We start from the raw sequence: 144,179 nt of genomic DNA on the forward strand, positions 1-144,179 counted from the left end.
TATGTCTGAAATTTCAATAGAGTTGTTTTACTTCTGCCAAGAGTACAACTTACGTCAGAAAAATACAGTTTAGTTATGTCCTCCAATTTAGACATCATAGTGTATTTAGAAATTAATTAGGCTACTGAATAGTTGCATGGATCATATAGCACATTCCTTTTGAACTGAGATTTTACTTATGGTGGATTCTGTACACACACTGAGCAATAGAAACAGTTCTCAGAAAAAGCAAATTACTATCCATAAAGTGCAAGGAGTTGTCTTCTTCCCACTGTCAGTATAACTGCCGAGCTGTAACGGAGGGTACTCTGTTTCTTTATAGGTACGGTAGGGGTGAGTCTGTTTTCTGATATTGGCTAGCACCAAAAAGATAAACCAATTGACAGTGGAGACTTATTCATTTGAATGCTTCAGTTCATTTCTTTAATGGAAATATCCAGGAGATCTTTCTCCACAGTGTCCATTTCGGGCAGCCCAAGGGGGACAAAACATTTGAAATCACTTGTCTGCCACCTTAGATAATTTCTTAAATAATAGAATGTGGGATGATAATTTCCAGAAACTGGGAAGATAATTCTCCAACCCTTCATGATCGTAACAACATGAATAGTTGAATTTTAATTATTAAATGGATTTCAAGATTTGCTAATCAATTTCTATGAATTCTTAGCTGAACGAGTAATCAATTTTTTTATTTGGGTGACCTGTTCTGTATTCATTCCTCACTCAGTCCATACAACTGTCTTTGCCACTCATAATATGGTCTCCACATTCCTCAATGAAGTGAAGCTTCACAAGCAGTCTTTAAGTTCTTGAAAGCAACTGTAAGTTAGACCTGCATGTCCATTTCTTAATTGTTGCTTAGTGCTATGTATGTTAATGCACAAATAGCAGCTGATTATGGGAACATTATCTTTTTTGTGTTGAGTGTCATGCAGGTCCTTGGTTTCCCAAAATCACTTAACCCAAGTACCGAAATGATTTCTTTGAAAAGGTAACAGGTAATTTCTTTTTCTATCCTTTTCCAATTCAGGGTTGTGCTTTGTATCTAATAAACTTGTCATCAATGAGACATTAAACCCTATCTTCCTTTTCTTAAAAAGAGAGCAACTAACAGCATTGATATCGTCATCAATCATGAATTTCCAAGAAACAGAAACTTTATGCCTGTTATCAGCATGGATTTAGAAAGCATCACTCATTCAAAACTTTTTCTACACAAGATATATTACAGACTGAGGAAGGAGGTGAACAGGCAAATTTCATATTCCTAGATTTCTGAAAAACATTCAGCACTTAATTACATTGCTTTACCAAAAATCTGAGTACGTGAAGTTCAAAAACATTTAGATTAATGGAACCCAGTGTATTAGCCAGAATAGACAGTTTTTGTCAGAGAGAGAGAGAGAGAGAGAGAGAGAGAGAGAGAGAGAGAGAGAGAGTGAGAGAGACAGGGGGGGGGGGGGGGGAGGAGGAGAGCTCCAGGGAGTCATGTAGGACTACTTTTCCATGTAGCGATCTGAGCCTGTTTGCTGATGACTGTTGTGTACGAAGAAAGTGTTGTTGTTGAGCGAGGAGGGCAGTGGTTCCCAAACTGTGGCTAATTATCCCCTGAGGGATAAAATTATAAAGTTTCTGAGGGGTAAAAAGAAAAGGGTTCAGTTGTGTTCAGTCACGAAACTAAACTTATTTTTAATTTTTTTACTAGGTATTATCACTATTTCATAATACTGTAATAGTGATTACATAAATTTCAAATAATCACATTTTTTTCACATATCAGCATTAAAGCATGACACAGTGTGGTGTAGTTTACAGCTTGTGAAATGAATGAATGATCATCACCTTCCTCACTTAGTCCACCCATGACACCCATACTTTGTATAGCGCATTTCTGACAGTAAAATTGAAACATATACGTCACATATACTTAACATATCATGAAAACGCTTCCCCCGAGTTTTAGGTAGTTTCTACAATGGACCAGAAATTGATTCATCATTCATTGCACAACAGATAAATGAACTAATTGGTAGCAAACCTCAACAGTAAGTAAGAAAATTAGTCACAGCTAGAAATCATTACAGACGTCATCTAATATCATGTAATTATGCCTCTGGGCTTTATAAGCACCTGGATTTGATTAGGAAGTTAGTCCACAAGATAGTGCAGGTACATCACATCCAGATTAGGCCACTCACTGAGGATTTGATCAAGCAGTTCTGCCAAATTGCATGAATGCTGATGTTGGCATTTTACCCTTTGTTCCAACATGTCCCACAGATTTTCTATGTGGTTCAAGTCAGGTGATTTTGCAGGCCAATCAAAATGTAATAGGGTGGGTGAGTGTTCAGAAAACCAGTCTCAGATTCTTCCAGCCTGGTCACTTTTGCTGTTGTCATCTTTGTGTGTTTATGTCAGCAAAGTGACATATTTCAAATGTTTATTGCATGCAGTTCCTGTTGCAATGTTCTCTCGCTAAAAGGTTGGAATCGACCTTTGTTCACTGATTGCAGTAATTACTGTTGGGATTGGAAGTGATTTTGATTCACAAGCCAGTACTTCTGTCAGGATCTTTTTCTGCCATAATTCTGATGTATTTCATGGATACATGTGTTACACCACTGCTTGTAGATATGTTGAACAGTCTGCTACGAAACACCAACAAAACCAGCAACTTCACACACCACACAGGCACAGCTACACATGACTGCTTCTTTTTGCCACTCAGTCACATCCTCTCATTTTCCTGTGTTTATGTACAATGTCTTTTTGAAACATAAATGTTTTGCTGATCGTGACTGCCTTAAGCTCACATACAGAAAGTGTGTGTGTAGTTGAGGAAGTGACTAAGTTGCTGCACCATCTGTAAAGGCTTAAGGATTCGTCTGTTTGTGCACACTGAGGTGACTAATTTTTTGTCTGGTGAGCTTATGTGACTAGTACATTGTTGTAGGGCCTATACAGCAGTTTTATTATTGTTCTTAGCTGCAGTGGTCAGACACAAAACCTTAACAGTCTGAAGTCTTAAAATTTCTGCAAGTTTGGAAGTGAGAGTCTAGCAATAAAGTGATTTACAAATAATACATATACTGCACACATTTAAACTTGGTTGGTTTTATATGGGGATGCAAGGCATGGATGAAGCCAGAGTCATTAGTGAGAGGATTGGTGCAGTGGGAGCATGATTTGTAGAAGGTGTCCTGTCTCAGTGTGGATAGTTAGCTTCCTTTTCTGAGGAGTTGTATGCAAATAGCACTCACAATACACCGAAAATTGCTTAAGTTGCAACCAGGCACGACAAAAAGATCCCGCCACTCCTTTCACAATTATCTTCACTTATTCAGATTCCATCTGTCACTGCCCCCCCCCCCCCCCCCCCCCCATGGAACATATATACCAGAACTACCTCTGCTCCTTCCCCGAGATACTGCTACTGTAGCTAGTCTGCAACTCAACATGTCATCTTCACGGTGAGTAGTAATCATCCTTTCCATAACTGTTGATATTCCAACCAGGACTTTCCATTGTATGTACAAAAAAGGTAGGTAGAGATAAGCAGTAGCAATTAATTGTCTCATTTACTCATTAATTCATAGTTTAATAAAACAATAATGAAAACTAAATATCATTTCTTTTGCGATTTTAAAAATAAGTGTGCAAGGAAAATTATTTTCCATTCTACATTCTCAAGACCAGTTGGGTGCTAAATGTTGTTGATGGTGATGGTGATGGTGGTTTGAGGGGGGGAATGGTAGGTACTATCCGATTGCATTCAAGCTAATGGTCTCAGAAAGGCTGGGGACACTGGACTAGGGGGATTTGGAAACAATTTTCTATTTGGCATGGTGAGAGAGAACTTGCTTTAAATGTAGATTGATGTAACTTAAAGGGAACAGGCAGAAAAAACAATCCTCTTATGTTCATATACAGTGTTAATAGTATTCTACTTCTGTCAGTCACATTGATTAAACACCTGGATGTAATGCTACAAAATGACAATGGGCACAACTGCCATTTGTGAATACAGGTGAGAGGATGACTGGTTTACTGGGAGAGCTCTGTGAAAGTGTAGTGCCCCTTTAAAGGAGACTGCTTACAGAATGCTTGTCCAACTGATTCTTCAGTACACCTAGTATGTTTGGGGTCCATTCCCTGTAGGACTAACAGGAGACATACTGAGAAAAGCAATGCAAATGGTCATAGACTTGTTTGACTGGCAACTGACTGTAACATAAATGCTGAAATATCTGAATGGGCACACTTGAAGAGAGATGCTCTACAAATGCCAAGATACTACTTGGAAAAATTCAGGAAAAGTCTTTCTGGGGAGAAATTATGAATGTTCTTCTGTCCCCTAAGCACCATACTGAGACTGTGTGTTTAAAATTAGGCAATCAACTTGTGCAGAGGCATACAAGCAGTTGTTACTCCCACACTCAATCCATGAACGGAATAGAAAGAAGTATCAATTCCTGGTACAACAAAAAGTATCCTCTGCTATACTTTGTAGTGATCTGCAAAAGTGTAGATGGGAGAATTGAATAAGTCATTTTTGGAGGAATGTGTATAGATTACCATTTTAAATGAAGCATGATAAACTTTACCCCATGTTCTATTGGAAGTGAGTAAATGCAACAAGCTATGACTTACGTGAAAAAGTCTTGCATCTTGGATATCCCATCAAGAAGTTGGTGAGATGACTGAAGTTATCCGAAGATCACCATTAATTTGATTCTCTTTCAGAATTTCAGCAAAACATTAATTTTATCTAATTCTTGAATTTCTAATGTTGGAGGTAGAACATAAGACCATACTTGACTTTTTTGAGTTTAAAAAGATATTATTTGATTTATTTCTGTCACATGCAGTTAGTTCACTTAAGTGCTCAGTAACAGGCCAGCACAAATTGCTACCAGACTTGGGTTCTGTACTGCTCTGCTGTATATGAAATACGTTTGTTGTTGATTTCAGTTTAAGTTTAGGAATTACATAGAGATAATGTTAGTTAAATATTACCTGTATTTGCAACAAAATAATTCAAGAAGGGCTCTGATAACCATGCAGTTCAATGTGAAACATTCTGCAATCCTGTAGAAAACATTTACCACATGTTTTGTTGAGATCATGAACACTGCTGAATAATAAAAATGAGATTTTACATGGACACATTTAATGAAAACAACGAATTACAAATTATAAATTGCACATTTCTCCGATGAGCACATACACAAGCCATTGTGTAACAATTGTCATCCACACACATCATTAAATCAGCAATGGTTTTAAACATATTGCACCTGTTTTAATATGGCACGAGCTGAAGATATCCACGGTCTATATTTTGCAGTTTAATTAGACTGCAGCTAGTGATAGGTGTAGTTCATATACAATTGTGATCTTTATACAGTTTTGAATTACTAATATGGTTAACTATATTATCAAGTAATTGTCTGCTGTATGCAGATCAGTTACAGACATTAAGTAATTATTTAAAAACCAATTGATATTAAAGTACAAAAGTTATTTTTCAAAACTGTCCTTTTTTATGAACACCCAGCATTATTAAGAACTACTGTTTACAAATATTTGAATTGCATACAAAAATAGTTATCTATGGATGGCATGTGGCCACATTTTACTTCTCTTAATTGTTTTAATTTATGAACTTCTGCAGTATCTTCCTGCCAAGTATTATCTCATGTCACATAATACATTTGAGTGCATTGTCCTCAATGACAGAAACATTAACTTTTAAACTGTCATTTCCTGATCATTCAATTAATAACTGAGACACACAGTTTATCAACAAATCACTATATTTAATTAATTTTAGTACAGTTAATTGCAGCATATGAGTTTACAAGATTACTTCATAGTGTCTGAATGAAAATGGCAATTTGTTAAACATTTCATTATGCCATATGAAAGATACCAGCCTAATATTCTTCTGCAAGTGTCTATGTTTTAACATAATCTTTACAAATTGAAAAATGTGGATTTTATTAAAGAGAGCTCATAACATTGAAAACTCAGGTAAGATGTATAATTCTGGTCATCAGACAGTAAAAGAATATTGATCATTACAAAAGGCTGAGATGCAGTTTCTGTTTTTATTCAGAGCATTTGCCACAATGATCAGTTACGAGTAGTTAAAATTGTTCTGCCACATTGAGACCCAAATCTAATTGCTTATCTTTCGCACAGAGTTGAGTTACCTTATCATGCTTAACAGATGGACTGTAAGCTTGAACTGAAAGATATGGACTTCAGTCCACAAGATGATTTCCGATTACACATTTCAAAGAATACTGTTTTCAAAATGTAACAAGTCCAACATAGTTTTTTTAACAGCTCATAAACATTCATACAATAAGCTATTTCACATTAGTTTTTTCTGTTGATTGCATTAATGCTTTCATGGATACTGCTTCTTGTATGCACTCTACATACATTTGTTTTTGTGTGGTACATATGCATTAGCAGCCCTGTCCACCTTTACATTCCATTTTGTATTCTCTGTAGAGACAAAATACACATGGTGATGGTCTTGTTCTGTATCTGCATTAACTGATAAGTATATCAACTGAGTAACTGGCTTATGGTTGTTCTGGTGAAGTCTTATTTCTGTAGTAAACTAAATTTAGGATTTAAGCAAGTGTACCATAATTTCAAAGGCAGTTTATTTGAGAAAAGCAATTGTAAGAGTATTCACTATGGTCTTGCAGACATTTTTTGGTGCTGCACTGATTCCAAATATGTTAGCAGATTCACCTCAGCAGAGAATGCGTACTCTGTCTTGACACTGCATTACTTGAGGGTCCTTCACCTACGATTTGCACATTTTCTACATGTCAGGAGATGTCTCAGTTGACAAAAATGCCTTTTTCCACCCACCTGTTACAACATGTATTATTAACATGAGATTTAGTGTGAAATTTTTGGACATGTAAAAAATTTACTGCAGTATAGTTAACTACTTCACACTTCATTCCTAGTTACTGATAACAATCATATCCCAGATAATTTCCCAAAATGTTGACATGCAGATTATGCTTTTATGAATGATGATAATTGTCACCAACAATTTTGTAACTTGGATTAAGTGTAAATAATATTATAGTGGGAACATAGTGGGAACATGTCTAATACAGTGATCTGAATTACTCACTCCAAAGCAGACACTGAATGAAATTTACCTTCAGGTATATTTTTGCAACTGTACAATTATGTTATTTCAGTGATGTCACACTTGAAAGTGTTTCAAATACATTGATGCACATTATGGAATCTTAAATGTTTGTTGCACAGAGCTGAAAAAAGAAAAAAATAGCAAAAGGAAAAAAGTCTGAAAGAAATACTAAAAAATCTAATTTTGAAGTAGTTAGTCTTACCAGAAAAGTAAAAATTCTGGAATGGATAAAAAGCGCTCTGAGAAATCAATACAAAGTTTACAGCTCTCACAACTATGCCTTCTTTCACCAATAGAGCACACATGAAGGAAGGCATGCAAAAAAAATTGTTATCATATCAGAGTGTTTCAAGGGTTAAGTAGGCAATAGATGAGAACAGTAAGGAACACTAGAGATTGAAAAATATATATTTTTTAATTAAGGAGAAGAAGGGGGAAAGGGGATGAAAAGATTAGTGAAAGAGAGAGCATTAGTGTCAGATAGTACTAGTATTCAGTGGACAGCATTAAATGCCATGCTGTTTTCCTGCATCAACTAATACTTACGGTACTGATGTAAGAAGAGATTTGATAGCATATACTAAATGCTGTTAATGCTTCCCATCTCTCAACAATCCTGAAGGCAATAGTGGAATAGGTTATAGGAACAAAAAGGTGGGCTTGGCATTGGGATTATTGCATTGTATGAATTACAGAATGAAGAAACCTTCAACTGCTTCTAGAACTGCCAATTATTTGGTGATATTGATTCAGGTATTACTGAAAGCCTGCTACTGGTCATGCAGGAAGAATATTTTGTAAAAATTAATAATATGAATGCAGGAGACTCATTGCTCTCTTCACACAGCAGTCATGATTTATTGCCAAGTGTAATAACATCAACCTGTCTGCCATATTTTCTGAATAATAGATGAGTTTCCCAGAGAAATATGACTTCATTTTATATGACTGGGTGAAAATGTCAGTCTGAATACATTATCCCCTCTTTATATTATGGGCAACTAGAGGACCACAAATCTAGCTTCCAGAGAGGTTGATGCCACATAAAGCCAAACGGCCAAAGTTTCATATTCTTGAGAAGATACATGAAGAAATATAGAAATAATGTTCATTAAGGTATCATCACTGAATTAGTCACATAAAAAAGAAAACTACAGAGTTGAAATTTAACAAAGCCACTCTCCAAGATGATTGCTTTGAGGTTTTAGCTGTCAAAAATGGAAAAGAGCATGATGTCAGATTTAGCAAAGGAAATGTTCAGTGCAGGAGATGCCATATGCGTAAGAGATTACAGAGCATAAATATATGTTCTAGGCAGTGGAAGGGAGAAGTTTATTTTTCATATCAATAAAGGGGGACCAATGATGATAAAAATCTTGCAAAGTGACAATCAACTGATATAAAATGATAGTATAATTGAACAGAGTTAGTGTGTTTCATGTGTGTAATACATAACTGTGAGTTCCTGAAAGATCATCACTTTATCTTCACACTAAAAACTGTGCACTTCACAAAACAAAAAATGTAGTATCCTACGACTGCTATATCAATGACCCACAACTGGAATTGGTCAACTCACAAATACCTGACTGTAACAATTTAAAGGGACATGAAATGGAACTATCATGTAAGTTCTGTCATATGTAAAGCAGGTGGCAGGCATCGGTTCATTGGTAGAATACTAGGTAATTGCAATCATTCTACACAGAAGACTGCTTACAAAACTCATGCAACCCGCACTAGGATACTGCTCAAGTGGGTAGAATCCCCAACTAATTGGGACTGAGGGGGGATATTGAATGTATACTGAGATGAGCAGCACAAATGGTCAAAGGTTTGCTTGGCCTGTGGCAAGTGTCATGAAGAGGCTGAAGAAATTGAACTGGCAAACACTTGAAGATAGACATAGGCTGTCTTGAAAAAGGCTGCTCACAAATCTAGGCATGTACTACAAAACACTACATTTCAATCCCATAGGTTTTGCAAGGACGAGATTAGATTAATTACAGTGTGCACAGAGGTGTTTAAACAGTCCTTCTTCCCATGCTCATATGTGAATGAAATGGAAAGAAGCTGTACTTTCTGATACAACTGAAAGCAGTCTCTGCCATGCATTTTGGAATGGTTTGCAGCATATTGATGTAGATGGGCAAAAAGTGGTGTATAATCACTTCAGTGTAAGCTGTATTTCATAGAAGGTACCTGATTCCAATTTACCCTAAATAACCCTACAGCCAATATCTGAAATCAGCTGAAATTAATTCTGTATGCTAGTGACTCACTATAGTGTTGTTACCCCAAATTCATAGCCTTGCAGTGCCCCTGGAAATGGCCTTACTACACAGAAACTTGTTTAAGGAAGTAGGCTTGTATGCCATCACCTCCATATTGAAGGTGCCTTCTGAGATTATATTGGATGCAGTTTGACATTTGGACACCACTGTTTTCAGTCTTCTATCCCACTTTTCTACCTAGCTACCTAACTTTCAGTTTCTGATCTCTCACCCTCCTCCATTTGTTCTCTTACACCATTTCAACTTTACAGATGCCCTCTCTTCTTAGCTCTTTCCTGTCCCTCATATTTCTCTTATATTATCTATTCTTCCTTTTTGTTTTCTTTAATTTCTCACCGAGTAACATTGTTTGTACTTAACTACCCCAATTTATGTTTATATTTCATTAGCTGACTACTAATCAAGTAATCCTTCTCAGTCATTCTTATCCCATATGCCTGCTATTTTGCTAGTATTACAGTACTTTATTGGTTTCTGTTATTGTACTTTCTAGTTGCATCAGAAACAGCAGTTCAAGATGCCCTAGATTTGGTGTTTAGTTACACAAATACTTCTTCTGTGGCACATCTGCCTCGCACTGGTGAATATATTAGTTAATTCATTCTTAATAGTTCACATTTGCTTATACTGTCATCTATTAGCTTTATATAAACATTATACACTGGAAACATTAACTACATTCTCACATGCAGAATAAAGTTTCTGAAACATAACAACAGCAATGGACTTGAGTTTTCTTACTTTTCCCATCTAATTAACTGTAGGTAAGAGTGCTTGAGTCCTTTAGAACAAATATCTAAGTATACAATTTAATGCAATATATTTGTAAAGGTATGCACATTTTAAAATTTTGTATGCATAAATGCAGATTTTTGCAGTATTTTTCAGTAAGTATATAGTTGGTCAGCATTTTGATCAATTTACAATCATTATATTAAACATGATTTTTTAATGATTATCACCAGTTGTTGACCTTTACAATGAGTATTGTTTCAGGTAAGAAACTTCTGAGGATATTGTTCACAGTCAGAATTTAATAAGAAGTATCAAGCTACAATATCCAACTGTTTGCCAGTTTAACAATAATGGAAATTCCTGGCTGGAGCAAAATGTAAAACAAAGGAAAGGCAACCACTCACCTGTAGCAGATCAATGCATAGAGCATAGAAACACACAACAGAAAAGAACATTCACACTAGCTTTTGAGCAATAGCTCTTTCTCTAGCAGTAGTACACACATTTACACACACATTGACATAGAAATCCAAATGCACACTCCCATCACTACAGCAAGTATGCGTTTGGATGTCTGTGTATTTGTATTTATATTTCTTTATTAGTCCTGTAAATCGTGTTTAGGTACATATTTTGCACAAACGATGTAGGACAAGTCAGGTTGGTACAGTATATAAGTCATCATACACATTGTTATTTTGAAAGGATAAATAATTAAAAATTATTCAATACATGTTGAATATTGATGACAAATTTAATATAATAAAATAAAATGATAGACATATTAAGAATATTTGAGCAATTACACTACACTTTTCTGGTACTCTAAAAACTCGGAAACAGAATAGAAGCAGTGGTCAAGCAAGTACTCTTTCAGTTTCACTTTAAACTTTTGTAAATTTTGCATTTTGTGTGGCTGTGTGTGTATGTGTGCTATTGCTGGAAAAAGAACCATTGCTCAAAAGCTAGTGTGAATACTGTTTTCTGTTATCCATTATAGGTGAGTAGCAGCCTTTCCCTTATTTTACCTGTTTGCCAGTTTATATCACTGTACCATCCAGATGAGCATTAAAACGTGTGCTATAATCACACCTGTAACAACAATTTTGCATGTCCACACAAAATTAAAAACAAATCAATAAATAAAACAAACTATGTACTTCTCATACAAATACCTGAGTAATTCCTTAATATCACACTATATGCACATATTCATTGCATGGCTTGAATATTTGAACAGTGTCTGTTAGAGTTTCAGACAAATATTCCTTGATACTTTGTGGTAGTTTAAGAAGCTGTAGGTCACTCCGTGTGCGCACATACTTCAGAATGATAGCTCGGCAACGATCTTGCAGGTTTACAAAATCACGTTTTGTTGTTATTAATGTCATTTCAGTCTTGGCTGCAGTTGAACAAACAATGGGATACAGGGGCTCACGAACCTCATTAAGGCCTCTGAAAGCAACACCAAGGCAAGCCCCATCCTTGTAGTATGTAATTGTTCCTGCTATCCCATCAAATAAGATTCCAATAGTTGTAGATTCATTCTCCTGTAAAAATAATGAAAGGTTAAGGTGAAACAAAAGTATTAATTTGTTATGTCTTCTTAAAGTTATGTACATATTCATTGCTAACAACTCCACTGTATGGTGGAGTCTTTGCTCACACCATTCTTTATGATGTTTGTGAAGTATCCACCATAAGCAGGATCTGAGTCACTTGATAAAATGAATATACTTATTCTGTTGGTATACTTATACAGGTTGGTTGATTAGATTGAATTGTGGCTATTTATTTGGGAAGAGTTTATTCTGTTTTTAGAAACAATGTCTCATTATGGTTCTTCAATAAACGTGCTAAAGATGGTCCACAGTGATTTTTGATGAAAGAAAGTAATTACATAATCTTATCTGAAGAGTGGAAGTGGAAAATGTTCTAAGTGCCAAATATCACATTAGTCAGGATGTAATGAATTCTATATGCTGGCAAGAAATCAGCCAAATTAATGTTTTTGACATGTGGAATTTATTTCGGCTGATGTGAGACATGATGGCTGGTGCTTTGATGATGGGCAGAGCACCGACCAGGGAGCTGTCAAAAACAGATGATAGGCTGGTTTTTCCTAAGAAATAGGAAGCACCCAGCTGTCAGAGGTGTATATCTGGTAAAATGGCAGCTTTTTCTACATGTTGGAAGATGATGATATTTATATACTTCTTTATTCTGCAATAATTTGATGTTTCATTGTAGTGCAAGTTGGTAATCAATGGCTCTGAGGTGCATATGAGACAATAATATTATAAATATCACAAAAATAAGTTATTCTTACAACAATCATTGAATTTTAATAAATGCTGATCACCACAAGAGATCTTTATAAACAAGATATTGGATAATAGCTTAGGACTCCAGCCATCATTCCTGAATACCATATATTTGTACACATTTTATTTATGGAGTTATTAAAATTTTTTATATCTTTTGTATTATTTAACTGCAGTAGATCATCAGATTCGCCACAGTTACACAGAAAAAGCGGTATAGCAATTCTCAGGTCTCCCCATACATTACCATGTTACATTTACCTAAATTATTAAGGGTTTTAGATTTATTGAACTAAAAGTTAAGTTGGCCAATATTAAAAACATATGTAACTTGAAAACAGTAAATTATTCATAAGATTTATTACCATCACTAGACTTAGCGTGAAAAGATGCATCAGTTAAGCAAGCCAAGTTTATATTTTCATATGTTTTAGTATGTATTCTTTATTATCTGTTCTCTATACTGCTATATTATGAGAAGTCATCGTTTAAGGCTGTTCCCAAAGTAATGTTGTTACCAAAAATCTTGAAAAGTTCTTGACCGATTTACTTCAAATTTTATACAATACTCTAATAAATATTCGCAAGGACATAGGCTATATATGTGTTTAAACAACAATGTACATGTTTTCGTTTTCTGTTAAAACCAAAAGCCAGAAAGAAAATGCTGTGCTGTGTAAATGTATGGTTTTGTTTTCTTTCTCCTGGTTTTAACTATGATAGCAGAGCATTTGGTACCATTAGACAGACTGATTGTCCCATGTATATTCTTTCTCCTTATACAGGGTGAGTCATGTAAGACGTAACATCCCCTTTATTCCGGAGGCAATTGCACGTATCGGCAAGCAGTTTTCGGCGAATCATAGTGGACTATGGGGCACATACATTGGTACATGCACGATAATCACAACATTTATGTTGACCGAGATAATGAGGCAAGTACATGTTTTTTAAATGGGACTCTATACTTTTTTTTACCATCATTCGAACGAGCTTTAAAAGATGCGTATAGTGATGTAACACATGTAGATATTGTGATTCAAACTTTGCTTAAAAGACGCTGGGAAATATTGTACGATTGAAGGTCGAGACGGTCGGAAGCTGCTGCAGACTGTAAACACCCGGAAAGCAGGCCGCATCGTACAACTAGTACGTCGTGTGACATTGAACCAGTAGGACGTGTGCCTCCTATCCAGACATAGTTGCTGCAGGAACATTACGTCCAGATATGTACACAAATCAGGAGAAGTTAGACATGTTACTTCCGTATGGCAAATGCCGTAGGAATGCTGTCGAAACCGTACAGCAGTACAGGGATATGTATCCTGATCGTTGATGTCCTACTCGTCAGGCCATTGCAAGAATGATTACTACACTAGTGTGAACAGGCAGCTATAACAGCAAACAAAGGAGGAGGAAGAAGACTGTGACCGACAGAGACCACAAAGAGGCTGTTCTGGCCATGACGTTTATCAATCCTCATTGTAGCATGAGACGTATTGCCGCAGAATATGGGGACAGCCAGACAAGTGTCATGCGCATTCTGCACTGGTGTAAGTTCCACCCATATCACCTTTCACTCCATCAGGCACTCAAAGGACGCGATTTCAAACATTGTATGGAATTTTGTCGGTTTGCTCTGCGACGCCTGCGAGATGATAATACATTCTTCAATGTGTGCTCTTCACCGACAAAGCAACATTCACTAATCACAGGAATGTAAATTTATGTAACATGCACTACTGGAACCCATATTGGCTGCATCAGATACAGCACCAAAGGCCATGGCGCATCAACGTGTGGTGCGGCATTGTAGGAAATTACATCGTAGGACCTTATTTCATTACAGGAGTATTAAATGGAAATAAGTATGGAGACTTTCTTAGGAACATTCTACTCATTCTGCTAGAGGAGATACCACTCAATGAGCACCTGTGTATGTGGTTTCAACAGGACGACTGCCCAGCTCACTCCTCACTTGTTGCAAGTCAAACATTGTACGAGACATTTCCTGACCACTAGATTGGACGGAATGCTGCAGTACAGTGGCCTGTCGGGTCCCCCAATTTGACTCCACTTGATTTATTTTTGTGGGGAACACTGAAAGATGCGGTTTACCGCAAAGCCCCAACAATGCCAGATGACATGCGCCGCTGAATCATCACAGCTTGTTCTGCCATATCATCCACTGATCTTTCATCTGTTACCCATTCTCTTGAATGTCGATTACAGATGTGTCTTGCATTCAAGGGTAAACCTAGAGTGTTACATGCTTAAGTAAAGTACAACGCCTTGTTTTGTTAAGAACACTAAGACTTGTGAAGGTTATTAGTAGGTACCAATGTATTATTAAACGATATTTATCAATAACCAGTAACATCCTTGAAGTATAAATGTAACGTGTGTGAACAATGTGTATACCACGTAGGTTGTCCTTCTGTCGTATTGTTTGGTGGGTGGTGGTCAGCATATGAAAGTGAATAAAATGATCATCTTATCAAATGTGTATTCTATCTAATTGTAATGTCCAATACTATCTGTGGAAACAATAGTTTCACAGCAGACACTTTGTTACCCCACAGACACACTCAGGCATCACCTGGTGAAGACTTTCCATGACACATCCATCAATAACATTATCAGCGGCTTACTGTGCATCAGGTGTGACATATAAGCAGGAAGGGGGCAAAGCTTAAATGAGAAACTGTGTGACAAAGTGGTTACTATGTTCACACAATAACTATTCATTTCAGCCTGGGAATGTCCATGCATTTGGCATAGTTCTCATAATCCCCTTATGGTATGCAGTTAGCTAGCATGTGCCACAGTTAAATATGAAACACAGCTTGCCATCCTTGTACCTATGGTGTATCATGAAGTGGGCGGATGAGAATTTATCTATGTAGTGTAGGCCACGCATGCTGCATAGAGCATGGCAGCTTGGCCTGCGGGTCACACGAGGCGTGTTTACAGTCTGCAGCCTCTGCCGACCACCTCGACCTTCAATCGTACAATATTTCCCAGCATCTTTTGAGCAAAGTTTGAATCACAATAGCAACATGTGTTACATCACTATATGCGTCTTTTCCAGAGTGATTGAATGATGGTAAAAAAAGTATAGCATACCATTTAAAAAACATGTACTTGCCTCATTATCTCGGTTAATATAAATGTTGTGATTATTGTGCATGTACCAAAGTATGTGCCCTATAGTTGGCTATGATTCACCGAACACTGCTTGTCGGTACGTGCAATCGTCCCCGGAATAATGGGGGTGTTATGTCTTACACGACTCACCCTGTATATAATTTTGGAAAAAAAATGTATTCACAACTATGTGTCATTTTTGTTTTCTTCCTCTCAGTCAGTTTTAAAGGAAAACAGGGAAGTTGTATTTAGAATATTACCATGGAATCTGAATCATCTAAAACTGTGTAATCCTAACAGTTTATAGATTAAGACTATGTGAAACACTGTCAATGAAGCTACTATACTCACAGGTGCAGCAGTAGAAGAGATCTCTCACATACTGAATATCAATGATTCCAACCAATTCACTCATTCATTTTAACCGATTTCAGCCACAATCAAGGATTAGTTGGCAATTACAATAAACAAGGCTCAAAGTCAGAGAGAAGCAGGAAGAGGAGACAAACAGAGACAGGGGAAGGCAACTGACAGAGAGAGGGTGAAGTACGGGATGGGCAGAGAGAGGGGGGAGGAGGTGGACAGAGAGAAGGAGAAAAAGGAGATTAGGACATACGTCCAACTCCTATACATATTAAACAACTGTGAAGCATTTCTGGGTTACCTAGAGTGTTATAAGCACATATGTGCTAGATATATGTTTAATTATTTATCCTAAACTTTTATGTGAAGAATATTGTGTCGGATCTCTACAGTGGAACAGGGAGAAAATGATCTTGCATTTAAGCCATGTCTCTAAGTTGTAACATTACTCTTATGCAAATGGTGGTCCATTTTCTTTATTTTATGTGCAAGAACAGTGAGGAAAAACAAGTTCTCATTGGCAATAGCGGATACACACTCTAGCGTTGTGAGTGGCTCTTGGGAGCAAGGAAGGTTTTGTGAAGCTGAGTTGGGAAACACTTTGTGTTTCAAAGCCAAGTTTGGTGCAGAACATTCTTCAAGTAATACACCATGGATCTGGTAGTGTTGATTTCTGGAGAGCAAGTGGCATTCATTTGTGTTTACAAAATTTCTGAGTCAAGTGGGACTTAAACTCTGAGAGCTGACTGGAACTTCAACATTTTTTGAGTATTAGAGGATGTGCAAGATTGAACTATAATTTATTTCAGTCACTCTTTTGGAATTCATACTGGTTAGAGTACGAGAATCTTCTTGTGAATTCACGTGTGTTAGTATGTTCATTGTCGTGAGTGCACTTTAAATATTTATGAATTGGCAAACAAGTCATGTTTAGTTAATGGAATGGGACTCTATTTTTCTTTTTTTTTTGCATACCAGTATATTTGCATAGCATTTGAGGAGTCTGCTGCCATTCTAGGTACACATATACATAAGCTTAACTGCATCTGAAAACTATGATCATTTTATTTCATATTTTAATAATTTGTTGTATGGCCACCATTTTTAATGATTTCCATGTTTGACTGACTGAATAAATCAGTTAATTCAATTTAAACCATCTGGTGTTGTGTACATAAATTATTCATTATAATGAAACCCCTTTTATCAGTTATTATTATTCAATTTTATTGCAACATGTTTGACTTAATAATTCACATTACATGGCAATACTTAGGTAAGTATACTGCAGGATCACTGGTGTAACTATTTTTGCAGCAAGTTTAGCTGCTGGGCAGGACTGCAGACATATACAACTCAATTGTATGACTACATCAAGCCACAATTCTGTATAGTGCCGAGCATTGCCCAGATACTGCACATAGAGGGATTTTGCAAATAGTTTTCTCATCCAGGATTAACATCATGAAACAATCCTTTGGTCTGTTGCTAGTGTGATATATAATATGTGCCGTTATTGTACTTATATTCTGATCAATGAGATATATGGGCTTCACTAGTTTTATGTATTCCTTACATCAATATACCAGTTCATGTTACATGGTGTCAGAATTTAACAAATAGTTTATGTCTACAATGTCGGTCAACAGTACAAATACAATGATGGGAAGTGAAATTATGACAAACAGTAGTCCAATGGTAGGCTTCCACAAGTTGAAAACATTGGTGCTGAATACAGAAAACATGGTGAGTGTCTGAAACTGTGGAAGGAACATGTTGAGTGCTACACAATGGCAACACAAATAAATACCAAACCATGAAATATGCAACTAGCAACAGTTATGTCCATGACTGGTATTGATCCCTTGGTTATAAATAATACGTTTGAATTTAGTGCCAGTGAAGAACCAAATCTTCAAATGATATTGAAAATGCTCGATGATTACTTTGTCCCAAAGGTAAATGTAACATCTGAAAGGTATGGATTGACCTACTTACTACAAAAATCTGGTGAAATGTTTGACAAATTTTACACTATTGTTAATAAAAGCAAAGCTTGTCACTATGTCAACTTATTGACTACAGTTTTGTGAGACAAAATTGTCATAGGTATTCACAGTCCTGCTGAGTCTGGAACAAAGGAAGACAATATGCTAATGTAAAGATAAATATAATAAAAGGTTGTACAAGTTGCACTGGTAGCCATAATGTTAACAAATGTCCAGGTTTTAAAAGCAAGTGTAGTAATTGTCACATAATGGGCCATTTTGCAAACAAGTGTAAAACTAAAAGAAAAATGGCTAAAAATGTTGTGTTGCCAAGGATTGATTTCAATCTTCCAATGAAGAGTAAGAAATGTTTGTAAATGATCTGCAAAACAATTGTAATTTTGATAAGGACTGGTGCAAAACTGTCATTTTTAAAAATGATGTACGAGTAAAAGCCAAACTTGACACAAGTATGCAATGAAACATCATAACCAGAAAAACAGCAAACAAAGCATATGCCGCAATACCAGATTCTGTGATGAAAAAGCTACTTACCTGTAACACAAGTACAATAGATGTTCTGAGAGAAACCACACTCTTCTGTAAGACTAGGAAAGGCTAGCAAATGGGAAGCTTTTAGTGGTGGAGCTTGATTTCAGGTAATCTCAGGATAAGAAACATGTTCGGAACTGAATCTGATAAAAAGAGCAGAGCTGATAAAAAAAGAAGCATGCCAGGAGTCTAAATTCCAGATGAGAACAGCTTGAGACGTCTTAAAGATTTTAAGCATGACATAGTAACAAAGAAGGGGCTGACTTCACGATCCATTAGCCAACAAGGGACCCACACAAATTGAGAAACCAAATATGAGATGAAATGGAGAAAATGATTGAAATGGGTTAATCAAGCCTGCAGAAGTAGCTACACCTGCATGTCCCCTATGATAGTCATACACAAGAAAAGGAAACTTCGAATTGGCTTGGATCAAAGTGAAATTAATAAAAACGTTTTTCGACATTGCTATCAAATGAGGACACTGGAAGAAAGTAGTATAATGGTGAGAGGAGTAAGATATTTCACTTGTTTAGACTGTGGAAAAGGAGTTTGGCAAATCAGTGTCAGAAAAAACTTCTAAAAATTTAATATTTTGGCCAAGATCACCATTTGGCTCATCCTCAGCCCCAGAAGTTTTTCAACAAGTCACATGTAAATTCTTAAATGGAATTAAGAATGTAGAAATTTTATAGATGATATTTTGATTCATACAAAAACAATAAAAAAGAACTTAGTGAAGCAATAAAGCAAATTACACAGGGATTGGAAAACACGGCCATTAAACTGCATAAAGACAAATGTGAATTTTGTGTGAAGGAAACAAACTTCTCAGGACACTTTTTAGCAGAGAATGGACTTCATCTTGATCCTGTTAAAATAAGTGCTCCTCAATATAAAAAGCAGCTCCAACGTAGATTAGGGGAGGTGAAATAGTTATTTAAGTGTATACCACATCTTTCTGAACTTATGGTCCCGTTATGGGAGTTGCTAAAGAAAGAAGCTGAATGGAAATGGAATTTGGCACATCAGCAAACACTTACCAAAATAAAAAAAAATGTCTCACAACACCTCCAGTGCTTCGTTATGATGATGTAAGCCAAGATGTAAAGTTGTTAGTTGATGCCTGCTGTGCTATTGCAAGTTGAACAAACAGTTGCAAATACTGTAAAGTCACTGCCACCAGCACAACAGTGACATCCACAAATAGAAAAAAGAGGTCATGGCAATTAAAGTTACAGTCAAAAGATTTCACAAATATATTTATGGGAAAAAGTTCATAACTGAAAATGGCCATAAGCTACAGGAAACAATTTTAAAAAATCATTGAAGGTGTACCTCCAAGATTAAAACACACATTTTTTGAAATTTTGCCATATTCTCGTAAAATAATTTATACTAAAGGGTCAAATATACCAATACCTGATATTCTAAGTAGAGTCAGCAAGGAACAAGAATATAAAGCGGAAATGGAAGAACTAGAAGTATTGTTAGTTTTACTTGTCAGTGAAGAATTCCTGACTCAACTGGAAGCTATATTTATGATAAAGAATTACAATTACTTGTACCATTGCAATGCATGGATTTCCAGATACAATTAAGGAAATGCCAAAAGAATTATCACATTTTTGGACCTCTAAAGAAATCATTAATTATGCTGACAGAATTTTCCTCAAAGGGCAAAAGGTAATTATACCTGCACAATTGATTGAAAGGATACTGGAATCAATCCATGAAGGACACTTTGGCGTAGAAAGTTGTTGCAAGAGAGCTAGAGAATATGTGTGACATAAAACATCAAGAATTACATATCAAGATGTAACACATGTCAACAACACTCAAGGACTGAGATACATGAACCCAATAAAGTGAAATCAGTATCTAGTTAACAACAACAAATAATTGCTGCAGATTTATTTTATTTTGGAAAACAAGAATATTTGCTCATAGTGGACAGTTGTTGTGGATTTTTTTAATTTTATGAGATGCCAAACAGTACCACCAAGAAAGTTTTAAAAAAATTATTTGGAATATCTGTATTGCTCAACACTGGTAATGGACCACCCTTCAACTCCAGGAAATTTTTGGATCAGCTAAGTATTTATACCAGTAATCGTCAGACTTTGAGATCTGAATTTCCTAGAAGCAGCGGCTTTGCTGAACATTATGTACAAACAGCCAAAAGTTTACTCTCAAAGTGTCCAGTGAATAAAACAAACATATATTTAGCACTATTCAATTACTGGGGTTAAGTAATCAGAGAGCATTTTCAAGCAAAACAAGAACTCTGCTACCCCCTGCACCAGAAGCTCTCTGTCCACAGGCTGTAAAACCACAATAAGTTAGCCAAAAATTGAGAAATTTGACATTCCAGTAAAAAAGCTATGTAAATAGACATAGAAAATCTGCAAATACTCCACAGGGAGCTGACAAAGTTAGAATAGTGTTTGTTCATAGAAACTGGAAAGGACGAGAAGTTATAAGATCAGCAAATGCTTCAAGATTGCCAGTGGTTAAAAATATGGGATAGAACGTTATACATACATAACACTCAACGTGTTTGACCAACAGAATCATTCATCAAGATGGAACTGTTCATCATCCATGAAGAAGTCCAATGGAGCAGAAGTAACTCCGAACAGAGATTTGAGCTGTCAGACCACTGTCTCCAAATGGAAGATCACCAAAAAGCTATGCCAGACAAGTGTGTGTCGAGTGATAGCAATGAGGAAACATGAGGATTTCAGAAAAAAGGGGGGAGATGTACTATATTAATGTGTGCCATGACTGTACTTATATTCTGGCAAAAAATGTAAACTTTTTAGTATTATGTGTTTCATGTAACAATAAACCAGTTCATGTTACAGCAAGAAAAATAAATAAAAACAATGTATCTGTTTTTGTACATAACTTATTTGTGTCCAAAAAATGAACAGGTATTCAGATTTCAAATAATTATGCTACACACCTTGTCACCACAAAAAACAATAATACAAATTAGAAAATAAATAATTTACTAAGAAGTTTCTAAGTGTCATACCAGGAAACAGGGTGATTCTGATACCAATAAGAAATTTTAAATAAGAAAGTTTTTGTTCCAAGTGCCATTAATACAGAGGCCCTATTTTTTATTTTTGATAATGCGAGCACAGAAATGCAGCAATACTATTTTAACTAGTAGAACTGTAGTCAAAAAACATTTCTCATTTCTTTTATCAAAATTAATTCGTGAAAAAAGAAATCGCTGTTTTGAGTTCTATTTCTCAGGATCCAATGTTGCAAAGTTTACTGTAAAATTTTGTGTACTGTTGGGAAAGAACTGGCGTCATTTTCAACAGCTGTTTCTGTTTTCCAGCTGATAAACATGGCTGGTCTTTCAGATTAAGTATGGCATTGCCTAAATTTGCTGTGATCTTTCCTCCTTAGAATGCACTGATATTTTTCCATTTTTATGTTTCAGAGTAAGGATTTTTAATAACCATTTGAGATGAATGACTATGAGATACTTTGATCATACTGCAGTTGGCTATCTTACAAACCTGTATTGAAAAAATGCTTCAGCAGCATCTTTCAAATCAAAGATGTCAGTTATATGCATTGGAATTACATGGAATGGGTTCATAGTTTTAGCTGACAGAGATTCTGCAGGGAAGCACTGCTTTAAACAAAGACCATGCACCTTCTTGCAATGAATGTTTGAAATCTTTTTTTGTAATTTGACTCTTGGAATAAGTCTTTCACTGAAACTGAAACTTAGCCAGTGGTATCCACTTTGCTATTTAGGGGAAAACTTTTTGTCCTGTGTCAAGAAGAGGCAAACACAAAAGTGTAGGGGTCTATTAATCATTCACATTTCAAACGTATGGTGAATAATGGTACCCTTTAGGGAAATGATAGCAACAGACAGAAAAGAACATCGGGTGCACACAGTATGTATGCTTGGGGACTTCAGTCAACATGCTGAAGAGGTTATTCTGGCAGCCACTATGGGAACTGGTCGCAACCAACTGCAGAATGTGGTGAACGCTGGAACAAATACTGTCTGTCATCTGGGCTATGAGATCATACTTCGACTCTGTGAATGGCAGAGAAGGTTTAGAAGACCAGCCTTGTGCATGGGGTTTCAATGACACTCACAATTTGCAACATTCTCTCCAGAACTGATTGTGGCCCCATCATTCTGAGATGAATGGAAGAAAGTGCCCTCCGCCACACACCGTTGGGTGGCTTGCGGAGTATAAACGTAGATGTAGATGTAGAACTGAACCAGAGACTTTGAAGTTTCTATAACAAGCTCGACTGCAATTTTCTGGATATGCACCAGAGGGTTGAGGACTGTAGTGTTCCCGTAAATGGTTGAGGTGTGCACAACACATCATAAAGCATAGGGTTATAGATGTTGAATGGTGTGTGGAATGCTCACAAGTGTTTTTTTAGATTAGGCAACTCTCCATCAAGTCCAGATAACAATAGCTGTAGGAGTCCCAAAACTATAAGTGTAAGATCCAAAAGAATTCCCCCTCCCCTTCCCACAGGTGAGAGTATGAAAGTCCTAGTAGTTAACTGTCAAAGCATTTATAACAGAGTGCCAGAATTTGAAGCGCTCCTGAAATGCAGTGAAGCTCACATAATAGTAGGTACAGAAATCCAGTTGAAAACTGAAACTGAAGTGTATATTAAAAGGAGAGGCTAATGGGAAATGGAGGTCATGTATTTTGTCACAGTAGACAAGAAACTCAAATCCACTGAGTTAGAAATTGAAACTGGAAGCAAGATTGTTTGGGAAAGATTCAGTATCAGGGGTAGGCTTAAAATAGTAATTGGATCCTTCCAACATCCATCAGACTCACCTGCTCATATAACCAAAAAATTAAGAGAAAAACTCAGTGAGCTTGTATGTAAGTTGTCCAGTCATACTTTAATCATCAGTAGAGACTTTAACCAACAAATAATAAATTAGGAAAATTACAGTTATGTTAGTGGTAGGTGTGACAAGACATTCTATGAAACATTACTAAATCATTCTCTGAAAACTGCCTAGAACAGATAGTTTGGAACCCCATTAATGATGGAAATATATTGGATCTATTGGCAACAATTAAACCTGACCTATTTGAGGATGTCCAAATCAAAACTGGTGTCAATGACCAGGGTGCTGTTGTGATAACAATGATTACCAAAGTACAAATGACAACTACAATAAGTAGCAGGATATATGTGCTCAACAAAGTAGGTAAAAATCCATTCATGATGGAAATATATTGGGTCTAATGGCAACAATCAAACCTGACCTATTTGAGGATGTCCAAATCAAAACTATTATCAGTGACCATGGCTCTGTTGTGGTAACAATGATTACCAAAGTACAAGTGACAACTGCAGTAAGCAGCAGGATATATGTGCTCAGTAAAGTAGGTAAAAAAGCAGTAGTGTCATGTCTCAATGAGGAACTTGTAACTTTCAACACAGGAGTGGAGCACGTAGATCAACTATGGCTCAGGTTTAAAATAATAGTTGACCATGCACTGGGTAGATATGTACCCAGTAGAACAGTTCACAATGGGAGGGAATCTCCACAGTATACATTCACTGTAAAGAAACTTCTAAAGAAACAGAGATTACTGCACAATGGGTGTAAAACAAGGCATAGGGTTGTTGTTGTTGTTGTGGTCTTCAGTCCTGAGACTGGTCTGATGCAGCTCTCCATGCTACTCTATCCTGTGCAAGCTTCTTCATCTCCCAGTAACTACTGCAACCTACATCCTTCTGACTCAGCTTAGTGTATTCATCTCTGGGTCTCCCTCTACGATTTTTACCCTCCACGCTCCCCTCCAATACTAAATTGGTGATCCCTTGATGCCTCAGAACATGTCCTACCAACCGGTCCCTTCTTCTAGTCAAGTTTTGCCCCAAATTTCTCTTCTCCCCAATCCTATTCAATACCTCCTCATTAGTTATGTGATCTACCCATCTAATCTTCAGCATTCTTCTGTACCACCACATTTCAAAAGCTTCTATTCTCTTCTTGTCCAAACTATTTATCGTCCATGTTTCACTTCCATACATGGCTACACTCCATACAAATACTTTCAGAAACGACTTCCTGACACTTAAATCTATACTCGATGTTAACAAATTTCTCTTCTTCAGAAATGCTTTCCTTGCCATTGCCAGTCTACATTTTATATCCTCTCTACTTCGACCATCATCAGTTATATGCTCCCCAAATAGCAAAACTCCTTTACTACTTTAAGTGTCTCATTTCCTAATCTAATTCCCTCAGCATCACCCGACTTAATTCGACTACATTCCATTATCCTCGTTTTGCTTTTGTTGATGTTCATCTTATATCCTCTTTTCAAGACACTATCCATTCCGTTCAACTGCTTTTCCAAGTCCTTTGCTGTCTCTGACAGAATTACAATGTCATCGACAAACCTCAAAGTTTTTATTTGTTCTCCATGGATTTTAATACCTACTCCAAATTTTTCTTTTGTTTCCTTCACCGCTTGCTCAATATACAGATTGAATAACATCGGGGAGAGGCTACAACCCTGTCTCACTCCTTTCCCAACCACTGCTTCCCTTTCGTGTCCCTCAACTCTTATAACTGCCATCTGGTTTCTGTACAAATTGTAAATAGCCATTCGCTCCCTGTATTTGACCCCTGCCACCTTCAGAATTTGAAAGAGAGTATTCCAGTCAACAATGTCAAAAGCTTTCTCTAAGTCTACAAATGCTAGAAACGTAGGTTTGTCTTTCCTTAATCTAGCTTCTAAGATAAGTCGTAGGGTCAGTATTGCCTCACGTGTTCCAATATTTCTACGGAATCCAAACTGATCTTCTCCGAGGTCGGCTTCTACTAGTTTTTCCATTCGTCTGTAAAGAATTCGCGTTAGTATTTTGCAGCAGTGACTTATTAAACTAATAGTTCAGCAATTTTCACATCTGTCAACACCTGCTTTCTTTGGGATTGGAATTATTACATTTTTCTTGAAGTCTGAGGGTATTTCGCCTGTCTCGTACATCTTGCTCACCAGATGGTAGAGTTTTGTCAGGACTGGCTCTCCCAAGGCTGTCAGTAGTTCTAATGGAATGTTATCCACTCCTGGGGCCTTGTTTTGACTCAGGTCTTTCAGTGCTGTGTCAAACTCTTCACGCAGTATCATATCTCCCATTTCATCTTCATCTACATCCTCTTCCATTTCCATAATATTGTCCTCAAGTATATCGCCCTTGTATAAACCCTCTACATACTCCTTCCACCTTTCTGCTTTCCCTTCTTTGCTTAGAACTGGGTTTCCATCTGAGCTCTTGATATTCATACAAGTGGTTTTCTTTTCTCCAAAGGTCTCTTTAATTTTCCTGTAGGCAGTATCTATCTTACCCCTGGTGAGACAAGCCTCTACATCCTTACATTTGTCCTCTAGCCATTCCTGCTTAGCCACTTTGCACTTCCTGTCGATCTCATTTTTGAGACGTTTGTATTCCTTTTTGTCTGCTTCACTTACTGCATTTTTATATTTTTTCCTTTTATCAATTAAGTTCAATATTTCTTTTGTTACCCAAGGATTACTGCTAGCCCTCGTCTTTTTACCTACCTTATCCTCTGCTGCCTTCACTACTTCATCCCTCAAAGCTACCCATTCTTCTTCTACTGTATTTCTTTCCCCCATTCCTGTCAATTGTTCCCTTATGCTCTCCTTGAAACTCTGTACAACCTCTGGTTCTTTCAGTTTATCCAGATCCCATCTCCTTAAATTCCCATCTTTTTGCAGTTTCTTCAGTTTTAATCTACAGTTCATAACCAATAGATTGTGGTCAGAGTCCACATCTGCCCCTGGAAATGTCTTACAATCTAAAACCTGGTTACTAAATCTCTGTCTTGCCATTATATAATCTATCTGAAACCTGTCAGTTTCTCCAGGCTTCTTCCATGTATACAGCCTTCTTTTATGATTCTTGAACCAAGTGTCAGCTATGATTAAGTTGTGCATAGGATTATAGATGTTGAATGAAATGCATTTGGCTGTCAAGAGCACAATGGCTTCTGTAACAGAATATTGCCAAATGATCTTTCACAAAACCCATAGAAATTCTGGTTGTATGTAAAGGCTGTTAGTGGCACCAAAGTTAGTGCCCAGTCCCTAAAGAAAGAGACAGGAACTGAAACGGAGGTGGTAAAGCAAAAGCTGAAATGTGTAACTCATGTTCCTTTACAAAGGAAAACCCAGGATAATTGCCTCAATTTAATCCTTATACCAATGAAAATATGAATGAAATAAGTATTAGTGTCAGTGGTGACAAGAAGCAGCTAAATCTATTAAAACTGAAGAAAGCTCCAGGGCTCCATGGGATCCATATCATATTTGATATTGGATTTTTGGCTGAGCTAGCCACCCTTTCAACTATATTCTATTATAGATCCCTCAGACATAAAAAGGTGCCAAGTAAACGGAAGCAAGAACAGGTCACACCTGTTTACAAGATGGGTAGTAGAAGTGATCCATAAAACTACCATCCAGTATCCTTGACATCATGGTGTTGAAATCTTAGAACATAGTCTCAGCTCAAACACAATGAAGTATCTCGAACAGAATGACCACCTCCATGCCAACCAGCATAGATTCTGAAAACATCGATCATGCAAAACCCATCTCACACTTTTCTCACATGACATACTGAAAACTTGGATCAAGGGAATCAGGCAGATGCAGTATTTCGCAGGTAGATACAGCATTTCTTGATTTCAAAAAAGCATTTAACTCAGTACCACATCTACACTTATTGTCAAAAGTATAATCATATGCGGTATCAAGCAAAATCTGTGACTGGGTTAGGGATTTTTTGAAAGGGAGGATGCAGCATGTTATCTTGGACAGACAGTCATTGTCAGATGTAGACATAACTTTGGTTGTGTTGCCAGGAAGTGTGTTGTGAACCTTGCTGTTTGTGTTGTACATCAATGAGCTTATGGACAATATTAACGGTAACCTCAGATTTTTTGCAGATTATGCAGTTATCTATAATGAAATACTCTCCAAAACAAGTTGCATAAATATTCAGTTAGATCTTGATAAGATTTCAAAGTGGAGCATAGACTGGAAACTTGCTTTAAATGTTCAGAAGGTTAAAGTTGTGCAATTCACAACACAAAAAAGTAGTATCCTGTTACTGTAATATCAATGAGTTTCAGCTGGAATCAGCTGAAGTATAGTTAGCTGAGTGTAGCACTTTGTAGGTATATGGAGTGGAATGATCAGACAGGCTTAGTCATGGGTGAAGCAGGTGGTAGGCTTCAGTTTATCAGTAGAATACTGGGAAATGTAATCAGTCTACAAATAGAATGCTTGCAAATCACTTGTGCAACCCATTCTACAATATTGCTCAAGTGTGTGGGATCTGCACCAAACAGGACAAACTAGGGATATTGAATGTATACAGAGAATGACAGCATGAATGGTCCATGAGAGAGCATCACAGATATGCTGAAGAAACTGATCTTGCAGGTAGACAAAAACTATCCCGAGAAATCATACTTACAAAGTTTCTAGAATCAGTTTTAAATTATGACTTCAGGAAAACATTACTACCCCCATGTATCATTCACCTATGGATTGTGAGGACAAGATTAGATTAATTGCAGCCTGCACCGAGACATTTAAACTATCATTCTTCCCACAGTCTATACGTGTTTGAAATGGCAAGAAATCCTAATAACTGGTATAGTGGGATGTACCCTCTGCCATTCTCTTCACAGACATTTGCAGACTGACAACTGTAGATGTAGATGTAGGTGTAGAAATGTAAAAACTTGTAACAGTATTGAGAACACAATATCACTGGAAACATGTTTTTGAGAAAAGTAGCACTTACAATGTTTCGCGTTTTTACTCTTCATTTGATTTTACCTGAGAAAATACATTAGTTTTTTTAAAGAATATTGTTTATACATATCAATTAATTATACTTCAATCCCATTCCAGAAAAGTAGAGTCTGGTTAGTTAATCTCTAAAAGGCTACACAAATTTCTGAGCAATACAAGGATATGCATGTAAATTGTGTTACATTAGTAACTAAAATTAAATTATCTTAAACTGTAAATAAACTTATTTAAATAACTTTTATAAAGTACTGGTATAAATACATTAAAATTTAAAATATGTATAGAACCAGAAAACAAAGCACAATGAGAGTTGTTATATAGAATTTTTTAGTAGTAGTCGACACATACTTGGCACAAAGCATTTCAGAGTATGGATAACACATATATAACCATAATTTTCTAAGGCTTTGTAAAAGTGATGTAGTGTCTCCAATTATAATTTTGCATAAGAACTGCAAGGCACCAAATTGACAGTGTGTAAAGTTTTGGGCAGTGACCCACCAATGTGCTTGTTATTGAATAAATACCAGTGAAAGGCAAAGATTATTTAACACTGATTTGTTTTATTTGTGATGACCTTCACCATTAACTGTAAATGTTATTGAAATAATGAAATTCCAGTAGTAGTTGAACAGGGAACTTTAAACATTACTAGACTGGTACATCACAAGTGGTAAAAAACACTTTGGTGCACTATCAGCTCTATCATCAGATAGTGATAGCCTAACCTGAAAGGGGCGTGTGTAGTGTGTCCAGCGGCCACCATGCCACAGCAGGCCTTTGTGCGAGAGCCCCCATCCATTTTCATCCTCTCCAAGCAGATTCTTGAAAGCGTCAACATGTAAACGAGCACGCCGTGTACCCACGCCGAACATCATGCTGGTGCCGAAGACACGGTGTGACACTCGCAGTTCCCAGTAGTAGCGGCCATGATTGAGCACCCGTGTTCCTCGCACCCCAGCTGTTCCACTGCTCCAGTTAGGATGGAAGTGTGCCACCTGCCAGCAAGACACAAAAACATACACTTGTTAATGTATTTCTATGTCATCGTACTAATTTATGTTATTGAATGCTGCTATCTGTCCACAAAGGGGATTGCTTTCAAATCACTTGTGCAAGCTAACACAGAGTATTGCTCAACTGTTTGGGACCCTTACCATGTAGGACTAACAACAGCACAACTGGTCACAGGTTTGTTTGACCCTGGGAGAATATACACTGCTTGTCGGTTACTAAGAAATAACTGACACTTGCTAAGGAACAACCGACAATTGTTGGGGAATGACTGACAATTGCTGTGGAACACATGACTAATGATATTAAAAGGAAATGTAGAGGGAAGGACATGTTAACTGCAGTGAAGCCTGTGCACAAAGACTCTGTATGCTTTCAACAGTTCATGCAGTACTGTGCTTGATGAAGGTGGTTGTGGAACCTATTAACGTGACATTCCATGTGGTGTGGCAACATGTCTGCAAGACATCATCTGAGTGGTTATGACATGGATGAGCAGCTGGATGACTTGAAGCCGGTCACAGCGTTACTACTGTAGCCCTAGTAATAGGTGTGTTCAAAAATGCCTTCTTGAGATTGAAATAGGTTGCTAAAGGTGGAAATGCTATGCAAAAGCATGCCAGTGGTTGTTGATGGACCACCACACTGCAAGAAGATCGATATGTAGCCCTAGCGGTGAAAGGGAACAGACATCTCACTCCTAGGCAGATCATTGTAGACTTCATAGCTGCCAACGGTACATGTGTCTCCACCATAACCATTTCACGGTGATTAAATCAGGCTGGTTTATATGTTTAGGAACCTCTTAAATGCATCCTAGTGGAACTACACCTCTGTCGAGAAAGAGTTTGTTGATGTAGGGAGCATGTTGCTTGGGGTCTGCAACAATCATCCAGAGTGATGTTCTCTGATGAATCCTGCTTCACTGTACAAAGTGATTCTGGCCACCAGTTAATGTGGAGAGAGAGGGGAACATGTTATACACCACAGAATGCTCATTAACATCATCCATATGGCTGAGGTGCTATGACATGAGCAAGCACTGAGCACAATGGCTGAACACTGCTGCATATCTTTGCATGAGGTACTGTTACAGCACAGCGATACTGCATGGAGAGTATTCTTTATCATATCCATCTGGTTATGGGTGCAGCAAGTTCTGACTTTATGTTTATGGATGACAATGCCCACCCACACAGGATCACTGAGGTGTCAGACACACTGTAAAGTGAAGATACTGAATGAATGGTCTGCCTGGACCTAAACCCAATACAGCATGCCTGGGATGCTCTTGGCAGACATGTATCTCAACAAACACTCCCACCCCAACCCTGCTAGAACTGAAAATTGCCTTGACAGAGGAGTGGGACAATATTCCCCCAACAAGGACTCATCAGCAGTTTGGTAAGCATGAATAACAAGGTGCAAAATGTGCATTACTGCCTGAGGAGGGCATATTCCTTATTGAGAGTCTAATATCTACCATTCTGTTAGGAGTATGACCTGTGTCAAACATGACTATTAATTATGTTTGTTATCCTGCTTTCCCATGTGGTGAAATTTGTACCACTGTCAAGCAGTATACTACACCGAAGAGACCAATGAAACAGGTACACCCGCCTAATATCGTGTAGGACCCCTGAGTGAATGGAGAAGTACTGCAACATGATGTGGCATGGACTTGACTAATTTCTGAGGTAGTGCTGGAGGGAACTGATACCATGAGTCCTGCAGATCTGTCCACAAATCCATAAGAGTATGAGGGGGTGGGGTTCTCTTCTGAACAGCACATAGTAAGGCATCCCAGATATGCTCAATAATGTTCATGTCTGGGGAGTTTGGTGGCCAGAAGAAGTGTTTAAACTCAGAGGAGTGTTCCTGGAGCCACTCTGTAGCAATTCTGGACATGTAGGATGTTGCATTGTCCTGCTGGACTTTCCCAAATCTGTCGGAATGCGCAATGGACATGAATGGATGCAGGTCATCAGACAGGATGCTTATGTATGTGTCACTTGTCAGAGTTGCATCTAGACGTATCAGGTGTTCCATATCACTCCAGCTGCACATGTCCCACACCATTGCAGAGCATCCACCAGCTTGAACAGTTCCCTGCTAACATGCTGGGTCCATGGATTCATGAGGTTGTCTCCATACCCGTACACGTCCATCCACTTGATACAATTTGAAGCGAAACACGTCCGACCAGGTAACATGTTTCCAGTCATCAACAGTCCAGTGTCGGTGTTGGCGGGCCCGGGCAATGTGTAAGGCTTTGTGTTGTGCTGTCATCAACATTACATGAGTGGGCCTCGGCTCCGAAAGCCCATATTGGTAATGTTTTGTTAATGGGTTGCATACTGACATTTCTTGATCGCCAAGCATTGAAGTTTGCAGCAATTTGCAGTAGGATTTCAGTTCTGTCACGTTGAATGATTCTCTTCAGTCATTGTTGGTCCCATTCTTGTAGGATCTTTTTCCGGCCACAGAGATGTCAGAGATTTGATGTTTTACCTGATCCTGATATTCACAGTACACTCGTGAAAGAGTCGTATGGGAAAATCCCCACTTCATCACTACCTCAGAGATGCTGTGTCTTATTGCTTGTGGATGACTATAACACCACATTCAAACTCTCTTAAATCTTGATAACCTGTCATTGTAGCAGCAGCAAGCAATATAACAACTGCGCCAGACACTTATTGTCTTATATAGGCAGTGCCGACCGTAGCGCCGTATTCTGCCTGTTTACATATCTCTGTATTTGAATATGCGTGCCTATACCAGTTTCTTTGGCACTGGTTGCCTATGTATCACTTCTGTAGGGGTTAGGTTAATTAAAATGTCCATGGAGGGCATTTAAATGGTTCTTCTTGCACTCCATACATGAATGGAATGGGAAAAACCTTTAATAACTGGTAAAATGGGATGTACTCTTTGCCATGTATTTCACAGTGGCTTGCCAAGTATAGATGTAGATGTACACATAAATTTATCTTGCAGGATAGGGATTCATATAAAGATTAAGTGAGCATTAAAAAATGGCTCTGAGCACTATGCGACTTATAAGTGAGCATTAAAAATTTCATCTCTATAGACCTATGCAGTTAGAAAAATATTGTGGTTTGTGGCTATAACTAAGAATTTTGAAAGAATAACTGTCTTACTGTTATCCTGAAATTTGAACGAGTAAAGTGTTGCCTAGTGGGATTATCACAAGGTCTGTAATTTTACTGTAAATAGTCTTATATGAGGATGTATATTTTGTTGTATAATATGTCATTTTATTTCAGTCTCTAGAAGCATAAGTGGTCAGGTACTTACGTTCCATAATCCCAAAAAGAAGAAAATTCAAGGATGTGGAATGAGCCGAGGTGTACATTAACATAGTATGAACAAATCATAGAAACTGAATATGTACACTGTATTAACAATAAACTATTGCTTTACAGCTTAAAACTTTCTGTTCTTATACCAGCGAAATTCATTCTAGGAAATTAGAAGTAAAGTTACTACTTAGAAGAAAGTTGCTGTGTTCTCAGTTAGGTTATATAGCTCCTTTTTATCTCATACTGGTAGCTTAATATTTACTTTATTACACTAGAATTTATCATAGAAAATAGTTACCTATGTAAGTGAATGAAGAGGCATGTTTACAATATACTACTACTTGTCAGCTCTACATCAAACACTTCAACCTACCTTGAAGCAGATCAAGATCTTTCAATCCATGAGGCTAGATACTTGGGCAATATATAGGAGCTACTAATGAAGTAGTTTCTTTTATTTTTTAAATGGTGTGGTTTCCCAGTTTCTTGCTTAACACTAGGTGGGGATTTATGTACCATTGCACCAGAGTGCTTAACTCCAACCTGAACTCTAGAGAAGGCATAAAGGAACTTTTAAGCATTTTATTAAAATTTTTGATGTGCCAACTTCACAAATGAAATTATTAATAATGGAAAATTAAATTATGAGGCTGAAAAACAAAAATATTGAATATCACATGTTGCAGTAAAGTCTGATGTGAAGAAATTTAACTTGAGCAGGGTCACAGGTCTCACAGGAGGCCTCTACAGAGGTCATACCTCTTCTCAATGCTTTTTTTCCATTGATGTTAACTGGATGATAATGTGTTCTGGATTCTTGAAAAGTCAAAACATGTTTATTGTTACTTTTAGAGCTAAACTAGGACTTGTCTGTGAAAAGAACAATACCAGTATTCTACTGATCTGTTGTACAGTGTATACACACTGGCATGATTGCTGCAAAATGTTCCCTGCTAGAGTGAGTACAGATTGTTATTCACATAAATAGTTATTTTACATACAAACATCTTTTGTGTTTCTTCCAATGTACTACTCTAGATGATTTGGACTTACTGCAGGGCTAGATCAAATATGGCTGCAGTCATGTTCCTATTCATTTAGGTGTAGAAAAGCAGGTATTAAACATTGGTGACCCACCAAACAATTACATCATTGGCAGAATATTCCAGATGCAATCCCCATGGGTAGAAACTGTGAGCCAGTTGATGACTTGGTACCATTTAACCAGACTGCTATGGCTGCTATATTCTCTCACAATCACAGCACCAACTGCTGCTGTACTCTTAAATGTGCAGTTGTCAACAACATACAGATGACGGTAAGTGGATTTCAAGGGTGCTATTTTGTGTGTGGTAGTTCTGTGTAACTCTACTGTGGTGATGTTTGTGTCAGTTACTTTTAAATTTTCATGAGTTATTACAGGTTTTATGACAAAATTCCTTAGCATATGAAAACCAATATAGCCAGACCTAACAAGTGTTCCCTTCCTACCAAGTATACTGTTCTTGGTAAATTACTAAGTCCCACAAACAAATAGTGCATAATCCATTGTAGCTCAGCAATGGAGAAATTAAGTTTTGAAGTTAGAAGAGTTGGTCCCTTACCATTTAGCCAATACATCTACTGAGGATCTAATAAAATGTCTGGTTAATGATGATATTGTAGAGATGGAACGAAAGCTTAGATCAGAGAAAGGATAAGGAAAGAAATTTCTGCATCCTTTTCCAGGTTTATCATTTTGGCATTTACCTTAAGTGATACAGGAAAACTATGAAAAACCTAAACCTACATGGGCAGATAGGGATTTGAACCATTGTCCTTCTGCATGTGAGTTCAGTGTTTTAATGTTGTCTTATTTCACTTGGTATGGATGATTACTATGGCATAACTTTACTCCAATGTGCAGTGGTAAAATTGCTCTACAGGTCAAATCTTGGAAAGGGGGGGGGGGGGGGGGGTTAGCTTTACAACATCCATTCATCCAAAATTGTCACCATCCTATACAAGAACAATGAAGTACTATGTTTTAGTCTCTTGCAAGATTTTGGCATGATGAGTCCATGATCCTTAATTCCTACTAATACTGAGTTACTATTGGTTGAGGGTTGCTGTTTGATTGATATTTGTATTTGATGTGTGTAAGATTATTTTTTAAATTGCTGAGACTGCTCCATTGAATTTGTGTGATGCATTTTGCTGCTTCTAAGTGCTTCCAGAACACACAGATTGTGGCATTTATTATGTTGTCTCAGTTCTAACTGCTTTGCCCTTTGAAAACGTCTCTTGTACTATTGACTTTCAGATGGGACTACTATCAGACTTTGCACTCAGTAATGTTGTATCACATAATCTTCTGTGGCAATATACATAATGGCAAAGAAGCATTTATTCAACAGAAATTTGCAGTAAGAATATTATATGAAGTTGGTAAGCAAACATATTGCAAAAGGCCCTTCAGGATCTTAGATGCTTACAGTTATTGCAAATACATTTACTCCTTAATGGTAACTGTGATCAACAATAAAGAGTGAATTTAGAATTAACTATGATATTCACAACCACAATAGCAGACGTAAAAGTAAGACTAGAATGGAGCCATATCAGAATGGGTTCAAAATGGAGAGACATCAGGCAGGACATCTGAAATCCCCAGACATTCAAAAATGTGTGATACACATTGTTAGCATACACTGCAGAAACATCCTGCAATGGCTGCTTCTGCCAGTTAATGTATTATTTGACACATTCCGCTCTCTTGAAGGCTTTCCTTGTACACCTGCATCTACATCTAGGGCTATACTCCACAAAACACCATGAGATGCATGGCAGAGGGTACGTCCCATTGTACCAGTTATTAGGGTCTTTTCCCATTCCATTCACTTATAGAACAAGAAAAATGATTGTTTGAAGGCCTCTATGTGTGTAATTAAACTAGTCTTATCCTCGTGATCCCTATGTGTATAGTCCTAGAGGCAGCATTTATAGTTGGTTCTTTAAACTTTGCTAACCGACTTTCTCAGCAGAGTTTATGTCTATCTTCAAGAGTTTTCCTCTTCAGATAAAAAAAAAAAAAAAAACTGTGACCATTTCTGATGCCCTTCTCTGTATATGTTTAATATCCTCTGTTACCTATTTGGTACTGATCCAACACATTTGAGGAATATTGTCTGCAAGATCATTAATATACAATATGAACAGCAAGGGCCCCTGGGGTACACCCAAAGTTACTTCTACATCTGATGATGACTTTCCATTCAAGACAACATGCTGTGTCCTTACCAAAAAGTTCTCAATCCAGTCACAAATTTTTCTTGATACTCCATATGATCATACTTTTGACAATAAGCTTAGGTGTGGTACTAATTCAAATGCTTTTTGGAAATCAGGAAATACTGCAGGTACCTGATACTCTTGATCCAAAGCTTTCACTACGTTGTGTGAGAAAAGTGGAAGTTGGGCTTCACATGATCAATGTTTTTGGAACCCATGCTGGCTGACAATGAGAAGGTAATTCTGTTCAAGATACCTCATTATGTTTGAGCTCAGAATATGTTATAAGATTCTGCAACAAATCGATGTCATGAATATTGGACAATAGTTATGTGGATCACTTCTATTACCCTTCTTGTAGATAGGTGTGACCTATGCTTTTTTCCAAGAATTGGGCACAGTTTTTTGTTTGAGGAGTCTATGATAGATTATAGATAGAAGAGGGGCTAACTCTGTGGCAATTTCAGTACAGAATCTGATAGGGATTCCATCGTGCCCTGAAGCTTTCTTTAGTTTTAATGATTTCAGCAGTTTTGCAACACCAATAACACTATTACTTATTTCACTCATATTTTCAGTGATAAAAGGATTAAATCATGGCAATTCTTCTTGGTTTTTCTTAGTAAAGCTTTTAATTAGCTACCCTCCTGTCTCATTCATTAAGGGCTGGATACTAACTTCAGTACCACAAACACCCTTTACAAATGACCAGAATTTCTTTGGGTTCTGGGAAGATCATTTGGCAATATTCTGCTACGGTAGCCACTGAAGGTAACACATATTGCTCTCTTGACAGTCAAATACATTTCATTCAGCATCTCTCTATCTATAGTCCTATGCCTGTTTTACACCAACACTGAAGTGCAAAAGAATCTGGTATAGGCATGCGTACTCAAGTACAGAGATATGTAAACAGGCAGAATATGACACAGCAGTCGGCAATGCCTATATAAAACATCAAGGGTCTGGCACAGTTGCTAGATCTGTCACTGCTGCTACAACGGCAGGTTATCAAGATATAAGTGAGTTTGAATGTGGTGTTATAGTCGGCGCATGAGCAATGGGACACAGCATCTCCGAGGTAGTGATGAAGTGGGGATTTTCCCACATGACCATTTCATGAGTGTATCAAGAATATCAGGAATCTGGTAAAACATCAAATCTCTGACATCAATGGAGCCGGAAAAAGATCCTATAAGAATGGGACCAACAGTGACTGAAGAGAATTGTTCAATGTGAAAGAAGTGCAACCGTTCCACAAATTGCTGCAGATTTCAATGCTGGGCCATCAACAAGTGTCATCATGTGGACCATTCAACAAAACACCATCAATATGGGCTTTCAGAACTGAAGGCCCACTTGTGTACCCTTGATGACTGCACAACACAAAGTTTTATGCTTCACCTGGGCCCATCAACACCCACATTGGACTGTTGATGACTGGAAACATGTTGCCTGGTTGGACGTGTTTCATTTCAAATTGTGTCGAGTGGATGGATGTGTACGGGTATGGAGACAACCTCATGAATCCATGGACCCAGCATGTTAGCAGGGAACTGTTCAAGCTGGTGGAGGCTCTGTAATGGTGTGGGACGTGTGCAGCTGGAGTGATATGGAACACCTGATACGTCTAGATGCAACTCTGACAGGTGACACATACATAAGCATCCTGTCTGATAACCTGCATCCATTCATGTCCATTGTGCATTCTGACAGACTTGGGAAATTCCAGCAGGACAATGCAACATCCCACACGTCCAGAGTTGCTACTGAGTGGCTCCAGGAACACTCTTCTGAGTTTAAACACTTCTTCTTGCTACCAAACTCCCCAGACATGAATATTATTGAGAATATCTGGGATGCCTGTGCTGACCAGAAGAAATCTCCACCCTCTCTTACTCTTACTTATGGACAGCCCTGCAGTATTCATGGTGTCAGTTCCCTCCAGCACTATTTCAGACATTATTCGAGTCCATTCTATGTTGTGCTGTGGTACTTCTGTGTGGCAGAACATCTTAACACACCCACAACTAGCAAAACTGTATTTTTCCCAAGTAACTGTTAGATGATTAAAGTCTCCACCAGTGATTAAAGTATGACTGGGGAACTTACGTATGAGTAAACTGAAGTTTTCTATAAAGTTTTCGGTTACATCAGGAGATGAGTCTGGTGGGCAATAGAAGGACCCAGTTATCATTTTATGCCCACCCCTGATACTGAATCTTGCCCAAACAGTCTCACATGCAGCTTCCATTTCTATTTCAGTAGATCTGAGTTTCTTGTATACAATGACAAATACACCACCTCCATTTCCCATTAGCCTTTCCTTTCAGTATAAACTTAAATTTTCTCCAAAAATCTTCCTGTTATCAATTTCGGGCTTCAATAAGCTTTCTTTCATTATATGATTTACGTAACACAGTGTGTGAAAGTATGAATGAACACTACATAGGTCCTGTATCAGATCCTTTCTGGATGAGACATACCTTCTATGTTAACAGAGGTGACTGTATAGTGTACTGTGATTCAAAAAAGGGTGGATGGGTATTCTGATGTTTCTTTCTGGTGTGAGAAGCTGGACTGCCACAATGCCACTGCCAACGGATCATCCAATGGCTGCTGAATTGTTGGCTCACAATGTTCAGGTGCACCCTTTCTGCATGGACATTTACACCCAGTTATGATCCTAGAGTCTAGGAAAGCTTGCTGGGAATGTTACAGGAATTAACTGGATTGCCTAAAATGGTGTCAGTAGAGTTGCATTAAGTCAAAATTGACGACACCTGGAAGCAAATGACAGCAATGAAACTTAGCACCTGGATGTAAATAAACTTGCATCATGCAGAAACATCTGAACAGAATGAGGGCAGAAGCAATCTGGTCGAAAATCAGTCTTGTGGGATTGGCTACATCAATCCTAAAACTATCAAATGCAAGTATGACAAAGACTAAACTATGAAACATGCACTCCAAAGCTCAGCAAGTAATTCCATGGCTAGGGGTGTTACGATAGTAAGTATTAAAACTTCTGTTTTGATGTCCATGGTATCACTACCACACCAAGCATTCACAATGAAATAGTATTGTAAGAAATATCGGAATATCAGTATCACAAGTATTGATCAATATGGAAGAAAATAATATTTCAGCACTAGTTTAATGAGAATTAAAATTTATTCAGAATCTGTGTATTTATCAAGATTGTGAAGTAAAAGGCACATAAGATAAAAATTATTTATTTTAGTCTATAGTCACACTTGCTTGTTGCCCAGGTAGGTTTGTGAGTGGAAGCTCAATATATGACAGACCTACTTGGAAAGCCAGCTTGATGACTGCGCACAATGGGATGGTCTGATGGTGACACTTGGTACCAAAACTGATAACCTGTACGCAGAATAAGTGTGTGACTGTACATTAAAACAAATAATTTTTTTATTGCATTGATTGTTGTTCCACCAACACTGTGTTGGGAGTATATAAACACTACATGCTGTGTACAGTTCATAATCAACTCATTAGATTTCAGCAACATATAACAGTAATGTTAAGTGTGTATCCACTATCTTGAAAATTGGTTTGTGTTTTCAAATCTAGGTAAAGGAAAACGTTAAGTACCTAATAAGAGTTTAATTTTGTAAGAAGATGTGTATTAGACATGCAAGAATCTGTCCTCCTGTGAGGTACTAAGGACTGGGAACCCTCTTTGTATGTATGCTCACAAATATCCCTTCTCAACTGGCAATCATACTACAATTCAGCTCCAGGGAAGTCCCAGCAATTCAAAATTCTTGTACACTGAGGTACAGGACAGAGCCAGGACTGAGCAGAAGTCCATCTGTTTTGTTCAGTCTGTCTGATGAGTGTTTGCGTCAATTATGTGTGCCACAAGCTATTGTTTATTTCTCAAGATCTCAAATATCTACAATGTTAAGGTGAGGAAATAGAAAGTCCAGGATGGAAGAACAACAGTATTATGAGATAGATAGATTGCTACTCACCGTACAGGGTGGATGTTGAGATGCAGGCAGGCACAACAAAAACATTGCTGTTCATTTTAGCTTTTAGCCACAAGGCCTTCTTCTGAAGTAGAAAACAACACACACATATTTATATGAGTGTAACTCACACACAGGCCCAGATCTAGGGGGTGGAGGCAAACCGGGCTAACAGCCCCAGATGGCAGTTTCAGGGGGTGTCAAATTCATATTCTTGAAGAAAAAACCCTTGTTTTGCAAAGCGCCCACCTTCAAGTGCACATTGGTCTATTGATTATTCATTTGATATTGAGATGCATCTCAGTTGGTTTTTAAACATTTTTGAACACATCCTAAGTTGCTTTCTGAATGAACCACAAATTGAATTTTGAGGGTGTGCATAGTGTACATATTGTCTCTGCCCTGGGACTCCCCATTGCTTCTAGAAATAAAAAAAAAAAAAAATTCACGCAGACAAAAGGGGACAGAGCTATAATAGCTGAGCTGAGTAAAGCTGAATGGGTGAATGCCACTCGCTGTTTGTCTTTGTGGTTGATTGAGTATGCAAAATCCATAAATTCAGACAACCAGAGTGGAAATAAATGACTACCAGGAATAACAGGTAAGAAACATTATATATTATCTCCTCAGTGTACTCAAGAAAATGAAATTCTGACAGAAAATTTTTGCTAGATCACTACACTATTGAGGACCAGTTGTACAGTCCCTGGTTAACAGCTGCTTTAAGTTCTATTCTTGGAACAGCACACATAATAATGCCTAACCGGAGAATAAGTGCAGGATGACTAAACTGGTGGTTCTGGCAGTGTTAGTGAAGATAACCACGTAATAAATTTAGTTAATGGCAGGAATAGTTACAGAATTAGTCATCACAAGATTGATTGTTAGAACAAGGAAGGAGAAGAAATGGAGACATCACACAAATTATATGGATGAATATGACAATTCCAATTTTATATAAGAAAATTGTACTGCTACCTATTGATCTCATGCTTGAGAAACTGGAGTGTATGAATGAAATGTCTACATCTACATTTATACTCCACAAGCCACCCAATGGTGTGTGACGGAGGGCACTTTACGTGCCACTGTCATTACCTCCCTTCCCTGTTCCAGTCGCGTATGGTTCGTGGGAAGAACGACTGCCAGAAAGCCTCCGTGCGCGCTCGAATCTCTCTAATTTTACATTCGTGATCTCCTCAGGTGGTATACATAGGGGGAAGCAATATGTTTGATACCTCATCCAGAAACGCACCCTCTCGAAACCTGGACAGCAAGCTACACCGCGATGCAGAGTGCCTCTCCGAAAATATTTCCTAACATAAAACTTTTTGCTTTTAGTAGGTCTAATAGGAATTTGATATTGGTACTTTGTGAATTATATTCTGGCATTTTATCTGTGTAAATGAGATAGATAAAAATGATCATGTGTGCCAAAACAGTCTCAGTTGTTTGGTGTGTGTTACAAGTGCTGCGATAATAGAAAGGCCTATTTTATTTTATCTATCAGACAGTGACAAATCAGATCAAGAAGCCACACCAGTCTTGGATACTATTTGTTTTAACAGCTTTTTCAGTATTAGACAACATTTTGATTTTTCATGTAGCAAAACGTTTGACGAACTTTGATGAGGTAATAGATTCTCTTGCAGAAAGGAAAGTTGTAGCAAGATTAGAGAGAGAAAAAAATGCTGGGACCTGTGGATTGAATAAATGTGTACCATCTTGCTTATCTCATCTTTACCGTTTTAGTGTTTCCTATATTTAATTTTGTATCACATGAAAGAGAAAGTTATTAGCTAATAGGCAATAAAGAGTGCAGATTTTCTGAAGATTTCTTATTCTCCCACTTACAAATAATCCCACCTAGTATTAATTGTGAGTTTTTTGAAGGGGGGTAGAATGTCGAACCGGCCGACTGGGAGCAACAGAGGACCACAGAACATTTTAACTTCCACTGTGCTGAATATAGGTTTGATGGCTTCCATTACAAAATATACACATTTGAATTCCACAGGGCAACATACAGTGACATGCAATAGAAGAATGCTGTTTGAAGAGGTGTGGTACTGCACTTTGGCACACTTAAGACCAAATGCACACTATTCTGAAGACTGCAAGAGCTTACAAGTGCGAGAATTACCTCATAATCAGCTTAATGGCTCATGCATCCAAGTTGCTGACATGAATAATATACAGAAAAATGGAAAAGAAAGTTGAGGATGTGTTGGATGATGATCAGTTTAGCTTTAGGAAAGGTCAAGGCACCAGAGAAGCAAATCTGATGTTGTGGTCGATAATTGATGCAATACTGAAGAAAAATAGAGACACATTCATAGGATTTGTCAATCTGAAAAAAGCGTTTGACAGTGAAAAATGTTGCAAGATGTTCGAAATTCTGAGAAAAATAGGGGTAACCTACAGGGAGGGACATGTAATATACAATATGGACATGAGCCAAGAGGGAATAATAAGAATGGACGATCAAGAATGAAATACTTGGATTAAAAAATATGTAAGACAGGGATGTCTTTTGCCCCTACTGTTCAATCTGTACATTGAAGAAGCAGTGATGGAAATAAGAGAAGTTTCAGGAATGGGATTAAAATTCAAGGTGAAAAGTTACCAATGATATGATTTGCTGATGAAATTGCGATTCTGAGTGAAATTGAAGAAGAGTTACATGATCTGCTGATGAGTACAGAATATGGATTGAGAGTAAATAAAAGAAAGACATAAGTCATGAGAAATAGCAGAACTGAGAACAGCAAGAAACTTAACATCAGGATTAGAGGTCATGAAGTAGATGAAGTTAAGAAATTCTGCTACCTAGGCAGCAAAATAACCAATGATGAAAAAAGGGCATTTCTGGCCAAGAGAAGTCCACTAGTAGCCTTAATTTAGGAAAAGAATTTCTGAGGATTTACTATTGGAGCACAGCATTGTATGGTAGTGAAACATGGACTGTGGGAAAACCAGAGCAGAAGACAAGCCAAGCACTTGAGATGTGGTGCAACAGGTGAATGTTGAAAGTTAGGTGGACTGATAAAGGAAGGCATGAGGAGGTTCTGTGTAGAATCGGAGAGGAAAGGAAAATGTGGAAAACAGTGACAATGAGAAGGGACAGGATGACAGAATATCTGTTAAGACATCAGGAAATGACTTCCATGGTACTAGAGGGAGCTGTAGAAGGCAAAAATTGTAGAGGAAGACAGAGATTGGAATAAATCCAGCAAATAATTGAAGATGTAGGTTGTAAGTGTTACACTGGGATGAAGAGTTTCGCACAGGAGAGGAATTCGTGGCAGGCCACATCAAACCAGTCAGAAGACCAACGATTCAAGAAAAAAAGACCAAATAACATGTTTTACATTCCCTCAAACATGTACATCCTATATATCATATGCATGCTGTGTGAATGAATGCATGTTACCTACTTCAGAATATGGCCTTCTGGCTGAAAGCTAAAAGTATAGCGCTTTTTTCGTTGTGCCTTTCTGTGACTCATCATCACCTCTATATGTTGGAAAGGCTGCATATTTAATTATAATTTACATCAGTATGTAATGCCGACAAGAATACATGACAGCATGTTTACTTGTACATCGTCCACTTAAGTGTTAATACTACTCAGTACTATTTATTATTTGGCTTCACAGGATACTGCCATTCTTCATACAAGAAGAGCATTTGCAGTTTGCAGCTTTATTGCCAGCTTTCAACTATGATGCACAAAAGGCTCGTGGCAGTACCAAATCTACATGATTGAAAACAATAACTGTCTATAGAGCTGCAGCAACACTGAGATGTTACCATACAGATATACGAAATTGCATTATTTGATTGGTTGTGGCATATGCATGAAGCAGCTACACTATGCTCACATGGACTGTAGTACTTTTAAGATACATGTCTAAGGTATAACTGTTTTGCACGGACTCTTAATGGAACCACAGCCAGTTTTCAGCATTAGAGCTAGAGCATTATGAGTCATCCAGCAAAATATGTTCTGTTTCAAAAATTTCTGAATTTTATTAGTGTAAAATGCACTTCTAATAAAAGAACAGAATGGCATGTGAAAATATCTGAATAATATTACAAATAGAACATATTTTGTTAGACACACAATACTCTAGCTCTAATGTTCTTGATCCGACTGAGAAATTGTTTTGAGATGCTTAGCAGAGCAATAAAAAAGAATGACATTGAGGCTCAGTGGGATGCAGTGAAAATGACCTATGCACAGACTGCTGAAGAAATTCTTTGAACAATGAACCACAGCAGACAAGACTGGATCTCTGACCATTCTTGAGATGCAATACAACAGAGGAGGAAAGCAAAACTCCGGCTAAATTGTGCACAGACAAGGGAAGTAAAAGAGGAAATCCAACAGGAACTCTGCATATTAAATAGGATGGTGAAGAGGGTTTCAGAGAAGATAAGAGTATTCTCACCAATACTCTCACAGCTAAGGTGAAAGCAGCAGCTAACAGAGGCAATAACAAGACATTATATAACATCACAAGGAAATGTCCACACAAGAAATTTGTGGGTGATATGCCAACCAAGTAAGGAAAACCACTCACAAATTGATAAGACCAAATGCAGGAATGGAAATGACATTTTGAGAATGTTCTGAATCATGAAACTACAGACAGTGTAATTCAACTGAATGTGGATGGGGAAGGACTCCCACAAGATATGCCAATTAACTTATAACTGCCATCCAAAGAAGAAATTGCTAAAGCAGTCCAACAAATAAATAATGGAAAAGCTCCAGACCTGGAGAACATCAGTCCAGAGTTACTTAAAGTAGATCCCTCTATAACAGCAGAAATTTTACATCCACTCCCGACAGTCATATGAATGAATGAAAAAGTACCAAATGATTGGAACAGAGGCTTGCTCATAAAGCTCCCCAAGAAAGCAGACCTATCTGTTTGTGATAATTGGACAGGCATCATCCTGCTGTCAATCCCAAGCAAGATCCTCTCATGAATAATGTTAAATAGGACAAAAGCACATGTAGACAAGAAAATAAGAAGAGAACAAGCAGGTTTCAGGAAAGGTGGCTCTTGCATTGGCCAGATAAACACTTTGAGAATAATAGTTGAACATTCATATGAATACCAATAACCACTTTGCGTGCTGTTTGTAGACTCTGAAAAGGCCTTTGAGAGTATAATTAGAAGAAAAATATGGAGCTCACTGCAAACTTTTATAATTCCCAAGAAAATAATTGCCCATCAAGCGCATGTATGAAAACTACACATGCCAGGTTCAACATCCAGGTCTGCTTTCAGCAGTGAAAAGAGGAGCTAAGCAAGGTTGCGTGCTCTCACCAATACTTTTTAACATAGAACTCAATTTTGTAATGGCGCAAGCAATGGATAAGGTGAGAGGAATAAAATGGAGCAATGGAACAGATTACTTTACCTTGTGTACCACAGCCTCAACAACATGAAGAGAAACTAGAAGATCTGAAATCTGCGGCGAAGAAAGTTGGTTTGAAAATTAATGCCCAAAAAACAAAAGACATGGGGAAATGATAACAAGACCACAGAGCTTTAGCTCGGGAGTCAGATAATCTAAAGGGTGGATAAGTTTTGCTACCCAGGAAGCATGATTACACCAAATGGTCGTACAACAGATGACATTAACAGCCGCTTCAACAAAGCCGAAGTTGCTTTCGCAACTCTTCGCTCTATCTGGGTATCGAAGGAAATAACGTTGAGGACCGAATTGCAGATATTTGAAAGTAATGTAAAATCTGTGCTTCTATATGGATGTGGAACCTGGAAAGTGACAAAGCAGCTAATCCATAAACTGCAGTTATTCAGCAACATACGTCTGGGGAACATCCTGGGAAAACGGTGGCCAAATATCATCTCTAACGAAACACTCTGGGAAAGAACTAGCCAGAAGCCAATTGAGCTACAAATAAGAAGCAGGAAGTGAAGATGGTTAGGACATACACCTGTAAGACCAAATGAGCACATTGCAAAGGAAGCACCTTATTGGATCCCGCAGGGATGACAGAGACAAAGCACACCCAAAATGAAGTGGAGACGATCAGTTGAAGCAGAAGCTCAACAACAAGGAATAGGGTGGGAAGAAGTGAAAATACTAGCAGAAGACAGAACAAGATGGCAATCCTTCGTTGCAGCCTTATGTTCCACATAAGGAGTTAAAGGAATTAATAATATAAATAAATAATAAAAATGCACTTCTAAGTATTTCATAAAATTCCAAGGTAATGAGAAGGCTACCTATCACTTACCTGCAGGAAGCAAAGCTTGAGTTTTGGTAATAGACATACATTAAAGCAGAAAAATTATTCCTAGCTTTTAGAACAGTTAACTCCTTCCTCAGGAGAGAAAAAGAATAGTTTAGGAAATGGAGCACGTCACTCGGTTGCCAGGATGAACAGGATCCACTTATTGTGAGGGCAACAGGATGCAAAGACGAAGGGGTGGGGGGTGGGGTGGGGTGGGGGGGTCAGAGAGAATAGGAGGCCAAAGACTGTACCATAACTTGGCGTGTTCTGGAACTACCGGGGTGAAATCGAACACTGTGTCCAGTCCAAAAAATCATCTTTACTCTGGGATGATACCTTGTTGATACTAATGGAAACTGATTTTCATAGTCAGCAGTGATATCTGCCCCCTGTACTTCGGCTCGTCAGTTGTTTGATTTTTTTCAAAAAGAAAAAAAAAAAAATTGCGACGAGAATTCAAAAAATTAATTATCCACCGTGAAGCTATATATCTCCACAGAAGTAACATTATCGGCCGTAGAATAGTTTCTCATGCCGAACTGCCTTGTTCCGATTCCTCCTCTCCTCCCTTCCCATACCAATAAACCATCACTCTTCGGGAGCTGGCCGGTTGTTCACTGCTCAGCATGAGCCATCCCGCGCGAGCAGATCGATCAACAGGCCTGCTGTATACCATGCTCGACCAGTCTCATACACTATTTATTGATTACCATGTATGCAAACATACCATAATTTTCATATTCTTTTATTCTAAATACAATCTTTGGTGTTAAAAAAGCTTAAATATACACAAAAAAGTAACCAATACTTCGCGACACTGTCAGTATCGATATTTATTTGGCTGGTTCATGAGTTCATAGTGTTTTACCATAAGTTTAATGAACAAGTAGCAGATACACATAACAGAGATTTTATACATCAATAACTTCGATTCCGCGACGGTAGCAATTTCGAGGTTTGAGGCGAAGAACTCGTCGAGCCATGTTCGGAGCGCATTTTCGTCTGGAAGGAAGCTACTTGAAAGTTGTCCCATAGAGATCGAAAAAGGTAAAAACCTAAGAGGTCACAATCTCGTGAATAAGGTGGGTGTGGAGTGACTTCCCACCTCAGCTTCTGGACAGGGTTTTTTGTCAGTCTAGCGGATCAAGGGCGTGCGTTATCGTGGAATAGCTTCTCTTCAAGCAGTATTTCTGGTCGTTGTTCGTGTTATTACGCCTGCAAAACGTCTTAGACGTTGACAATAAATGTCAGCAGTGGTGATTACACATGGGGGAAGCAAATCATAGTACATCACACCGTCGCCGTTCCACCAGATGCATAACACTAACTTTTGTGGATGCACCCAAGTCTTTGTATGGATAGTTGATGCTTTATTGGGCTCAACAATTTCTTTCTTTTCCTTAGCGTAAAGACGCCACTTCTCGTCACCAGTAACGATACTGGATAGGAATGGTTAGTGTTGTTCACGAGGCAATTGATGCAGAACAACCAGAGAAGCGCATACGGCCACCCTATGATTTTTATGATTTTGGCTTAGACCATATCACACACCTGGTTTTTGAACTTTCCCCATTGCATGCAAAAATCGCAGGATGATGGAATGATCACGGTTCATCACATTTATCGGTTTTCGAGGACAATGACGTGCATCACTGTGGATTAATGCCTTTAAACTGTCTTCATCAAACTCGGAAGGTCTTCCTGAACGTGGAGAGTTACTAACATCAGAAAGATCCTCCTTAAAACGAGCAAACCATTTTCTTGCCGTACTCTGCCCAATGGCATTATCCCCATGCACGCCGCAAATGTTTCTGGCTGCCTCTGCTGCTGTGACGCCTCTATTGAACATAAACAGAAGAATATATCGGAAATATTCCGATATCTCCACTTGGCACTCCATTTTCTAGCGTCCACAGCCCCACTCAGTATCTCCAACTGACAAAATGACACTATGTAAATTCAAATAGCAATAGCGAACTACAAATAAAAAACGAAATCTATAAATAAACCTATAGCAAACGCAATACCAGCATGCAAAAAAGACCACGACGAAATTATGCACCAATCTAATACAGTCTGAGGTACTGATACAATTTTAGCTATTGATTTTGATACCAGACATTGTACCTAATCTGGGACTGTATTGTTCCTGTCTATGGTACTTAAGTCAAACAATTTTAGGCAATGCAGAATGCGCTGAATGCTGCAAATTGTTGGTCATAACTATCATAATGTCCTTTTTGTGTTTAACTCTAGTATGTAACTGTGTGCAAGGTGGCTGCATTACGAGAATAATAATAGCAAGTTTGAAAATTGAAGAACACACAGCTGCAAAGCAAACCAGCCTACCTGCAGGAAGGGCCCGTAGAGGCGGACCTCGTGGCTGCAGTCACGCCGGTCCCACGACCAGTGGTCATCGCAGCCGTGGCGCAGTGGCGGCTCGCCCATGCCCCCAGAGGGCGCCGCTTATTCCGCATTGGACCTCCTGCAACACCAGTTTGTGCTCTGACTCTCCAAGCTCTATGTTTGCTACAGGAATCAGCTGCAGACAGTCGTCAGGAAAGACGGTCACACAACATGCTTAGTCACCTATTGGCTCTGTGTTGATGACCAACATTTGTACGTCATCAATATCCTATCCTTCCAGTTCTGATACCATAAATCCACCGTTTTCGAAGCCCTTTGTGATGTATCCTCGTCAAAGTGCATCTTTTATTAAATGGAGTTACTGTTTCTTTCTAATTATTTGAAGTGTTTGTCCTCTCGTTGTCATGAGCACAGTTAGGTAGCTGTCAACAAAGATATAACAGCGAGAGGTCAGCTGACCACCCTCAATCCCTCTACAGCACTTCTTAGAAAAAATTATGAGCATTGCAAATTAAATTCACATCCTACCCCATTCCAGAGCCAGACATAAAAAGTTGAAGAACGACCATTTCGAGATTTTTATGAATCGTGTTATGATACAGTCTCAAAATCTACAAAAAATGTGAATATCAGAAATATGCGTGTGTATCTAAACATTGTCTGCCTGAGAGCTAAGTAAATCCCATATAAACTTTCTCTTCAGTGAAGTGCCAGGTGGTTATAATTAAAGGGCACTACTCACAGAGGTTCGGTGTGGGCTGTATTTATCGCACGGCAGCGAAACTTTGTAGGTATGCTAATGCGTTAGTGGGGAGCCAATTTACACTGGAAAAAAAGTTCGTTCCAATTTTGGCCACCAGGTGAAATTCTGGCGTTGTATACTGTTTGTATGAAGGTATGACATTCATGCTGTCTTTTGACAAGCCAAAATGGTTAATAATAAAATCACCATTATGCCTTTCTCATTTGTTTGACCTTTTCTCCCTATGCCCCATTCCTAAGCCATTGCATACAGAAACATTTCTATACGTCTTTCTTGCATTCACAGCGCCAGATTTGCCCATGGTGACCGAACTGGAACTAATTTTTATCCCAGCATAAATCGGTTCTGCATTAACACAACAGCATATCAACCAAGTTTCGCTGCTATACGATAATTACAGCCCACACTGGCCCTATGTGGGTAGCTGCACTTTAATTATAACCACTCAGTACACTGCTAGTGCTTGATACCTATTATAAGTAAGGTGGTCAAATATCCCAGTTTCTCCGGAATCATCCCACAATCGTAGTTATAATCTCGCACTGCACTAATTAAAAAATTATCCTACAAAACGCCTAATGTGTCCTGTAACTGATAAATTCCTAGTCTATGGCACCAGTCCTGTATATTTGTGTGTACCAGATGAGATACAAGCCAACTTCACAACGCATCTACATATATGAGTGAATGCAATAGGACTATTAGTCAAGGTCAAAATGCACCAGCAGTAGCAACTGTTTTGGCTTTCAATTAGTGCACGTGGTAACATGGCATTGTCAATTTGTATTTGTCTGCTTCGCGCAGTTTCGCTACAATAGTTCTTTAGTTTATTTAGCAGTGCCGCCAGAAACAGACGGTGATTCACAGAGGACTTGCAAAAGGAGTTTCCTTTTTCCAAAAAAATGTTCAACTTTTTTGAAGTACGATGCAACAATGTAAGGAATATTTTCCGTTGCTCAAAGCAGCAAATATGAAAGGTAAAGCCATTTAACGTCTTAAAAGCATAAAACAGCATGACCGTCACAGCTACATTGTCATTACTGTTCACTTACTTCCATTAAGAAAAATATGACGTTGAAAAAGCATAGCTTGTGAAAAGAAATGGTTTGTGGGGCCATACGAGCTAAGGGGGCAGGGTCCCCGTTGCCCCAGGGGGGTGGGCGCCCTTGGTGGCTATTGTAATGGATGTGATTATGCCGTACTCTTAGGATAATTTTATGCTTGTTTTACATGAGCGACTTTTCTGGTCAAAATCGACTACTTGTTGTGGGTGCACGTTGTATATTTGCAGGTCAGCAGCCAATCACGTCATGACAGGGACAGTGATGCCAGTGATCAATCAGAAGTTAACCTGTTCTCGCCTAACTCACTCCTATTATAGTAACGAATTTTGTGCTTTTGTATCCCCTTAATCTTTATTTTGCTGAAATGACACTAAGTGGTTTAAGAGACATTTTCAAGTACGAAAAATCTATGATTTATGCAGGGTGGTCGGAAATTCCCGTTACAGACTTCTAGGACTTGTAGAGGGGAGTGAGTACATCGTATTTTGAATAGGAATCTATGTCCGGAAACGTCATCCAACGAGACTACAGAGCGTCAAAGTTATAGGCGCGGGCGTCTGTAAATGTATGTATTTACGGTGTGATCCCGTGATGATGTTACAGACTTTCTAGTATGATGGAGAACGATAAATGTATTAATCTGAAGTAAGGATCCCTGTACCAGAAACGAACGAGTCGAAAGTTATAAACGAAAATCATTCTAATACCTCTGACAGTTGAATACATGTACCGGTTCTTGTGTTGCGAAGAGTGTAGGGCTGGTAACTTTCAGTGCTGGTAGTCTGAACAAAAACGAGAAAAAATGTCCAATAAACGTGGGCTCTAAATTCCATACGTGAGGAGCTATGACCATTCGTTCATCTTCGCTAATGTGAAACACATCTCCTCTACTTAGCAAGTTTTCATAGCTGTTCAGGTATGCACTTTAGAGAGCACGTTTATTGGACATTTTTTCCTCGTTTTTGTCCACACTACCACCACTTGGAGTTACCAGCCCTACACTCTTCGCAACACAAGAACCGGTACATGTATTCAACTGTCAGAGGTATCAGAACGGTTTTCGTTTATAACTTTCGACTCGTTCGTTTCCGGTACAGGGGTCTTTACTTCAAATTAATACGTTTATCGTTCTCCATCATCCTAGAAAGTCTGTAGCATCATCACGGAATCACCCCGTATATACGTACATTTACAGACGCCCGCGCCTATAACTTAGACGCTCTGTTGTCTCGATGGATGGCGTTTCCGGACATGGGTTTCTGTTCAAAATACGATGTATTCACTCCCCTCCATAAGTCCTAGAAGTCTGTAACGGGAATTTCCGACCACCCTGTATATGCAGACTGAAGCGATGAATGAAAATTTGTACCAAGACCAGGATTCGAACCCGGGTCTCCCGCTTGCTTGGCAGGTGTGCTAACCACTACGCGACCCTGACATAGTGGCTTTTTACAACTGCTCGCCTCCCTCCACAATACAAATTTTCATTCATGCCTTAGTTCACTGTTCAAGTTTAGGGGGAATACCATATGGACTGAGGCATGAATGGGATTTTGGATTGAGGAGAAAGGTATGCTAGGGTAGTCCGTGCAATTTTGAAAAGCCACTGTGCCAGGGGTGATGTAGTGATTTGCGCATCATCCTAGTGAGCTGGAGATCTAGGTTCGAATTCCAGACTTGGCACAATTTTTCATTCGTTGCTTCAATCTCCATATATACATCACAGATGTCTAATACTTGAATAGATCTCTGGAACCACATGGTTTCATTTCATAAAAGCACGTCTGTCTGTGTTTCAGTCATGATCCCCTGTTTCGTTCGACAATGAGTTGCTATTCCGTTACAATCGGAGAGCCTCTACAATGCTGTTCTAATTTAGGGGGTTACCAGGTGGGCTGAGGCATGAATGGAAATTTGGATTCAGGAGGTAGGCATGCTACAGAAGTCCGTGCATTGTGCAAAGCCACTGTGGCAGGGTGGTGTAGTGGTTTAGTGCATCTGCAAAGTGATCAGACCTGGTTTAGAATCCCGGCACTGGTACAGATGTTATTTTATGGATTGCTTTGTTTTCATGACGTGGTGTATCATTTATCTGTATAATTAAGAGATGTTTCAAACCATAAGGACATCAAAATGTTTCCAGTGCTAGTGAGGTATTTGCATCCCACAACCAGAATTAACATCAAAATATTAGATCTTTTGAATTACTAATTAGATCTTTTGAATTATATATGGCTCTTTAATGGGAATTCTTGAAAATCACAACCTTAACGTGAAAGTGATTAAAATTTGTGCAGACAATGCCGTTACAAATTTTGGCAGAGTTCAACATGCAGATAATGTAACTTCCAGAGAGCTTAGCAAGAAAAATGGATGGAGTTGGTGCGTGCAGCAGATATTGCATTAATGGCAGTTTATTTAAGCAGCTGATATATTACCATTAGATGTTGAACATTTATTCGTACTTTTATAAATGCAAACGGCGTGTACAAGCTATCAAAATTTTTTTAGGAGAAATAGATGTGCAATACAAAAGAATGTTGGGATATAGCAAAACAAGAAAACCTGGCACTTTTGCCTGTAGCTGAAAAAATATTGGAGGTCTATTCGCCATTGAAATCTTACTTTTTATCGCAAGTAAGATGTCTTGTTGAGCTACAGGCATTCTTCTCTGATGAATGCTCGGCGATGGAGTTAAAAAATGGTTCAAATGGCTCTGAGCAGTATGGGACTTAACATCTGAGGTCATCAGTCCCCTAGACTTAAAACTGCTTAAACCTAACTAACCTAAAGACATCACACACATCCATATCCGAGGCAGGATTCGAACCTGCGACCGTAGCAGCAGCGCGGTTCCGGACTGAAGCGCCTAGAACCGCTCGGCCACTGCGGCCGGCGGCGATGTAGTTAAAATTCACACATATTCAAGAGGCTATAATTAATGTTTACTTGAAAATGGTGGAAGAAGTTTCCCTTTTGTTTGTGGGTTTAAACGTCAAGTACATAAACAGCTTGGAAAATGATTATATTCTTCTGAGTAGCTGAAATGTGTTTAAAAAACTCTGAGGAGACTGGGCAAATCGGTATTTATGGAGCGCATAGGTACTGTTTGTTCACAAAGTCCTGAAGCAGGGCTCCCTTGTTCTGCATCAGCAGAAGTCGGTCGACATCGGTCCCCTCATATTTAGTTTCGACGTCCAGTGGGATCGTATTCGTCCGACAAACTGATTGTCCGCATCGTAGTTAAGACTACAGCCGACCGCTGTAGTTCATCCATTGTAGCCTCTTGTGAGTCTTGAACAGAGTACTGTATTTGCAATTGGCCGGCTGGTGTGGCCGAGCGGTTCTAGGCGCTTCAGTCTGGAACCGCGCGACCGCTACGGTCGCAGGTTCGAATCCTGCCTCGTGCATGGATGTGTGTCATGTCCTTAGGTTAGTTAGGTTTAAGTAGTTCTAAGTTCTAGGGGACTGATGACTTCAGATGTTAAGTCCCATAGTGCTCAGAGCCATTTGAACCATTTGCTATTACTAGTTGAAATTTATTACGGAATTAATCTTTCTCCTCGCTCATTCCTCATCCGAAGCCCATATTCCCCTGTAACCTTTTCTTCTACTCCTTCTCTACAATTGAATTCCAGTGTCCCATGACTATTAGATTTTCATCTCCCTCTACGTACTCTATTACCATTTCAATATCCTCACATACTTTCTCTGTCTCTTCACCTTCAGCTTGCGACGTCGGCATTTATACCTGAACCATCGTTGTTAGTGTTGGTTTGCTGTCGATTCTGATAAGAACAACACTGTCATTGAACTGTTTATAGTAACACACTCTCTGCTCCACTTTTGTATTCATAACGAATCCTACGCCTGTTATACCATTTTCTGCTGCTGTTGCTATTACCCTCTACTCATCTGACCAGAAATCCTTGTCTGCTTTCCATTTCACTTGACTGACCCCTACTATATCTATATTGAGCCTTTGCATTTCCCTTTTCATATTCTCTAGCTTCCCTACCACGTTTAAGCTTCTACTTGTAGAACGTCATCTTTCGTTGGTTATTCAGTTTTTTTCTCATGGTCACCTCGCTCTTGGCAGTCCGCTCCCAGAGATCCGAATGGGACTATTCCGGAATCTTTTGCCAATGGAGAGATCATCATAACACTTTTTCAACTACAGGCCACATATCCTGTGGATACATATTATGTGTCTTTAATGCAGTGGTTTCCATTGCCTTCTGTATCCCCATACCGTCGGTCATTACTGATCTTCTGCCTTGAGGGGCAGTTTCCCGCCCCAAGGACAACAGAGTGCCCTGAACGTCTGTCTGCTCTTTGACAAAGCCGTTGGCAGAATGTGGATGACTTCTTATGCCGGAATTATTATTCAAAAAATAAACGGTGGCGGGTTTCGAACCTGGGACGGAGGAAAAGACACTACCTGAAGACCATTTATGGAACGACTGGATACATACGAAAAATATTCAACTACTGCGAGATGAACATGGAAACGTTTCAGTACATCCTTACACCTATTCAGCACGCAATTACAAACTGGACAAATTTCAGGGAAACAATACAACCTGAGGAACATCTGATTTTAACATTGAAGCAAGTTGTACATATATTTAATGGTCTCAAAAGAATAAGAAAAACCGTACAATGGTATTTTTATAATAACATTTGTGAATTATGTTACAAAATTACTTACGAAAACTGTGAAACAATTTATAGCTCGTTGTTGTATTTACATATATTGCACGTAGAATAGATAAAACGTTTCGATTATGAAAGTGTACTGTTGTCTGCGAACTTTGACAAGCAGATGGGCGTAGTCTGTTCTTGTTGACAATGTTCTCTATCTTCAAAGTCAATAGTGATGAGGTCCACCAACACATCCTGACACAAACAGCAACAAGCGCTCGTTTGCACCGACTACGTCCGACTAGTCCCATTTCACTGGGATTCGCTCTTGAGTCCGCAGTGTACGGCCGACTTGGTCGCGTAGTCGATCGATTCCCGATACTGCCAGGGATCTTTCCTTGGTGGGATGGTAGGAATGGGGCCCACTCAACTTCCTGAAGCCAACCTGGGAGGTACTTGACCGAGTAGTAGCGGCTTCAGGTCACAAACTGACAACGGCCGGAAGAGCCGTGTGCTGACCTCACACCCCTCCATTGTCTATTTTCACGCAGTAAGTCAGACGTGACATCATTATGACGTGTTCAAACTGCATCGAAGACGACAGACCTTTGTGATCGTTCCAGACGCTAAGCCGCAGTAGCCCTTCTTGCAGACGAATTACAGGAGCGCCTCATTATATCTTCAATTGCTATATTCATTGCAATATTGGAAGCTACAGATGTCTTTTCATTCTTTGAAAGTGTGAACCTGCCAAAATTGCAAAAAATGACCTCACATTGCCAACTGTAGACGATATCTTTGGAAAACTTCAAGCAATATCATCATCCGCCAGGCGGTTAAACGCTGCTGTACAATGATAAGAGGTTCCGTGTTCAAATCTAATAAAAATCTGATTTTTATTTCTTTACGTGAAAAAGTCACCAAGTAGCAGCGTGGTACGGATCCACATTAAAGTCGAAGCAAGTAGGGAATTACCTTCAGAAAAGATTCAACTGACTTTTTTTGAAGTAATTTTCATATCTTCATCCCGTTTTACTTGAAAGTCAACATTTATATAATTCTTCAGTCCAGTTTCATTATCATCATCTGGCCACCGCAATCGAAGTATTGTGCAAATTTTAAAATGTGTATAAAGTAAATGTTAGATGAGTAACTGGTTGACAATTCTTTAATTTTAACAACTGAATCATTTCTCCCCTTCCTAGGGGAGCGTATAGAGTGGCCCAGCGGAGGCAGATGTCCCCATCGAGATTTCAGTTCGTGTAGGGCCTGCACAGGACGCGGCAGCCAATGCACAATGACCGGTTTTAGCGCCGGGTTGAGTTCATTCCTTTGTTCGCAAGGGGAGGCTGACAGCGTTTTCCCCGTTTCGGCCGGTCGGCGATGAGGAAACGACGTCCACAATCTGTAGACTTTCTCAAACGATTGTTCGGTAAAGAAAAATCATACTTTTGAATTACTTGTAACTTTATACGTCAGCTTCATGATAATGTGCCCATCATTTCGTTAATGGTTATAGTTATTGTGATATTTGCATGTATGTAAGACACTGGGCAAAATTCGAAAATGTTTGCAATGAAAATTGCGGGTCACTATGTTTTTGCGTTTGGTGCATATTAAGTAATATGTTGCTGCATATAAAATTTAGCTTACACAATGAACGTTTCTTTAGTCTTGAGAAAATTGAGCTGATGTAGCACACTCATTTGCTGTCGTGGGCGCAAGCGATTAGGCCAGAGTGAAATATCCGCAACATTCCTTATATTTCATAAAAGATTTGAGATACCGAAATGAGATTTTGGCAAATGATAAAGCGCACAAAGAGTAGAGTGTTTTGCCATACGGTAATTATGTAAAACTTCATTACTTACCATGTTTTCCACTCATTAGAGACTTTTTCTAAAGAATGTAATTTTTAAGGGCGATCGGCAGCTAGTGATATGAAAAATGCTTTGGATTTACAAGTGCTTTGGATTTTGGAACAACAAAAAAGAAGACATTACACTTTTGTTTTTGTACTGAAGATATGCTTTCTCATAAGCTATTGACCTTACCCCAGGGCCAGTATCCATGATATAAAGGACCATTTACAACAGTTGTGGGCCAGCTTGTCTCAAGGGAGGATCAACGGCTTTACGATACCCCTCCCAACCGAATCGGCTCATGTATCCTCATCACAGAATGGACCCCACTTGATACTGACAAGTGAGATCATACTGGCAAATTGTTCGTAAATTTGACTCGATTTTGTAATCAGTGAAATAACGAAATAACATCAGATACCCCCTCGAACCACGGAGCTTCATTCCTTTTCCTCTCCCCTTTCTAGGTACTTCACTTTTTTGCCAGGCAACGCAAAATGTAAAGAACTATCTCACTGAACGACGGAGCATTGTGCTTTTTGTGTTTTAGTTTTCGGTCAGATAGACCCGATGTAAGTGTCTGCGTATCAATACGTCATGCAACTCCTTCAGAGTTAAAATATGCAAAATTAAAAAAAATTCTAAGTAATAGCTCTTTTCTTGTAATTTAGGATGTTCACCGTTGGAGTTCATTCTTTAACATAAAAGGTAAATTACGTAATATTGACTAAAGAGACCTAAGTGAAGGCTTTGAAAGTGCCAAAGTGACACAGAAATTTATTTAGGAGTGTAAGACTAAATTCGCTCTTTTTGATACAAATGAGCTGGTCTGTATCGAGAAGCCTTAGTATTGTCGCACTACGATCAGCGACGTATGGTTATACTTGACTAAACGAGATGTTTAGCGGAATCGCAGAAAATTACCTCTAGAATTGTACGCGAATTCTGTAGCGAGTAAAATCTCTGTACTCCAGATTACAGGAGGGCAAACCTCCACTCTTGCTCCCTCTTGCTATGCTGATACAAAGGATGAACCACAACTACACCGACAAACTTTTAAAGATTATTCAGGGATGCTTTCTGAATTTTTTGATATGAGGGACTCACGGTCTTTAGCGGCTCGTTACAGAGTAATAATATAATTATGATTTATTCAGTTTGTTACCACAGTCACCCTTGTTTCTGTGATAATACCCTCTCAGCAGTGAAGGAATCTGCAATATCGCTGTTGACGTGCAACTAACATCGCCGGAAAAACGAACCGAAGACAGAACCGAGAGAAACTGATTGGGAGCTAAAAGACGAAGAGTAAAATGCCTACTACCGTTGTCAACAGCAGGTACCGCTAGCGAATGGAGAGAAGACACAGCGGATACTGCCTACATTTGTTCTCTTGAGCGTTATTTTCAGTGCAATATTGATACAATGCTAATAAGGGAAGAAACCAAACAAAATGCAACAACTCTGTAACGAGCCGCCAGCGACCGGGGTCACTTATATAATCTGTAACTCCGTAACGAGGCAGTCCCTACTTGGCCACATCCGATTTTGATCTTTTCCTTTGAGGAAAGAAATAAAGATTACTGGAAGCAGTTAATTCCATAAATTATCTGGGAGTACGCATTAGGAGTGATTTAAAATGGAATGATCATATAAAGTTGATCGTCGGTAAAGCAGATGCCAGATTCATTGGAAGAATCCTAAGGAAATGCAATCCGAAAACGAAGGAAGTAGGTTACAGTACGCTTGTTCGCCCACTGCTTGAATACTGTTGAGCGGTGTGGGATCCGTACCAAATAGGGTTGATGGAAGAGAGAGAGAAGATCCAACGGAGGCAGCGCGCTTCGTTACAGGATCATTTAGTAATCGCGAAAGCGTTACGGAGATGATAGATAAACTTCAGTGGAAGACTCTGCAGGAGAGACGCTCAGTAGCTCTGTACGGGCTTTTGTTGAAGTTTCGAGAACATATCTTCACCGAGGAGTCAAGCAGTATATTGCTCCGTCCTACGTATATCTCGCGAAGAGACCATGAGGATAAAATCAGAGAGATTAGAGCCCACACAGAGGCATACCGACAATCCTTCTTTCCACGAACAATACGAGCCTGGAATAGAAGGGAGAACCGATAGAGGTACTCAAGGTACCCTCCGCCACACACCGTCAGGTGGCTTGCGGAGTATGGATGTAGATGTAGATGTAGACTTCACTTTGATAGTGATGAAGCGGTGCAAGCAGTGGTGAGGTTCTGGCTTCGTCAACTAAATAAAACATTCTACAGTGAAAGTATCAACAAACTGGTGTCTCTTTGAGAGAAATGTGTTCGTCGTCAGGGTTACCCTGTTGGGAAACAAATATGTAGACACGAACGATAAAGATGTAGAATGTTAATAACTTCCGTTTTATGTAAGAATCTTTGAGAGTTTTAAAATAAAAAATTCAGAAGTATTACTTTTCGGACCGCCCTCATGTATTTTACTGGCAAAGTGTCAAATGAAGGCATCGTATTGAATATGACAGCAATTTATAGAATGCCTTGAACTTTTTGGCAAGGTGTTTAATTTAATTTTAATTTCATACTTTTCCTAGGAAATGTATGAGGTAATGTATGAGGAAATGTAAGAGGTTTGATCTCGCGTTTTTGTAAGTGTAAATTCATTCAGTGTGTGGCGCAATAATCGCTCACTGAGCAGCCAGTTACGTAGCTCACTAACCTATCAGCGTCCTTTGGTGACACATCAGAAGGGTAGCAAACTACATATATAGGGTTGTCTGATTTTATAGTTCACTTCTTCAGTTAGTCTTGCTAGGATGACGAGGATGTGTGCATTCTGTGTGTGGAGGCAAGAGGAGCTGGCCGTCGTTCGCGCGAATAGCTGAATGTGCTTTTGGCTACATTGGGTCACCTTCAGGCTGTTGCCTCGCGGTGTAGCGGTGGCGGAGAATCTGGCGCGTAGCGTGGGGCACCTTCGGTTTCATTCGTTTTGCCCATGGGCTTTGCTTCCGAGGCACCTACTAGTGCAGGGGCGGGCAAACGTTGCACGCGGCTCATAAGCGCAAAGCACTGCACGTGTGCTGCTCGCGTGCAGGCGTCGGCCGGGACTGTGGCGACAGCCGACAGGTTGCGGCAGTGTACTGCCAGGCTAAGCTGCGGACGTTGATGCGAAGCGAGCACTATGTAGTGAACGTTGTATTTCAAGAAACGGAGAAGTGGAGATTTACTATCTTTTAAAAAGTAATGGGAGAATCATTTTTTCTTTGTGCAAAAACGTGAAAATTCGAAATGTTTAATATGTGGCAGTATTCTCGCTGGTCAACGGAAGTTTAGTATTGAAGGCCATTATAATAAATTTCACAAGGACGAGTACAATTTATTGTCGGATTCTGAGCGGATGGGGAATTGACTGAGCTTAAGAAGAGCGATCTGACGATACCAGATGAATCTGTCGTAGTTGGCCGGCCGGAGTGGCCGAGCGGTTCTAGGCACTACAGTCTGGAACCGCGCGACCGCTATGGTCGCAGGTTCGAATCCTGCCTCGGGCATGGATGTGTGTGATGTCCTTAGGTTAGTTAGGTTTAAGTAGTTCTAAGTTCTAGGGGACTGATGACCACAGCAGTTAAGTCCCATAGTGCTCAGAGCCATTTGAATTTGTCGTAGTTGCTGTTGTCACGAGAGATCTGCGACTTTCTCTCGTCATGTCTCTCATCTAACTGATCTAACATTTTATGGAGCACTGTTTTCAAGTTTTCAGGACGACAACAATAATAGCCCAGCGGTATGTGCAAGTTATAAGACTGCGCTTAATATAGCGAGAGCTGGAAAACCATTTGCTGAATTAATAACTGTTTGTGGTTGTCTGTATGTAATTTTGTTCCAGATATTAAACGTATTGTAAACTCCACCTGTGATAATTAAATAAAACGTATCGTGGGTAATAGGTACTCTTTCAAACCATGATTTCTTTCAAGCACTCTTACTAACCTTATTCATTCGCCCAATAAAGCAAGCTAGGAAACAAAACGCATTACAGAGGAAGGAGCGGACAGAAGGTATGGTGGGGATGGGAGATAAGCGGGTGGCCAGCTTGCCCTTGTGTGCACGCGGAACACCTGTTAACTGCACGCGTGCAAGTGCACCGCACATGTGCAGGATTCCTGCCCGCCCCTGTCCTAGTGCATCCGACGCGTTGGATCGTCGCTCTCAGCGGGATGAATGACGGGTGGCAACGCGTTCGCGTCGCTCGAGGTGGAAGGGAATGTGGAAACTGGTCGCCTGACCTCGCCCATTCACCCAGTGAATGGACAGGAGGCCGCCCCTTCACCAAGGTCCGGGCAGACACACGGTGGCAGGGGTTTACTAGTTATTGGGAGCTCCAATGTTAGGCGCGTTATGGAGCCTCTTAGATAGCGTTCATGGCTGGAAAGAAAGCCAATGTTCACTCGGTATGTCTGCCGGGGGGCCTTATCCGAGATGAGGAGGCGGCTTTGCCTGTGGATATCGAGCGTGCAGGGTGCAGTCGTCTGCGCATGTTGTGCCTCACGTCGGCACCAGAGACGCCTGCCGTATGGGCTCTGAGGCGATCCTCAGTTCGCACAGGCGCCTGGCGGACGTGGTGAATACTCCTGGCCTCGCGCGTAGGGTGCACACAGAGCTCGAAGTTTGCAGCATCGTTTCCAGAGGTGATCGGGGTCCTTTGATTTGGAGCCGAATGGAGGCTTCGTCGACTTTGTGATGGTCTTGGCTGCAGGTTTCTAGACCTACGTTATCGTGTGGGGGATTTGTAGAACCGTCCCTGATAGGTCATGGGTGCAATACACAAAGGAGGCAGCTACTCGGGTAGCAGAGCACTAGTACTCATGGAGTGCACACGACGCTTTTTAGGCTAGGCAGTAGCTTGAGGTTCTTTTATGAACACTCGCCAGTCGATCTGTAGCAAGGGAAGTCAAACGGTGTTCACAAAAAAAGACACTACGACTGTCACGATTTTATCAATAAACTGTCGAAGTATTCATAATAAAGTTCCCGAATTTACTGCGCTGCAGGAAAGTTCTCGCGCTCAAATTATTCTTGGGATCGAGAGCTGGCTGAAACCCAAAGTGGAAAAGCTCTGAGATATTTAGCAAGTCGTGGAATGTATATCCGAAAGACAGATTAGAGGCCACAGGAGGGGGAGTGTTCATTGCAGTTGACAAAAATATTGTCTCTAGTGAGGTAGAAGTTGAGTGTGACAGTGAAGTCATCTGGTCGCGTATAACAGATCTATGTGTAACGAAGTTAATTGTTGGATGTTTTTACCGACCACTCCATTCTGCTGAGACAGTTCTAGAATCATTCAAAGAAAGTCTACCGTTAATACCGTGTAAATACCCAGATCATGTAACACTGGTTGGAGGCGACTGTAACCTGCAGAATATAGACTGGAATGTCTATGGATTCATTGCGGGGTGTACAGACAGACAGTCATGAAAAATTCTTTTGAACATGTTTCCTGAAAAGTTCGGCCGGCCGTTGTGGTCGAGCGGTTCTAGGCGCTTCAGTCCGGAACAAGGCTGCTGTTACTGTCGCAGGTTCGAATCCTGCCTCGGGCATGGATGTGTGTGATGTCCTTAGGTTAGTTAGGTTTAAGTACTCCTAAGTCTAGGGGACTGATGGCTTCAGATGTTAAGTCCCACAGTGCTTAGAGCCATTTGAATCATTTTGAAAAGTTCCTTGAGCAGCTAGCTAGCTCTGCACCCCAGGCGAAATGGAAATATCTTAGACCTTGTAGCTACAATTACGCCGGACCTTATTGACAATGTCAGCGTAGAAACGAGGATTAGCAATCATGATGTCATTATAGCAACTATGATTACGAAAGTTAATAAATCAGTAAGAAGACTAGGAAAGTGTTTCTACTAAACAGTGCAGATAAGCAGTTGCTAACATTTCACTTAGTGAATTTGCATCTCTTGGTTCAAATAAGATCGATGTAGAGGAATTATGGCCGGAGTTTAAGCATATTGTAAATCGTGGTCTGGAGAGTTATGTGCCTAGTAAGTGGATAAAGGATGGAAAATACCCACTATGGTTTAATTACGAAATTCGGCGGATGCTGAGGAAGCAGAGGCTGTTGCACTGTCGGTTCAAAAGGCAACGCGTAAACGACGACAAGGGAAGGTTAGTAGAGATTCGTGCGTCTGTGAAAAGATCTATGCGCGAAGCACACATCTACCATCGTCACATCATAGCAAAAGATCTGGCAGAAAACCCGAGAAAATTCTGTAAATATGTAAAATCGCTAAGCGGGTCTAAGGCTTCTAATCAGTCCCTTGTTTACCAGTCTGGAGGGGCAGCTGAAGATAGCAAAACGAAAGCTGAAGCTTTAAATTTCACGTTCAAGAAATCGTTCACACAGGAGAAACGTACAAACATACCATCATTTGACCATCGGACAGAGTCCCGTATGGACGACACATTAATAAGCACACCTGGCGTAGAGAAACAACTGAAGGATTTGAAATCAAATAAATCACCAGGTCCGCATGGAATCCCAGTTCGATTTTACAAAGAGTACTCTAAGGCATTGGCCCCTTACCTGGCTTGCATTTATGGTGAATCTCTCGGCCAGCGCAAAGTTCCAAGCGACTGGAAAAAAGCGCAGGTGACTCCAGTATATAAGAAAGGTAAATTGCCTAGGCATTCGTTAAAATGCCTGATTTTACACAGTTTGGGTTGTCAGGCGAATTTTATTTGCTACTGTGGCAGATATTTGCAATTTAGTTTTTGCAGTGAGTAGCTGCGGTCAACTCAAACAAATACTGCTCATCACGACTTTCAGGCGACACCCTGTGTCAACAGAGAGCGTCGGTTTGTTTCACCGTCACAAATGCAATGATTTTTAAAGCGCAATTTTATGTGTCCGTTCGATTGAGCGGTCCGAAATTAGCCTACAGCGATATTTGTTTTGTCGATATGTATTAACAAGGACAGTAAAGCATGAAGAATAACCAGTACTCCAGCAGCTACTGAGCAGTTCTCCTGCAGGGCGGTTACAGTTGCTGCTGGCCAGAGCGGCACACTAGCCGTTGCTGGTTATTCCTTGTGTTTTATTGTCCCTGTAAACACATATCGACAAAACGAATGTCGCTGTAGGCTAATTTGGGAACGCTCTATCGAAGACGCACGTAAAATTCCACTTTAAGAGTCATTCCGTTTGTAACGGGAAACAAACCGACGCTTTTTGTTGACTCTGGGTGTTGCATGGAAGACGGGATGAACAGTAATTGTCCGGGCCCGTCTATATACCAAAAAAGCGAAATTGCAAATATTTCTCGAAACAACAGAGAAAATATGCTTACAACCCTTATGTGTATGTGTGTGTGTGTGTTCAAAAATGGCTCTGAGCACTATGGGACTTAACTTCTGAGGTCATCAGTCCCCTAGAACTTAGAACTACTTAAACCTAACTAACCTAAGGACATCACACACATCCATGCCCAAGGCAGGATTCGAACCTGCGACCGTAGCGTTCGCGCGGTTCCAGACTGTAGCGCCTTGAACCGCACGGTTAGTGCGGCCAGCTTGTGTGTGTGTGTAGATGGATGTACTGTGTATGAGTATATATATATATATATATATATATATATATATATATATGTGTGTGTGTGTGTGTGTGTGTGTGTGTGTGTATGGGTGTGTATGGTCCAGCATAGCACTGGGACCCACTGGAACCCCGGGAGCCATTTGAACCAAACGTGGTACACACGAACTGATAACACAGAATCTTAGGACCACTGCCCATCGCTAGATGGGATGCCTCCTGGTGGCTTTGCGCGCACGTCACCTGACAATGAATGGTTCAAATGGCTCTAAGCACTATGGGACTTAACATCTGAGGTCATCAATCCCCTAGACTTAGAACTATTAAAACCTAACTAACCTAAGGACATCACACACATCCATGCCCGAGGCAGCATTCGAACCTGCGACCGTAACAGCAGCGCGGTTCCGGACTGAAGCGCCTAGAGCCGCTCGGCCACAGCGGCCGATAGAGAGGAATGGGGAATAATTCTAGAATCTGGGTGGTTCCCAACCAGGAGGGAGGGAGCATTCGAACCTGCGACTGTAGCAGCAGCGCGGTTCCGGACTGAATCGCCTAGGACCGCTCGGCCACAGCGGCCGATAGAGAGGAATGGGGAATAATTCTAGAATCTGGATGGTTCCCAACCAGGAGGGAATTTCTTGAGGGTAAGAACAGGTAGAGTTCGATTACAGTTCAATGACGAATCTAATTTTTTTAAAGAAAAATCAGTATCACTTAGACATAATATTTGGATAGGTAACTAATTCTAAAAACTGTCAAATATGAGCATTAAATATGACACGACGTGGTGTATACCACAGCAAATGTACATTGCTGACTCACATCAGTGTGACTGCCTGTCAAAAAACCTGATTAACCTGGAATGAGGTTCTGGAAGGTACCAACAGGGATGTGGAACGATGCCGATTCCAGTGCCGTGTGCAACTGACCTAGGTTTGTCAGTTGAGGATCCTTGGTGCGAACAACCTGATCGAGGTGATCCCGCAGATTCTCGTTATCATTTAAATCCGGGGAGTTTGGTGGCCAGAGCAGTTCGGTAAGCTCATCTTCATGCTCTTGAAATTGAAATTTGCGGTAAGGTCTTACGGGACCAAACTGCTGAGGGTCATCGGTGCCTAAGCCTACACCCTACTTAATCTAACTAACTTACGCTATGGATAACACACATTCCCATTCCCGAGGGAGGACTCGAACTTCCGACGTGGGGAGTCGCGCAGACCGTGAAAAGTGGCCTCAGGCCGCGCGGCTACCCCGTGCGGCTTCCTGCTATTCGAACCATGCACGCTGTGACATGTTGCGTTGTCCTGTTGGTAGATGCTATCAATCCGAGGAAAAATAAACTGCATGTAGGGGTGGAATGTTTCCCAAGGATAGATACATACTTGTTTCGATCCATTGTGCCTTCCAGAATGACGAGATTACCCGGCGAATGGCCTCCGGCCAGGACCTTTCCGAGGAGTGTCGCAGGGTTTTCACTCTGCAGCGGAGTGTGCGCTGATACGAAACATCCTGGCAGATTAAAACTGTCTGCAGGACCGAGACTCGAACTCGAGACCTTTGCCTTTCGCGGGCAAGTGCTCTACCATCTGAGCTACCCAAGCACGACTCACGCCCCGTCCTCACAGCTTTACTTCCCCCAGTACCTCGTCTCCTAATTTCCAAACTTCACAGAAGCTCTCCTGCAAACCTTGCAGAACTAGTGCGCCTGGAAGAAAGGATATTGCGGAGACATGGCTTAGCCACAGCCTGGGGGATGTTTCCAGAATGAGATTTTCACTCTGCAGCGGAGTGTGCGCTGATATGAAACTTCCTCGCAGATTAAAACTGTGTGCAGGACCGAGACTCGAACTCGGGACCTTTGCCTTTCACGGGCAAGTGATCTACCATCTGAGCTACCCAAACGCGACTCCTCTTCTTCCATGAGTGCTAGTTCTGCAAGGTTTGCAGGAGAGCTTCTGTGAAGTTTGGAAAGTAGGAGTCGAGGTACTGGCGGAAGTAAAGCTGTGAGGACGGGGCGTGAGTCGTGCTTGGGTAGCTCAGATGGTACAGCACTTGCCCGCGAAAGGCAAAGGTCTCGAGTTCGAGTCTCGGTCCTGCACACAGTTTTAATCTGCCAGGAAGTTTCAGTGTTGCAGGGTGTTTGCTTTCGAACCTTTCACGCCTTACCCGTCAACCGCCATCTGTCCGATGGATTATAAGACTCGATTCATCTGAAGTGTCCACTTGTCGCCACCAGTGGACTTCCAGTTGCGGTACTGGCGTGCAAGATACAGCCTTCGTCGTCGATGTACAGCAGTCGGCATGGGTGCATGAAACACGCGCCTACCGCGGAGCACCAAACGCAGAAACGTTCGCCGATCAGTCGTCGAGGAGATACGTTTCCCGCGTCCGCCCGGCACGCTGTAGATACCCGCCACTGCTACTGCTGCCACCTGCCGTCTGTAAGTGGTACTTAACGTGCACGTCGAACATAGGTGGTGGTCACATTAATGTGACTGGACCGAGTATTAACGACGTTATTTGAAATTCGCGCAGTGACAAGTAGCCGCAGCCAGGAACTTGGTTCGTGGCGTACGTCTATTATTGGCCCCACGGCGTTATCGTCTCGTTCGTTGTTCTCCTTTTGTTGGTCAGTCGTATGCCCGCCAAATAAGTCGAGGGGCACGTTAAGTGAATGCGTTGTTGCTGCCTCCGATTTCACTACCTTTGCAACGTGTTTCGTATTGTTAGACGAGGAACATCAACAGATGACTTACAGTTTTTTGGTATTCAAGTTACAGCTATTGGTTAAGAAATTGTTGATTTACTGCACTGCATTTCGTTCATTGCTGGACATAAATTACTGACTTGGCAGGATATATGTAGGTGCGTAAATTTCTTCCTCATTTATACACTACTGGCCATTAAAATTGCTACACCACGAAGATGACGTGCTACAGACGCGAAATTTAACCGACAGGAAAAAGATGCCATGATATGCAAATGATTAGCTTTTCAGAGCATTCACACAAGGTTAGCGCCGGTGGCGACACCTACAACGTGGTGACATGAGGAAAGTTTCCAACCGATTTCTGATACACAAACAGCACTTGACCGGCGTTGCCTGGTGAAACGGTGTTGTGATGCCTTGTGTAAGGAGGAGAAATGCGTACCATCACGTTTCCGACTTTGATAAAGGTCGGATTGTAGCCTATCGCGATTGCAGTTTATCGTATAGCGACATTACTGTTCGCGTTGGTCGAGATCCAATGACTGTTAGCAGAATATGGAATCGGTGGGTTCAGGAGGGTAATACGGAACGCCGTGCTGGATCCCAATGGCCTCGTATCACTAGTAGTCGAGATGACAGGCATCTTATCCGCATGGTGGTAACGGATCGTGCAGCCACGTCTCGATCCCTGAGTCAACAGATGGGGCCGTTTGCAAGACGACAACCATCTGCACGAACAGTTCGACGACGTTTGCAGCAGCACGGACTATCAGCTCGGAGACCATGGCTGTGGCTACCCTTGACGCTGCATCACAGACAGGAGCTCCTGCGATGGTGTACTCAACGACGAACCTGGGAGCACGAATGGCAAAACGTCATTTTTTCGGATGATTCCAGGTACTGTTTACAGCATCATGATGGTCGCATCCGTGTTTGGCGACGTCGCGCTGAATGCACATTGGAAGCGTGTATTCGTCATCGCCATACTGGCGTATCACCCGGCGTGATGGTATGGGGTGCCACTGGTTACATGTCTCGATCACCTCTTGTTCGCAATGACGGCACTTTGAACAGTGGACGTTACATTTCACATGTGTTACGATCCGTGGCTCTACCCTTCATTCGATCCCTGCGAAACCGTACATTTCAGCAGGATAATGCACGACCGCAAGTTGCAGGTCCTGTACGGACCTTTCTGGATACTGAAAATGTTCGACTGCTGCCCTGGCCAGCACATTCTCCAGATCTCTCACCAATTGAAAACGTCTGGTCAATGGTGGCTGAGCAACTGGCGCGTCACAATACGCCAGTCACTACTCTTGGTGAACTGTGGTATCGTGTTGGAAGCTGCATGGGTAGCTGTACCGGTACACGCCATCAAGCTCCGTTTGACTCAATGCCCAGGCGTACCAAGGGCGTTATTACGACCAGAGTCGGTTGTTATGGGTACTGGTTTCTCAGGATCTATGCAACCAAATTGCGTGAAAATGTAATCACATGTCAGTTCTAGTATAATATATTTGTCCAATGAATACCCGTTTATCATCTGCATTTCTTCTTGGTGTAGCAATTTTAATGGCCTGTCAGGAAGGTCGCAGTTCGTAGTAATAGACGGCAAATCATCGAGTAAAACTGAAGTGATATCAGGTGTTCCCCAGGGAAGCGTCCTGGGACCTCTGCTGTTTCTGATCTATATAAATGACCTGGGTGACAATCTGAGCAGTTCTCTTAGGTTGTTCACAGATGATGCTGTAATTTACCGTCTAGTAAGGTCATCCGAAGACCAGTATCAGTTGCAAAGCGATTTAGAAAAGATTGCTGTATGGTGTGGCAGGTGGCAGTTGACGCTAAATAATGAAAAGTGTGAGGTGATCCACATGAGTTCCAAAAGAAATCCGTTGGAATTCGATTACTCGATAAATAGTACAATTCTCAAGGCTGTCAATTCAACTAAGTACCTGGGTGTTAAAATTACGAACAACTTCACTTGGAAAGACCACATAGATAATATTGTGGGAAAGGCGAGCCAAAGGTTGCGTTTCATTGGCAGGACGCTTAGAAGGTGCAACAAGTCCACTAAAGAGACAGCTTACACTACACTCGTTCGTCCTCTGTTAGAATATTACTGCGCGGTGTGGGATCCTTACCAGGTGGGATCGACGGAGGTCATCGAAAGGGTACAAAAAAGGGCACCTTGTTTTGTATTATCACGTAATAGGGGAGAGAGTGTGGCAGATATGATACGCGAATTGGGATGGAAGTCATTAAAGCAAAGAAGTTTTTCGCCGCGGCGAGATCTATTTACGAAATTTCAGTCACCAACTTTCTCTTCCGAATACGAAAATATTTTGTTGAGCCCAACCTACATAGGTAGGAATGATCATCAAAATAAAATAAGAGAAATCAGAGCTCGAACAGAAAGGTTTAGGTGTTCGTTTTTCCCGCGCGCTGTTCGGGAGTGAAATGGTAGAGAGATAGTATGATTGTGGTTCGATGAACCCTCTGCCAAGCACTTAAATGTGAATTGCAGAGTAGTCATGTAGATGTAGTGACACTGACTATTAATCATTGAAAGATCACCGTAAATTACATATACAGTTAGTCTAAAAATCACGTCACAGAAAGGACAGAACTGAATTCCGCATGTGCTTCACGCCGGTTTGTTATTGCAGAACTGAACTTGCGAAGTTTCGATTTCATTCAAGGAAAGCAGCAAGCTGAAAGCTGAGTCATCTGTTGCGATGCTGAAAAAATTTTCTTTATGAAACGAAGCTAAGCTGAATATGTTGCTGAAGTAGTTTTTCGGGAAACGTTTCACTTTTTCCATTCAAAATTAGAAACCACGGATTTTGGATTCGTATGGTTTTTCACTACGCAGTCGTTCTCATACACTTAAGCGTCAAAGAAAGTGGCATAAGCACGGATATTCAAATAAAGAGGCATGTAAACAGGCAGAATATGGCGCTGCGGTCGGCAACGCCTATATTTGACAAGTGTCTGATGCAGTTGTTGGGTGGTTACTGCTGCTACAATGCCAGGTTATCAAGATTTAAGTGAGTCTGAACATGGTGTGACAGTCGGCGCACGAACTATGGGACACAGCATCTCCGAGGTAGCAATGAAGTGGGGATTCTCCCGTACGAACATTTCACGATCGTACCTTGAATATCAGGAATCCGGTAAAACATCAAATCTCCGACATCGCCGCGGCCGGAAAAAGATCCTGCAAGACCGGGACCAACGACGACTGAAGAGAATCGTTCAACCTGACAGACGGGCAACCCTTCCACAAATTGCTGGATATCTCAAGTGTCAGCGTGTGAACCATTCAACGAAACATCATCGGTATGGGCTTTCCGAGCCGGAGGTCCACTCGTGTACCTTTGATGACTGTACGACACAAAGCTTTAAGCCTCGCCTGGGCCCATCAACACCGACATTGGACTGTTGATGACTGGAAACATGTTGCCTGGCAGGACAAGTCTCGTTTCAAATTATATCGAGCGGACGGACGTGTCAGGTATGGAGACAACCTGACGGATCCAAGGCTCCTGCACGTCTGCAAGGGACTGTTCAAGTTGTTGGAGGCTCTGTGATGGTGTGGAGCATGTGCAGTTGGAGTGATACGGGACCCCTATTATGTCTAGATACGACTCTGACAGGTGGCGCGTACGTAAGCATCCTGTCGGATCACTGAGCCGTGTTGTGGCTAGCGTTGGTGCCGTTGGTAGGCTGGCATCATGTAATAGGGGTAGTGGCGTCTCGTTTTCTTCTTCTGTTTACTGGCGCCACTACGGTTGCTAGTGTTGTCTGTCAACGAGTGGCAGCAGCAGCGGTTATCCATATCTACACTCCTGGAAATTGAAATAAGAACACCGTGAATTCATTGTCCCAGGAAGGGGAAACTTTATTGACACATTCCTGGGGTCAGATACATCACATGATCACACTGACAGAACCACAGGCACATAGACACAGGCAACAGAGCATGCACAATGTCGGCACTAGTACAGTGTATATCCACCTTTCGCAGCAATGCAGGCTGCTATTCTCCCATGGAGACGATCGTAGAGATGCTGGACGTAGTCCTGTGGAACGGCTTGCCATGCCATTTCCACGTGGCGCCTCAGTTGGACCAGCGTTCGTGCTGGACGTGCAGACCGCGTGAGACGACGCTTCATCCAGTCCCAAACATGCTCAATGGGGGACAGATCCGGAGATCCAGAGCACGTTGGGTGGCACGGGATACATGCGGACGTGCATTGTCCTGTTGGAACAGCAAGTTCCCTTGCCGGTCTAGGAATGGTAGAACGATGGGTTCGATGACGGTTTGGATGTACCGTGCACTATTCAGTGTCCCCTCGACGATCACCAGTGGTGTACGGCCAGTGTAGGAGATCGCTCCCCACACCATGATGCCGGGTGTTGGTCCTGTGTGCCTCGGTCGTATGCAGTCCTGATTGTGGCGCTCACCTGCACGGCGCCAAACACGCATACGACCATCATTGGCACCAAGGCAGAAGCGACTCTCATCGCTGAAGACGACACGTCTCCATTCGTCCCTCCATTCACGCCTGTCGCGACACCACTGGAGGCGGGCTGCACGATGTTGGGGCGTGAGCGGAAGACGGCCTAACGGTGTGCGGGACCGTAGCCCAGCTTCATGGAGACGGTTGCGAATGGTCCTCGCCGATACCCCAGGAGCAACAGTGTCCCTAATTTGCTGGGAAGTGGCGGTGCTGTCCCCTACGGCACTGCGTAGGATCCTACGGTCTTGGCGTGCATCCGTGCGTCGCTGCGGTCCGGTCCCAGGTCGACGGGCACGTGCACCTTCCGCCGACCACTGGCGACAACATCGATGTACTGTGGAGACCTCACGCCCCACGTGTTGAGCAATTCGGCGGTACGTCCACCCGGCCTCCCGCATGCCCACTATACGCCCTCGCTCAAAGTCCGTCAACTGCACATACGGTTCACGTCCACGCTGTCGCGGCATGCTACCAGTGTTAAAGACTGCGATGGAGCTTCGTATGCCACGGCAAACTGGCTGACTCTGACGGCGGCGGTGCACAAATGGTGCGCAGCTAGCGCCATTCGACGGCCAACACCGCGGTTCCTGGTGTGTCCGCTGTGCCGTGCGTGTGATCATTGCTTGTACAGCCCTCTCGCAGTGTCCGGAGCAAGTATGGTGGGTCTGACACACCGGTGTCAATGTGTTCTTTTTTCCATTTCCAGGAGTGTAGTACCGCGGCACTATCTTTGGAAGGACGTCAAGTGTTTTCCAGGTCGGGTGTGTCGCGGAGTTTGGTTGGGATAGAGCAGCAGTGAGGCCCGGCAGCACAAGGACATGCCAGGATCGCTGGTGGCATGCAGGCACTGCCGGGTCGGGGAGCTGTAGTTGCTAGGGCAACAACCTCGTTCTCCACTGGACCCAGGACGTTTGAGTTTAGTGAACATTAGCCCAGTAGTGAAACCTCCACTATTTGAGATCACATTGTTTGTTCGCGCGTTGCTGCTTGCTGGGTTGCTGAGACGAAGAGCAACGAGTGGAGTGTTTGGAGTTGGCGGAATTAATAAGCTATCCCCCACCTTTTATTATTAATCATTGAATTCCTTGTGTTTATTGATGAAGTTCAACCAGCGCTATTTTTCTGCCTAGTGGCCGCTAACGCCCCAGTTACTTGCCCTGGAGGTTAGCGTATTTTCGCAGCAGTGTACCTTTCCTTGCCTCGCTGCTGCTGTCCGGTAAGGCATGTAGTTCGGGTATTTGTTTCTTTTGGACTACTTTGGTCGTTATGGTTCCTTCTGCCTCTGGATGTTCTAAATACCGGATTCTGAACATGGAGTGCTGTCCACCAGTTCCGCCTTGCCTGGGTTATTCCATCGTTGTCTTGGTTATCAGATGTTAGGCAGATTTTGCAAGAGTGTTGGCCTGTATTTAAACTGTCACTAGTTTGAGTTACCATTTGGTCAAGTGGATACATCTCTTGGCTGCATGTCTCATCGTTTACGAAGTTGAGCGACTTTCCCAGGTCGATCTTTGGAGCACTGATTTCGTCAGATTGTGATGACTGTCTTTTGTTTTATTTTAATTTTGAATTATTATTAATATTGGAGCCTTCAGCCGACAAATAATTTGGATTTCTTATCAATAAAGGTCTTCAGCCGTGAATGCAATTGGTCTTAAGAATTTTTAATTATATATTGTCTCTTAATAGTGAAATTTTGATGATTGTCCCTTTTTATAATATTTTAGTATCTCTTGGGGAAGTTTAACTCGTTCTTAAGAATTTGCTATCCAGGCCTTCAGCCGTCAAATTGTTTTTTCAGTTATTACTATTGGCGCCTCCAGTTGACAAATAATTGAAATTTCTTGTCAATAAGGCCTTCAACCGTGAATGCAATTTGTCTTAAGAATTTTTAATTAGATATAGTCTGTTAACAGCGAGAATTTGATATTTGTACCTTTTTATAATATTTTAGTATCTCTTGGAGAAGTTTAAATCGTTCTTAAGAATTTCCTATCAGGCCTTCAGCCGTCAAATTGTTTTTGAGTTATTACAATTGGGGCCTTCAGCCAATAAATAATTTGAATTTCTTGTCAATAAGGCCTTCAGCCGTGAATGTAATTTGTCTTAAGGATTTTTTTATTAGATATTGTGTCTTAATAGCCAAATTTGATAATTGTTCCTTTTTGTCAACCTTATTTGCAATTGTTTCCAAATAAAGTGTACATGATTTTAAAAAAAAACCCAACGGTAACTGAGTACGGTCCTGTCCACACCGAATCCTGCCTTTCCTTAAGTCCCATGCCATGTTTCACACCTGCATCCGTTCATGTTCATTATGCATTCCGACAGACTTGGGCAATTTCAGCAGGACAATGCGACACCCCACACGTCCAGAACTGCTACAGAGTGGCTCCAGCAACACTATTCTGAGTTTAAACACTTCCGCTGGCCACCAAACACTTTACTTTGTAATGCATAATATACGTGTGGCTTTGTGGCACAATGGCAGAACACAGGTGCCGAGGTTCGCGGTTAGGTTCGCAGTCAGTCCTAGAATGGTTTTTTTTATCACTTGTTGTTTCCTTCACCTCTGGCAATGATTTGTTCATGAGAAACATGCAAAGTTGCAGTGTGGGTCGGAGTCCACGTTGAGATTCAGATTACCCAATACCAAAGCTGCGAAAGTCAGTTTAAATGTCGGAGGACGGCACAGAGCATGTCTAGTAAAACACTGTAATGGTTCAGACCAACCTTCGATTTGACGGCAGCTTTACGTTTTGTATTTATACTTCTAAAACCGAATGAATAACTAATTTTTCTGCAATGTAGAAAGATTTCTAACCTCTTTAACTGGAATTATGATGGCTCCCAAGCCTTGGAAATTAACACGTCTCTTTCACTTGGAGAGTAGGGATGCGGTTTCCTTTAACCATTCCGCTGAATAACTGATAGGTCATGTTGTTGTTGTTGTGGTCTTCAGTCCTGAGACTGGTTTGATGCAGCTCTCCATGCTACTCTATCCTGTGCAAGCTTCTTCATCTCCCAGTACCTACTGCAGCCTACATCCTTCTGAATGTGCTTAGTGTATTGATCTCTTGGTCTCCCTCTAAGATTTTTACCCTCCAAGCTGCCCTCAAATACTAAATTGGTGATCTCTCGATGTTTCAGAACATGTCCTACCAACCGATCCCTTCTTCTATTCAAGTTGTGCCACAAGCTCCTCTTCTCCCCAATTCTATTCAATACCTCCTCATTAGTTATGTGATCTACCCATCTAATCTTCAGCGTTCTTCTGTAGCACCACATTTCAAAAGCTTCTATTCTCTTTTTGTCTAAACTATTTGTCGTCCACGTTTCACTTCCATACATGGCTACACTCCATACAAATAGTTTCAGAAACGACTTCCTGACTTTAAATCAATACTCGATGTTAACAAATTTCTCCTCTTCAGAAACGCTTTCCTTGCCATTGCCAGTCTACATTTTATATCCTCTCTACTTCGACTATCATCAGTTATTTTGCTCCCCAAATAGCAAAACTGTTTTACTACTTTAAGTGTCTCGTTTCCTAATCTAATTCCCTCAGCATCACCCGACTTAATTCGACTACATTCCATTATCCTCATTTTGCTTTTGTTGATGTTCATCTTATATCCTCCTTTCAAGACACTGTCCATTCCGTTCAACTGCTCTTCCAAGTCCTTTCCTGTCTCTGACAGAATTACAATGTCATCGGCGAACCTCAAAGCTTTTATTTCTTCTCCATGGATTTTAATACCTACTCTGAACTTTTCTTTTGTTTCCTTTATTGCTTGCTCAACATACAGATTAAATAACATCGGGGATAGGCTACAACCTGTCTCACTCCCTTCCCAACCACTGCTTCCCTTCATACCCCTCGACTCTAGTAACTGCCATCTGCTTTCTGTACAAATTATAAATAGCCTTCGCTCCCTGTATTTGACCCCTGCCACCTTCAGAATTTGAAAGAGAGTATTCCAATCAAAATTGTCAAAAGGTTTCTCTAAGTTTACAAATGCTAGAAACGTAGGTTTACCTTTCCTTAATCTTTCTTCTAAGATAAGTCGTAGGGTCAGTATTGCCTCACGTGTTCCAACATTTCTACGGAATCCAAACTGATCTTCCCCGAGTTTTTCCATTCGTCTGTAAAGAATTCGCGTTAGTATTTTGCAGCTGTGACTTATTAAACTGATAGTTCGGTAATTTTCACATCTGTCAACACCTGCTTTCTTTGCGATTGGAATTATTATATTCTTCTTGAAGTCTGAGGGTATTTCGCCTGTCTCATAAATCTTGCTCACCAGATGGTAGAGTTTTGTCAGGACTGGCTCTCCCAAGGCTGTCAGTAGTTCTAATGGAATGTTGTCTACTCTGGGGGCCTTGTTTCGACTCAGGTCCTTCAGTGCTCTGCCAAACTCTTCACGCAGTATCATATCTCCCAATTCATATTCATCTACATCCTCTTCCATTTCCATAATATTGTCCTCAAGTACATCACCCTTGTTGTTATTGTTGTTGTGGTCTTCAGTCCTGAGACTGGTTTGATGCAGCTCTCCATGGTACTCTATCCTGTGCAAGCTTCTTCACCTCCCAGTACTTACTGCAACCCACATCCTTCTGAATCTGCTTAGTGTATTCATCTCTTGGTCTCCCTCTACGATTTTTACCTTCCACGATGCCCTCCAATGCTAAATTTGTGATCCCTTGATGCCTCAGAACATGTCTTACTAACCGATCCCTTCTTTTTGTCAAGTTGTGCCACATACTGCTCTTCTCCCCAATTCTATTCAGTACTTCATCATTAGTTATGTGATCTACCCATCTAATCTTCAGCATTCTTCTGTAGCACCACATTTCGAAAGCTTCTATTCTCTTCTTGTCCAAACTATTTATCGTCCATGTTTCACTTCCATACATGGCTACACTCCATACAAATACTTTCAGAAACGACTTCCTGACACTTAAATCTATACTGGATGTTAACAAATTTCTCTTCTTCAGAAACGCTTTCCTTGCCATTGCCAGTCTACATTTTATATCTTCTCTACTTCGACCATCAGTTATTTTGCTCCCCAAATAGCAAAACTCCTTTACTACTTTAAGTGTCTCATTTCCTAATCTAATTCCCTCAGCATCACTCGACTTAATTCGACTACATTCCGTTATCCTCGTTTTGCTTTTGTTGATGTTCATCTTATATCCTCCTTTCAAGACAATGTCCAACTGCTCTTCCAAGTCATTTGCTGTTTCTGATAGAATTACAATGTCATCGGCGAACCTCAAAGTTTTTATTTCTTCTCCATGGATTTCAATACCTACTCCGAATTTTTCTTTTGTTTCCTTCACCGCTTTCTCAATATACAGATTGAATAACATCGGGAAGAGGCTACAACCCTGTCTCACTCCCTTCCCAACCACTGCTTCCCTTTCATGCCCCTCCACTCTTATAACTGCCATCTGGTTTCTGTACACACCTTGTATAGACCCTCTATATACTCCTTCCATCTTTCTGCTTTCCCTTCTTTGCTTAGAACTGGGTTTCCATCAAAGCACTTGATATTCATGCAATTGGTTCTCCTTTGTCCAAAGGTCTCTTTAATTTTCCTGTAGGCAGTACCTATCTTACCGCTAGTGAGATAAGCCTCTACATCCTGACATTTGTCCTGTAGCCATCCCTGCTTAGCCATTTTGCACTTCCTGTCGATCTCATTTTTGAGACGTTTGTATTCCTTTTTGCCTGCTTCATTTACTGCATTTTTATATTTTCTCCTTTCATCAATTAAATTCAATATTTCTTCTGTTACCCAAGGATTTCTACTAGCCCTCGTCTTTTTACCTATTGATCCTCTGCTGCCTTCACCATTTCATCCCTCAAAGCTACCCATTCTTCTTCTACTGTTTTTCTTTCCCCCATTCCTGTCAATTGTTCCCTTATGCTCTCCCTGAAACTCTGTACAACCTCTGGTTCTTTCAGTTTATCCAGGTCCCATCTCCTTAATTTCCTACCGTGTCCAACATTTTCCCAGTTTCTTGCCCATCAGGAGTAGGAAAAAATAATCACATTTTTATGCTGCCTGTTTTCTGTAATTACTATTGTTAGTAAGGAGAAAATAAAAATGTAGCAAATGAACCGGGCAAAATTTTGACAGAGTTGTGTAAGACTTAGGACGCAACACGGCACTTGGAGAAGAACTACTGAGATCCTTGGGAGAACCAAGGATGACAAAAAAGTTGCAGCCGGTATGCAAGATATATGAAGCACTACAAGAAAAAATCTAATAATTGTGTTTCTAGCGAAGGCAGGTGCTGACAGATGCGAATATCAGCGAACTATCAGTTTAATGAATCAAGGTTGCAAAATACTAACACGAATTACATGCAAAATAAAATAAAAACTGGTAGAGCCCGACCTCGAGAAATATCAGTCTTCGTTCTGGAAAAATGTAGGAATATGCGAGGCAACGCTGACACCACAACTTATGTTGGAAGACAAGCTGAAGTAAGGCAAACGCACGTTTATAGCACCCGAGAGAAATCTTTGACTTTGCTGACCGTAATTTGAACTCACAAAGATAGCATGTACAAAACAGAGCGAAGGGCTATTTACAACTTATTCAGAAACCAAACAGCAGTTATGAGACTCGGACATAAAACAGAGTCAGTAATGGAGAAAGGAGTAGGGTATGGTAGAGTTGAGGTATACCGCCGCCCCCGTTATTCGATTTGAACATAGAACAATCAGTATAGGAAACTAAGGATGATCAGGAAATGAATTAAAGAATAGGAAGAAGAAATAAAAACTATCAAGTTTGCCAATGACACTGTCTCTCCCTCAAGACAGAAAACGAAGATCAGTTGAATGGAAAGGATAGTGTCTTAAAGAGGGATTGTAAGATCAACGTCTATGAAAGTAAAACAACGATAAAGGAGTGTGATCGAATTATATGGTACTGAATGAATTATGATTAGGAGATGAGACGCTGAAATTTGTAGTTGACTTTTGCTACTCGGGCGACAAAATAGCTGATGATGGCAGACGTAAGAAGAACATAAAATGTACAGTGCCTATTGAACGAGAGGTTGTCTTGAAAAAACGGTAACATGTTAACATCGCCAATAAATTTAAGTGTAGGTTTTAAAATTTGGTTCTATAAAAGAATGCGGAAGATTAGACAGCTAGATTGGATAAATAATAAAGACGTCCTTAATCGAGTTAGGGTTAAAAGAGCTTATAGCACATGGTGGCTAAATGAAGAGACAAGATAATATGGTACATATGAAGATATAAAGAAATAGTTATTTAGTACTGGATGGAAGCATGGGGATAAAAACTTTAGACGTAAAACAACTACAATAAACAAGTAGAAGTGAATGTAGGGTGCAGTGTAGATACAGATTTGAAAAGACTTACGTATGAGCTTCATCGAACCAATCTTCGGACTGATGACGACAACAGCAACAATAACAACAAGCTACTAAGGTTGAGGAATACGAAGGAGGGCTGACAACGTAGCCATGACATAGAAATTAATGATATGTCCTGGCTCGACGAGCGGAGAACATGGCAACAGGGACAGAAATCAATAACGTGCTCACGTATTTTCGCAAGGCATGGGTCGGCCCCTCCTGTTGCAACTCACCTGCAGCACGAGGCGTTTTAAAACGTGCTGTTCTTGGGAACCTGTCCCTGTTCATTACGATAACGTAACTAGGCTTAGAACAAATCATAGTCTTAACATTTCTGAATGAAACTGAAACGGCATTGCTCAGAATGGCTGATGGGTCGAGAACACTGAATGCTAACGGCTTTCATACTGAAAGCTTTAGTAATGCTAGTATGTCAATGTAACTTCGTACATGTACGCACCGTACGTGGGTATGTAAACTACACTGAAGCGTGAAAGGAACTGGTATAGGCATGCGTCTTCATATACAGAGACATGTAAACAGGCAAAATACGACGCTGCTGTCGGCAACGCCTAAAAAAGACAAGTGTCTGGCGCAGTCGTTAGACCGGTTACTGCTGCTACAATGGCAGGTTATCAAGATTTATGTGAGTTTGAACGCGGTGTTATAGTCGGCGGACGAGTGATGGGACACAGCGTCTCCGAGGTAGCGACGAAGTGGCAATTTTCCCATACTATCATTTCACGAGTGTACCGTGAATATCAGGACGCTGGTAAAACATCAAATCTGCGACATCGCTGCGGCCGTAGAAAGAGCCGCATGAACGGGACCAATGACGACTGAAGAGAAACGTCAACGAGACAGAACTGCAACCCTTCCGCAAATTGCTGGATATTTCAACGCCGGGGCATCAAGAAGTGTCAGCGTGCGAACCATTTAACGAAACATCATCGATAGGGCTTTCGAAGCCGACGGCCCACTCGTGTACCATTGATGACTGCATGAAAAAAAGCTTCACGCCTAGGCTCATCAACACCGACATTGGACTGGTCTGTCAGCACCGACATTGGCCTGTTGATGACTGGAAACATGTTGTCTGATCGGAGGAGTCTTGCTTCAGATTGTATCGAGCGGATGGACGTGTACGTGTGTAACCTCCCCCTCACTTATCGACCTTAATGACAGTGAAAAATGAAACCGCGTGTACCTAATGGGAATTTGGGAAAAGCAATCGTCACCGAAGTTAATTTCTCGGTAAAGAGGGAGGAAAGGGTTACATCTAAATGAAAGGAAAAATGCTAATGAAACTGGTGGACATTAATTTTGAAAAGGGGTTAAGTTAATAAAGAAAGTAAATGTGCGGCCGTTACGTTAACAATTAACTAGCGGTAATTAGATATTTGAGATTTGGGGGAAATTACGGTCGCCAGTCCTAAGGACAATTACTATAGTAACTGAAAAAGAAAGGTTATTACACATATAATTAGCACTAGAAGCGTGGCAACTGAAGGTTGACACATGCAGTGTGAAAACTGAAAGTTTGTCAGAAGTAATAAATTTCGCTACACTCTGACTTAATTTAGAAAAAGAATTAATAAAACCGGAAAATCGAAAGTTAATTTGGTGACTGAAGTTAATAGTGAGCTTTCTTTCTGAAACACATCGAAATTCAGTAAAATACGGTTAGTCTTGGACTACCTCAACAGTCATTTCAAAAGCTACTTGAATCTACGCAATTTAGAAATAAGAGATTTAACTTTGAACTTGAATTAAATGATTCTGAACAATTAACAATAGTAAAATTTAGTACGTACCAAGCTGAGCTGCAGTCACAGGTATGCTAAAATACGGTAACAAAACTCGCGCTCTTAATTCGTGCTTGTGTAATCTAAATATTGTAGCCAGCTATGAAAACTTCAACTGAACTTTGAAATTAAAGCAGTGACAGCGAATTATTGTACTTTAATGCTGGCGTCTGAATTTCAACGACACTCGGGTTCATTTCGGAAAAGGAAGGGGCCCTGCTTGGTAATGCAATTAGGGACAATGAGCAACAAAGGTTCATGCTAAGTTGCTGTAATTTTGCGAGGCAACAATTTTAAAAGTTTTAAAGGCTGAGGTCTGCCATACAGTTCTAAAACTTTACGTGCTTCCAGTCTTCCTTGTTGATTGATTGAAGGTTTGAAGCCGTCGATCGAGGAGGTGGCGACAGTCACTCATTGTCGGCCGTCGCTGTTGCAGAAGCTGGATGTTGGCGCGCCTTCTTCTCGACACGGTCACCAGACGAAACGGGCTCTTGATGTGCGCCAGCTAATGTTTCCCGTCCGCGACACCATGTCAGAAACTATCATCGCAAGTCGAGCGCAATTACATGCTGCCAAACCCCGAAAGCGCGGCAACTCGCGGGAGCTTCACACAACACACCTGCTCCACTCGCTACTCCAGCCAGACTCCCTCTGCCCGCGCTCCACGCGGCAGAGTTAACACACACTTTGATTCTTCACACGACCTATCGATGTAATCGTTCGATAGCAGTTTTCCCTAGGCAAGACCCAGCGTAAAAATACAAATAATATTTACGAAACAAACCAATTATACATCGACATAAATGCATAAATATATATATACAAATAGTAAAACAATTACAATATACGAAGACACAGAAATGTTATATATTCAGGTAACAAAAATAAGGAAAACAAATTTATAGTACAATAAATGGAAATAGGAGGATATGCATTTCCGGCGTTACACGTGTATGGAGATAGCCTCATGAATCCGTGGATCCTGCATGTGATATGGGGCCCCTGATTCGTCTAGATACGACTCTGACAGGTCTGTTGTACGTAAGCATCCTGTCTGATCATCTGCATCCATTCATATCCATTATGCATTCCGACGGACTTCGATATTCCAGCAGGAAAATGCGACAACCCACACGTCTAGAATTGCTACAGAGTTGCTCCAGGAACACTGTTCTGAGTATAAACACTTCCGCTGGCCATCAAACTCCCCAGACATGGACATTATTGAGAATATCTAGGACACCTTGCAACGTGCTGCTCAGAAGAGTTCTCCGCCCTTATGGATTTATGGACAGCCCTGCAGGGTTCATGGTGTCAGTTCCCTTCAGCATTACTTAGTCGAGTCCATGGCACGTCGCGGGGGCCCTACACGATATTAGGCAGGTGTACCAGATTCTTTGGCGCTTCAGTGTATTAGAGTTGCAGTTCTCTGTGACAGGTAAAACAGCCACAAGAGCTGATTAATGTTGCTACCAGCCCTGGTAGGGAATATGAAGGGCATGAATAGCGTTAGATTTTTGAATGATCACTGTGAAGGACACGAATACACCGCGTACTCGTATGAGAAAACGTTATTAGAACCTGAGAGAGTCTGGTGAACCATTGTCGGTGCCAATTTGGCCAGCTGGTTGAATCGCACAATATCCAGATTTATGAGGCATTCAGATGTAACAGTGGCTCCATGTTGGACAGTATGGGAACATGAACGCAGGCATACTCGTCTTCAAGCCTCAGGTCGTCCCCGCCTGACCAACACAAGAGAAAATTGCTGTATGGTGCACCAAGCACATCGAAAACTTTTCACATCTGTGCCTGCCAGCCGAGAACAAGTGATGCCTCACTGCAACATTCCGCCTCATCCCACATCAGACGGCCAAGGCAATTGCCGACCCACGTGTGGACTGCCGTCAACATCACAATACAAACGGCTGCGTTTGGTTGGTTGGTTAGTTTGGGGGAGGGGACCAAACAGCGAGGTCGTTGGTCCCATCGGATTAGGGAAGGATGGGGAAGGAAGTCGGCTGTGCCCTTTCAAAGGAATCATCCCGGCCTGAAGCGATTTAGGGAAATCACGGAAAACCTAAATCAGGATGGCCGGACGCGGGTTTGAACGGTCGTCCTTCCGAATGCGAATCGTGTGTGGGCTGCATATGGGGTGGTGCAATGACCAGGAAGCATGGGCTGTTGATGAATGGCGTCGCATTGTGTTCAGTGACGAATCACGGTTCTGCACTACCTCGGATGACCACTGTCGGCGAGTATGGCGGCGACATAGTGAGAGGTCACATTCCTTCATTGTTTTGGAGAGGCAAAGTGATGTTACTCACGGTGTCATAGTGTACGGAGGCATCAGATATGACTTCAGGTTACAGCTGGGATTGAAGAAACTCTGACGGCATTATGGTACATCGAGAACACCTTCTGACCTCATGTGTAATCTTTCATGCCACAGTATTGTGGTGCCATTTTTCAACAGGACAATATTACTCCACATCTGGCACGAGTCTCTGTGAACTGTCTGCGCGATGTTGAGATACTGCCGTGGCCAGCAAGATCCCAAAATCTGTCGCCAATAGACAATGTGTTGGGTTCATCTTGGATGCCAACTCCGTCACAGTGCCAGGATCAAGAATATCAAGGACCTGTTACAAAAGTTGTGGGCCAGATGGACTCAGAAGAAACAACGGTTATGACACCCTTCCATACTGTATCAGTTCCATACTGTATCACCGCATGCATCCATGACAGAGGGTATGTGACGTCATACTAATGAGTGGCCTCATACTACCAAGTTCTTTATAAATTTGATTCGATTTTGTAATCACAGCAATAGCATCACATACCCACTCAATCGTGAAGTTCCATTTCGTTTGCTCCACCTGTTCTGCGTACTTCTCTTCTTTTCTCAGGCAGTGTATTTACGGTACTATTAAAAAGCGGTATGAAATTACACAATTAGGGAAGGAAAATGGAAGACTTAGATTTGTTGGGAGGGTTCTGGGAAAGGGCTGTACATTTGTAAAGGGAAATGTAAGAAAGACGCTAGAGCCACCAATTCTGGGGTATTATTCCAGTGTGTGGAATCCTTGTCAAATACACATAACAAGGAATCCAGAGACACGCAACTAGAATTTTAACTGGTCGATGTAGCCCGTACGAAAGTGTAACAGAAATACTAGGGAAATTTAAAAAGAAGTCCTTGGAAGAAAGTTGGCTAATTCTTGCGGAACCGAGTTGGGTGGATTTATAAAGAACCTATGTACGAAGAAGACTGTACAACCATTATGCTGCATCACTTTATATCTTGTGTTGGGGTCAGGAGAGTAAGGTAAGAGAGATTAGGGTACGTATCGAGCATATAGGCATTTTTCCTCATTCAATATGCGCATGGAATAGGACAGAAAATCGATAATACTGGTGTGCATTGTATAATGGCTTCCGGAGTATACACTTAGATCTAGATTTCTGGAGCGAACAACTCTGGTCTTGCAGCATAGAACTTCCGTGTGCCTGCAGACTCTTGTACTCTGCATTGTCCGCCGTACTGCGATTAAACAAAATGTTACGATTTGACTGCACGTGATTAAGGATTATTTACTTACATAATTATACTTTCCTTGAGACGTATGAGTCTCAGTTTTATCTACGATAGTGATAGAAACTGAAGAGCGAATTAAAATTTGTACGACGGCCAGCACTTCAACCCACGCCTCCTGCTTACGAGGCAGGTGTTTTAGCCATTACACGACCACAGTAGCATATATGATACTGACGATTTAAGAAGGAGAAAGAAGTGAAATGAAGTTTGTGTTAGGAAGGGCGTTGGACTAGGGTGGTCCGTGTAGTTGCATTAACTATACTGCTACAGTGGTGTAATGGCTGACACATCTCTCTAATAAGAAGGAGACCTAGGTTCAGCTCCGGGCCATGGTACATGTTTTAATTCACTACTTCAGATTATCATAAATTACTTACTTATTTCAAGTAACAAACCTTACGTCATTGACTGCAACAGTGTTTGAAGCAGCGAGGTTCCGTATCACCAGATAATGGCAGTCCTTCATTAAATGATCCTCCATAGCAGGAATAATATCTTCCTGCACATAAACTACGACTTTTACTACATGTCTTGCGGTTCTGTTCGTGCAAAAGGTACAAGAAAATTAAATTAAAACTGCGAAGCCAGATTTACTGTGTATTTTCCGCAAGACACTGATAACCATTTACGACACAGTTCCCAAAATCCAGTTGTATTACCCTGTACTCATGTCATTGTTGCCAACATGGGCCAAATGTAGCATCAAGAGATGTAGATTATCGTCCTGAATATCTTACATATAATACCTTGTTAAAAGAAATAGGTTGTCACATCTATATATCTTTGATACTAACGAGGAGATGACAAGTGCCATAACACGATTTCCCAGAAACTTCACTTAGTGGAATAGGAGTCAAAATAAGCGAACACGTCTCGACTTATCTGTAGGTACACGACTGTTTCTGAAAAAACAACGGTCAAAGTTTTCGAGGTATTTTTGAGGTGTTTTATGTACGTCTTTCGTGCGCTATCATCAGATGAAAGTGTGGCGCATTGATTAGTGTAGCGACCACGTAATTTTGCGTCTCTTGTTCTAAACTCGATTATTACTTTTATTTTTGTTTTCCGTTTATATACCCACGTCTGTAGAAGATTACTACAGGAATGTTCTCCAGAGTATGATGATATAAGGTTATCCATATCGTTTGCTAATTTTATTTCAGATGAATGAATTAAGAAAAGAAAGAATGAGACCGGAATTTGAAATTGTTTACAGAGAAATTCCTGGATGAATCTTGATTCGTAATCAATTGCAAGCGCCAGTCTTAGGAAAAGTGATCCGCTATGCATGGCTTGTCCCGAAATTTTTGCCAACGCGCGAAATCTTCACCACTGTTAACGACGCTTCTTTCCCGAGTGAAATTCCTGAGGAGACTGTCACTGTGGCGAACCTTCCTTCGTGCGATGTATGAGGTGTTCGGAATATCTGTATTTCGAATGTTTCTACGATGGGTATCATTAAAGGGAATACACCAAATCTTCCTGAAGAATAAACAAATGAATGAAATATACGAATTAATATCGGAATTAATATGAGAATAATATATATCAGAATATGAGAATTTAAAACGATTTAACTCATCAACACACCGTACACACATATATGATATGAGAAATGTATGACACTTATTGTGAAATCCAGTTGTAATTTTATAATTAATACAACGCACTTGTATCCCCTAATTCGATAAGAAACATTCGTGTAGTAATCTTGTAGGGATATAGTAGATAAATGAAAACAATCAACTCAAAATAAAATAAAAAAAATAAAAACAATAATCGAATTTCGAACACGGGGCGCAAAATTAACAAGCCGAGACGCTAAGCACTGCGCCACCTTTCCATCTGAGGATATCGCCCGGTAAAAGCCACGTGAAATATCTTGAAGATACCTCACAAACTCTGACCGTCGTTTTTGCAGAAGCGGTCGAGCATCTACGGATAAGCCGAAACACGCGTTCGTTTATTTTGACTCCTCTTCCACTGAGCGAAGTTCCTCTGTTCTCCCCGTGAGTGGTAACATAATTGCTACAGGAAATTCGGCTCACTACAGAGCAAGCGTTTAAAAAAATGTATTTCGTTGTAGTCTGAGAAACAGTCGGATTGGATATGAAGTACTTACATAGTTAATAAGTAATTTTCCTCAATAGTAGTAGCGCCCCTGAACAAAAAATGACAACTTTGTTCCATGTTGCTTCCTCCAACGTATATCTCGCGAAAAGACCATGGAGGTAACATTAAGGAGATCTGAGATCTCAAGGAAGCTTACGAGCAATCGTTCTTCCATGGACCATTCGCGAATGGAACAGAAAAACGGAGAAACTGGCAGGGGTACATAAAGCATCCTTCGCCACGCACCATAAGGTGGCTTGTGGAGTAGAGATAGACTCGTAGATGTAGACGTACGTATAGAGTCATCTACATTTTTTAGGAGAAATAATTTCACAAATTACATGTAATTAAACTTTTGCGTAATATACAGATTGTTTGAAGTTTACCCGAGTTTGCAACGCTGTATATTCTACGTTAATGAAGAGAGAAACGGGGGTGGGGTGAATTTTAACTTACACTCAGAAACCAAAAGTTTACCTCGGCGAGATTTGTAAGTTTCTTGCTCATGAGGTTGCCGATAAAGATCTTATTGGTACTGCTAGCTCGCTTGCTCATTCATTACCCAATGTGCATCGAGATGACGCTCTCCTGCGAACCTTGCAGAACTAACAATCCTGGAAGAAAGGGGTCGTGAGTCGTTCTTAGGTAGCTCAACAGACAAGACATACAGCAAACGTCTGAAATTAAATTTTTGGAGGGTGTGCTAGATATAGTATAAAGCCGGCACGGTTAGCTCAGCGTGTTCTGTTAAAGGGTGAGCTGCCCCCTGTAATAAAAAAAAAATAATAAATTAAAAATAAAAATAAAGCTTTGTGAATCGATCAACGACGATCTTGACCGAGTGTCGTGGGACCCTCGCCCGAACAAACGCAACGAAAAATAACGAACAAAATAAGATTAAAAAACTGGTAGAGCACTTGCCCGCGAAAGGCAAAGGTCTCGAATTCGAGCCTCGGTCCGGCACACAGTTTTAATCTGCCAGGAAGTTTCATATCAGTGCACACTCCGCTGTAGAGAGCAAATTGCATTCTGCTACATTCTTCTCGAAGTCTGAGGATATTTCGCCAGCCTGATATATGTTTCATAGAATATGAAATAGTTTTGTAATGGCTGGCTCTCCAAGGCTCTCATGATTCTGAGGGATGTCGTCTGCGCCAGCAGCCTTACTTCAACTTAAGTCCTTCAGAAGCCTGTCAAATTCTTTTCGCAGTAACATTTCTCCCATTTCATCTTCGAAAGCTCCCCTTCTCTTTCTATAACATTTTCTTCAACTTGTTTCCCTTGTACGGATTCTCTGTGTCTTGGCAGTAATCTTGTCGCTGCACTATCTGGACCAAAGTACGAGTATCTGCACACCTGTTAGTGGATATTGAGCGCCCACCCTTCGCCTTTAACACGGCTCGACCTCGGCTGGGGACTCTTTCAATGAGGTTTCCGAATGTCTCTGAAGGAATGGCAATCCATTCTTCCTTGAAAGCCGAAACCAGAGATGATACTGATGTTGGACCCTGGGCTCTGAGTGAAGTCGATGTCCCCTCACCTCAATGGTATTCTGTTGGGTTCAGGTCGGGAACTGGGCGCGTCAGTCCATCTCAGGTTTCTTAAGTTCAATAAACCATTTCCTCACACATGTTTATTTATGACATGGTGCACTGACTGACTGATACAAAGAATCATCGTTTCCGAACTGATCCTCTAGTGTACGCAGCTCACAATGCTGTAAAATGTATTCACATCCTCCGCATTTAGTGTTTTTTTAAGCGCAGTAAGGGTCACACTTTAATCACGAAAAACACTTTCATACAGTTACAGCACATCCACCATACTTCACTGTTCGCACTACACATCATGGTAGGTAACATTCTCCAGGCATTCGTCAAACCTAAAAAAACATTTCCTTCGGATCGTCACAGGGTATAGCGTAATGCATACACTCCAAATCACTTGTTTCCTGAGATCCAGAGCCCAGAGGCATCGCTCTTTACGCCACTTCGAGCGTCGATTAACACTGATTACAGAAATGGGTGGCTTATGAAGAGCTGCTCGAGAGTGGTTCCTTACGCTGATTTCGATCGATTTTTTTACAATTAAAAGGTTGATGAGACCGCTCCTCATAAAAAAATCTTCATCTGTGAACAGGCTGAATGACAAAAAATCATAGCACCATTGACGCCTGTGCAACGAACCAGCCACGAAACGATCGCCACGGAGGCAGGTCCAGAGGTAATAAGGCCTGGACGTATTGTAAATGGTACATACACTCCTGGAAATGGAAAAAAGAACACATTGACACCGGTGTGTCAGACCCACCATACTTGCTCCGGACACTGCGAGAGGGCTGTACAAGCAATGATCACACGCACGGCACAGCGGACACACCAGGAACCGCGGTGTTGGCCGTCGAATGGCGCTAGCTGCGCAGCATTTGTGCACCGCCGCCGTCAGTGTCAGCCAGTTTGCCGTGGCATACGGAGCTCCATCGCAGTCTTTAACACTGGTAGCATGCCGCGACAGCGTGGACGTGAACCGTATGTGCAGTTGACGGACTTTGAGCGAGGGCGTATAGTGGGCATGCGGGAGGCCGGGTGGACGTACCGCCGAATTGCTCTACACGTGGGGCGTGAGGTCTCCACAGTACATCGATGTTGTCGCCAGTGGTCGGCGGAAGGTGCACGTGCCCGTCGACCTGGGACCGGACCGCAGCGACGCACGGATGCACGCCAAGACCGTAGGATCCTTCGCAGTGCCGTAGGGGACCGCACCGCCACTTCCCAGCAAATTAGGGACACTGTTGCTCCTGGGGTATCGGCGAGGACCATTCGCAACCGTCTCCATGAAGCTGGGCTACGGTCCCGCACACCGTTAGGCCGTCTTCCGCTCACGCCCCAACATCGTGCAGCCCGCCTCCAGTGGTGTCGCGACAGGCGTGAATGGAGGGACGAATGGAGACGTGTCGTCTTCAGCGATGAGAGTCGCTTCTGCCTTGGTGCCAATGATGGTCGTATGCGTGTTTGGCGCCGTGCAGGTGAGCGCCACAATCAGGACTGCATACGACCGAGGCACACAGGGCCAACACCCGGCATCATGATGTGGGGAGCGATCTCCTACACTGGCCGTACACCACTGGTGATCGTCGAGGGGACACTGAATAGTGCACGGTACATCCAAACCGTCATCGAACCCATCGTTCTACCATTCCTAGACCGGCAAGGGAACGTGCTGTTCCAACAGGACAATGCACGTCCGCATGTATCCCGTACCACCCAACGTGCTCTAGAAGGTGTAAGTCAACTACCCTGGCCAGCAGGATCTCCGGATCTGTCCCCCATTGAGCATGTTTGGGACTGGATGAAGCGTCGTCTCACGCGGTCTGCACGTCCAGCACGAACGCTGGTCCACCTGAGGCGACAGGTGGAAATGGCATGGCAAGCCGTTCCACAGGACTACATCCAGCATCTCTACGATCGTCTCCATGGGAGAATAGCAGCCTGCATTGCTGCGAAAGGTGGATATACACTGTACTAGTGCCGACATTGTGCATGCTCTGTTGCCTGTGTCTATGTGCCTGTGGTTCTGTCAGTGTGATCATGTGATGTATCTGACCCCAGGAATGTGTCAATAAAGTTTTCCCTTCCTGGGACAATGAATTCACGGTGTTCTTATTTCAATTTCCAGGAGTGTATATTGGCGGATGCGGAGATTGTTCCACACGGTCGTCGGGATTACCCCATTCTAGTAGGCCATCTGCCCAGTGCTGATACCATGATCACCGTCAAAGATCTCTAACCTTCCACTTTCCCGGCCATCTCTAATCTTCACCTTTCCCAGCCACATGTCCATATAACCTTTTCTGCTCCTTATCTTCTCAGACGTCGTTTACTGCAGTTCGTCCGAATTTAGCAAAATCATCCTGTATATCACCATTCTCGTTACCTTTTTAGCAGCTAGTGAGGACTGAAACATGACAACGGCACAATTTAAATCCACACTCGTGCCTAAGGTGAGACTCGAACAGGTGACCCTATCCTTTACGCAGCATTGCCCCTATCCTGAGGTCATGGAGTGTGTTGTTCCTGTAGCAGTGATGTACAAAACCACAACATGGAATCCAGTGGAGCGGCAGCCCACTTGCTGTCCATATAGGTACCCTACTTGCGTCGTCTACGTGAAGAAGATAACAGAGTTTGGCTACAACAATTTTATTGCTGAACACAAGTCACTTTCATCTCTTCAGATGTGAGCAGTTTCAGTCATCACTGGTCATCTTGAGATCTGAATACACAGGAATAAGAAATAGTACGAAAGAATTTTATCTACACCACTGGCGATTAAAATTGCTACATCAAGAAGAAATGCGGATGATAAACGGGTATTCATTGGAAAAATATATTATACTAGAACTGACATTTGATTACATTTTCACGCAATTTGGGTGCATCCTGAGAAATCAGCACCCAGAACAACCACCTCTGGCTGCAATAATGGCCTTGATACACCTGGGCATTGAGTCGAACAGTGCGTGGATGACGTGTACAGGTACAGCTGCCCATGCAACTTCAATAAGATACCACGGTTCATCAAGAGTAGTGACGGGCGTATTGTGACGCGCCAGTTACTCGGCCACCATTGACCAGACGTTTTCAATTGGTGAGAGATCTGGAGAATGTGCTGGCCAGGGCAGCAGTCGAACATTTTCTGTATCCGGAAAGGCCCGTCCAGGACCTGCAACATGCGGTCGTGCATTATCCTGCTGAAATGTACGGTTTCGCAGGGATCGAATGAAGGGTAGAGCCACGGGTCGTAACACATCTGAAATGTAACGTCCACTGTTCAAAGTGCCGTCAATGCGAACAAGAGGTGACCCAGACGTGTAACCAATGGCACCCCATACCATCACGCCAGGTGATACGCCAGTATCGCGATGACGATTACACGCTTCCAATGTGCGTTACTGCGATGTTGCCAAACACGGATGCGATCATCATGATGCTGTGAACAGAACCTGGATTCATCCGAAAAAATGACGTTTTGCCATTCGTGCACCCAGGTTCGTCGTTGAGTACACCATCGCAGATGCTCCTGCCTGTGGTGCAGCGTCAAGGGTAACCGCAGCCATGGTCTCCGAGCTGATAGTCCATGCTGCTGCGAACGTCGTCCAACTGTTCGTGCAGACGGTTGTTGTCTTGCAAACGTCCCCATCTGTTGACTCAGGGATCGAGACGTGGCTGCACGATCCGTTACAGCCACGCGGATAAGATGCCTGTCATCTCGACTGCTAGTGATACGAGGCCGTTGGGATCTAGCACGGCGTTCCGTATTACCCTCCTGAACCCACCGATTCCATATTCTTCTAACAGTCATTGGATCTCGACCAACGCGAGCAGCAATGTCGAGATATGATAAACCGCAATCGCCAAAGGCTAAAATCCGACCTTTATCAAAGTCGGAAACGTGATGGTACGCATTTCTCCTCCTTACACGAGGCATCACAACAGCGTTTCACCAGGTAACGGCGGTCAACTGCTGTTTGTGTATGAGAAATCGGTTGGAAACCTTCCTCATGTCAGCACGTTGTAGGTGTCGCCGCCGGCGCCAACCTTGCGTGAATGCTCTGAAAAGCTAATCATTTGCATATCGCAACATCTTCTTCCTGTGGGTTAAATTTCGCGTCTGTAGCACGTCATCTTCGTGGTGTAGTAATTTTAATGGCCAATAGTGTAACTACTTCAAAACAAATTACTACAACATACAGTATCACAACCAATAAACAATAAGCTATACCATTTTGTGTATGTACAGAAGGGAGGGACGAGTTTAACCTCCCGTCAATAGCATGGTAGTTGGAGACGGAGCACAAGCTCGGATTACTAAAGGATAATGAAGGATCGGTCGAGATCTTTTCAAGGGGACCAGGCATTTGCCTGCACCTATTTAGGGAAATCACGGAAAACCTGTCTGGGTGGCCGGTTGGAGATTTGAAATGTTGTCCTCTGGAACGCGAGCTAACCCCTGCGCCACCTCGCTCGGCGAGTGCACATAGACCAAGCGTCATCGAGTCCTTAGAGCAATGGCCGTCAAACTGCAGCCCGGGGGCCGTATGCGGTTCGAATCAAGTATTCGTCTGGCCTTCGGTTCTAAGCTGTATTTTACAATAATAAACATCTAGTACTTACAGCCGAATCCAAAAACTTCGACTTAAGAGCTTCTAAGGCCTGTTTCATATATATACGGTTCCATTCGGTTCGGTTGGTTCGATTTGTTTTCAGTTGCAACCGAAAACGAATGAAACCCTTTCACACATAACGATTCTCACACGGTTCATATTAGGTTTTGTGTTTTCTTCCTACACAGGCTCAGTAGTGATCATGGTGAGAAGCCAAGTTGTTGCCATGTTGTTTCTCTATAAAAGAATAAAAAACGAAGGAGAAATGGTAGAATTCATTGGGAGCACTCTCTCATTACTTTACGGCAGAGATCTGGAGCATTCTACACCATCTTCCCGAATCTGCGAGAGCGCAAAGACAAATTTTTTAATTACTTCACGATGTCAAATGAAATCATTTGATGAATTACATGTGAAACTAAAGGACCGCCTTCAACACCAAGATACATTTATAAGGGAATGTATTCAACCGATTCAGGTGCTGGCCGTAACTTTGACGTAAGACAGTACAATTAACACAATTTTTTGAAAGAGTCTCTTTTTTATTTACATTATAATACAAAACTGAAATAACATAGGTTTACAAATTATACATCAGAGTAAATACAAGGAAAAGCGAAGTTAAATGATGTTTTACAAATTGTGAAACGCATATTCTGAGCTGTCATCGGAAGAAGAATTCTGACGACAGATCAGTCCAAGATTGTGTGTGTCTTACCTCTTATTTGCACGTACTTGAAGTGGATGTATCAGCGCTGCAGTATGTATGGAATAATCTATTCTGGCGCGAATTAGGTAATTGCTATTAATAAACATTTGCTAACAATAGTTACGTTTTGCCAATCAGACATTAGGACGCATGTATGGGTCATAAATACTATCTTTCAGTAATTTTACAATGCCAGGAAATGTTGATATTAATAAATAAATAAATAACTTTGGCATAAACGAAGATGTAAGATCTTGTACGAACTATACCGACTGTGCGCCATAGTAGGCATTCGTCGACTGGATGCCTTTCGATCTAGTCATGCGGTAGACCATGCTCTCGCACCGTTAATAGTTAGCTTGAAATCAGCATGAAGTTTCATTTTACGGTGTTTCTTAAATAAACGCACCATAATGGCTTCCCGTGTCAAAATCATTCGCACAAAAAACTTCTTCCCGCTTCATTACCTAAAATATAGACAGTAGTATTGCACTTTCAGAATCCGACGACGCTGCTACGGCTCTACATGGAAACATAAAACTACGAGAGCATCTCCATGTAACAGGTAGGAAGAATTCCTAAGCGGCGGCTCACTAAGTCAGTTCAAGGACGGACTGGCTTAGTTATCGCAAAATTCGGGAGGGAAAGCGTGGGCAGTTATTCTGTACGCCCCTTATACCACCACTTTTTTTTTTCCTTTATTGAGTTTCGATTCCCCCTAAAGGGAACGGGCTGGCAGCAGCTTATTACGCCGCTCTTCAGCCTACAGAATTTGTTTTAAAAAGATGAAGATAATAAAAAAATAATAACAGTTGGCGATAAAATCGGTGACTTAAAGGTAAAATGGCAGAAAATTCTGGAGCTTAAAACATAAAACACAGGGTGGTGATGCTAATAAAATACACAGGAAGCAGAAAAATAATAGACAGACAGTTAAAAAACACGGCAACAGTCTGGGTTCTGTTCGCAAGAGATATAAAAAGCACACCCAGCGACAGCATGATTTCTGTTCGCAACACTGTGCAAAGACGCACAACACTGAACACTCACTTAAACACTGCACTAAAAAATTGGCACAAATATGACATACCACACCCGAGAGCAGGTGGGGGGAAACTGGTCAGATGACGGGAAAAAGGGGGAGGGGAAAGGAGAGGAAAAGTGAAGGGGGAGGGGGAAAGGAGCCAATTGAAGATGAGGATACATAAGAGGGGGGGGGGTGCTGAGCAGACGTGCCAGGGAGTGGGGAAGGCAGAGGAGGGGAGTACAAAAGGACTCGGAGGGGGGGGGGGAGAAAGGAGATAGGGAGAGGGTAGGCAGGGAGAAAACACAGGATGGAAGGGGGGGAGGAAGAGGGAGCCCAGGGAAAGGACGGAGGAAAGGAGGGGGGTGAGGATCAGAGTTGATAGGAAGGATAAATGGAGGGAGAGAGGGCATCATCCGGGAGGGGGAGTTGATGGAAGCCACCTTGGGAAAGGAGATGTAGGGTGTAGAGATGAAGGGTAGGGGGGACACAACGGTGAAGACGTGGCAGGGGGTGGGTATGGGAGAGGAGAGGAGCAACCAGGGGGTGAGGGGGTCCAAGACGGCGGGAGGTGTAGAGGATGCGGATATGTTCGAGGAATAGGAGCAGATGGGGGAGAGGAATGAGATCATAGAGGATCCGCGTAGGGGACGGGAGGCGTATACGGAAGGCGAGGCGGAGTGCATGACGCTCAAGGATCTGGAGGGACTTGTAGAATTTGGGGGGGGGGGGGAGGACCACCACTTACGGACTCACCATATAAACTGAGACATTTCTGGAGGTTTAGTACGAGTGGAGAGTTCTTCCAAGCTTCGTAAGATTATAATTTTCCTTCTCGGAAACAAACAAGAATATGGACTGTAATATTTTTTGATGTTCTCATTTTTAATTAATGTTGGTGAATTCGCCGTGCAGTAAGTAAAGTTGGCCGCTTATGTCAGTGGCAGTGAGGCAAGTAACGCGGACTCTGCAGGGTTAGAGGATTTGAGAGGGGAGACGTTTCATTGTCTGTCTTCCAGTACTGACGACTCGGATCGATCAACTGCTGTGGGATAAATTTGACACGGAAGTAACGTGGATTTGTGAATGCGCATTGCAAAGACGGCCATCTTCACACGTGGAATTATTTATAGTTAGGAACATTAAATTAATGAAGGCTGTTGTAATACAACGCAATGAGTAGAAGACAAATGAAATTTAAATCACTCACCAAACTTTTGTTATGTTGCTTCATATTCACTGGTGCATTTACATATAAGTACAAATAATACTAATAAACAAAGTCATTTGCACACATAGTAAAACCAGCAACACTTCACCACGCAACCAATGCGCTACAACTGTTAGTTCGCTAAGGTTGGCAGCAATCTGAAACTGATCATAGACAAAACGAAGTGTTCCGAATGATGCCGATTATTAACGATCGGTACTCGTGAGCCGGCGGGCAACTTCTCGCGCCCTTACTGTAGCTATTCTATTGGGGGCATATTACATGCTGATTTATGTGGGTTACCAATTAAAGATAATAACGGTACAAATACGACCCGAGGTGCTGTCCCACGATGTCGGTATTGGCTCTTGAACAAAAAAGTTTGACGACCACTGCCTTAGAGATTGAGAGCTTGTCTTCTTAACTAACCACATAAAAGAAAGAAGGATGATTTGATTCCGTACCACATATACGTTTAATATAAAAAATTCGATCGTTTAACTTGTGAAGAGAGATTTGTCACTGGCTTGAGGATTTTTTGGCACTGAGGACGTAGCATGTTATGCTGGATGGAGAGTCATCGACAGATGCAAAAGTAACTTCAGTTGTGCCCAGGGAGGTTGTAGGGACCCTTGCTGTACATATTATATGTTAATGACCTTGCAGACATTATTAATAGTAGCCTCAGACATTTCGCAATCGATGCAGTTATCTGTAATGAACTATTGTCTGAAAAAATATGGTCAAATATTCAAGTCAGATCTTGTTAAGATTTCAGAGTGGTGCAAGGACTGAGACTTTGCTTTAAATTTTCAAAAATGAAAAAACTGAGCACTTCATAAAATGAAAAAACGTAGTATCCTATGACTGCAGTATTAACAAGTCACAGTTGGAGTCTGTCAAGTCACACAAATACGTGGCTATACTTCGTAGGTATATAAAATGGAATGATCACGTAGACTCAGTCGCGGGTAAAGTAGGCGGTAGACTTTGGTTTATTGGTAGAATACTGGGAGCTGCAATTAGTCTGCAAAGGAGATTGCTTACAAATCACTCATGCGACCAGTTCTAGAATAATGCTCAAATGTGTGAGACCTGAACCAAACAGAACTAACAGGTGACTGCCTCTGTATGCATCCTATTCTCCCTTATCTTGTTCCCACGATCCACACGTGAGATACACGATAATGCCTGAACCCAACAGGGCATTTTGAGAAAACAATCGCATTTCTTCAAAAGATTCTCATTTAACTTGCACTTACAATTGTGTTATGCCGAATCATTACGATCTTAGCAAACGCTTCTCAGAATTCTTTCGATATCTCTTCTCATGCCTACTTAATGAGGACTTCAAACGCTGGAGTGATACTCTAGGATAGGTCGCAATAGAATCATGTGTGCGATTTCCTCTGCAGATGCACCACACCATCCCAGAATCCTTCCAACAAACCTAAATCTGCCATTCGCCATCCCAACTGCAGATTTTAAGTGTTGGTTTAAGAAACTTTTGCTTTTAAGATGATGTGAGTATATTTTTTTGCAGTTTGTTATAAAGAAATTTTTAATTGAAAAACTGACAAAACTGAATATTGTATTACCAAACGATGTAACTTGGGTGGGAAGTAAATATCTGAAGCAACTAAGGCACTTGCGGAGGCTGATACACCGGCTGTAATAGGTGTGAGTGCACATTTTTCTATTGGTGACCAAGGACGGTGCACTGAACAACGTTATATCAGTATTAACGTCACTTGCAGACTAATAGTTATACCTGTTACGAGTCGAATGTTTTTAGGCTGGTTAGTACCTCGAAGTATGTGTGGCAAGAGCAAGTCATTAATGCCTATTTTCACTCTGGGCAGCAGATCTAGGGTTGAAGCATGGATGCAAAACGAATAGTCTATACTGGCAGGTGCAGTCCACTTAGAGGTGCAGTTATGATCATGCAGGAAACATCAGATCGCAAAGTTCGAATGGCAGTTCGAATGGCCACAGGTTTGTTTGACCTGTTTGAAGAACCAGAAGTGGCGACTCTAGGAGTGTATTACAAGCCCGTACATACACCTTCCGTAGAGATCGCGAGGACTAGTTTGAATTAATTAAAGACTACATAGAGACATTTGAAAAGTCATTCTTCCCGCACTCCTCATGTAAATGAGAAGAAACACTAATAATTCTTATAACGGGAAGTACCGTCTGCCATGCACTTCAAGGCCTTTTGCAGGGTATGGATGTAATTGCAGGGTTTAACGTCCTGTCGATGACGAGGTCATTGTAGTACAGGTTCAGATAGGAGAAGGAAGCAGAAGGAAACCGGCCATGCCGTCTAAAAGGAACCATTTCGGCATTTGCGTGAAGCCATTTAGGAATATGACGCTTAACCTAAATGGTTCAAATGGCTCTGAGCACTAAGGGACTTAACTTCTGAGGTCATCAGTCCCCTAGAACTTAGAACTAATTAAACCTAACTAACCTAAGGACATCACACACATCCATGCCAGAGGCAGGATTCGAACCTGCGACCGTAGCGGTCGCGCAGTTCCAGACTGTAGCGCCTAGAACCGCTCGGCCACCCCGGCCGGCTAAACCTAAAGCTGGATGGCCTAACGTAGATTTTGGAAATTTAACCCTATGGGGATGAAACAGTGGGTGAAAGCTTTTTTTGAAAATATGTCGCTATTAAAGCACTAATAACGCATTTTTAAAGCTACGTCTATCAACATTGATATTTGACTTTTCAGTTACAAATAAAAATATACTTGCTTCAGTGTTTATGGAAATTGAACTCCTAATGGCGTGAAATAGGAGATGAGACTTTCTATAAAATTATTTTATTACGAAAGCATTTTAAAGCTAAATCTGTGAAAATTTAAATATAGCTTCACAGAAATAAAAAATACGTGTTTCACTGTTTTTGGAAATTCAACCCCTTTGGGTGTGAAACGGGGATGAAAGTTTTCATGGAAATATTTCATTTTGCAAGCATTTTTAAAGCTAAATCTATGACATTTTGTATTTGACTTCTATGTTACAAATAAAGCATACGCATGTCACTGTTTTTGGGAATTCAGACCCTAAGGGGATGGAAAGTTTTATGAAAATATTTCATTGTGACGGCATTTTTAAGGCTAAATCTCTGAAAATTGGTGTTTGGCTTCTCGGTTAGAGATGAAGAAAATACTTGTTTCACTGTTTTTGGAAATTCAGCCCCTAAGGCGGTGAAATAGTGTCACACTGATTCACTCAGGCATCACCGCCTAGCCCAAACCGCTAAGGATAGAATGCTGAAGTTTGAAGAGGGTGTGAATCTCATATTGGAGGCATCGTTTAAGAAGGGATTGTCAGAAATTCCACTCCTAGGGGGGTGAAATTTGGGATGAAAGGCGTTTTGAAAGTATGTCGCTATTAAGCGAATTTTGAAGCTAGAACTACGAAAACTGGTATTTGGTTTCTCAGTGAGAAAATAAAAAAATACATGTTTCTGCTTTTTTGGAAATTCAGCCGCAAAGAGGGTAAAATGTTTGTTAATTTTTTTTAAAAGTGCGTAATTACTAAAGAGCTATTAAAGGATTTATAAGGATACATCTATGGCAACTGGTATTTGGCTTCTAGGTTACAAATAAGATAAATACATTTATCAATGTTTATGGAAATTCAACCACTAGGGGAGTGAAATAGGGGATGAAAATTTTTAAGAAAATATTTCGTTACATTAAAATATTTTAAAGTTATATTTATGGAAATTGGCGTTTCACTTCTTGGTTAGATATAAAGAAACACTTATTAAGGGGTGAAAGTTGCTGTGGAAGTATCTCCACAAGAATGCAAAAGGTCATGATTAATAAAAACTTTCTACTCCAGCTATCAGAATCGCTTTTGGGTCAGAAGTACATTCGGAAAAGACCATGCTTATATGGTCTTAATTAGTGTGAAAAACTTAGACAGCGTTGCAATTTGTGAACAACATAAAAATTCGATTGAATAAAAGCAAGAAAAAAAAAAAATCTCTGCACGCCACATAGTCTACGTGAGCCAAGCAGCAGGCGCTAACCTAGTGAGTAATATTTTGCAATAGTGTCCGGTGCCGATATCATCCACATTGTTTTGATTTAAGGACATGCCATAATCGCAGCTGCTCCGTTGGCGATTGGTCGGCTATCTGAAGATGCGCATGAGGCTCGGAATAAGGATATTCAACATTTCCGAGAAGATTTCACGCGCAAATATTCCTTTGAGAAAATTATGCATGACGTATTCCATAGGCTTTGGCATCTTCGAACTCACTTATCTCGAGTTTCCTGAAAATGACAATTGAAGAAGATTAACAGATGCCACCTGAGGTAACCGATCCGCTTCTCGAACGATCTCCCAGTGAACAACACGACAAATTTAAAACCTCGGTTCTCGGACTGATGCAGGAAAGATAACACACACACTGAACACCAGTGACACCAAAGTCAGAGCTATCGATAGTGAGACTACGAATTCGCAGGTGAGGTAGCATGCAACGTTTACTATCTGATTCAGCGTATCGCTGAATCGATGCTGACCCCACAAAAAGGGTTGAGAGAAAGACCAACAGCCTCCTGAAGAAAAGTGGTTTGTCGCAAGACACAATCAAGAGTCTCAACACCTATAGTGCTGTTCCCCCTACGTTATATGGCCTTCCGAAGGTTGACAAGGAAGGGGTTCCTTTCCGTCCTATGGCCGGCCGGTGTGGCAGAGCGGTTCTAGGCACTACAGTCTGGAACCGCGCGACCGCTACGGTCGCAGGTTCGAATCCTGCCTCGGGCATGGATGCGTGTGATCGCCTTAGGTTAGTTAGGTTTAAATAGTTCTAAGTTCTAGGGGACTGATGACCTCAGAAGTTAAGTCCCACAGTGCTCAGAGCCATTTTTGAACAACCCGACAGCGACCCTTCTTAATGCGATACTGACGCAAGCAACGAATGTGACAAAAATTTCGATAGAAAAATGTAAAATATGGAATAAAGACATTTCAATACGGCAATTTCAAATGGCTCTGAGCACTATGCGACTTAACTTCTGAGATCATTAGTCGCCTAGAACTTAGAACTAATTAAACCTAACTAACCTAAGGACATCACACACATCCATGCCCGAGGCAGTATTCGAACCTGCGACCGTAGCGGTCGCTCGGTTCTAGACTGTAGCGCCTAGAACCGCACGGCCACTTCGCCCGGCGGCAATTTCAACTTCTAATTCGTTATCAGCGACCGCAAAACACTTTGCACTCGAGGTTTTACTGGAATCGCCAAGTCGGATCCGCCGTTTTGAATTTTGTAATTCCGACATCGGATTCGTAATTAGTGTCCCCAAAAACCAGTAGTGTCTAATGAGAACGATACGAGAGTGTAGCAAATACACAACTGAAGTCAAGGGCATGTTGCAGCTACCTTTATACGAGTACATAGCGCAGTCTTGAGCATCTATTGGCAAGGTGATCTTGCGGTGCTGCGAGGCCATTGTTGCAGAGGCGATAGTAGCCCTTGCAGATATAGCAGTGCCATCTAGCAGCCGTCATCGAGTTGTATGCAAACTGCCTGGAACACAATCTAATACTACCTGCTCAACTCTCTGGTCCTGCACGGCAACCAAGATGTCAGGTATTACCAACACCTTTCACATCCTTATGAGAGCTATGTGGATTAGACAGACAAGCGAGCGAGTTAATACTGCATGTCACCCGATTCTGAACTATGTTTGAAATTTGTGGTCTAACTCATCAGGCGCAGATTTACAATCAATTGCAAAATTCGTACCGCATAGACAGAAAGACAAGAAAGTGGCCTCATAAAAAGTGTTAAAAATGAAGCAATTCCAGACAAACAATTTATTTTAATTTTAAATTTAAGCAAAGCTGTCCTCAACAAGAATGTTGATTTTATCTCCACAGAGCTTTACTATTATTGGAGGTGGCAAGCCCTTGCCTTCCTCTCGTCTCTGAACTGACTTTCTCAGTCAGTTATAGGGAGACCTACTGTATAACGTGGACTAGCCAGGGCAATTTGGGATTTTTCACGTTTACAAATCGTTTCCAGAGGTGAAGAAGCGATAAGTGAAGGACAAACATTCTTGGGAAATTCTATTGACATAAGCGACTTTGCCAAAGGGCAGATATTTGTTCGCATCTCGTGGTCTTTTTCGCTTCCCGCGCACGGGGTCCCGCGTTCGATTCCCGGCGGGGTCAGGGACTTTCTCTGCCTCGAAATGACTGGGTGTTGTTGTGTCGTCTTCATCATCATCATTCATCCTCATTACGGTCGGAGGAAGGCAATGGAAAACCACCTTCGCTAGGACCTTGCCTAGTCAGCGGTGCGGGTCTCCCGCATCGTCCCCTACGCTCCTCGGAGTATGGGACCTCATCATCAGATATTTATGGCCCAGCGTCTGGGAACGAGCTTTACGGACACCCATGAAGCTGGTCGTTTGTTCGTGGCGCGAGCGACCATGGAAAATGGTTGTAGGGCAGTGTTCTACGAGAAGGTGACAAGTTACTGGACACCCACTCCTCATGAGGAAAAGTGGAAGTGGAAGCCTGTCCGCTCTGTAATGTAGGACAGGCGGCGATCCATCGCAGATATGACGACAGAGACAGTGCTGGTGGATGTACTATTTTGATGAACACCGTTCAGCGTACAGTGTTGAAAATGAGGTTGTACAACAGACACCTCCTGCGTGTTCCCATCATAGCCCAACGAAATCTTCAATTACGATGGCAGTAGGCACAGTGTCGTCGAGATTTGGTCGTAGATCAGTCGAAACATGTGGCCTGTTCGGATGAAACACGCTTCTTCTCACTCCTGGTCGATGGTCGTGCCATAATTAAGGCGAACAGTTCCTCGAACCTTGCACCTGGCGACTTGGATCAGTCCCTACTGTTTATTTTTCTCACTCCCAGTCCTTTTCATATTCTGATTACAATAGTTTGCACAATAAAACAAGACTAAAAAACAGAACATATTTATTTAAGTAAAAATAATTTTTTTAATAATACTTTTTAAATTGGGCAAAAAAGTATAAATAATTTCTCCCAGCCGCATACAGATTAGTGACACTATATTCTGGAAATCTGAAATGGTGAAGTTTTGATAGGCGTGACAATACTAATAAGATTTGTAACAAAAAAACTGTTGGACACATGCGATGCATAACTGACACATGAACAGTTCATGCCCTGCCTACTATCTATTGCATACACCTCACGTTTTGCATTATAAATCTTACAAGTATTTTCATAGAGATTAAAAATTCACACTCACAAATTTTCAGAATTGTCTGTTGGGGTTATGAATCTGTGTGGAGCTGGGAGAAATTATTTTATACTTTTTAGTCTGAGTTAAAAATATGTTACATTAAAAATTTATTTTTATTGGTGTAACTATTTATTTATAGCAGGTCATGTATTCTACGCTATCGATAAGTTTCAATCAGTTAATCAGTTTAAATTGGAACCACACCACTTTACAAAGTGTGGAGGTAGGTATCTTTTGCGCCCTTATTACTTCCCCGCTTACCTTTTCAATTAGCGAACGGTGTGCAAAAATAACAGCTATCTGTAAGCATCCATGTTAGCTCTCCTTTGTCTAATTTTATGGCCACTTTTATTTCAGGAGATATATGTATGAGGTAGTAACTTATAAGCATTTTCGAAACATTCTCAGACTTACAATCAACAACGACTGCAGTGTTCTTCTTTGAGCTTACCTAACTGTGTTACTAATCCTATCCTAAAATGCAGAGTTTCAAATCACATATTTCAATTCTTTTTTTCAAAGAGCATCATTGCTATTTCGCATGTGCAGTTGAAGCACTGTGTCAAAACACTTTGGTATGTGAGCTTGGGTTCTATTAGACGGTTGCTTTTTAGTTATAATTGAAGTAAGTGGAAAAACCATCATGCTGTTCTTATTCTTGTTGATGTAGTCGTAGCCATTAGTTCCAAGAGTGGTTTGATGTAGCTCTCCATGCTAGTCTAGTATGTGGAGTGACGCCACTATTTCTTGGGCATTACTGGAGATACTAGCAGCTCAGCCACAGCAACTGAAGGATCCATAGGCAGCTGGCATACCAGTTGGAGCAACTGGGCTGTTAACGCATTGTGAGGCAGACTAGGTCAAGGACCACAATCCTGACAATGGAGCAGTAAGACAGTGCTCTTGCAGGCTGAACCAAGCAGTTTCTATATTGTCGGGCCACGGATTTGTTGTTCTGAATGTAGCTAGAAGCACCATGTCAGGACAACAAGTGGGCTGCTAGCCTGTCTAAATAATCATCAATTCTAGTAGAGGCATCAACGGTCTGGCAGCACCTACTATGATGAGAGGGCTACACTAGGCGCTGGAGCAATATGGGACAGCAAGCAGTCGTTATGAGTCAGGGCCTCCAACACCTCATCATCTTCTCACTCTAGCAGCAGCCAGACTCTTGTCTGACACTGGTGCGGTACAACCACTCATGCTACCACACTGGTACATGTACCTTGGTAGGGGCGAGATCCAGCACCAGAGGCTATCATCCCCTGGAAGCATTCTGGCAGTTTTCTGTACTGCTGGCATTATCTGTAAGCAGATATGCTATTCCTCACCGGGGCACACGCCGCTGAGCGAGCTCCTGGTGTCAGCATTCATGCGTGCAAACAGTACAGCCCAGTGGCCATCAGCTAGCTTGCAACAAGCACCACACACCATCCCGACCAAGTGCTGAGAGGTGGCATGGCCACTGCATTGCCATATGAGTTTAACAAAATATTTGACTTTGATGTTGTTTATCTGAGCTGCCATCAGCCTGCAATCTCACCACAATCTACCACTACAATCCCACCCTCATCAAAGTAGCCCTCTATCTGCCTACCAAATCTTCATCATTCTTCTGTAATGCCCTATTCGGAAAGCTTCCACTCAGTGTTGACATCTTCCTCTTTTTCAGAGAAATATTTCTTCCTCGTTCCAGACTACATTTACATTGTCACTACTTTTGCCATCATCAGTTATTGTGCTGTGTAAGTAGCAAAACTCTTCTGCTGCTTTCAGCTTATCATTCTCTAATCTAATTCACTATCACCCATGTCTCCTGTTTTTCTATTATTTTATCTTATCATCTCTTCTGAAGACACTATCCATTCCCTTCAATTACTCTTCAAAGTACCTTGTCATTTCTAACAGAATTACATTACCACCAAAAAATTACAGAGAACCTTTAGCTCCCTGTATTCTGTAAATAATACCTTTAGAATTTCAGAGAGTGTATTTCATTCAGTCTAGGCAAAAGCTTTTTCATCATCTATAAATGCTATAAATGTGGGTTTTTCGAAGAACTTCTATGATAAAATTAAATAAATGATACAGAATAAACACTTGTAGAGTTTCCCACATTCCAATGTGAGCCTTCCTGGGTTGTGAACTGGGGAACGATCAGAACATACAACACGTTCTGAGAAAATAAAATACCCAGTGTACATCAGTAACAGGCAATTGCTGGTCATGTCTGTGTCACACTATTAGTGGTGGTATTGGTTGGTTGGTTGTTTCGGGGAAGGAGACCAGACAGCGAGGTCATCGGTCTCATCGGATTAGGGAAGGACGGGGAAGGAAGTCGGCCGTGCCATTTGAAAGGAACCATCCCGGCATTTGCCTGGAGCGATTTAGGGAAATCACGGAAAACCTAAATCAGGATGGCCGGACGCGGGATTGAACCGTCGTCCTCCCGAATGTGAGTCCAGTGTCTTACCACTGCGCCACCTCGCTCAGTAGTGGTGGTATTCAACGGTGTCTGTGTCAGATGTAACTGGCAGCTGATGCTGTGGAGACCGCAACCTTAGTTCTAACCTGATAAGGTGCTTCAACTGTTTCCCAACACACTACACTCATCAAAAAAGTTTTGCATCACCTAGGTTCCCAGAGTTCTGGAACCTCTACAGAAAATTGGAATAGAGATTAACATAAACATCATTTCCGCTCTTTTCATTGCTCATGAAATCTACAATGCATGTTGTACCACCATGCATCGAAACCTTCAGAGGTGGTGGTCCAGATCGCTGTACATACTGGTACCACTAATACCCAGTAGCACGTCCTCCTGCATTGATGCATGCCTGTATTTGTCGTGGCATACTATCCACAAGTACATCAAGGCACTGTTGGTCCAGATTGTCCCACTCCTCAATGGCGATTTGGCGTAGATCCCTCATAGCGGTTGGTGGGTCACATTGTCCATAAACAGCCCTTTTCAATCAATCCCAGGCATGTTCGATAGGGTTCATGTCTGGAGAACATGCTGGCCACTCTAGTCGTCACCCCAAAACATCAGGGAGCCTCCACCTTGCTGCATTCTCTGGATAGGGTGTCTAAGGCGTTCAGCCTGACCACGTTACCTCCAAACAAATCTCCAACAATTGTCTGGTTGAAGACACATGCAACACTCATCGGTGAAGAGAACGTGATGCCAATTCTGAGTGGTCCATTCAGCATGTTGTTGGGCCTATCTGTACTGCACTGCATGGTGACGTGGTTGCAAAGATGGACCTCGCCAAGGATGTTGGGAGTGAAGCTGCGCATCATGCAGCCTCTTGTTCACAGTCTGTGTCGTAACACGTCGTTCTGTAGCTGCACGAAAAGCATTGTTCAACATAGTGGCGTTGCCGAGCCATAATCGATAGGTAGCGGTCATCCACTACAGTAGCAGCCCTTGGGCGGCCTGAGAGAGGCATGTCATCGACAGTTCCTATCCGTATGTATCTCCTCCATGTCAGGACAACATCGCTTTGATTTACTCCAAGATGCCTGGACACTTCCCTGGTCGAGAGCCCATCCTGGCACAAAGTAACAATGCGGACGTGATCGAACCGCTATCTTGACTACCTAGGCATGGTTGAACTACAGACAACACGAGCCGTGTACCTCGTTCCTGGTGGAATGACTGAAACTGATCGGCTGTGGCTGCTTATGCATGGTTGTTTACATCTTTGGCTGGGTTTAGTGACATCTCTGAACAGTGAAAGAGGCTGTGTCTGTGATACAATATCCACAGTCTACGTCTGTATTCAGCAGTTCTGGGAACCGGGGTGATGCAAAACTTTTTTTTGATGTGTGTATTTTCAAAGCATTTGGACAGGTTGTCAAACAGACTGCTAGGTGAATCTATCATCACAAAAAGTGATGGAAGTCCATACCGATATACAAATGCAAGGATGAAGGGAGCTTGTAAGCCCAACCACAAAATTCAAACCCAAATGAAATTCCGCCTTGAAATATATAATATACAAACTGTGATAACTGATGGCAAATCCGAATAATTAATGCGAGTTGGAGCATGTTGTAAACACAACAAAAAATTCAATACCCACATGAAATTCTGTCTTAGAATGTACAACATACAAACACTGACAGCTGACAGTAACCCCAGTTAATTAACACAGATGCTGTATTCATAAAGTAAAAACGTTTTCAATATAAGATGCCAGATTATTACATGAAGAAATACTGCTTTAGGATAATTATAGAATCGTCAAAGGGAAACTAGGAAAGAAACTGACAGAAACTGCTACACACAGGAGCTATATTCACAATTAACATATCAATACTAGACTCAGTTAATGAATTTTTCATTGTGCCCAGAAAGTTTATATCTGTCAGTGCGCAACAGAAGTTAGATGTACAATACAACTAATACACATACACTAAGTAATCAGTATAACAAGAACATAGAGAAAGTACAACAATTTTGGGAACGATTGGAAGAAAGATTATTCAAAGCATCAGAGAAAAACATAAAAATTTTACTGGAAGATATAACGTCAAATTGCTAACACAAAGACTTTCATAAGAAGTGTTGGCAGCTATCCCATACATGCAAGAACAAATAAAAACAGATAAAGGTTCATAGGTCGCTGGCAAAAATATATATAAAAGTAATGTTAGTAAAATCTAAAAAAGTACCAAAATGAAGAAACATCAACTGAAATCATGATTTAAAAATCAGATGGATAATTTGGGGATAAACAACAGGAATTTCAAAGAGATAATGAATGTAATGGAAATGAAAGTAAGATTAATGGTTCAATATAAGTGAAAACTAAACTGCCGAAGCATGAAAAATCTAACACATTAAAATTCGAGGTAGATGATACAGTATTTACCAACTGCCTGAGAAAAGTAGATTCAGGAAACTGGGACAATAAGAGAGATGAATTAACTCGTGTAAAAGAAGACATGATCACAAGCCAGAGGTATGAACTTGCCTACGATAGACAATGGAATGTGACAGAGCTGTAAAAAAAAATACCCTAAAGGATTGCATAATACAGTATTTCAATTTAAAAATGGCTCTTCCCCATTATGAGTCCTGTGACTTAGCAACTATTGGTCGATGTTTGCTTGGAAATACCTGAAAAAAAAAATAGCTGGTGGCTATAATGTGGAATGTGTCAAAAGGTTTACAAAAAATACACACTTTCTCGTGAAAATATAGTGAGACACTATTTTGCTTTTATCTTATTCGATGATAAATTTAATAAAGTTAAATTAAACACACATAGATACGATCTATTCAGAAATTCATGTATTATATATAAGTTGTCAAATAGAATGATTGTAGTTTTTTTAAAACTATTTTCCTTGTCTGCCAACACCTTTAATTTGCATGGAAGATGGTCGTATATTTTTGTAACTGATAACTTTGCTCCTTTTTGTACATGATTCAGGTGAAATTATGGTTGAGAGGAGTGGGGTGGGTGATACCTAGCACCGTTTCAACCCTTACATACACTAGACACCAGGATGGACATAGAATTTTAATCCTTACAATGCCTGTTGGAGAAGTGAATATTTTGGAAGCTATTGTAGAATGTCCCTTGGAAGTTATTTCATACGACATTAATGAACGAAAGTATCAAAGTAAAACAACAATCTGACACCTTAATAATCAAAACTAGCAGTTAAATGTGCATAAAGTGTTCCATATCTCACTAAATCCATGGTGTATTATTGTTGATGAGTATACAGTATAAGCTACATTGTCAGAATTAATAGACTGTTTCTTGTTCCTATGTTTAGTCATAGACCATTCGCATAGCACCAAAATGCCTTTTCATACCACAATCATCTGAACTGCTTTATGCCACAAACATTGCTCCACATCTGTTCGTCCCCAGTTGACGCTCATGCTTGATGCAGTTCATTGTGACTATGTTTAATTTGTCTGAGGTTCTAGTGTGCTACCTGGGAAAGTTATTTGTTGGCTATGTCGATTTGAAAATGAGCAATTGGTAAATAATGTTACTGTTCTTTTTTTTTGTCTGAGAATGATTCTTTACTGTTTCCAGAATGAAATTTTCACTCTGAAGCGGAATGTGCGCTGATATGAAACTTCCAGGCAGATTGAACCTGTGTGTCAGACCGAAACTCGAACTCAGGACCTTTGCGTTCCGCAGGCAAGTGCTTTACTGACTGAGCTATCCAAGCATGACTCACGACATGTCCCCACAGCCTGAATTCTGCAGGAGAGCTTCTGTGAAGTTAGGAAGGTAGGAGATGGGGTAGTGGCAGAATTACAGCTGCAGGTCGTGAATCGTGCTTGGGTAGCTCAGTCGATAGAGCACTTACCTGTCAAAGGCAAAGGTCCCAAGTTCCAGTCTCGGTCCAGCACTCAGTTTTACTCTGCCAGAAAGTTTCATTCCTTTCTGTGTTTTCTTTTTTCTACTCCACACACACACACACACACAGTAAACAATAAACACGAAAGAGACCACACAATTAACCGAAAGCATGTTATTTCCTTTGCAAGACAGCATCGAAGATCTTCAGCAGATGATGCGTTGTAACTTTTTCAAATTAAATCTGAAGGCAGTCCTGCTATGCACCTTAGAAACACTGAACACGGCAATGAATAAATAAAGTGCACACACTGAGGATGAGGCAGATACATCAAAATAAATTTGGAACTTAAAACAAAAGTACAAATGATGGTATTTCGCAAAAGCGAACCTTTAGCAACACAAATTTATCCAGCAAACAATTAATCTGGTCAGGGTGCCGTAATGGCTGTAACGATGGACGAATCTATAATAATTATTCTTTCTGTGAAACAACCAGATATTGTGATGCCGACAATCGCGCTAAGCACTGTGAAGATGACTTAAACGTAAAGTGTGAAAGCAGAGCAACACACGGTCTTCATGAAATGAAAATACTGACAAACTGGCAGCTGTTGCACCCCACTGACGTGGCCATGACGTCACTGAAGACAAAAGACAATATCTTCTGACTTTTTGCAAATACATCTGAACACGGACCTGTAATTCACCTCAGAAACACTAAGAATGCTATTGAATAAATAAAGTGGACCAACTGAGGAATACGCAGATATATCACAACATATTTGGAGTTTGAAACAAAAGTACATATTGTTGTATTTAGCAAGGGCGAACTTCTAATGCATTTTTTTTTATCCAGCAAACAAGTAATTTGGACATGGAGTCGTAATGGTTATAACAATGGACGAATATAGCGTAATTCATTATTCTTTCTATGAAACAAACAGATATTGTGATGTAAACAGTTGCTCGTAACACTATGAAGATGACTTAAACGTAAAGTTTGAGAACAGAACAACACACGGTTTTCGTGAAAGGAAAATGATGACAAATTGGCAGCTGTTGCACTCTATTAAGGTGGGCATGACGTCACTGGCATCGCTGCAAAAGCAAGGCAATAAACCCACACAGAAATTTGATTCCCAGCATGTACACAGGAGAGTTCTGGAATAAAATGGCGCTATTGCAGAGTTAGTAAATAATCTTCGCTTATATGTAAGATATAAAAAAATCGCAAGCAGTACAAAATTTGGTAAAATGTGCAACTGGTGTTCTGTATCGGTGTGGCTCATATTGTTAATCTTCCAAGAGGTACGAACAGCGAGCGGTGTGACACACACATGGAATGCAAGAAAGAAAGTCGGAATATCGGCCACATAAATTTGTTTAAAGAGTAAATCTGCACGACGTAGTATAATTAGAGGAGGTCGATAGACTATTTTTTTTTACGACGGTAACGGAGCAACTGCTTAGATCTACAGTCTTCAAACATTGATTAAGAGAATTCACGGCTCCTCTAAGGCTGTATATTATTTGAATAATAAGCTTCATTCGCCTTTATTGGCCACTTGCAACCAAATGTTCTTTTTGAAGTGTACATGTATATATACTTATGGTATTGGCAGATTATTCACGAAATCAAAAAAAGGAGAAAATGAGACATTCAAGTAATGTACTGACTCAGTGAAACCACGGCGCCTCTTCAATCACCAACAGTTTTAAAACCTACTGTACTATGTTGTGCCATGTTGCTTCAATAGTGAATATAACGGTGTGCTGTGAAAGTACTTTCAATATCACAGGTGACAGATCAAGCTGTAGTTCGAAAACTATCTAGCAATAGGAAACCCTCAAAGACCTCATTCATGCCAATAGAATTATTACCAACCACGCACTTTCAATAATTATACAATGTCATAACACACTGTACTATTGTTGATGGTGTTGGGACAGCAACCAGCCAAAAATTTACTTTCAGTTCCTGTATTCAAAGGGTACCATTACCGGTTTCGAATCGTTATGATTCATCTTCAGACGGTTTACATGCTTTCCTTAGAACATTAATCTGTAAAAAAAAAAACGCACCACATGTTGTAAGGAAAGCATGTAAACCGTCTGAAGATGAATCATAACGATTCGAACCGGTAACGGTTCTCTTTGAATAAAGGAACTGAAAGTATATTTGTGGCTGGTTGCTGTCCCAACACCATCAACATTTGTCTTCAAATAACAGCCACAGTATCCAACCATGTCAGCATATGACAAAATTGCACGCTGTACTATTGTCGCTGACAAACATAGTTGGCATTTGAGTAAGGTTTATCAAGTTTTCGTTGAGTCGCCTGTTTGACTTTTTCCGCTTTGCAGTTTGGGTCTATTTTGTCGCGGGATCCGTACATGGTCTTTTTAGCTTTTTCAAAAAAATGGTTCAAATGGCTCTGAGCACTATGGGACTTAACAGCTGAGGTCATAAGTCCCCTAGAACTTAGAACTACTTAAACCTAACTAACCTAAGGACATCACACACATCCATGCCCGAGGCAGGATTCGAACCTGCGACCGTAGCAGTCGCGCGGTTCCGGACTGAGCGTCTAGAACCGCTAGACCACCGCGGCCGGCTTTTAGCTTTTTGACCGGGCGTCTGCTTGTACAACAAAGACACCATTCGTTTTCCGAGGTGCTGTAGCCAGGCTTCTTTGCCGAAGTGTATATGTAGGGTGTGTTGTACTTAGCAGAACATATCTGTTACCAAACCGTCGGCCCTACGCCTCAAGATAAGGGTTACATGTAAGTGACAAAAGCTGACGTATTCCAAGCGCGCACGGTCTAGCTGCAAGTACTACTATGTTTCGGCAGCAAGGCAGTCCGGGCGCTTAGTGGACAGTGACAAGGAGGGAAGCGCGAGCTGGCCCAGTGCTTACTCACCTTGTGGCGCAGTTGACGGGACGAATTCGGCGGTGGCGACGGCGGTAAAGCTGCAACCTGGCGCGGGCGGCGCGTGCCCACATCACTACCGCCGCACGCCTTGACGCTCAATATCGACTGGCGAGCTGGGCCGCGGTCTCTACTGGGCCTGCGCGGTGCCTGCCGACCGCGATCGATACTGTTCTCGACAGGGCGGGCGCGGGCGTGTGTACTACTGCCGTACTACACGGCCGGCCTCAGGGGAAACGCGCCCCTGCTCGCCCCACTCCACTGTGCCCGCGCTCTGTCACACACATGCAGAGGATGGACAAATATATGGAAACACTGCATGCTAGAAAATAAATACAGATGCTAGCTAAGCCTGTATGTGGCGCTGTTGTATTTGACCACGAACGGTACCTAATAGAGTCCTGCATGACCGAGTAGGCGAGCACAAAATAAGAGATGGGGCGAGCACACCCTAACTGGATAGGCTGCCCGCACTAGTTCTAGTGACCGAGCATAGAAGCCGTGATCGGATACGTAGCACGTAACTGCAAACACATTATAGTGTCATTATCCGTGTGAGACTGCAGCCAGTACAAGCTTCTCGTTTGTGGTGCGTCTCTCTCTGTAATCATGCTGCGCGAGGAAGCCAGTGCAGTAAGACGTAAGATTGAAACCAATGCTTACACATTGAAGAAACGGGAAGGTCTAAAAAGACAAGTATGGAGTACATTTCTGTTGGTTGTAGACGAAAACAGTGCATCTACTGGGTACGTATCAAGCATAAACTGCTCAACATTATTGTGTTTCGAGTCGGGAACCACTCATCTAGAGAAACATAGTTGCAAGAAACATCACAAAGATACAGCTCCTTGAGGGATACCGGCAATAATAAAAAATAGTACTACAGCAAAGTGTCTTGCAATATGTGCTAAAGATATCAGTCCTTTTAATGCTGTTTCCGGTGAAGGTTTCAGAGAACTAGGCCAAGAATTAATACATCTAGGTGCGCAATATGGAAAAGTTAACGTGGCAGATGTCATGCCACATCCCTCTACTATAAGCAGACATGTCAAAGAACAAGCTGATGCAATAAGAAACAGCATAATCCCTTCTGTTATTGCGGAAGTTATTAATAAAACATGTGCAACGACAGTTCATATGTAGACTGATTCGCGTAATCAGGTGCACTATTTGGCGCTTACAACTCATTACCTTAACACAGACTGGTCTCTTGTGAACAATGTTTCATTTACAACAAAATTCCCGGACGCTAAGAGGACGGGAGTAAATGTTATGAATGAAATTGAAGATAGGATCGCTGATTGGGACATTTCGCCTGACATGTCGCACAGTTTTGTTTTTGTCTCCGACCAGGGTGCCAATGTACGTAAAACACCTCGTTTTTACGGGAACGTTTCGATGACTTCCACATCAGTTCTGTATTACTTGTTTCTTTTGTTTATTATCATAGATCCTTCAAGTACTTTGTCATCACGAGCCAGAAAGAGATATCGTTTCAAGGAATGGAGGAACAACAGATCATCCGCAGCAGATGAAGTAGATCTCTGCATTTTAATGCACCCCGGAGATGATGATGATGACATCTTAAAGTGGTGGAGCAGACATGAAACAGATCTGCCAGGCCTGGCTGCAGTTGCAAGACGTATTTTATGTATCCTAGCAACAAGCGCACCTAGTGAAAGATGCTTTAGTAAAGCCGGCATGTTACTAAAATATGGCCACGCCAATTAAATCCGGAACGCGTTAGTGATTTACTGGTGATCAACAATAACTATAATTTTGTTTCTGTTACAAACAAATGAAAAGTATGACAAGCTACGTCTGTAAACGTTAAATGTTCTTTGTGTGCTTTCTTTATGAAGATGGTTGTCTTCTAGATTACGGGGAAAGCACTTATTTAATGTTTCCTATAAATGAAAGGAAAAATATATTATTTGTTTGGAAATGAGACTCGTCTTCTATCCGCGATTGTATAGAAATATCATTTTACTTTACAGGTGCTTTATGAATTTAGCTGTGTCACGTACCCGTTCTTGGAAACGTTACTTTTGTATTAAAAGAGAGAGAGAGAGAGATAAATAGACTGTGTGTGTGTGTGTGTGTGTGTGAGAGAGAGAGAGAGAGAGAGACAGAGAGAGAGAGAGAGAGGCGTTGGATTTGTACAGTACAGAGCAGCGAGCCGTGGCGAGGCGAGGTGGGACGTCAGCGGTGACCGGTCATGCTCGGTTATCCGCGTGTCCGGAATCCGGACATCAGACATGGCGCGAGTACTTGACCGAGCCGAGTCGTGTGGGGCCGGACACGAGCGGCTCGGTCCCCAAGTCACCAGGCGAGCCGTGACCGGTCAAACATGGAGCGTTGCAGCACTCTAGTACCTAAGACCGAGCGAGGTGGCGCAGTGGTTAGCACACTGGACTCGCACTCGGGAGGACAACAGTTCAAAGCCGCGTCTAGCCATCCTGATTTAGATTTTCCTTGATTTCCCTAAATCGCTCCAGGCAAATGCCGGGAGGGTTCCTCTGAAAGGGCGCGGCTGACTTCTTTCCCCATCCTTCCCTAATCCGAGCTTGTACTCCGTCTCTAATGACCTCGACGTCGACGGGATGTTAAACACTAATCTCCTCCTCCTCCACTGGTACCTGCGCAACACGTTGCAAGTGTCCATCGCCATCAGAATAGTGTTCTGTGTAGCTGTGAGTGGATTACACTTAGGTGACGAAAGACATGGGATGGCGATATGCACATGTACAGGTGGCGGTAGTACGGCGTACACAAGGTATAAAACGGCAATGCATTAGCGTTCAAATGGTTCAAATGGCTCTGAGCACTATGTGACTTAACATCTATGGTCATCAGTCCCCTAGAACTTAGAACGACTTAAACCTAACTAACCTAAGGACAGCACACAACACCCAGCCATCACGAGGCAGAGAAAATCCCTGACCCCGCCGGGAATCGAACCCGGGAACCCGGGCGTGGGAAGCGAGAACGCTACCGCACGACCACGAGATGCGGGCTGCATTAGCGTAGCTGTCTTTTGTATTTCGGTCATTCGTGTGAAAAGGTTCCGGACGTGATTCAGGCCGCAAGACGTGAATTAAGAGACTTTGAACGCGGAAAGGTAGCTGGAGCTAGGTAGTATGGAATGTTCTCTTTCAGATATCAGATATCGTGCCGGCCGGAGTGGCCGAGCGGTTCTAGGCGCTACAGTGTGGAACGGTCGCAGGTTCGAATCCTGCCTCGGGCATGGATGTGTGTGGTGTCCTTAGGGTAGTTAGGTTTAAGTAGTTCTAAGTTCTATGGGACTGATGACCACAGCAGTTAAGTCCCATAGTGCTCAGAGCCATTTGAACCATTTTTTTCAGAAATCGTTACGGAATTCAGTATTCCGAAATCCACAGAGTAAAGATCTTGCCAAGAATACACAATACACAATGGCCGACGGCCTTCAGATAACGACCGAGAGCTATGGCGTTTGCGTAGAGTTGTCAGTGCTAACAGACAAGCAACACTGCGTGAAATAAATGCAGAAACCAGTCTGAGCTGAACGATGAACGTATCCACTAGGACAGTGTGGTGAAATTTGGTCTTAATGGGCCATGACATCAGACTACTGACATGAGTGACTTTGCTAACATCACGACATCGCCTCCAGTGCCTCTCCTGGGCTCGTGACCGTATCGGTTGGACCCTGAACGACTGGAAAACCGTGTCCTGGTTGGTAAGAGCTGATGGTAGGGTTCGAGTGTGGCGTAGACCCCACAAAACCATGGACCCAAGTTGTCAATATGCACTATGCAAGTTGGTGGTGGGTCCATAATGGTGTGGACTGTGTTTACACGGAGTGGACTGGGTCTTCTGGATGTTGGACGGTTGGAGACCATTTGCAGCCATTCATGGAGGTCATATTCCCATGTTTTTATGGGTGACAATGTGCCATGTCACTGGGCCACAATTGTTCACGATTGGTTTGAAGAACATTCTGGACAATTCGGGCGAATGGTTTGGCCTCCCAGATCGCCCAGCATGAATCCCATCGAACATTTATGGGACATAATCTAGAGGTCTCTTCATGCACAAAATCTTGCACTGGCAACACTTTCCCAATTATGGTCGTCTATAGAGACAGCATGGCTCAGTATTTCTGCAGGGGGCCTCCAACGACTTGTTGAGTCCACGCCATGTCGAGTTGTTGCACTTCACCGGGCAAAAGGAACTTCGAGACGCTATTAGGAGGTATCCCATGACTTTTGTCACCTCAGTGTGCATCGAAACTAAATGAATTGGAACGTGGTCAGTTTGTTCGTGCTCTTATGGTGGGTGCTTCTGCTACCAAGGGAACAGAAGTATTTGATGTTTCAAGAGGCACCATATCGAAGATTTATATAGCACATGGTGAAAGTGGAAAACATGATGAGCTAAGTCACAATGTGGACAAAAGTGTGTGATAAGTGGTCGTTAGAGACGGTTGTTGAAGACGATTGTGACAAAAAATGAGATGCTTCATTGTTTTACACTGTATCCAACTACTGGTCCAATTTACTCCCCAATTATGCCCCAAGATTGAAACATGACAGGGCATGAAACATGATTTGGGCAGCCATATGTCATGGTATTCCATGGGCCTCATCGGTGCTCTACCAAGTCGCATAAGTGCCAAGGATTATGTGACCATTATGACTCACCAGGTCCGTTCCGTTGTAAATTTTTGTTCTCTAAAGGTGATGCTGCGTTCCAATACAACAGGGTCCATGTTCACATGCTCACATCATCCACCACTTGTTTTGAGAGAACGAGGATGAAATATCGCACCTCTTCTGGCCACCACAGTGATCAGATCCTATTAGTATTGAGCCTTTGTGGACTACTTTGAAGAGAAATGCACATCATCGCTATCCACTTCCATCAGCATCACCTACTTTGCAAGAGGCATGGTATACGTTTCACCTGAAGACCATACAGGATTCCGAGACGAATGGAAACTGTTTTGTATGCCAATGGTTTTCCTACACCGTATTAGACAAATTATGTTTTTCGTATTTCCATATTTTTGTCTACCCTCTGTACGCACAAAGACTCTCTCTCTCTCTCTCTCTCTCTCTCTCACACACACACACACACACACACACACACATACACACATACACACACAAAGATGTCTGTAATTCATCAAGTACAGTGTGAAGTAAAACCCTCACTGGCTTGGTGAGGTAGGTATTAGCCTTTTCAAGAGTCCATTCTTGTACTAAACATTTTTAAGTTGCCATTAGAACAGAACAGAACAGAAATTGTTCTGTTTTTAATGTGCCCACATGTAATCAGCCTCACCAGGTCATGTATAAGGCTAATTAATTGAAACCCTCAACTGGCGACAGGTGTTGTTGATATACCTCGATGGGGACAGCTGAAAATGTGTGCCCCGACCGGGACTCGAAGCCAGGATATCCTGCTTACATGGCAGACTCTCTATCCATCTGAGCCACCGAGGACACAGATGAATAGCGCGACTGCAGGGACTTATCCCTTGCATGCTTCCCGTGAGACCCACATTCCCAACTGCCCACAACCTACATACGTAATATACATAATAGATATTTGCCGATGCACTCATTACTCGCGCACATTAAGGTGACGATTCCTGTAAGAGAGGAGACAACCTGTGCGCATTCGCACAGACGAAGGTCAGTGGCTGAGTAGCCTTTAACTATATATACGAAGATAGCTTCTCTGTCATCAGTGGTATCTGTTCCTTCGAGAACAGTTACTATCTTCATATATCATGAATAAGGGATGTATAAAAATATGTGTCAGAAATTTTAGGAATTTATTCTTGACATTGAAACATACGAAAGGCTCATATGAACATGGGTCCGAAAATCCATCGTTAGGGAGGTATGAAATGATTTATTATTCCTAGCACAAAAATTATTCCTTTACCCAATACATTTACATTTATGAAAGGATTGATTATTCATGGCATAAAAGTTATAAATTTACCAGACACATTTACATTTACAAAAGTTTGGTTAAAGGAACCACTTCCTGTTTCTATGCAACCCGTGATCCTGTGTTCCATAGTTCGACGTATATTGTGGAAGATTCCTGGTGTTTCCATATTTCGTAAATTCCATGTTGGATATGCTCTCTCAGAACATCGATTTGGTTACGGGGGATGGGCCATGCAATCGATCCCCCTCTACTAATCCACCTATTCGGAAATTGGTTGTCGAGATACTCGCGAACTATCCGTGTAAAGTGAAGTTATGCACCACTGTGTTATATCATATTTCTTGGATGACGTCTAGAGGCACAGCATCTAGTAAGTGAAGCATCTCATGTCTTAGAAACTGTAGATACGTCCAGTAAGACGTTGCAGAAACAATAAGGAGTCAACGATATGATCGTGAATGATCATGAGGCAGGCAGGAGCAACTGGCTGAGACAAAAGCAGCAACAGGCACGTAACAGATTTTGTGACATTTTACAAATTCCTAACCAGGAGCGAATTATATCGTTTCATCTGTGTGCTTTGGTAGTTTAGTTTTTTAAATTTACGTGTGTTAATTTAATATTTAATACATACGTTTCTCACGTTGTCGTTTGTATCGGAAAGTAAAATTAATTTTGTGATGTATAACAAGTTCCTGATCAGGAGCGAATTACATAGTCTCACCTGAGTGCTTTCGTAGTATAGTTTCTGAATCTCGGCTTGTTAATCTAATTTATTAGACACAGATTTTACGTTTTCGGTAGTGTCTACAGTAGAGTTCCGTAGTACATGTCGATAGTCCTTTGTTTGTCTGTTTAGTGTAGTTCTCCAAGGTGTTTAGTGTGGATAGCGACTGTGATAGCTGTGTGCCTGAATGTGAGCCGAATTGGTGACATTTCACTCTCAGCCCCAAGCTGTGATGGCTTCGGTTACACAGCTTGAGGCTGCAGTGGTTGGGCATCACTGTTGTGTCCCAGCTAGGGGATCCAATGGACGCCCAGCATGACCCATGAGTCCGTCAAATTGACCACATCTGTGACCAGACAAGTTACTGCTCGTACTGAGGTTGACCTCTCACTTATGGTCGAGTGAGAGGTCGCCTTGAGGCGTTGCAGGTGGCGAAAGATTTCCCAGGGAGCTGAACATAAGGCTTCCCTGGTTAGTCTGGAAAATAGGTTCCAGGTGCTGTCTGTGGCTGACACATTCCCTGAGCCAGTTCCAGTCGCTTGTCCTATTTCTGAGGAAACCTCTCAGTCTGCAAAATCCGGGCAGTCAAAGAGGATGTGATTGATGGTAGTTGGAGCTCCAATGTTACTTGCATTGTGGGGTCCCTTAGGGAGATGGCTGCCAAGGAGGGGAAGAAAACTAATGTGCACTCCATGTGCATACTGGGTGGAGTCATTTCAGACATGGAACGTATCCTTGTGGATGCCATGAAGAGCACAGGATACAAGTGGTAGCTCACAGTGGTACCAATGATGAGTGTCGCTTTGGATCAGAAGAGATTCTCTCTGGTTTCGAGTAGCTATTAGAAGTGGCTGCCAGTCTTGGTTGCAGGCTGAAAGCAAAGGGCTCCATTTGCTGTGTAGTTGACAGGACCGATTGCGGACCTCTGGTACAGGGGCAAGAGGAGGGTCTGAATCAGAGGCTACAGTTCTGCGACCATGTAGCCTGCAGAATCCTCGACTTGTGCCACAGGGTGGTGAGGTTTCGGGTTCCGTTAAACAGGTCAGGAGTCCACTACACACAGGAGACTGCATGGGAGCAGGGGCTGTGTGGCGTAGACTGGGCGGTTTACTAGGTTAGAGGGTATCAGAGAAACACAAAAAACTTGCAGGTCAACTTCAGGAAGAATTTAGATCTAGGAACCAGCTGTAAATGTCGTAGCTGCAGTGGGAAAGTACCAGAGCTGCAAATGCTAATAGAAAGCACTGATGTTCAAATCGTTATAGGCACTGAAAGCTGGCTAAAGCCAGAGATACGATCAGCTGAAATTTTTGCGAAGGACCTAACGGTGTTCAGAAAGAATAGGCTAAACACAGCTGGCGGTGGTTGGTTTGTTCGTGTTAGAAGTAGTTTATTTTGTAGCGAAATTGAAATATAGTTCCTGTGAGTTACTATGGGTAGAGGTCATTCTTGGCAACCAGAGTAAAATAATAAAATGGTTCAAATGGCTCTGAGCACTATGGGACTCAACTGCTGTGGTCATAAGTCCCCTAGAACTTAGAACTACTTAAACCTAACTAACCTAAGGACCGCACACAACACCCAGCCATCACGAGGCAGAGAAAATCCCTGACCCCGCCGGGAATCGAACCCGGGAACCCGGGCGTGGGAAGCGAGAACGCTACCGCACGACCACGAGATGCGGGCAGTAAAATAATAATTTGAACCTTTTCCCGACGCCCTAACTCAGATGATACAATTGCTGAAAGTTTCAAAGAAAACTTGAGTCTAATTTCAAACACTTACCTGACTTATACAAATATAGTTGGTCATAACTTTAATTTACTATCGATACTTAGGCGAAACCCCCATGAAACATGGACTTTGCCGTTGGTGGGGAGGGTTGCAACGTTCAGCAATACCGATAGCTGTATCATAGGTGTAACCACAATGAAGGGGTATCTGTTGAGAGGTCAGACAAACGTGTGGTTCCTGAAGAGAGGCAGCAGTCTTTTTAATAGTTGCAAGGGTAACAGTCTGGATGATTGAATGATCTGACCTTGTAACATCAACCAAAACGGCCTTGCTGTATTAATACTGTGAACAGCTGAAAGCAAGACGAAACTACATCCATAATTTTTCCCGAGGGCATGCAGCTCTACTGTATGGTTAAATGATGATTGCATCCTCTTGGGTAAAATATTCTGGAGGTAAAATAGTCCCCCATTCAGATCTGTGAGTGGGAACTACTCAGGAGGATCACGTTAACAGGAGAAACAAAACTGGTGTTCTACAGCTTGGAGTGTGGAATGTCAGATCCCTTAATTGGTAGGATAGAAAATTTAAAAACGGAAATGGGTATGTTAAAGTTAGGTATAGTGGGAGTTAGCAAAGCTCGGTGGCAGGAGAAGCAGGACTTCCGGGGAGATGAATACAGGTTTATAAATACAAAATAAAATAGGGGTAATGCAGGAGTAGACTTAATAATGAATAAAAGAATAGAAATGCGCATAAGCTACTATTAACAGCATAGTTAATGCATTATTGTAGCCAAGATACACATGAAGCCCACACCACCACAGTAATACACGTTTATACACCAACTAGCTCCACAGATGATGAAGAGATTGAATAAATCTATTATGAGATAAAAGAAATTATTCAGATAGTGAATCATCATCATCATCATCATTTAAGACTGATTATGCCTTTCAGCGTTCAGTCTGGAGCATAGCCCCCCTTATACAGTTCCTCCATGATCCCCTATTTAGTGCTAACATTGGTGCCTCTTCTGATGTTAAACCTATTACTTCAAAATCATTCTTAACCGAATCCAGGTACCTTCTCCCCGGTCTGCCCCGACTCCTCCTACCCTCTACTGCTGAATCCATGAGTCTCTTGGGTAACCTTGCTTCTCCCATGCGTGTAACATGACCCCACCATCTAAGCCTGTTCACCCTGACTGCTACATCTATTGAGTTCATTCCCAGTTTTTCTTTGATTTCCTCATTGTGGACACCCTCCTGCCATTGTTCCCATCTACTAGTACCTGCAATCATCCTAGCTACTTTCATATACGTAACCTCAACCTTGTTGATAAGGTAACCTGAATCCACCCAGCTTTCGCTCCCATACAACAAAGTTGGTCGAAAGATTGAACGGTGCACAGATAACTTAGTCTTGGTACTGACTTCCTTCTTGCAGAAGAGAGTAGATCGTAGCTGAGCGCTCACTGCATTAGCTTTGCTACACCTCGCTTCCAGTTCTTTCACTATGTTGCCATCCTGTGAGAATATGCATCCTAAGTACTTGAAACCGTACACCTGTTCTAACTTTGTTCCTCCTATTTGGCACTCAATCCGTTTATATTTCTTTCCCACTGACATTACTTTCGTTTTGGAGATGCTAATCTTCATACCATATTCGTTACATTTCTGATCTAGCTCTGAAATATTACTTTCCAAACTTTCAATCGAATCTGCCATCACAACTAAGTCATCCGCATATGCAAGACTGCTTATTTTGTGTTCACATATCTTAATCTCACCCAGCCAGTCTATTGTTTTCAACATATGAACCACAAATAATATGAACAACAGTGGAGACAGGACGCAGCCTTGTCTTACCCCTGAAACTACTCTGAACCATGAACTCAATTTACCGTCAACTCTAACTGCTGCCTGACTATCCATGTAAAGACCTTTAACTGCTTGCAAAAGTTTGCCTCCTATTTCATAATCTTGTAGAACAGACAATAACTTCCTCCTAGGAACCCGATCATATGCCTTTTCTAGATCTATAAAGCATAGATACAATTCCCTGTTCCACTCATAACACTTCTCCATTATTTGCCGTAAGCTAAAGATCTGGTCCTGACAACCTCTAAGAGGCCTAAACCCACACTGATTTTCATCCAATTGATCCTCAACTAATACTCGCACTTTCCTTTCAACAATACCTGAGAAGATTTTACCCACAACGCTGATTAAAGAGATACCTCTGTAGTTGTTACAATCTTTTCTGTTTCCATGTTTAAAGATTGGTGTGATTACTGCTTTTGTCCAGTCTGATCGAACCTGTCCAGACTCCCAGGCCATTTCAATTATCCTGTGTAGCCATTTAAGACCTGACATTCCACTGTATTTGATGAGTTCCGACTTAATTTCATCCACCCCAGCTGCTTTATTGCACTGCAATCTATTGACCATTTTTTCCACTTCCTCAAATGTGATACTATTTCCATCATCATTCCTATCCCATTTTACCTCGAAATCTGAAACATTACTGATCACATTTTCACCTACATTGAGCAACTCTTCAAAATACTCCCTCCATCTGCCCAAGGCATCCACAGGATTCACCAGCAGTTTTCCTGACCTGTCCAAAATACTTGTCATTTCCTTCTTACCTCCCTTTCGAAGACTGCTAATTACACTCCAGAATGGTTTTCCAGCAGCTTGACCCATAGTCTCCAACCTGTTTCCAAAGTCTTCCCACGATTTCTTCTTGGATGCTGCAATTATCTGTTTCGCTTTGTTTCTTTCTTCAACATAACTTTCTCTGTCTACCTGGGTTCTGGTATGTAGCCATTTTTGATACGCCTTCTTTTTCCTTTTACAGGCTGCCTTGACTGTATCATTCCACCAAGCTGTTTGCTTCATCCTACTTTTACACACTACTGTTCCAAGACAGTCTTTAGCCACTTCTAGTACTGTATCCCTGTACCTTGTCCATTCCTTTTCCAATGACTGTAATTGACTACATTCAACTAACTGGTACCTTTCTGAGATCGCTGTTATGTACTTGTGCCTGATTTCCTTATCCTGAAGTTTCTCCACTCTTATCCTCCTACATATGGACCTGACCTCCTGCACTTTCGGCCTCACAATCCAAATTTCACTGCAGATTAAATAATGATCAGTGTCATCAAAGAATCCCCTGAATACACGTGTGTCCCTCACAGCCTTCCTGAATTCCTGATCTGTTATTATATAGTCAATGACAGATCTGGTTCCCCTGCCTTCCCAAGTATACCGGTGAATGTTCTTATGTTTAAAAAAGGAGTTTGTGATTACTAAGCCCATACTGGCACAGAAATCCAAGAGTTGTTTCCCGTTCTTGTTGGCCTCCATATCCTCTCCAAATTTACCCATAACCTTTTCATACCCTTCTGTTCGATTTCCAATCCTGGCGTTAAAATCACCCATGAGCATAACACTGTCCTTGTCCTTTACTCTAACAACTATATCACTGAGTGCCTCATAAAAACTATCCATCTTATCTTGATCTGTCCCTTCACAATGCGAATATACTGACACAATCCTAATTTTCTTGCTAGATACTGTCAAATCTATCCACATCAGTCGTTCGTTTACATACCTTATTGCAACTACGCTGGGTTCCATTTCTTTCCTGATGTAAAGCCTTACACCCCATTGTGCTATTCCTGCTTTGACTCCTGACAGGTAGTCCTTGTAGTCTCCCACTCCCTCTTCTTTCTCACCCCTTACCCGAATGTCACTAAGAGCTAAAACGTCCAGCCCCATCTTACTTGCAGCCTCTGCCAGCTCTACCTTCTTCCCAGAGTAGCCCCCATTGATATTAATAGCTCCCCATCTCATTACCATTTGTTTGCCAAGTCGTATCTTAGGAGTCCCTGGTTTGTCAGTTAGAGGTGGGACTCCGTCACCTCCAAAGGTCCGAGGCATTTTGCTCTGATTGTTGCCAGCGTCATATTTAACGTACCAGGGAAGCAGGTTGCTAGCCTTACTTGCCCCGAGTCCCATTGGGTTTTACCCCTAACAGCTGAGGGACTAACCAGTGGATTTGGTAGTCTTTGCCGTATGAGCACAAAGGTGACCACGACTCAGAATATGTCCGAGATGCCCAGCCTTATTCCAAAGTAACTGGTATCCCGACTGTCGGGGCCACTTACTTGGCCACTCATACGTTGCCCGTGGTTCATGAACTAGGACATGACTACAGGAACCCACACCATGAACCTTCAGATAGTGAAGGGAGACAAAAATTTAATAGTCATAGGGGACTGAAAAAAAGAAAAATAGTAGATGAATATGGATTGGGGGAAAGGAATGTCAGAGAACACTGCCTGGTAGGATTTTGCACACAGCATAATTTAATCATAGCCAACACTTGGCTTAAGAATCATGAAAGAAAGTTGGAACTTGGAAGAGACCTGGAGACCCAGAAGGTTTCAGATTGATTACGTAATGAGAAGACAGAGATTTCGGAACCACATTTTAAATTGTAAGACCTTTTGAGGGGCAGATTTGAACTCTGACAACAATTTATTGGTTATGAACTGCAGATTAAAACTGAAGAGACTGCAAAAAGGTAGGAATTTAAGGAGATGGACCTGGATAAACTGAAAGAACCAGAGGTTTTAGAGAGCTTCAGAGGGAGCATTAGGGAACGAACAGGAGAAAGTTATAAAGTAGGAGAAGAATGGGTAGCTTTGAGCGATGAAATAGTGAAGGCAACAGAGGATCAAGTAGGTAAAAAGGCGTGGGCTAACGTTATAGATACCAAATTTAATTGATGAAAGGAGAAAATATAAAAATGCAGTAAAATAATCGGCGAAAGGGAATACAAACGTCTAAAAAATGAGACTGTAAGTGCAAAATGGCTAAGAAGGAATGCCTAGAGGACAAATATAAGGATTTAGAAGCATATATTACTAGGGAAAAGATAGATGCCGCCTACAGGAAAATTAAAGAGACGTTAGGAGAAAAGAGTACCACCTGTATGAATATTAATAGCTCAGATGGAAAACCAGTCCTAAGCAAAGATGGCAAAGCTGAAAGGTGGAAGGAGTATATAGTGGGTCTACAGAAGAGACATGAATTGAGGGCAATATTACGAAAATGGAAGACGATGTAGATGAAGTGAGACGGGAGATATGATGATGTGTGAAGAATTTGGCAGAGCAGTGTAAGGCCTCAGACGAAACAAGGTCCTAGGAGTACACAACATTCCGTTAGAACTAGTGATAGCTTTGAGAGAGGCAGCCATGACAAAACTCTTCCATTTGGTGAGCAAGATGTATGAGGCAGGCGAAATACCCCGAGACTTCAAGAAGAACATAATAATTCCAATTCCAAGGAAAGCAGGTGCTGACACGTGTAAAAATTACCGAACTGTCCATTTAATAAGTCACTATTGCAAAATACTAACATGAAATCTTTACAGAAGAATGGAAGAACTGGTTGAAGTCGACCTCGGGAGGATCAGATTGGATTCCAGAGAAATATAGGAACACGTGAGCCAATACTGGCCCTACCAACTTCTTATAGAAGATAGCTTGAGGAAAGGCCAACCTATGTTTATAGCATTTGTAAACTTAGAGAAAGCTTTTGACAATGTTGACTGAAATACCCTCTTTGAAATTCTGAGGGTAGCAAGGGTAAAATACAGAGAGTGAAAGACTATTTACTACTTTTACAGAATCCAGATGGCAGTTATAAGAGTCGAGGGGCATTAAAGGGAGGTAGTGGCTGAGAAGGGAGTGACACAGGGTTGTAGCCTATCCTCAATGTTATTCTATCTTTATATTGTGCATGCAGTAATGGAAACAAAAGAAAAATTTGGAGTCAGGATTAAAGTCTAGGGAGAAGAAACAAAAACTTTGAGGTTTGCTGATGACATTGTAATTCTGTCAGAGACAGTAATGGACTTGGAAGAGCAGTTAAAAGGAATGAGCATTGTCTTGGAACGAGGATACAAGATGAACATCAACAAAAGCAAAGCAATGATAATGGTATGTAGTGGAATTAAATCAGGTGATGCTGAGGAAATTAGATTAGGAAATGAGACACTTAAAGTAGTAGATGAGTTTGGGCAGCAAAATTACTGATGATGGTCAGAGTAGACAGGATATAAAATGAAGACAAGTGATGGAAATAAAAGCGTTTCTGAAGCAGAGAAATTTGTTAGCATCCAGATTAGATTTAAGTGCCAGGAAGTCTTTTCTGAAAGTATTTGTGTGGAGTGTAGCCATGTATCGAAGTGAAATAGGGATAATGAAAAGTTTAGATAAAAAGAGAATAGAAGCTTCTGAAATGTGGTGCTAGAGAAGAATGCTGAAGAGTAGATGGGTAGATCACATAGCTAATGAGATGGTACTGAATAGAACTGAGGAGAAAAAAAATTTGTGGCACAACCTGATTAGAAGAAGGGATCGGTTGGTAGGACACATTCTGAGACAACAAGGGGTCACCAATCTACATATACACCTGACGGTGTGTGGCAGAGGGTACCTTGAGTACCTCTATCGGTTCTCACTTCTGTTCCAGTCTGTTCGTGGAAAGAAGGATTGTCGGTATGCTTCTGTGTGGGCTCCAATCTCTCTGATTTTATCCTCATGGTCTCTTCGCGAGATATACGTAGGATGGAGCAATATACTGCTTGACTCTTCGGTGAAGGTGTGTTCTCGAAACTTTAACAAAAGCCCGTACCGAGCTACTGAGCGTCTCTCCTGCAGAGTCTTCCACTGGAGTTTATCTATCATCCCCGTAACGCTTACGCGATTACTAAATGATCCTGTAACAAAGCGCGCTGCTCTCCGTTGGATCTTCCCTATCTCTTCTATCAACCCTATCTGGTATGGATCCCACACTGCTGAGCAGTATTCAAGCAGTGGGCGAACAAACATACTGTAACCTACTTCCTTTGTTTTCGGATTGCATTTCCTTGGGATATAGTACTGGAGGGAAGCATGGGGAGTAAAAATCCTAGAGGGAGACCAAGAGATTAATACATTAAGCGGATTCAGAAAGAGGTAGGTTGCAGTAGTTAATCGGAGATGAAGAGACTTGCACAGGATAGAGTAGCATAGAGAGAGAGAGCTGAATCAATTTAGTCTTTGGACTGAAGACCACCACCACCACCACCACCACCACCACCACCACAAAAACAACATATTGGCGAAAATAAGTCTTTAAATCTGGAGGTACACAAAAAAATATGATCCGAAATTGTGCTAAACGTATCCTCTGAAAAATATTTCGAAAAGTTAGTTTATGAGATCTCTCGAATAGTGAATGGTTGTGAAAACAGACTTGACTTGTTAGCTAGCTTAATCTTTAGCTAGTAACGAGAATCAAAATGGATACAGGTATTAGTGAACGTAGGGTTGTCATAGCGAGACTGAATACCATAACTCCCAAATCCTGCAAAAATACACCAAAATATATGTATTTAAAAAAGTGGGTAAAAATTTGATACCATCTTCACTCCTTCCAAATTAACAGTGTGAGTATTGATCAGATGTGGCTTGGGTTTAAACAAACAGTATCGAGAACAACTGAGTCATTAACACCAAATAAATTAACAAATGACGGTGCTGATCCCTCTTGGTACACAAAATGGGCCAGAATACTGTTGCAGAAACAACGGAAATGGCATGAAAAATTTAAATGAACCCAAATTCCCAAGATTAGCGATCTTTTACAGAAGCTCGAAATTGTCTTGAAACATGGCAGAAATTCCAAAGATAATCTGGTCGTATGTAAAGTATACTAGCAGAAAAATACCAACAGTGCCATCTGTGCACGATAACAATGGAAATACTGTCGATGACAGTGCTGCTAAAGCAGAGTTACTAAACACAGCCTTCCAAAATTCCTTCACCAAAGAAGACTAAGTAAGTATTCCACAATTCGAATCAAGAACAGCAGTCAACATGAGTAACTTACAAATAGATATTCTCAGAGCAGTAAAGCATCTTAAATCGCATAATAAAATCAAGTCGTCTGGTTCAGACTGTATGCCAATTAGGTTCCTTTCAGAATATGCTGGTGCAGTAGCTTCATGCCTAACAGTCATATACAACTGCTCACTTGACAAAAGATCCATAGCCAAAGATTGGGAAGTTGCAAGAATGGCAATGGGAGGAATCTATTAAATTAAAGTCCCATACCTTTTATGTCAATATGCAGCAGGATTTTGAGACATAAATTGTGTCTGAACATCATGAATTGCCTTGAAGAGAATGTTATATTGACACATGATCAACACAGATTTGGAAAACATCGTTCTTGCAAAGTACAACTAGTTCTACACTCACATGAAGTACTGAGTGCCACTGACAAGGGATTCCAAATTGATACATTATTTCTAGATCTCAAGAAAGCTTTTGACATTGTACCTCAGTAGTTTATTGATGAGAGTTCTGGAGCAAAGAGAATTTTTGATTAAAAATTCTAGGTTATAAAGCAACATCCTAATTTTGCAGTATTTCCCAACCAAAAAAATTATCTTTTCCTGCAAAAATGAAATTTTTATTTCACAATGATCTGTAAAGTTGAATAAAAAAACTTAGAAAATTATTTCAAACGAAATTGTTAATTCAGTTTAAAAAACTGAAAAAATTAAAATTCATTAAATTTCAATAATATGAATTGTATGCCCTGTATTTTGTTTTTTACTTCGATAAATACTTTACTTGGTGAAATTTCAGCTTTTTAAATGACATAATATTTGTGTTTTGTAAGTTCTGATAATTTAGTGAACACCTCTGCACAACCACTAATATAATTATTAAGCTCATTTAATGTATTTTCAGTGCTACCATTCATGTTCATTTTGTTTTGAATTTATACATGTACAAGAAATTTAAGGAATCAAAACATTTGGAAACGTCTTCATTTTTGAAAACCTAGAGTTATGAGGTTTTATCTTCTTTAGCTTTCTGGAAATATTTCCAAAGGAAATGAAGACATGAAGTTAAAAGTTCCTTAATTTTTCGTAATTTTTTACTCATTTATGTAATTACAAATTTTCAGTAACCATTCTGTGTTTTGAATCATATGTCAGATTCTTTGTACTAAACATAATAATATATTCAATTGTATCATTTGGAATATTTTCATCAAAGAACATTTATTTATTTATTTATTTATTTATCCATCAAGTTCCGTAGGACCAAATTGAGGAGCAAATCTCCAAGGTCATGGAACGTGTCAGGACATGAAATTACAACATAAACGTAACAACAGATAAAAATAAATGTTCATGAACCTTAAAAAAGTCAGTCCATAAATTTAAGTAAACGCTATCAGAAATACAAAAAAGAAAATCAGCTTAATTTTTCAAGGAACTCCTCGACAGAATGGAAGGAGTGACATATGGTGAAACTCTTCAGTTTCGATTTGAAAGTGCGTGGATTTCTGATAAGAATTTTAAATTCGAGTGGCAGCTTATTGAAAATGGATGCAGCACTATACTGCACACCTTTTTGCGCCAGGGTTAAGTAAGTCCAATGCAAAAGCAGGCTTGATTTCTGCTGAGTATTAACCGAGTGAAAGCTGCTTATTCTTGGGAATAAACTAATATTGATAACAAGAAACGACAATAAGGAATATATGTATTGAGATGCCAATGTCAAAATACCCAGACACTTAAACAGAGGTCGACAAGAGGTTCGTGAACTCACACCACTTATTGCCCGACTGCCTGTTTCTGAGCCAACAATATCCTTGTAGAATGGGAAGAGTTACCCCAAAATATAATTCCATATGACATAAGCAAATGAAAATAAGCAAAGTAGACTAATTTTCGTGTCGAAGTATCACCCAATTTTGATACCGTTCGAATAGTAAAAATGGCAGTATTAAGTCTTTGAACAAAATCCTGAATGTGGGCTTTCCACGACAGCTTATTATCTATCTGAACACCTAGAAATTTGAACTGTTCAGTTTCACTTATCATATTCCCGTTCTGTGAAATTAAAAGTCAGGTTTTGTTGAATTGAGTGTTATAAACTGTAAAAACTGAGTCTTACTATGATTTAGCGTTAGTTTATTTTCTACAAGCCATGAACTGAGGTCATGTACTGCACTATCTGAAACTGAGCCAATGTTCCACGCAACATCCTTTACTACCAAGGTAGTGTCATCAGCAAACAGAGCCACATGGGATTAGCCGAACGATATAAGGCACTGCAGCCATTGACTGTGTGGCTGGTCCTGGCGGAGGTTCGAGTCCTCCCTTTGGCATGGGTGTGTGTGATTTTCCTTACGATAATTTAGGTTAAGTATTGTGTAAGCTTAGGGACTGATGACCTTAACAGTTAAGTCCCATAACATTTCACACACACGTCAGCAAACAGAAATATTTTAGAGTTACCTGTAATATTAGAGGGCATATCATTTATATAAATAAGGAACAGGAGTGGTCCCAATACTGCTCCCTGGGGCACCCCCCCCCCTGACACACTTGACAATATCACACTCAGACCCCACATCACTGTCGTTATCAACATGGTGAGTAATGACCTTTTCCTGCCTGTTGCTAAAGTAAGAGGTGAACCTAGTACCTCACAGAGAAAAGAGAACATTGCATCTTCAGTTGTTAAACGACTTCTAAAGCCGAACTGTACATTTGATAGCAAATCATGTGATATAAAATGATCAATTGTCCTTATATACATTGCCTTTTCAATAACTTTTGCAAACACTGATGGCATAGAAATAGGTCTAAAAATATCTACATTATCCCTTCTCCCTTTTTATAAAGCGGTATTTACTACTGAGTGCTTTAATCGCTCAGGAAACTGACCATTCCTAAAGGATAAATTACAAATATGACTAAATACGGGGATAACATGTGCAGCACAGTACTTTAATATTCTGCTAGACTCCCCATCATAACCACGAGAGTCCTTAGTCTTGAGTGATTTAATTATTGACTCAATCTCCCTCTTGTCTGTATCACAGAGGAGTATTTCAGACATCAATCTCAGAAAGGCATTTGCCAAGAAAGTTATATGATTTCCTGTAGAAACTAAATTTTTATTCAATTCACCAGCAATACTCAGAAAATGATTGTTAAATACTGTACATATATCTGATTTATCAGTAACAGAAATATTTTTACTGCGAACTGACTTTATATCATTGACCTTGTGCTGCTGACCAGACACTTCCTTCACAACTGACCAATGGTTTTAATTTTATCCTGTGAATTAGCTATTCTGTTTGCATACCACGTACTCTTTGCCTTCCTGATAACATTTTTAAGCACCTTACAATTTCTATATTTATTCTAAAGGTTAGCCAAAATATTAAGGATTTATATAAAGATGTGAAAAAACTAAAGATAAAATTAAAGAATAAATTATCACATCTATAATAAAATGTGAAGAAAATAATTCCATTAGATGAAAATGTAGATAATTCTGTTGTAGGTATTGATGATTTCATTCACAAAAATGAAGATATTGTTAGAGAATGTTCTACTGGAGGTAGGCATAATGGAGTAGATTGATTTTATTTAAGTGAATCATATTCAAAATAGAAAAAATTACTTAGAGATAATTTTAATCTTTTAAATATGTTTAGAAAAGATAATACAAATTTAAATCAGAGTTATCATGAATTTGTTGATAGAGAGTTAAAGTTTAATGCATTTTAAGAAATATGCAGTAAACATTGGAATAGCGATAAATTTGGTTTAATTATGATACATACGAAAAGATGAAGTTAAATATAGTGGAAACATTTTTTAAACATTGAATATAAACTTAAACATTAAACATGAAATGTTGAAGATGAATAATAAATGTAAATGTTAAACATATAACTAAAAATATGTTTATCCATAGTAAATGTTTGCAAAATAAAGCCCAGAAGTTGTTAAAAAGCCAAACAGCATAGAAGTGTAAAAGAACAACTAAAATCAGAGTTTAAAAAATGGAAAATACAATGAAGTATGGAATATGAAAAATTTAAAAAACTAGATCAACCAGTTATCGATACAATTTATAAAGTTAACCACAGAATTGAATGACTAAGAGAAACAGCAATTGAAGAAAATAGAGAAGTTGAAAAACAATTGGTCCATTATAATCATCATTATTTAGGAGGATTTAATGATATTTCAGCTGTTGAACAATATGTTAGTGATAAAAGAGATTATACATAAGTGAATCAAAAATAAATAGTATGTTAGAGAATTATGAAAGACAATTACAAAATTTAAAGACAAAGATGTTATATAATAAATAAAAATAAATATATTTAATTTTAATATGTTTAATGTAATATAAATTTGTCGATAATAGTGAAGACAACTTTTTTTGATAAAGTCCTTTGTAGAATATTAAATTTATTGTAAATTTCCAGTAAATATTAATTGTGATAAATTAATAATTGGTGAAAAATAATATGAAGGAACAGATGGATTAATAATTTTAGCTAGGAAACAAGTAACTACGCATGATTTAGGAACAGAATGTGATTTTCTCCCTTTACAGAATCATGCAAGAGTTGTATTCGGTTTCAATGCTGAGTACAATGAAAGTAATCAAAATAAAATAAAATCATATGAAGGAGATAAAAATAATAATTTTATAGAAACAATTGTGGAACAATATTTTCCTAGTTTTCCAGAAAGAAATCTGAGTGATTGACTTGAAAAAGTTAGTGAAGGTTTAATTTAAAAATATTTAGAAAAACCAGTCGAATAGGTTTTGATGAATTATATTAATGATGAGGTTGGAATAACGCCAATGGTAACTAAAAAACGTTTGTGATTTTATTATAAATGATCCAAGAGGAATCTTAATTAATCGGATTGTTGAATAATTTACCAATGACATTTTGGATAAATATGGAAATATGGAGATATAGAAAAGGATTAGTTAATACTTTAAATAGGAAATTGCCATTTGAAATGCATTGACCTGCTTATAAATTAAGTGGTCCACGAACAAAAATAGAAACAATATTACTAGAGGTGATAAAGAAATTAACATATTAAAATAAGAATGTAATAAACATGATATTGCTTATAGAGATAATTAAGATTTAGAAAAAAATATGAAGAAGACAAAAAATACAGTTATTTCTAAAAGAAAGTGGGTACGCATGTTATTTTTCATTAGGAGAAAACACTGCTGCAACAGCATTTAGAGAAATAATGAATGGAAAACAAATTTTATGAATGAGTTTAGATGTTAAAAAATTCCATGTTAGAGCTCATTTTAGTTTCGTCAGTATGTACTGTACTTCCTCGATTCACCGCCAGTTGGCCCAATTGAAGGAAGGTAATGTTGACTTCGTTGCTTGTGTTCACATGTGACTCATTGCTCTACAGTAGTAGCATCAAGCACATTAGTACGTAGCATCAACAGGTTAGTATTCATCACGAACGTGGTTTTGCAGTGCATTAGTACGTAGCATCAACAGGTTAGTGTTCATCACAAACGTGGTTTTGCAGTCAGTGCAATGTTTACAAATGCGGAGTTGTCGGATGCCCATTTGATGTACGGATTAGCACGGGGCAATAGCCGTGGCGTGGTACGTTTGTATCGAGACAGATTTCCAGAACGAAGGTGTCCCGACAGGAAGACGTTCAAAGCAATTGATCGGTGTCTTAGAGAGCACGGAACATTCCAGCCTATGACTCGCGACTGGGGAAGACCTAGAACGACGATGACACCTGCAGTGGACGAGGCAATTCTTCGTGCAGTTGACGATAACCCTAATGTCAGCATCAGAGAAGTTGCTGCTGTACAGGGTAACATTAACCATGTCACTGTATGGGGAGTGCTACAGGAGAACCAGTTGTTTCCATACCATGTACAGCATGTGCAGGCACTATTAGCAGTTGATTGGCCTCCACGGGTACACTTCTGCGAATGGTTCATCCAACAATGTGTCGATCCACATTTCAGTGCAAAAGTTCTCTTTATGGATGATTCTTCATTACAACGTGAACAAATTGTAAATTTTCATAATCAACAAGTGTGGAATGACGAGAATCCACACGCAATTGTGCAATCACGTCATCAACAAAGATTTTCTGTGAACGTTTGAGCAGGCATTGTTGGTGATGTCTCGATTGGGCCCCATGTTCTTCCACCTATGCTCAATGGAGCACGTTATCATGATTTCATACGGGATACTCGACCTGTGCTGCTAGAACATGTGCCTTTACAAGTACGACACAACATGTGGTTCATGCATGATGGAGCTCCTGCACATTTCAGTGAAAGTGTTCGTACGCTTCTCAACAACAGATTCGGTGAGCGATGGATTGGTAGAGGCGGACCAATTCCATGGTCTCCACGCTCTCCTGACCTCAACCCTCTTGACTTTCATTTATAGGGGCATTTGAAAGTTCTTGCCTACGCAACTGCGGTACCAAATGTAGAGACTCTTCATACTCGTATTGTGGATGGCTGTGATACAATACGCCATTCTCCAAGGCTGCATCAGCGCATCAGGGATTCCATACAATGGAAGGTGGATCCATGTATTTTCGCTAATGGAGGACATTTTGAACATCTCCTGTAACAAAGTGTTTGAAGTCAAGCTGGTAGATTCTGTTGCTGTGTGTATCCATTCCATGATTAATGTGATTTGAAGAGAAGTAATAAAATGAGCTCTAACATGGAAATTAAGCATTTCCGGACACATGTCCACATAACATATTTTCTTTATTTGTGTGTGAGAAATGTTTCCTGAAAGTTTGGCCGTACCTTTTTGTAACACCATGTATAATGGACTATTAAATGGTATTGAGCCATTTTAGCTGATGCTCAAAAAAGAAAGAAATATCAAAAAAGCTGCTGGTTGTTACTTAAACTAGACCTGTTGTAAATAAGATTATTGAATAGTTAACAAACAAAAAGAAACAAAACACGAAGGTGCGATTTTACCATTATTATCAGCTGTATTACGATATTTAGCAACAACTGGTTCACTTGCTGGTTGCTCTGCTGCAATTGCAAATGCAGTTACAAATAACAAAAATGGTAATAAAGAATTAGAAGAATAAAAAAGACAGAATTTAGCAATGGAAAATAGTGGAAGTGGAAAAAATTTAAAACAAATAATCAAAAAATTTTATAATTTTTTATCTAATTTTAACATAGAAGAATTAGTTAAACAACTAAATATTAAATATTATCATGGTGTTTTTGTGACTGATGAACTATGTAATGAACCAAAAAATTTAGGGTGTGGTATAGTAAATTAGATGCTTCTGATCTTGTTGGTACTCACTGGTTTTCTTATCCTCAAGATAAAGACATAAAATTTGTTTTGATTCATGTGAAAAATACACGTAAACAACTATTTGCGAAAAAATAATTTATACTACAATATTGAAAGAATACAGAAATTTAATGAAATAATTTTTAGTCATTTGTGTACATTTGTTTTAAAACTATTATGCATGAATTATAACGTTAAGGATATTTCAGATTTACTAAATGGACATTTTTGGAAATTTAATTCAGTAACGATTTAGAAACAATAAAAGATTTTCAAACATTTGAACCTAAATATTTTCGATCATTTGAACCTAAAAATATTCAATTAAAAATCAAAAATATTCAATATGGTAATTAATTATTAAATTCAGTATTGTAATCAAACAATTTCAGAAAGAATTGAATGTCATTTCTTAAGTTACTAGAGGTCTTATTGGTTTTAAAGGTAGAATAATTGTGAATGCAAAAAATGCAATTGATTAAAAATATTTAGTGAACAAACATTATTTACAGAATTAGATATCAAATCTTGTAACCAAAACGGACTATGCAAGTATTTTAACACAGTTGAATAATTATTTTTCTAAATGTGAACTAAGTAAATACTTTACAAGAAAGAAAATTAAAGAAGTTATTTCAGAAATAGATTTAACTCCATACTGGAGTCAAACAACTTAATTATATAGTATATGTTAAATAAGTAATTGAATTTACTTTTATGACTGGTGTTGTACTAAAAATGCATTTCAATGAATACGAATTTATTCTTAAAAAAGTTGGTAGTGGTGGTGAAAATATAAACAGAGTTTATAAATGAGTTTGATATTTGGGTGAATGTTGTTGACAACATTTCTAAAAGAACTCCTGAAAGCACTGCAATACAAATATTCATGAAAATCAAATTTTCTAACTGTAACATTAAACGAGTTTGCTAAAACTGTTCCAGTTCATATAAAGATAATTGTATTTGGTGAAATAGTTCAGTTATTTTTTACTGTATTAAGTGTAAAATTTTACTGCAAACTCGTAATCTTCATAGATTAACAACTAAAAATGGAAAACAAAGAACTGAAAGTTTTGTGCTGTATGTAGAAGGAAAGAAAGTAAATTCGGTAAGGTCTAAACATTCGTCAACAAATTATTAATGAATTACATAAACCAATGAGAAAACATTTCAATAGAAAAGGTGTAATTTACTTGGAATAGATGATTATGGCAATCTTATTTAGTTGAATTGGATTCTGGAAAATTAAAAGGCATTTCGAAAATAAGTAAAGGAATTAAATACTTATTGCTGTAGACATTTCTTTGAAAATTTGCTTGAGTTATTCCAGTTAAAGAAGAAACAGGTACTAATAGAGTTGATTTTTTCTAAATGGTATTTATCGCTAGCTCACTAAAATTTCCTAACAGATAATGGGGAAGACCTTTATGGTAAACAACTTCAAAACTTAATGAAAAATTGTAACCTTAATCATTATTTAACTTTTAGTGAATTAAAAGAAACTGTTTCTGAATGTTTTAATAGCACAGTTAAAGAAGAAATGTGGAAGAAATTTACTCTTCAAGGAAATTATAGATGTGTTGATTTATTTCTAACTTAGGTGACGAATATAATAGCACAAAACTTTCAACAACAAAAATTTGGTTGACAGATGTAAAGATAGTAATTTAAAAAATTTTATTGAAAACTGTTTACACAACGAGTTTGTTAGTTACTGAACCTAAATATAAAACCAGTGATCATGAAAGAATGAATAAAGCGATAGGAATTTTTTGGAAAAAGGATAAACTACCAACTGCTCTACAGCAATTTTTGAAATTGAATATGTTATTCATTCTAATTCAATCACATATGAATTGAAAGATTTAAATGTTGAACAAATGAAAGGAAATTTCTAGTACAAGAGTTATCCAGAACGAGTTTTCCAAATGTTTATCTGATTGAGAAAGTCTTAAATGGGAAACATGATAAAGTATATGTTAAATACTAAGGCTGTGACAATTTGTACAATTGTTGGGCAAATAAAAGTAATGTAATATGTTAAAATGTTTATACAATATTTTATATTTAAATGGAGTTAATTAATGAAAATTTAACCATAATATTAATTACACTTAATGTTTTATTAAAGAAGACAGAGCTCATTTTGATATTCAAATCAAGGTTAAAAAAACTATTTAATGTCAAAATAATTTGAGGATTTTAAATTTGAGTTGTTGGAATGAAATGTTTGATATAGTGGGTTTTGTTTAATAGACTTAGATAATATTTTTTGTGAATGTTACTTAAAATAGGATTATGAAAAAAGTACTTGGAAATTTAGTTTTATATTCTAAGAAATGTTTGCTAGATTATTTATATCTTCATACAACTGTTTCCATGAATAATTATCCAAAGAAATCAAATCATTACGGTGGTAAATAATTCTTCAAGTTTCTTTCCTTTGTTGATATAAATTTACTGAATTTGGTAAGCAATTAATTCTTAAAAATTCTATGCAATTTAGATTTCTACTTGTAATAATATCTATTCGTTTTTTTTTTGCATTTTTAAATTGTGTTCGAATAACATTATATTAATAATTCAAATAATGTATTCTTAAAGCAACAAGTGTTTGTCTTCAATTTTGATCACCTAACTGAGGAAAAACAAGTGGTAATAATGTTTTTATTTCGTCATTTCTTTCGTTTATTATTCCAACTGCATCACGAATTACTTCTGTGTAAACTTCTATACTTGTATTTTTGATTTTATAGGGTGATTATAATTGAAATTAAACTTTCATACAGCTGTAGAAATAACACCACTGGTCAGAATAATGTCAAAATACAATGGAATATTATTGGAGAAGGTGGAAAACGTATGACAAAATAAAAATAAATAGTTAAAAATGTAGCAATAAATGGCGCTGTAAGCATCATGATATAATAGTGATAAGCTACAAATGACAAAAGAAACATATAACAATGCCTAAGGTGTATATTTGATGTTAAATGAACCATACTACTCAGTGTGCATAGGTGTAAAGATGTGATACTGTCAGTTAAGTAAGCCCATCCACCACAGCATGGTCATATCACATCAGATGGGAAAAATTAGTTTTTAATTGTCCTGAGGCCAAAAAATGCGTAAAAGGCATAACTCACATCGGTTTTTAATTGTCCTGAGGCCAAAACTGCATAAAAATCATCAGTCACATCGGATTATAAATTTCCGTGTGACTGCCGCAAAACACTTTGAATATGCTGTCAACCGTTTTCTGCAACAAGCTGAAATCGAGAAACAGCATTTCCCAAAATTGACCAAAGTGTGTCTAGGGTAACATTCAGAATGTGTAGCGCAATGTGCGCCTTCAATGGAGCTAAGTTTGGAATCAGAAGACTGAACATAACATCTTTTAGGTAGCCCCACAGCCTGAAGTCACACGGATTAACATCAGGTGATAGGGATGGCCAAGCTGTAGTGAAATGGCGGCTGATAATTCTAGCATTTCCGAAATGGCGCTTCAGCAGCTGCTTAACTGGATTTGCAATGTGTGGAGGTATGCTATCTTGCATAAAAATGATCCCATCCACACATCCACACTGATGAAGAGCTGGAATTATGTGGTTACACAAAATACACCCATAGCACTTACCAATGACAGTAAAAGTAACTTGACCGAAAGCACCTGCCTCTTTGAACAAATATGGCCCTATGATAAATGATGTCATAAACTGGCACAACACAGTGAACTTTTCAGAATGAAGTGGTGCTGGTTATTTGCATGTGGATTTTCCGTTGCCCATATTCGCCAATTCTGTCAGATGGAAGTGGGCTTTGTTGTCTACAAAATCTTCCATGGACAATCATTGTCCACTTCCATGCTAGCAAGAAGTTCTAAAGCAAAGGGCTCTCTTCCTAGCAGGTCAAGAGGATGCAACTTGTGCAGATGGGGATTTTTGAATGGATAGCAAAGAAGGATGTTTTATATGATTTTACACACTGTGCTCATGGGTATCTCCAATATTCGGGCAATTCTCCATGCACTACATGTTTGCACAGCAGCACTTGTTTGCTCTGGCATTGCTGTGGCAAATGCTTCCACTGTTGTTGCATCAATTCGTTTCCTTCCTCTACCAGGTTGCATACCAAAAGAACCCGTCTTCTAGATTTTCTGAATCATTTTCTCCAGACCCATGGCAATCATGGGACCAACACTTTTGTTCAAACCCTACAATACCTCAATACCTGGAACTTCTGCAAAGCGACCTGAGCAGTCATCATTTTTGTAATACAGCTTTAAAAGCAGAATGCGATCCTTCATTGAGACAGTCATGGTGAAAGTCACAGATGTGAAAGGAGGGATAGCTGGGTACCAAGTGTGTTCATACCAACCTCAAGGAGTCATGCACATGACAGGTGTTTTCATTTATGTATTCTGACGCATATGGCCCATGTATTTACCAATTTTACCACTATTTTTTTCTTCTGCCATACATTTCCCCCCTTCTCTGATTATATGCCGTTTCAATTTGATATCATTCTGACCACTGGTGTTAATTCTAAAGCGTTTTGAAAGTTTAACTTTAATTTTAATCACCCTGTATCTAAATTTTCCAAGTGAGTTATTTTCTCTTTCATTTTATGTTCGCCATGTTTTCTAATGGCTCATTAAACTTCCTGATAATTCGAATCTTGAAAATTTTTTGCAAAAGGCATTTTCGATATCGTAATTAAAGAACATAAACCATGTTAATTAATAAAATTCGAAACGGGATGAATATCCTGAAATAGCATAATTTTAGTGGTATTCAAATTGCCATATGTTTTACACTATTTTGCTTTAACACGCTCTTTAATTACATTCGTAGAATTATCATATCCTAAGATATCAGCAACTTGATTTGTATAAAAACAAAGATTATTATTTGTCAATGATTATTAAAACTTGTTTGTCATTACATATAAGTTTGTTATTTTCTAGATTCACAAGCGATTCCATTTATATATAAAGATGATTATTTTTTAATTTTTTAATTACAATAAAAAATTTTCTTAAAAAAGGAAAGTGAAAATAAAATGATTTTTCTATTGTAAAATCAAGAATATAGAAATTAAAATAACAAAACAGAGTATTCCTTCAAAATCACGTTGTGACAATTGTAGAAAACAGGAACAAAAAGAATGCCTTTGTAACTGGCATATTAAAATATTTATTTGTGAAAAATGTGGAGGGCAAATTAAAACTTCTTCTAAATGTACTCATAACTGTGATCATTTTAAATACAAGAAAATAGAAGTAATTTATCAAAAAATAAAGAAGGGGACTATCAATTGAATGTTTGTTTGGAAAATTAGTTTGTAAAATATATTTGGAAAGAAATAAAAAATAGAATATCTTGAAAGAATATTAAAAATAATTAATTTTTTATTTCATTTAATCTTCTGTTCAACTGTTTAATCCTCATAACAAATCATTTTTATCATCTTTTATTTTATTTTGATTCAATTTATAGTTACCATTTGGTAATGTATTAATCCTATCTTATCATACAACATGTTTATCATCATCAGAACTTAAATCATTTTTATTACATTCAGCTGTGTACAATTTATGTTTAAATCATTTAATGAAATTCATATTTATATATTGTTTTATGTTGTCAGTCAAACAATTTGTATAATCATCGAAAGTAATTTCGTTTTTCACAACAGATTATTTTAAATTTTTAGTTTATTTCTCTTCTTCATCACCAACATTATAAGCATATATTTTCGATCTTAAAGTAATGTGTTCTAAGATAATTTTTCCACATTTTTCATCTTTCATTTTTCCTAAAACTTTCTTATTTTCTTGCGGAATTCCATAAATATTATTTTTTGGATAATCACCTTTTTAAAAGTAATCAATCATTGATTCCATATCTTTATGAAAATCTTTACTTCTTATATCATGAGTGAAAGAATCAGTATCCAAAAAATAAAATAATATTTTCACCATATTTTGGTTTCAAAACATTAATGTGAAAAATCGTACTTTTGTTTTCTAAATATCTATAATATTCGTTTTAAAATATATTGTTTTATTGAACATTATTTTTACTTTCTTCATATGAATTTTGGGGACCTCGTAATGGAGAAAGTGTTTTGATGTGACGCCACTTTGGCAACTTGCGTGTCGATGAGGATGAATTTATGTTGATGAAGATGACATAAATACCCAGTCCCTGAGCAGAGAAAATCTCCAACCCAACTGGTAATCGAGCCCGAACCCCCACAGGACGATAAGCTGGCATGCAGACCATTTAGACATGGTTTCTTCATATAAAATGCCACTATATTTTCTGAAAATACAGTAATATATTCATAATTTGGTTTTAAAATATAATTTGTGTATTTTCTTGGGTCTGTTATTATTGTAATATTCTATTTGTAATATTTTTCATTGCATCTCCAAAAAGTGAATTACTCATTAACTTGTAGAAAAGCACTCCGTCTTCAGGCCACAAGCGGCCCATCGGGAACATCGGACCGCCGTATCATCCTCAGCTGAGGATGCAGATACGAGGGGCGTGTGGTCAGCACACCTCTCTCCTGGTCGTTATGATGGTTTTCTTTGACTGGAGCAGCTACTATTCGGCCGAGTAGCTCCTCAATTGGCATCACGAGGCTGAGTGGACCCCGAAAAATGGCAACAGTGCATGACAGCTGGATGGTCACCCATCCAAGTGGTATTCACTGTGGCAAGTCCGTTGCCACCAACTTGTAGAAACCTTTTTCAAAATCTTTAACTGCACTATTTCTGATTTCTATATTAAAATGTATTTCTGCAACCAATCTGATGGTTCAAATGATTTGATTCAATGGATTTTCCTTAATTCTAATGCAAGATTTAATGATTGCTTGTTGTTGTTGTTGTTGTTGTTGTTGTTGTTGTTGTTGTTGTCTTCAGTCCTGAGACTGGTTTGATGCAGCTCTCCATGCTACTCTATCCTCTGCAAGCTTCTTCATCTCCCAGTACCTACTGCAGCCTACATCCTTCTGAATCTGCTTGGTATATTCATCTCTTGGTCTCCCTCTACGATTTTTAGCCTCCACACTGCCCTCCAGTACAAAATTTGTGATCCGTTGATGCCTCAGAACATGTCCTACCAACTGATCCCTTCTTCTTGTCGAGTTGTGCCACAAACTACTCTTCTCCCTATTCAATACCCCCCCCCATTAGTTATGTGATCTACCCATCTAATCTTCAGCATTCTTCTGTAGCACCACATTTCGAAAGCTTCTATTCTCTTCTTGTCCAAACTATTTATCGTCCATGTTTCACTTCCATATATGGCTGCACTCCATACAAATACACTCCTGGAAATTGAAATAAGAACACCGTGAATTCATTGTCCCAGGAAGGGGAAACTTTATTGACACATTCCTGGGGTCAGATACATCACATGATCACACTGACAGAACCACAGGCACATAGACACACGCAACAGAGCATGCACAATGTCGGCACTAGTACAGTGTATATCCACCTTTCGCAGCAATGCAGGCTGCTATTCTCCCATGGAGACGATCGTAGAGATGCTGGATGTAGTCCTGTGGAACGGCCTGAAATGCCATTTCCACCTGGCGCCTCAGTTGGACCAGCGTTCGTGCTGGACGTGCAGACCGCGTGAGACGACGCTTCATCCAGTCCCAAACATGCTCAATGGGGGACAGATCCGGAGATCTTGCTGGCCAGGATAGTTGACTTACACCTTCTAGAGCACGTTGGGTGGCACGGGATACATGCGGACGTGCATTGTCCTGTTGGAACAGCAAGTTCCCTTGCCGGTCTAGGAATGGTAGAACGATGGGTTCGATGACGGTTTGGATGTACCGTGCACTATTCAGTGTCCCCTCGACGATCACCAGTGGTGTACGGCCAGTGTAGGAGATCGCTCCCCACACCATGATGCCGGGTGTTGGCCCTGTGTGCCTCGGTCGTATGCTGTCCTGATTGTGGCGCTCACCTGCACGGCGCCAAACACGCATACGACCATCATTGGCACCAAGGCAGA

The 144,179-nt window shown here is 40.5% G+C and overlaps 1 protein-coding gene across 1 annotated transcript; it reads right to left on the minus strand.

Moving 5' to 3' along the window:
- Window positions 1-11,052: 11,052 nt before the first annotated feature.
- On the minus strand, window positions 11,053-112,562 carry LOC126191390 (SPRY domain-containing SOCS box protein 3). The gene is made up of 4 exons (XM_049932249.1): window positions 112,453-112,562; window positions 48,714-48,849; window positions 29,211-29,480; window positions 11,053-11,771 (listed from the first exon to the last, which is right to left on the minus strand). The coding sequence occupies exons 2-4, from the start codon at window positions 48,810-48,812 to the stop codon at window positions 11,415-11,417; spliced, it is 726 nt and encodes a 241-aa protein (XP_049788206.1). The 5' UTR covers window positions 48,813-48,849; window positions 112,453-112,562; the 3' UTR covers window positions 11,053-11,414.
- Between the last annotated feature and the right edge of the window lie 31,617 nt (window positions 112,563-144,179).

The sequence above is a fragment of the Schistocerca cancellata genome, chromosome 6 (assembly GCF_023864275.1).
Source record: "Schistocerca cancellata isolate TAMUIC-IGC-003103 chromosome 6, iqSchCanc2.1, whole genome shotgun sequence".
Lineage (NCBI taxonomy): Eukaryota > Metazoa > Arthropoda > Insecta > Orthoptera > Acrididae > Schistocerca > Schistocerca cancellata.

Coding starts and splice junctions, on each gene's coding strand:
- LOC126191390 (XM_049932249.1), bottom strand. CDS start 48,812: ATGGGCGAGCCGCCACTGCGCCACGGCTGCGATGACCACTGGTCGTGG. Junction 29,481..48,713: donor TCTACGGGCCCTTCCTGCAG/GTAGGCTGGTTT, acceptor TCTTGCTGGCAG/GTGGCACACTTCCATCCTAA. Junction 11,772..29,210: donor ACTACACACGCCCCTTTCAG/GTTAGGCTATCA, acceptor TTATTTTTACAG/GAGAATGAATCTACAACTAT.